Consider the following 121982-nt stretch of genomic DNA (forward strand, 5'->3'; position numbering starts at 1 on the left):
TTGTCGAGCAGCATTACCAACACTTCCACTGCTTACTGGGCTCTTAGAAAACATTTAGAGGTAGATTACAGTAAACAACAGCACAGAACACCAAGAGCCAGGACTGGTGACTAAAAACAAACATTATGGGACCATTGGAAACTTGAACACACCCATAGCAAGTAGTTGTCCAGCTACAACCTAAAATCATGCTGGATAACAGATGTTGCTGTATGAGAGTGTACCAGACTAGAGAGGTTCAACCTCATTCACCTAAATGCAGCTTTGCTTACTTATACTCTCCACAATGGACTATGTCAATCCAAATGCTACAGCAAACCAGCATTTTGCTGACCAATTTGCAGCTCCTGATACAGAACACCATCAGGTCAATGTACCTCAGGACAAAACCACCTAATTTTAATTGAAATACAGAGCCTCAATTTACAATTATAATTTCATATGAATTTCCATTTGATATGCTATATTAAATCTGAACTGTTGCTTTTTCTTGTAACGACAGAAGATACTCACTAACCTAAGCAAATCTCAGCTTCTGTCCCACATGGCAAGTAGTGTAATCAGTATATCTTACCTCTTGTTGCAGCAGATGATAATGAAGTGAAGATTAGAGATGTTTGTTCCTGTGGGCGTGCTCCACATTAGGTGTCTGAATGCCACCTGTAGCTGATTTGGGGGTAGCAGTGCCTTTGGAGGGCTGGATACATGGGGCAGCTGGTTCAGAGAGTTCTGAATGGCTATCCTGAATTCACAGGCAACCATCCCCTCAGTTCTTTCTCTGCCCCCAGGAGAACCATAAAACTACTCCAAAGCAGAGGGGAAGAGGATGGATAAGTTAGGGATGTGTGTGCCATCTATTGCCCCACCACAGTTAGGGAAGCCCATTGTGGCGAAACCATCCACTATGTCCTGCACCTTTCCCAGAGTTGTTGTCCTTTGTAGCAGAAGGGTGATGGCTACCTGGATCCCAGCAGCTCTCAATGTAGATTTGCCCACTCTGAACCGATTGCCCACTGAGCAGCAGCTTCCTGTATCACAAGCTTCCGCCGCTCACTGCCGAACTGTCAGAGCAGGTCTCATTTTGGTATTGCTGCACTTCAGGGACAGGGAAAGCAATTTGCAAAAAGTTCCATGAAAGTGGCCTTGTGTATGCAGAAGTTTTGTCGCCACTGGTGATCATCCTGGATTAGAGCACCCCAGAACTGGTGCTCCGCTGTGCACAAAGCATTGACTACAGCCAGCATCTCCCCCTTCCCTCCTCTTTAATGTTTGACATTCGTGTATGCCCTCCTCAGGCTCCATCACTACTCAGGCTATGCACATACCACAGCACAACATGTGAGCTGCTCAGAATACTGGCCGCACCAGTTTGAAGCCGGACAGGTTCCTTGCTAGCCTAGCAATGCCATCTGCATAGATACCCAGTGTGGACATGCACCCTCAACTTTACAAGATCAGGTGCTTTTTAAAAATTGACCTTAACAAATTCCACCTAATCTCCTAATGTGGACGTACCCTCGGAAGCTGCGTCTGCACCGATGGTGCTGCAAACTTCATGCCGTGTAAAGGGACAGCAGGTGGCACCACAGTGCTGCTCAATGCCAAGGCAGACTGGCTTCTTGGGGCAGGCTTAGTCTTCTCATAGGAGTCTGCCTAAGAGCAAAACCACACGAGGTCTTTCACTCCTCGGGTCATCTCTGTGCCATACAGATGCAGTGCCTTTGGCACCAATGGTACTGGGGCAGTTTGTTACAGGAGAGCACTTTTTACAGGGCAGATCACGCTGAGAAGAAGAGAGTGATAGTTCTTTTAAGTTCCTAGACAGAGGCAGAGTCCCTCAGATGTGATTTGAAGTAGGTTCCTTAGCAGAATCCACTGTAGGAGAGGGCTATGCTGGAGTTGTATACTCAGAGTCTGAGACAGGACAGAGCGATTTCTCCATAAGCTATAGTTTTAGTTGTAACTCCTTGGCCTTTCTGGTATGGGGTGTGAGCTTCTTACAGTGGATGACGCTTCTGAGGAACGTGTGCTTCTGCTAAACAAGAGATGCTGAGTGTCACTCAGACTGGAGTGGACAATCTGCAGGTTAAACAACGTTTGAAGCCAGGGGAGCCCAGCACAGCCAAGAGGCCATCCAATGACCACTGAGGCAAAAAAAAAAAAAAAAAAGAGGTTTGGTGGTTTTGTTTATTTGGAGGGAAAGAAGAAAAAATGGTGCCTTAGAGCACAAAAACTAATAATAAAAAAGGCTAAAGGTAGGCAAAAACAGAGGGAAAAGTTTTCAGAGGGTGCTGCAGTTCTTCTGACTGAAGCCAAAGGTAGTAGAGATGGAACTGAGGAGGCACTTGACTGCACATATGGGATAGCTGCTCGGAACAACACAAGCCTGCTGCTCTGTATATAGCCGATCAAATACACTGCTACCACAAATCTCTGACTAGAGGCGCTCAGATACCTCAAGTGGATCATGCCCAGGGACACTCCTCAAAGAAGATCTTAACCTGTACTCTCACATATCTAAAATACTTTTCACAAAATGTATTTCACAACATTCTACAGTGGACAAATGTACCAAAACCTGAGAAGATATTTACACAGCTCCATATGTTACTATAGCAAAGCTGGTCTAAGGAGACAAGGAAAGAAACACAAAGATCTTGAACTTTATCATTTGATCTTTATTACTTGACTCAAAGATCACAGAAGATTCATTTTGCCTAGAAGACTAAGTTGAAGGCCAGCCATGTCAGAAAAGTTAGTTTAATCCCATCTAAGAACTGCAACATAAAAACATACATAAAACAAGACTTTTTGTTGTTCTTGAAGCTACAGACTAACACGGCTACCTCTCTGATACTTGTCAACATAAAAGCCACGTTTAGTAATTAACTCTTTTGGATAATGACTCACTTTTCCAAAACAGATGGGAATATGTATACATCTTTTAGACAGCAATGAATAACTCTTGTACAATGTATTCCCAGAACTTACAATTTTTTTTTTTTTTTTTTACAGAGGAGATGGAGGTGATCATTTACTTATTTTTACATTCTAGTCTTTTGTGTGTGTGTTTTACTAATCAAGCAGGTCAGATGCAGTCAATAACATTATCTGTAAATTAAAACAGAATTGGCAGCTTCATGTTCTTTTTATTTTCAAGTACTGACATATAATTTATTCACACTTGTACATGATTATTTTTATTATGCATTCATCCTGCAAATGAGAAACCGCTCTGATCACTGTATGTTTAAAAGCAGTCTATAAAAAAATCTACTATACATAAAACATTTAGCCATATATAATTTTACAGCACCTCTGAAAGTTCTAAGATTAAAAACGCACATAGGGAAACATTTCTTTTATTATCAAGCTTCTTTTGCCAGGACCAGACTCAAAATTACAGTAGTCCAAACTACCTTGGTAAACCTCTGCTTTTCAAAGCATATTAAGAAAATAATACTTGGGCATTTGCCTTGGATAACTATGGATAAAAGCTAAGCTTCTTCAATTTACCATCATTAAACATAAATAGTCCCTAATGTAGGTTGTGTGGCCCAGATCCAGAGGAAACAGGGCGAGTTAAAGGACAGGGCTATCTTTCTGATTTATTAACTGGTTGTCAGAAGGGATACCATCATACAGCATCTCTTCCCCCTCCAACAGAAACACCTTTAGGGTTTATTTTGCTGTGCATCAACAAACATCTTAGTAGTGCTTTGTGCTCTAACCATACACAATAGCTGTCAATACATCTAAATAAATACATTACATGCTTTTAAATGCATACTATTGGATGCATGGATTACAGACAACAAGCTTTAGAGGCTAAGGTTCCAAGCAAGTGTTTTTGATATCCTACGCATTAGTTTTCTGAAATGAAATCTAGCAATATGGCTTACTTCCAGTACATTAACTATATTGCTAAGATTAGCTTAATAAACCAAATCACAACAGCAGCACATTATATTAGAGTCCCCTGCCCTGCTTAAAAACAGAAACAAAAAAAATTAGCCCTTGCCTACAAAGCTACCTCGACAGAACCCAATTCTCTAGACTGAAATTCAACTAAATGTATTAATAGATGAAAGCCAGAGTTGGATTAACCACCAAATACCGATATTAAAAAAATACTCCAATACTCTTAGGTAGCTTTCTTTATTTCATTTACAATTAGGACATATCTACTGTACTGCCAACTAAATTCTATCACTATAGGTCGCACCTCTCTAGTCCAACACCCACAGGATATGATTGATTGGTGCCAAATGAGAGAAATTGCTGGTGCACAGGAGGTCAGTATTGTTTAGCAGCATTGCTAACACTTCCACTGCTTACTGGGCTCTTAGAAGACATTTGGGGATAAATTACAACTAAACAGCACAGAACATTATGAACCAGGACTGACGGCTATAAACTAACTTCATGAGACCACTGGAAACTTGGACACACCCATGATAAGTGGTTATCCAGGTAACTAAAATCATTACAAATGCTGCCGGACAAGAGTGTGCTGGATGAGAGAGGTTCAACCTGTATATATATTGGCTTGGAACAATAAAGGTAGTGTATGGTCGTGACATCAGATACAAATGCATGTGTAGTTTCACTGACAAAGATTTTAAAATCTAAATAAAGATGACTTTAAAAAAAAATCAATTTCCAATTTCACCCAAGGGTTTTTTGTATTTATACAATTCTCAGGGGGCTAAAATCCTATTTTATCATTCTCCTCTATCGACTTAATGCTCCCATACAGAGAAACATTTTAAGGACAAAATTCACTCCATTAGAGCTCACTTGGGGTTCACATTGAACTGGGTCAAGTAATGCACTGAGTCTTTTGAGGGCCCAATGAATGGGATTGTATTTCACCCTGAACGTGGAAGTTGTGTCCTCTCTTGGAAAGTTTGTTTCACCTTGACAGGACAGATATGCCAAAGGATATCTGTCATCTTTCCTTTTTATAATCTCTTCCTCGAGTACTTTAGACTTAACAAGCCAACTACGTGTTCTTAAAACCATTCTTCCTTTATAAATCAACTGTGTACAATGGTACAAAATGCTGTTTTGTACAGAGAAGATAGAGGAAAGTCCCTCTCACTGTCAAGGGTCATCCCTCCTTCAAAAACACACACAGCGTGCTTTGCAACACCTGAACTATGCTGAAACATAGATGGAGGTTGAGGAGAAGGGGTGGGAAAGAGTACTTGAGAAATTCTGTTGGGGGCAAGCCTCCCACATGAATTGTTTTTCTATCAAATGGAGCCTCCAATGCATTAAATGCAGAATTTCAAATACATTGTATATATGTGTACACACACACACACACACACACACACACACACACACACACACTTTTTAAAACAAGCCATCTAATTCTTGGCAGTCATTCACAGGATTTAAAAAGAAAAAAAGAGGTTCTCTTAGAAAAACCATTACTGAAAATGTAAAAAGTTCAGTTAAAACTTGACAATAAGCTGGCCAGAGCAATTAACAATCTTGCATGATCCACAGGTGAAAAATAAAAACAACTGAACAACTACATATTCACAGAAAAAAAATGTAAGTAAATTCACTGGGTTTCCCATAAGTATTGCCAGTCTTGCACACTTCAACTTTTAGCACTTAGAGTTTTCCAGAAACATGGGTTTTCCCACAAGTCACCGAATCACATTCTAAAAGTCCTACAGTCAAGCGGAGTGTGTGCATTTGACAGTGCTTGATCTCCTTGGAGGTCTTCTCCAGTCTCATGTACCTGAGCTATTTCCTTAGTGCTTCTCCAGCAGGCAGGGGATATTGTCATGGTCCATGGGGGTTATAGATGATTAGGAACCGTTCTCAGGGCTTCCTCTCTCGAGCGATCTACACCTACATTCTGCAAATCAAAGACAGGAAAGAGATTTAAGCAAAGTTTCTCCACACATTGCTGTAGGCTTTTACTCCATCTATGACACCTTGGATGCTCATTTTCCTCAGAAGATTTAATAAAATGACACATAAGGATATCAGCCAGAGTACAAAAAACCAAGATTAAAAGTTCATGTTCGCTATTAAGTTTTATACAAAGCCAACTCACTAATATCACATCACAGGTCTTCTTTTCTGTCAATAAAAAATAATTATTTATGACATCCATTACACCAGCTGTGAAAACACTCTCATATTTCCACTGAGCTTGAGTCTTAAATTTATCTTCAAAGATGTGGTTCCTTGTCCTCACGGTGCTCTACGTCATTTTTGACGGAGCTTTACTCCTTGTACAAGCATAAACTCAGACACAGCCTCGCAATGACTGCATTGGAAAATGAGGTAGCACTATTTACTTAGTAATAGCTTTCACACAGCCCTGGGCATTAGGCTCTCCCTACTGGACTAAGAGAGGAATATGAACCAGGTCCCCAAGTTATTCACATACTCGTCCCTAAAAAAATAGCTGCTCATATTTCAAGTTTTATTAGCCAGTAGCAGATTTATATTAACTGAAATACAGTTTGTTCAGTTTTGCTGGTATCTGCATTCTTAGAAAAAACATTTTTCATGGACTCTCTTTTCTGGTCTCAAAAATAAAACACAAATTAAGCGCATAAGGCAAAAGACTTACATCCAAAGTTATTTGCTGGATAAGCAATGTGTAAATAAAACTGATTGGTCTACTCTCCCCTCCTAACAAGCACACATTTACTATCAGGGCATATGGACACTAGCATGCATGTTACAGAGACAGATGACACAGGATGGCATATAGATGTGATTTTAAAACCACGTTTTCTACCAGCTGACTGCAGTGCTGCCCCAAAGCTGCTTGGCTAGCATACGAAGTTCATTTTGAAACCATATAAATGTTATCTGAGAAGTAACAAAGCTACCAATCTCGCAGGAAAGATTTGCACACTTAGGCTTCTCTAATTCAGAGTCCTTCCTTTCAAGCTCCGTTCCTGTTTAAAAACAAGCGAAAACATCAGCTGCAAAGAGCAATGGTGTCATAGAAAGGACTCCCACTGGCTTTGCGAAGGACCGTTATTAAACAGGGACACAGAACCTATTCCTGATTTTACCACAGATCATTTCCAGTTCTATGTTTTAACCACAAAATTATTCTTTTATTATCAACATTATAAGTTACCTTTAATGAAAAATCTACCTGAATTTGCTTTTATTACTCCACCTCAGGGTCTCATGAAATGCACAAATTTCACCAGGAAAAAAAAATCCTCATCCTTTAATAGTCTCTAAAGATATCTGAACACTTTTTCTAATTTTGTACTGGTCTGAAGGACAATGAAGGGGCAAAGCTACTGCAATACAAATATCAAGTTCCTCCTCTACAGCATAAACCAGTCAACGACGTGAATTAATAGAAGTTGAAAAATAGAGAGTCTCAAAATTTATTTGGGGATGATTAGTTGCAAGCAGCTCAGTGCTTTTTAATAGAATTAATGGGATACTATGAAGTCTATGGAACACAATTCGGATTCAAAATAAGTTTAAACATGTTTCAAGATTCTATGCCTGACAATATGCCCTACAACCACAATTGTTAGTTAATTTTTGTGGTTTTATTTTTATATGTGCCTTTAAAATATTCTTGTAGATCTATAAAACCTATATTAATAAAAAGACATACACTAACCACATACAAAGTGCACTCAAAAGCTAAGTATCTGAAAAACAGAAATCCATTTTTATCTCTAATCTATTTGCGACAAATCTAGCTCTACTTATGCAATTAATATGGAGGAAAAGGCATAATAATCTCCTATGAAACAAGCTAGCAGAGACCAAATTCTGGGGCTGAGTGACTGCCCTTCTTTTGGAAAAGACTGTAAAGGATTTGGAAATAGCACTTGGCTATGGATATTTGGCCTTCAGCAAGTCAATCTCTGAATGGCCACAAGGAGTAATGACAGCAGCGAAGGGTCCTGTGGCACCTTATAGACTAACAGAAAAGTTTTGAGCATGAGCTTTCGTGAGCACAGACTCACTTCATCATTTTTCCTTGTGTCCAGCTTGTGCAGCACTAGGATCAAAATGACACATTCAGCAGTCACCTTAGAATCACAGTGTTGGAAGGGACCTCAGGAGGTCTCCGAGTCCAGCCCCCTGCTTCAAGCAGAGTCAACGCCAACTAAGTCATCCCAACCAGGAGATTGTCCAGCTGGGACTTAAAAACCTCTAGGGATGGAGATTCCACCACCTCTCTAGGCAACACACTCCACTGCTTCACCACCCTCCTGGTCAAGTAGTTTTTCCTAATATCCAACCTACTTCTTTCCTTCAACTAAGTTATTGAAGGGTTGTCTATGTCGGCAACCAAAGAGCCCCCAGTAATGGTTACAGTATCTTGAAAGCTGGGTATCTGCTGTGAAATCAAAAAAGATGGAAGGCAAAAAGCCAAATTCCAGGCAAGCCAGGGAAATAAGAGATCAAGAAGTAGTACATAGTAGACTACAGACAAGTAGATGTAAACCCAAGGGGAAAAAAGAGAGAGACAACCCCTCTTAGAAGGAGCGCAATGAGGAAGAAAGAATTTGGACAAGGAGGGGAAGCATGACATATCTACACTGTCTAGTAATGATAGGTTCTGGCCACAATCCCACACCTTATACATCTCACATAGCAGCGTATAGCAACCATGTCTGTGAGAGAAAATGAAACCAGGATGGGTGAGAGAGAAAAATAGTGTCTTTTACAGGCAGGAATCACACAAGTCTTCAGATTGCTGAACAGGGCTTCTGCCTTTCTCCAGGATACATTTAGTTTGCAAGAAAAAGTAGGGAATGAAGTAGGGAGGACAATATCTTTTAGAAAGAAACCAGACAAGTAGTTGTTAACGCTTTCATATCCAGCATTCTATCATCTGGAACTCTCAAATAACCAGCATTTTAACCATAAGTAAATTTTAGTTACTTTTTCCAAAAGTACAGTAGAGTGAAAGTAAATACAAATAAATATAGCAAATACAGTATATGCTTCCAGTGTGCAATGTTACTGTTGTTGGTAAATAAAGTACTCTGCATACATTTTTGTTTGCTTCTTAATATCTAATCTTGTTTTTCTTTAGTGTTATGTATTGCTAGGCATGTTTTTCTATTAACCAGAATATTTGCATATCTGGCAACTTCCCAGTCCTGGGGCTGCCAGATATGAGTTTACTGTATATGTACAATCATATGGGCTCTCCTAAGCAATGGGCTACACTCACTCTCTTATTACTTTTTCACATCTCTGGTTTACATGACTGCATTCCTGGAGGTGTCCCAGGGCATTCCCCCACCCACTATGGCATAATACCTCTTGGCCTTGCTTACCCACCATCAGAGCCCCTGCCATGAACTCTTTTACTGTCTCCTGAATAAAAAAAATTAAGCTTTCACAAACAGTGTCTTTACTACTTGTGTTGCATGGCAGATGGGGGTGTGTTATAAGTTTTACAAGTATGGACATGTCATACAGGGAGCACTTCCTTAAGCACAAAAGACATGACTGTCATGTTGCTGTCTGGTCATTCATAAAGCTGTTTTTCAAAGCTTCCCTGATTAGCAGTACCCCTCCCTGTGCTCTCCTCATTGCCCTGGTATCTGGATACTCATGGTGCTCTGCCTAGGCCTTCCTGCCTGGCATGAAATTTCCCTCCAACTCTGACATAAGTTATGGAGCACACAACAAGCTGCCATTATGAGGGGAATTTTGCTTTTGCTGAGGTTTAACAGAGACAGGAGGCTCTTGAACCTGGCTTTTAAACAGCCAGATGCACATTCTACCACCATTCTGTACTTGCTCAGCCTGCAGCTGAACTGCTCCAGGCTCTCTGTGTATGGCTTTATGAGGCAAGGAAGCAAGGAGTAAGCTGGATCACCCAAGATTGCTACTGGCATCTACATGTCTCCAATGGTGATTTTCTGGTCTGGGAAGAAACTTCCATTTTGAACCTTTCTGAACAGACCGGCATTTCTAAAGTGGTGCACATAATCTACCTTTCCCAACCATCCCACATTTATGTCAGTGAAATGACCCTTATGATCTAACACGTGCAACACCAAACAGAAGTACCCCTTGTGATTTATGTACCCTGTGGCAAGGTGGTCTGGTGCCAAGATAGGCATGTGTGTTCCATGTATCACCCCATTGCAGTTAGTGGATGGTTTTGCCACAATGGGATTCCCTATGTCCTGCATGTTTCCCAGAGTTATCGTCCTTTGTAGTAGAAGGGTATTGATTGCTTTGCTACCTGGATCACAGCAGCCCCCTCTGTAGATTGGCCCACTCCAAAATGATTGTCCACTGACTGGTAGCTGTGTGGCATTGCAAACTTCCACAGAGCTACTGACACTCACTTCTGAACAGTCAGAGCAGGTCTCATTTTGGTATTGCAGAACATCAAGGCAGGGGAAAACAATTTGCAAAGTTCCATGAAAATAGCCTTTAGCATGAGCCAGTTTTGTAGCCACTGCTGATTGTCCCATATCTGCAGAACAATGCTGTCCTACCACTCTGAGCTTGTTTCACAGCACCAGAACTGGTACGCCATTACGTACAAAGCATTGAGTGCAGTCAGCATCTCCTCATTCTTCCTCTCTATACATTAATGTATATCCATATCTTTCTCAGAGTGTTTATTGCTCTGAAGGCTGCTTAGGCTCTGCAGGTACTGCAGCACAATGCATGAGCTGTTCATAATACTTGCCATCAGGGTTTGAAGCTGGACAAGCTCCATGATGTCTTTGCAATGGCATCTGCACAGATATGAAAGAAGGGCGTAAAAACACATTTTTGCTATTGCTTTCCCGGGGGGGGGGGGGGGGGAATGCACTGTGGAAGGCTGACAATGACACCCAGAACCCCCTGTGGCATGTTTCTGCCCTATCAGACATTGGAAGCTTAACCCACAATGCAAGGGGGCAGCAGGAACTGTGTGGGATAGGTAGCCACAGTGCATTGCTCATGAAGTCAAAGCTGCCCGCTCTAATGGGCATGCACTCCATTGACTTCATGTGACAGAGTGGACACGCACCCTTGACTTCACAAATTTGGGTGCTACAAAAATCAACCTTAACAAATTCAGCCTAGTTTCCTAGTTTAGACATAACCTAAGCATGGCTGCTGCATGCCAGACCACGAATAGGGAGCTTTATGATTCTGTGTTTCTATCTAATTCTTAAACAAAAGAAGCCAAATTAAAATTGTTACCATGTACTCTGACATCCATTCAATGGAGAAGTATATTTTAAGAAAAGCCACACACAATAAAAATTATTCATATTCTTCTACTTATGTTCCAAGTCTGGAACAAAGCCTGCTTATCTCCTCCCCAAATATGCATTATTAAAGAATTTGGTAATCCAGCAGATCTACCACACTAGCATTATGGATCAGTAGAACTACATTTTTTGCTAACTATGGAAATGTTATTTTCTGCTACAGTTACAGTCCAATCACTCCCAAGGTCAGGGAAACAAATACTACTTGTGCCCAGCTTGTGCTTATCACACTCAATTTTTTTGCATCATAGCTTTCAGACTTCAACTAATGCCCAGTGGTTACTGGACCTGAAAAATAATCAGTGGAAAAATTAAAGATGTAAGATCACAGGATTATAGCAACCCTTAAAAAAACAGCATTCAAAACAACAGCCAATTAAGGTTCAACAATTCATCCACCGTGAATTAGTATAATACAGTTTCACTATGTCTGGATAATTTTAGACATTATGTGCTGTGCAATGATTGAAGTATTTTTGTAACTGATTTAAAAGTGATTGGAATGATTTTTTCAAGATGTATTTTAAAGTAATAGGATGAAAACAGCACCACATGTTTGATAGCTGATCTGGACACAGGTTCACTGGTGATCAGGGACTGTTACAAGAGCTTCCTCAGGTGGTCTGGAAATGTCTACATTCTGTGTGATAATAAAAATACAGAGGAAAATATTTATCATGAAGCAATAAGCAGCAGTAAAATATTAATCCTTCACAAGTACACAGCTGCACTTCAACGAAAGATTTTTCACTCAGAAAATTCAGTGAAGTAACAGCTTTTAAATGTGTTAGCATATACAGCAGCAAAACTTATAGCTATCAATCCTACATAAATCTTACTGCTAAAACTTCAGTTATTAACATGTAGAGGATGCCTGTTATAGGCTCCAACCAGGAAAACTCTTAAGTATGTGCTTAAATTCATTTCTACCCAGGAAACCAACTGAGCACATATTTAATTTGCAATGTGCTCTGACTCTAAACTGCTGTCCCTGAGTAACAAGGTGTTCTGGAACTCAAGCTGCACACTGCCCTCTCCCTATCATGATCTTCACTTTACCTGTAACATAGCTAGTTTCAAATACAAAAAACTACGCCTGATATGGTGAGTTGTGACAAAATCCCTCCTCCAAGATTAAAAAAAATAAATAGACCTATGATTATTTTGCAGAAGTTACACAGTATTAACCATGTTGAATGCAGTGCATACTTTACACCCTAGCTGCTAAGCCTGACGATGGTTGAACCTATGTAGCTCAAGTTAAGGGCCTACAACAATACTCTCCAAATCAAAAGTACCTATTCACTTGAGGCTGTGTTACACTAGAGGCACGTGTCAACAGAAGTTACTGATGACAGAGAAACCAACCTCTACAGAACATCTGTCAACAGATTCCTGATCCACACAACTTGCTCAGTTGATAGTGAACTGCTAGGCTGCACTGCCCTCTGGTGACAGAAAGCGGGATGGCAGCTCTGCAAATGGTCATCATCATCATCAGTCCCTTGACCAAGGTCATTGGGGCACCTTCATGACAACGTTCTCTATAGCGTCTCTCCATCTTTGGCAGTCTTGCGCCAATTCTTGAGTTGCGGCAAAGCTCATCCCTGTCCATTCTTTAACGTTGTCTATCCATTGCTTTTTCTGTCTGCCACGTCTCCTTTTGCCATTGACTGTGCCTTGCAGTATGGTCTTGGACAGGCCTGATGATCTCGTTGCGTGTCCATACCATCTTATTCTTCTCTTTTACACTCTGGACAGTAGGCCGTGATGAGGTCCTACTGCTGAGTTGATGTTTCTGACCTCTTCATTACTAATACATGCCGTGTACGGGATGTTAAGAAGCTTACGGTACAGCCTCATTTCAAGGGCCTTGATCTCGTGCTCTAGTTCTGTTGTCAGATGGTGCCACCTGGCAACCTGAAGTTTTCTCCGTTGACAGAAGTGTCCACGCCACACTTCTGTCAACAGTACTCTGTTGGCAGAGTGTTATGCCTCAAATTTTGGAGGGATAACTCTGTCAAGGCAAATGCAGAGTTCTGGTGACAGAAGGCTGAAGACACTTCCTGAAACAGCCCTGACACCCTACCTACTACTTTAAAAAACAAACAAACAAATCATGTGTATTCAGGTTCAGACCAAGGTACTTTCAATTCCAAAAATATATGTTCCATTTTTAAAACAGGGTTGGGCAGTTGGCTTACATGTGTTTCACTTTCTTCACCTCTCGGACTGTATGCTAGGATAAGCAAATTCCTCTTTTCTTTACAATAAAAAATGAATTAATGCATCCTACAATGAATTTTTGCCATGAACCACCAGTTTCTCTCTAATGGATGGACTAAGATGTGTAGCAAAAAAAAAGACTTTACTGTCATACAAAAATCATTAAACTTCCCTTCTGAAATAAAATTCAAAAAAAAATATTTTACACTCTAATGTCATGCTTTAATTCTGATCTGATCAACTTAGCTTTTCATCATGCCTCATTAGGCATGTCCTATTACAGGCCCTGTTTAAGACTCTTTATGGGTAATAAAATTCACATGGGTCTTCCCTGTAAAACTTGGGCTTGCCCTGATATCCCTGGACAAAACTTTCCACTAGTTTCACTAACGTACAGTTGTTGCTTCACTTCTGCCATTCTCCCTAAGCATGATTACTTTTCAGATGTGCACAGTTTGTGAAACACTCAGATCAAAAGGTGCTCAGCACCAGCCTTAGGTGTCCAGTTACCTATCAAAAACTTCAAGCTAATGCAGTGAAGCAAGAGGCTCTCTTCAAAAATAAGCACTTTTAATAAGCTATCATCTTCATGCTTATTAAAGCAATTTCCTGTAAATGCACAGCATGCTATAAGACATCTTGGCAAATTAAAGTTAATCAGCAGCACTCATCTGAAATCCAGGAGACTGTAATTTGGATTATCACTGAAAAAAAATTTCACTTTGTTGGTAATGAACACGTTCAATTTGTCAGAATCCCATCTGACAGGTGAGGTGAAGTGTTCCCTCAGAAATGCCAAGGAATCCAGTGGCACCATAAAGACCAGTAGATTGATCTGAGCATAAGCTTTCCTGGGCAGAAACCCACTGTCAGATGTATGAGACAAAGTGGGATTTCCTCCACAAAAGCATATGCCCAAATAAATCTCTGAGTCTTTCAAGTGCCAACAGATTCCTTGCTGCTTTTGCAGATAAAGACTAATAAGACTACTGCTCTGATACTTGTTCCCGCAGAAAGCACGCCAGTACTTATGCTGTTCCTATTTAGTGGCTTTCACCATAATATGCAGGCAGTGGCAAGACGAATATATTAAAACTGTGGCAAAATGTAATGTATGAAGGAAAAGAAGAAATTAAAGTGATGACATAAAAACATAATAAAAGCCCCACACAAGAGAGCGCTTGATTATACCAGCTATGTTTTATCAGCTGAGTGTAGCTAAGACCATACAACTTCTTGCAAAGCCTACCAAACAACATGCAATAACTGTCACATAAATGCCATATATATTCAAAGATCTGCCATGTTCCACATACACCCCTATTATTTTCATACATAAAAACATACGGGCACTCTCTCATGCTCCTCTACTAACATTATATATGCCATCATGTGCCAACAATGCCCAGGTGCTTTGTATATTGGACAGACTTCTAACTCCCTTAGACAAAGGATTAATGGGCACAAAACAGACATCAAAACACTCCAGATCCACAAACCAGTTAGTCAACATTTTAATGGAATGGGGCATTCTATTAATGACCTAAAGGTATGTAGCACTTTAAAGACTAGCAAAATGGTTTATTAGGTGAGCTTTCGTGGGACAGACTCAATATTAAAAGGCACAGAGTCTGTTCTGGTCTGGCTATGGTCTGAAGAAGTGGGCCTGTCCCACGAAAGCTCACCTAATAAACCATTTTGTTAGTCTTTAAAGTGCTACTTGACTGCTTTTTGTTTTGATAGTGTATAGACTAGCACAGCTTACTCTCTGTTACTAAAGGTATGTGTGTTACTGAAAAAGAATTTTCACACTCTTCTTCAAAGGGAAGCAGCCGAGCTGGCTTTTATATTCAAATTCAGCACATTAACACATGGTTTAAACCAGGACGGGAACTTTCTGAGTCACTATAGGGGCTCGTCTGCATACTTGGCTTAATCTAATTCTTGACCTCCCCCCCGCCCCCCACCCCTCCACTCTCTGATTTGCTCACCTTGATTATCTTTTTCTGATTTGTCCTCCTTGCTTACTGTTTTTGGTTCTCTGTGCCTTAAATATTGAGTCTGGTCTTGCCTGGCTATGGTCTGAAGAAGTGGGTCTGTCCCACAAAAGCTCACCTAATAAATTATTTTGCTAGTCTTTAAAGTGCTACTTGACTGCTTTTTGTTTCGATAAAAACATGGAAAACTCATCTCTTCAGACACACAACTCATCAGCACCATAAATCCCAAGTTCTTACTATAAATTAACTATATTGTGCTAATGGATTTACCTCAACTGTGTCCATATTATTCTTTGCAATGGTAGCCAATTTACTTCAAGGAAGACTTAAGGACTAGACACATTTGAGTAAGCTTTTATAATTCATTAGGGGCAGAGACTTTTGTCAGTACTATGGTCAACTCAAACTCACATAACTACAGAATGCTATAGCATCACGCAACATCTCATACTCTGATGCACTAATACAGCAGTAAGCTACTGGAAGCCTGACTTCTTAACTGAGTTTATACATGTACACAGTTTCCTTCTTCTGAGACACTGGGCTCCTCTGATGGAGTGTGTATGGGTCAATCTTGACTATCTACATCGAAACAAAAATATTTTACACTGAAATATTTCAAGTTAGCTATCTCAGTGTAAACATGCCACTATCTTTTGAAGTGAAAAGATGAAGTCTGAATTGGCTGGACTTGTTTTGAGGTGGTCAAGATGACAAAGACACCTGTTCCTTCTCCATGCTAGGGTTCTCACCATTCCTAAAAATGCTCTGTTTTGACAAAGCTCTGTAACTGCAAGACAGACTTCTTCAATGCTTTCTAACAACAGCTCTTACAAGGTGGAAAAAGGGCTCAGCCAAAATTTTACTCTAATAGACATTATTATGTACTTGTAAAGTGAAGTAGATATAAACTAATTAATGACAGACCAAATAGCTTATTCATTGCTTTGATTATTACTAAGCCTTTGATGTTTGTTTTTTCTAACATAAAAGGAATTGGTTTAGACAGAAGCACTATCTACACACAGTTGATATGTTGGAAAGAACCAGATGCTAAAATCAAAACATTTTTGAAAATAAGCCTAAGATGTAAAATTTCTCTTCAAAACTTACCTAGCAAACAATACCCAGATGAGTAATATACTGGTTACACAAAGTTGCTGTGTGAAGTTAAGTGCTCAGCAGATGTAGCAAGTCAATTTTAAATGTGGTTAATAGAGATCAGGAAAAAAAATCACCTCAAAAATCCATTAAGATATTAATACTGAATGCTTGTCCTACCTCTGGTTTATCTCTGTGCGTGTTTACAGCTTCAACATTCAGGAATATAGATTCCACCTTACAACCTGTTGGCAGAAATTAACTTGATTAGGATTCACAATGTTTTGAAAACTTTGTTGCTTTTTTAAAAATGTTACAATATAGCTAACGTTAGATTACTTCCTTCCCTCCACCTCTAGGCTTTCACTTGCAATTCTTTTGCTAAATTCTGATTGTCCTTAGTCTCTCAGAATGAACCAGTAACAACTGGATCAGATTCATTTCAGTTTGGCAATGAAGCCAGCTTTCACAATCTTCAACCTCACATTCTTATTACTCCTGACAGAATGGAGAAGCTTTGTTTAAAATAAATAAATAAATAAATAAACAAACAAATAAATGCTGGACATACACCAAATCATAAAATTCCACACTTCTATTTGTGGTGTATTTTTAGCCTTAGTATCATATTGTTGTGCAGAAGATAAATACTAACCTCAGATTGATGATAATGGTGAATGCAAATGAAAGTATGTATATTTCAGATTTTTAAAAGTCCACATTACTAAGGCTGGCACAGTCTGTTAAATTTACACAAATGGAAATCTAAAACTAACCTCCAAGGAGAAGCTAATTTCTTTTCCACCGTGGATGAGTAAGAAAACGGAAAAGCTGGGTTGTTTTAACAGATGCCTGCAGTAAAAGCTGATACATTTACTGAGTAGTAACTATACAGTGCTTTAAAAATAAAATGATTGTTTGCAGCGTTCAAAGCTGATACAGCCCAGAACAGAGAGAGAATTTACCAGCCTGCCCTCATCATGTTGAAGACACAGAAGAAACACACTAAAAGACACTTGACATTAATCTGCATTCTCTGCAGTTTGGTGGCCTGGCCTCATTCTTTAGCAATGCTTAATAATCAAAGGCTATAGTTTTTGTTTCATTTTACACCAAGGCATTATTTTTATAAAATAGGCTACTAAATACTAATAAATGCTCTGAAACATTAGAGAACATTAAAGCAAAGTATTGTTTGTGATGTTCTGTGGATTTTAATTAGTCTCTTCACTTAATAATTACTGTGAATCAAACCATTCTTTCACAAAATGCAAATCAAGCAGAAGTCCACCCTACTTCCAACAATTAAACCTATATCAAGAATCAGGGTGATACACATTTGTACCATTCCTTAGAGGCAGATTTTTTTGAATGAAGAAATCCATTTGTAACTAGCTATGAGGGCAAATATGAGACCAGATGGCCCTATCCTGCAGAAAACCCCACATAAAGGCCCCAAAGGTGAAACTCTTCTAGTTTTTTCCATTGGCATCCTAACCCCCATACACAGGCACCAAAAGGTTTAAATCCCAGCTCTACAGATAAGGAAAAGACAACAGGGGCAATTTAAAAGAGCATGGGGGGCCCAGCCACCGCTGCAATAGTGGCAGCAAGGAACCCCACCAGGCCTTTTTAAATTGCCTCGGCAGGCCACAGACATGGGTGCAGGGGTGGTGGGTGGACCTCCATGGGGGAGGCTGGCCCCCAGCTCAACTCCTTACACACACACAACTCCCGCCATGGCTTTACTCATGAGACCCATCCCTATCCAGAGATGCCAAATGCCACAAGCCCTGAGCATCCCCCCAGCCCTGTCAGAGGAGTCCTGGGTTTGCCACACAGACACCCGCCCTGAGAAACCCCAGGTGCCTTCCCCATCCCTCATCAGAGGAGTCCTGGGCCATCCCATCCAAAAGAGCTCCCAGCACCCCTCCCTCCCCAGCCAAAGGCACCCCAGCTGCATCTCCGCTCCTTTCCCCAGACCCAAACTGCTCTGGGGGCTTTTGATATGACCCATGCAGGTTTTGGGCCCCCCGAGTAGGATCGATGGAGAGGAGGCACAGTTGCAGCTGGCCCAGGGGTCCTCCAGGCAGGCGGGGGAAGGGGCTGTGACCAACCCGGGAGCCCTCTGGTCAAGGGGTGGTGTTTCATTTTTCTCTGGGCAGAGGTATGTGTCTCTCCAGCTGATGGAGGTGACCTATTGATCTTTCCGCCCTGAGGCTCAAAATTCCTGTTGGCAGACCTGCAAACCACTGCTCCTTTACTCCTATGTGAATGGAGTTCTGCACCACTGTGAACATGCTGAATACCAGCCCCTCACAGAACACACATTCTCTGCTGGCCAATTACACCTTTCGCCCACCAGGGGTCGCTCTGGAGCCTAAACAGAGGGCAGCTGTTCCTGGGTGGAAGAAGCCTTCTGCCAATAGGAAGGAGAGGCTGTGTTCCCCACAGCACCCTGCCCATGGGGCGAGGTGAGAAGGCTTGGAACACTGGGGGAGGATGGATGGAGTGAAACACAGACACCCACTTGCCAGCAGCAGCCAGCTGCTTTGAGTGGTATGGAGCCACCATGGCATGCAGGCAACCTGCCTGCTCTTCCACTGACCAGGAGCTATTGTGGTAAGCGCCTTGTGGCCAGAGCCTACATCTTGCATCTGCATCTTCTGGGAGTGGTGGGCTGTGGCAGGTGCCAACTTTTAGCAGCCCAGAAGGTTGTGGAAGGTCAGAGGCAAATAGTTGGTGAGTTGGATACATCCCACAGGATGTGTTTTACCCATCCTGACGTGAGGACACATAGGAATGGGGAGAGAGATGGCTGAGTAGGGATGCAGGACCACACAGAGATGAACACTGGGAGTTATTAAGAGGGGGTGCATGGACACATGGGGAGTGCTGATGTGCCTGACTCAATGAGAGAGATTAGGGATCAGTCAAAGTCTGCAGATATGAGGCTCCCCAACTTCCAAAAAAATCCCTGCTCCCCCAAAAAATATGTTCCATCCTTCCAACACCCACACCCAACAGCCCTCCAGGTTCACTTCCAGACTTCTTTGAAGCAACTACTTCCCTCTCCATCAGCTCCTCCATTACTCTTGACTCCCCCACACCTCTACATTGCTTCTGAGGGGTGAACAAAAACACATTTCTGTGTTGTAGTTTAAATGAATTATTACTTATAAAGTTCTGTATTAATATAACTACTAAGGAATCAATCTGCCACAAAACATTTTCTATCAGCTGTGCTGTTACAAACATATTTGCTGATTGTTATTTTCAAATTACCAAAATAATTGAACTGGTGTGATTATACAGTGATATTTTGACAAATAAAATGTGCAGAATTTTAAAATATTGTGTGCAGAATGTTTTTTAAACAAAATTACCCCAAGAGTAATATGTTCAGCCACTGGGAAACTGTTAGACTTATTCCAAAAAGGCTTCTCAGCCTTCTAGTCCAAAGCCACTAACTGAAAAATTTTCCTAGGGCCCCTGACCCTTTGCCTTGTGTCCTTGTTCCACAAGTACAAGTTTATACAGCCTCAGATGCTTAACTCTGAAGCAAATGTCTTGGCATGAGCAGCTAGGGGAGTGCTAAGATGATAAGCATATTCCACCTGTTCATCTCCACGAATCACTAGGGATGAACGCATTGTCAATTATAGTTCCTGGGGAACGATCTGACACATAGCAATTAATTACTGGGACTAATATAGTACAAGTACAATTACACACAAAAGGAATAGACTAAGACATGTTGGCTGGGTCTACACTTGTCCCCAACTTCGAAGGGGGCATGGAAATCAGGACCACAGGAGAATACTAATGAAGCGCTGCGGTGAATACACAGCACTTCACTAGGCTAATTGTCCCCCGCTGCAACTTTGAAGTATCAAACTTTGAAGTGCCAGCAGGTGTGTAGCTGTGTGCACTTTGAAGAGACCATGCTATTTTGAAGTCCCTTTACTCCTCAAAATTTTGGGCAACGGGTCTTCGAAGTAGCGTGGGCTACAAGCCTGCTGGCGCTTTGAACTTGCCGTGGGGGAAAATTTACCTGATATTCACCGCAGCACTTCATTAGTAATCTCCCATGGCCCTGATTACCATGCCCCCTTTGAAGTTGGGGGCTACTGTGGACAAGCCCATCAAGTTCAAAATATTAGGTAACAGCCACTGACTATGAGACAAAGATCTCACAAACACATGGAACACATACGGGTATTTATTATCTCATGCTTTTTCCACACTGTCTCATGGAATCCAAGTGACATATAGACATCACAGAGTTTTCTAGAAACATCAGCAAATTAAAATATTTATATATTTTAACTTCTGTGGCCAAATTTCTTGAGCACAATGACAATTTTGTCAAATGTCACAATTTCAGTTGGTGAGATTACTAACAAATAGGTAATGCTTCACTACCAACCACACACACACAAAAATCCTTCCTCCTATGCACTGCCATCCTCCAATTTTATTTACCAAGAGCAAGAGGGAGTCTTGGTAATTCTGTTTTCATACCTGGTGTCTTAAAATTCTGTTAATGACATGCAGGCCCCAACATCCACACACAGACTATAAAGTACCCAAAATTACTTAATAGCTCACTACAATTTCTGTCTGAAGCACTAGAATAGCTTGGGACTGCTAACTTCTGCAAGATGCCGACCTAATCTAATAGATATTTTTTCATACCCAAACTCTCAGTACTTCTGCCTTGCCGCTTGTTATAAATGATGTTGGACACCAGGTGTCACTATAGTGAAAAGTTCTGTTTGCTCGTTGAAAAAGCAAAACTATTTTAAGGAGATCATAGTTATGAAGTCTATAAACATCTGTTTTTCAGATATGAATGCCCCTGGGTTTTAACAATTATTTCCTTACTCTGACTCAGATCTGAACAGAAGCCAATTTGGATTTGTTTGGTTTTGTTATAAACTGGGGGGCGAGCGCACAAGCACACACACGTGTATATCTGTAGTTTAGCCTTTGCCTTTTGAATTTTACTGTGTAGCTAAACTGTTAAATGATTTTTGGTAACTCATTCCCACATAAATCATGAGAAACTTCTCCTCATCTACACTTAACCTTCCCAATAACCATCAGCCATCACAGTGTACAATTAAATACTTTAAAAACAATGTAATGAAGCACGTAAAAATACAACATCTGTATTAGGGTTGAGATGCACTTCAAAATCTAAAGTCGTGACGAGTTTGTGAATTATGTCTGAAAAGCCACTGTAATTAGTATTAACTGAGTTTTATTTCTTGCATTCTATAGACATCTGCTAAATGTAAGAACTCACGTTCACTGAAAACCAATCTAAGAGTTATAACTGTTAATGGAAAAGTTTTGCAGAAAGTGGGAATACAGCCAGGAAAAAAAAGAGTGGGGTGGAGAACCATGAACAAATGTCTCAGAAACAACTAGCAGCTGACTCTTTGGGGGGTAAAAGTCTGACAATACCCAGACTTTCACTCTATGCACAACCTTACAGAATTTCACTTAATTATGGCAGTGGTATTAAATAAGCTGCCAAAGGACATAACAAGAGTTGGAGTCCAATGCAACAGGCACTGCACCCACACAGCCAAAATGTGTTTGCTGGTCGAACTAGTGAAACATCATCTGGACTGGACTGATGAATTGCACAAATGTCCACCTTCAAACTGACTAATTGGTATTTTCTTATTTCCATTATTATCCCAATTTCTGGTTCAGGTTGAACCTCACTAATCCGGAACTCTCTTGTCTGGCAACATCCGTAGTCTGGCATAATTTTAATTCGCCAGACAACCACTTATCACAGGTGTGGCCAAGTTTCCCATGGTCCCATAAAGTTTGGTTGCAGCCACCAGTCCCAGCTCTCAGTGTTCTCTGCTGTTATTTAGCAGTAATTTACCCCAAATGTCTTCTAAGAGCTCAGTAAGCAGTGGAAGTATCAGTAATATGTTAGACAATATTGACCTTCCATGTTCTGGCAAATTCTCTCATCCAGCACCCATCAGGTCCCAAGGGTGCCAGACGAGAGAGGTTAAACCACATAATCAAAACCAAAATATAGATATATGCACACACTCTTGAATTTGGAAGGGAGATTTATATCTACATAATCGCAGAGCTTGACCCTTAGTACTTAGATAATTTTAAACATTTTTTCCATCAAAGGAAATTTGTACCAATGTTTCATGAAAAAAGTATTTTGATTAAGTAATTTTATTGATATTAGGAAAGAAAATTAAATAAGGGCTTCTCCATAAAGTTATCCTGAAAAGGACTTCACTTTATGTATCTAATGAAATCAAGGGTGGAACGTGATAAAAGCATGTTTACAAAAAATTGTTTTAACTTACCATATGCCACTGGGGTCAGCTTTAAGACAGTATGGAGTGGGCACTTGAGATAAGGCAGTTGCTCTGAGAAATTGAAAAACAAAAATATACCTGAAACACTGAAGACAAGAAAGTTCACTTTGCTGTAATGTTTTTATAGTTAAAACCACTTTAAAAAGCTTTTCTCCCTATGTCACACAGATGCATTTCTTGGTTTGCCAGAAAAACATCTGCTTATTCAGAGACAGGGACTGTTAAATGTAAATCACACATCAGGAATGCAGACATATAGGAAGATCAGCTATGAAAAAAATTCCAGCTGCCCATGCAACCAAGGGAGGCAATTGATATAGATGCAAATTATTGTTGCAATTTGCTACCACATTAACATCTCATCAAGGGATGGATGACCTATGTGTCTGGGCTGCACACATTGCCAAAACCATTTACAACGCTAAGGCAGATTCACTGTATTAAAACATCAATGCTGATTACGTGCATATACCTGCAGTCTTGTCCAGAAAGTAAGCAAGCAGACAGCGCATAACTGCTTGGTGACATATAACAAGCACATTTTCCTGCCTTTCCAGCTCCATAATTACTGGCTCCAGTCGCTGCACAAGATCTTCGTATGACTGGAAAAACATGAGACATGGGATTGATCAGAACGTCTCTCTCTCTCTCTCTCTCTCTCTCACACACACACTCTCTCTCTCTCTCTCCCTGCCACCATCCTGATAGGCTGTGTCTCAGGCATGCGCGTGCACAGTCTCTCTCCCCCCTCCATCCTGATGGGATGTGTCTTGTTCATCAGCCATTACCTCTGCAGTCAAATCATCCTTCAACCCTCCCAAATATAGAATCATATTATTAATATTTAACCTACCATTCCCTTTATTTCCATGAAATCTGTATTTTAATATACTTATCCCCTCCTCTTTTTTTTTTTTCCCTTTACTTCAGTTTCTCATCCATGTGCTATCCTGTGCTGGTAATTTGTGGCCTGATCCTTACAAAGTGAATGCACCAAATCTTTCATTATTAACTGACTTCTTTGATTCTTTTCCATCTCAAGTTTTTTTTTGTTTTTTGTTTTTTTATTTTTTACTCCAATTCACCACAGTCTCTTTCTTCAGGACAGAATTTAAGCATGCCAACTTGAAATCAATGCATGTGTGCTAAGTGGTTAAATCTTGAGCAAACATTAAGGAAGACCAAACCAAAGTCAAAGGGTGTATTTTGTTTCTCTTATTTTCTAAGTTTTTGGATGGCACCCGCTCAAATAAACTAAAAATTAAAAACCCTAACCATTGCGCCATCTTCAGCAATCTCTATACTGCATTTACTTTTGGAAAAGTTTTGTTAGTCAGGGTATGAAAAAAAAGCCCACACCTATGACCAAAAGAACAACTGACATAGTGCTGCTGCTTCTTGGAAGTGATTTAACTCTGCTGAAGGGAAAACTCTCTCTCACTGGCACAGAGAAGCAACATGACAGACTGCAGCAGTACAGACTACGTGACCAGTCAGCAGCAGTACAACTGTGTACATCTCTAGTACAACTGTGTACGTCTCTAGTACAACTGTGTACATCTCTAGCATAGACACAGCCTTAGACAGGTAACAGAGTAACCCTTCATCTAAGTCTACATGGGAGAGCTCTGTCGACAGAGAAATCTCAACACAACTTCTGTTGACAGGTTGCTGCTACACACAACTTGCTTTGTCAACAGAGAACTGCCAGACTGCACTTTCCTCTGGTGAAAGAACAGCAGAATGGCAGCTCTGGAAACAGGGCTGCTTGGCAACCAGAAGCGCTCTCTGTCGACAGAACTATCTACACCGGCACTCTGTTGACAAAACACTGTCAACAGAGGCACTATCTTCCAACACAATCTTCTGCCAACAAATCTCTCTAGTCTAGACATAGCCACAAAGATGACAATTATAAATAGCACTGTTGGCACATGTATGCCTGCAAGTCTAACATGAATAAAACCTCCCCATTCACCTCATCAAACAACCAACTATCAATATAAGACCCATTCTAACATTAAAAAATCCTTCCAGGAATATTTCCAAATGAGGTATTTTAAAAACAACATAAATCTACACAAATGGAGTCTTTAGCTAAAACGCATTGGCTAAATAAGATCTACAAGCTCCTGTATTCCTTCCACCTGGCAAGCACAACACATTACCCGATTTTTTCAAGATACACAGCATGGTAAGGGCCAAATCTGTGGGTGGCCCAGGGCAGCCAGCCCCTCCCCCATCCCGCCTGTAGCCCAGTCAATTAACAACTCCTCTTCCTTCCTAGCATCTATTTCCTGCCATCGGGTGAGCAGATATTTTTAAAAGTGACAGGCCCTTTCTGCAGGTGTCCCAACTTTTTCTTGTCTCCCCCAATAGTTCTGGTGGGTACTGCTGCTGACTGGATCCCAGTTCACCAGCTGCCCACCCACCCGCTGTGGGTGGGAGGGATCCAATGGCTGACACTGAGGGGTAGATGTGCAAGGCTGGTGGCAGGCCAAAGCTGCAGCACTCAGGACCAGTTCCTCCCCTGCTGGTCCATCAGCAGAGCACCCACTGCATGCTGGCTCTTGGCGAGCAGGGTCCCGGGCTCTGTTCTGTTTCCAAATCTCAGTAACTGCCCACTGTGAGCTGTGATAGCTGGTGAGTGCGGGCAGGCACCAGGTGGTGGGCCAGTTATGTATCAGCTCTGCTGCTGAAACATCAGCCCTTTATGCGCCCCCCGCTTGCTGTCTTCTCCCTGCTTTTCCCCCATTCTTGACCTCCACCCAGCTCCACTGCTCCTCCATATCCCACCTGGCAGGGCGTGTCCTGTTCCAAGCACTACGTGAAGAAGCCGCTTCTGATTGGAGTGCTGAGCTCACCAGCAGCCTGGTTCAGCCAGCTCCTTCTTTTCCCCACAGCTGCTGGCTGAGCCAGCACCCACGGAAAGCTTAAGACAGCACCCCCACCCTCCCGACCCTGCAGATGCTGGACAGGAGTGGGCAGGAAGGGCCAGATCAGTCAGTCACCTCCCCTGGGTGAGAAAGGGGTCTGGGTGGGGTGGGGGGGGAGGGAGAGAGAGAGAGTGCTCTCCCAGGTGAGCTATAAGGCTTTAAAAGATAAAGTAAATACAAGAATCCAACCACAGAGTATCTCTTTTTAATGAGTGAAGCAAGCGTGCAGTTAGTTTGAACGTCTGTAGTACATAGCTCTGATAGATTGCCACTGAACTCACTTGAATACCAATAATTTCACCAAGCCCCTGCTGCAACTGGCTGTTTTGCCATGTGCAGGAAGCTTTGGGAGGGAAGAGGACAAGTGAGGGGAGAGATTGAAAGAGGTGGGGCTGGGGTGGGAACTTGAGAAAAGGGGTGGAGGCTTGGGAAATGGGCTGGAGAGGAGTGGAACTTGGGGCTGAGCAGTGGGTTGACACACACACACACACTCACTCACACACACACAGCAGCATACCTCCCCCTTCGGGTATCTGTATCTGTATTTGTCTTGGTCTCTCAAGGCAAATTCGAGAGGATAGTTTTCCTGAATTTCTTCATAAGTCATTTCTTCACAGACTCCCTAAGTGTAATAAAAACAAAAGGCACACAATACGTAGGAACCAGGCCAAAGGGCATAACAGTAGATCTTCATCTCCCATACCCACAGTGGCAAACTTGGAGCATTTATGTGAACATTTATTATCATCTATTTATGCTGCTTTTATCCAATGCAGACTATCATCAGAATAGTGACAGTAACTCCTAGATAAGACCATGCTAGCTCACACTTGACAGACAATGGGGAAAGCTATTAGTTTCAAGAGCCCTACAAGTAGTCTCCAAAGCAGCTTCAAAACTGACATTATAACTCACAAAGGAAAACAAATAAGAAGTGCAAATACTAACAAAATTTTAATTCACTCTCCTAAGAACACTCCTGAAATTCTGGACCTAGAACTATAACAAATGTCCTTTCCATCAGCCAGGTCCAACACACTACTTGATGGCATTTCTCTGCTTGCCTATAATGCAACAAACTTTGAACGTCGCAGATGACCCACTGTAAAAATTCAGGGAACATTCTAAATATCAATGGGCAGAATGTTACTGATTTTGTGGGAAGTCCGAAAACCAGAAGGGTGAAATGACAGAACACACAGAGCTAGGAACTTCAATCAAGACTGCCAGTGCCTACATGTCAAAGAACTGGTTGAGAGCAGCCATTAGCATCTTTAACCTAACAATACTCTCCCTCACCCTCGTAACTCTGCTCAGGGCCCCAGAAGAGCTCAAAATGCAGACACCCTAAATGACTTACCTCCCAAAAAGGGGAGAAGGGAAAACTTAAAAATGGTGATGAAGAAGAGAGGATCTGAGTGGGGTGGAGTGAGCAGAGAACACCACAGAGTCCCTACCAAAGAGGGAGATTCTGAGGGTGGGGAATAGACATTAAAAGGTGACCATGGTCATCCTATAAGAAATTAAATGTTGACCCTTTAATTGAATATTGTTTAAATGAGGAAGACAGACAAAGCAGAAATTCATTAGGACATTTTTAACTAAAACACTTACCGCAGTTAATGGGGAAAGGCCATAAGCATTATGATCATGAGAACCATAATATTAATTGGCTATGTCTGTACTTGTATTTGATTAATACAACTTTTGCCATTCATAGGTGCATTATCTTTCTATACCCCAAAAAGCCACAGCATTCACACACACCCTATTGTTGCATGATAAAGAGTTCCCCATACCCAACCTGAAACATAAACTACTTTCTTGAATAGTTAGAAAAAAGGAAACCCAAGAGAACTTACTGCATCTATTTCATTCAAAACTTTCCACTGTTCATAAGGCACTCCCAAAGCCTCTGCAGTCTGAATTGTCCTTTTCATCTGACTGGTCCAAACTTTCAGATCCTTGATGTTCTGCTCATTAATGAACTGAGCCAAACTCTTGGCAAACTAAAAAAAAAACAGAGGTTGGATAAGGAACCAGTGCCAACATTCTGTTCTCGAGTTGAGGCACAAAAACATTTCGGGTTCCATTATGTGACTTAAAAAAAAAAAGACACTTCAGACTTTTACTAAGAATATGACAGTTCCTGTTTAGCAACAAAAAAATACAAAAATAATAGAAACAATACCTTTTGGTAACCCACTCCAGCCCCAAAACAGCTTACTCTTCAACCTTCACATTACAAGGGTTCAGAGGTACCCACCAACTAAAGACTGTTACAGGATTAAAATTCAAAGCCCAATTTAAAATAAGGATTCCTTAATAAGCACTTTGAGCTCAAGGTTAAATGCAAACTTTTCTTCAGAGAAGAATTAAAAGAGAAGTCTCATATGAAAAACTAACTCTAAACTACAACACAACTTGTTCACCCAAACTTTCACCCACTTGCATGGCATCAAGCAAAAAGGGCTATTTATATTCGTTATAAGGAAATGACAAAGAAAGAAAGGAAGCGCTAAGAGATGATTAACACCCGGACTGCAGAAGTGACAGATGCTTCTAGAGAGAATGAACAGAACAGGGTAATTTCAAGTGATCCATCCTGTCATCTTATCCCAGCTTCTGGAAATTGGAGGTTTAGGGGCATCTGTTCATGGGGCTGCGTCCCTGACCATATTGGCCAATAGCCATTGATAGACCAACACTCCATGAACAATAACATCAACAACCACCCACCCACCCTCCCACGTACATACATAAAGCAGCAATTTGTTTGAAGTCACTTAATAATAATGATCTTACCTCTTTCCCCCTAAAGGATAATCCAGTGTCTCCTCCTATTCTCCCTTTCAGATTCAGTTCGCTTTCTCCATGTCGACAGAGGTAGATAGAACGAGGAGTTACATGGATATTCATGAGGTAGTAGACAATCCGGCTTTGGATATGGTCCATTACTCTATTCACAAGGTAGCTCCTTCCAACATCCATGATTTTAATATAAGAAAGATCCCTTTCATGGTAAATAAATTAGACTCATAAGTTATCATTTGGTTTCCTTTCTTCTCTAAATTATTCAGGTTGAACCCCTCTAATCCAGCACTCTCTCATCCAGCAACATTTGTGGTCTGGCATGATTTTAGTTAGCTGGATGTCCACTTATTGTGGGTGTGGCCAAGATTCCCATGGCCCTGTAAAGTTTGTTTACAGCTGCAAATCCTGGCTCTCAGTGTTCTATGCTGTTATTTAGCTGTAATCTACCCCTAAATGGACCAGTAAGCAGTGGAAGTCTCGGTAAAGCTGCTGGACAATGCTGACCCCTCGTAGTTCAGCAAATTCTTTCATTCAGCACACATCAGATCCCAAGGGTGCCAGAGTAGGGAGGTTCAACAAGTATCACAGCCCACCAATAAATACCACTACTCAAAAACAAAAAGGCAATTGCCAAAACAAAAACACAAATCACATAAATCTTCAGAAACAACAAAAATTCCTGTGGCACCTTATAATCTAACAGTATTTTGTAGCACAAGCTTTTGTGGGCAAAGACCCACTTTGTCAGATGCATCTGATGAAGCGGGGCTTTGCCCGCAAGTTTATGCTCCAAAATATCTGTTAGTCTATAAGATGCCACAGGCATTCTTCTTGTTTTTGAAGACACAGACTAACTCAGCTACCCCTCTGAAATACATCTTCAGATATATGGAAATATATATCAGTTCATAAGGTCTCATTTCATTATAGAGCCTCAGCCTTGACATATGGCAGCAGAGTATTGTAAAGAGAAATACAATTAACTCCTCATGCATATTTTCTCCTCATACACAAAACTCCTTTCTCTCTCTCGGCACTCCCTCTGTATTACTTCATTTGTGCACTCCCCTCCAGCTAGATCCTGCCTCAAAGGCACTGCCCTTTTTGAAAAGAATATTCAGGAGCAGTCGTAGGAGAAGTTCTGACTTACTGACTCAGCCTAACACCCTTCTGCAAAATGCAGCTGCTGCTGCCCAAAGCTAACAGGTGTCCAGTACAAAGAGAGACTGGAGCCATGGTCACATCCACATGCCTCACTGATCCCCTTTAAAAAGGCTAGGGTAACAAAATAGCTAGCAATCCCAATCATATTGTGGACGTCTCTTTGGCCAAGATGACTTCCACCCAAGTTCTACCTACCCACATAGGGTAAGATGCAATCTGGCTTACATTGTATAATTATTTACCTTCTTACCCCCATCTCCACCAAATTATACAGCCAAGCTAACAATTCTGAGCCATATTCAACTTAGTGAAAAAGTGTGTCAAGATTGGTGAGCCTAAAACTCGCTTTGTTGTGTTTTGCACATTGAACTGAGAAACCACATAATAAAAAAAACACCATACTAAACAGCCTATTATTAGATGTAATAATGGATAACCATCATCATTAATCTCTGAAAGCATTCAGTAATGTTAATCATTACTGATCTGCACAGACACAAATGTCACATCTCTTAAAGAAACAATATGCACAGATGGGTCTGACAAACAACTTGTCTCTGCTCACAGTCAATTACACTAAAATGTATTTTCAGCACAGCAACAGCCACAAAACAAACAATGAGAAATTTACCCAGATGACATGTACAACACAAAAGCCTAAGAAGACAGACTGAGTGCTGCTGCTGCGACCATGACAAAGGAAAAGTTCTTGCCATGATTGTCAGGCCCTACCTTATGCTACATGTACACTAAGAGATATTCGATTTTATTAAATTCAATAATTTGAGTATCCTCACCTGCCCACAAAGTCATGTTAGTGCTGCCACACTAAATCACCAAACAGTGATTGTTGCAGAAGTGCATTGTGGGAATCTATCCCACAGTTCCTTCAGCCCTGTAGCACTCTGGGTTTTTCACTAGTGCAGTATGGGATAAAAATGCCCTGCAAATGGTTGTGGGTATGTGATGTCATCTTCCCATATTGCACTGCCCTCACTCCCTCCCATGGAAAACAAACGGCCAGTTTTTCAGAAGGAAAAGTAGGGAATCGCAGGTGAAAGAAAACCAGATAGGCTGGCTTCAGAAGGTGACTGAACCATGTAAACTGGCGGCTCAGCTGCTTTTCCCCCATTGAAAGCACATTTTCTCTTTATCTCCTTTAGGCATGACTTTTGCCTGATCAGCCAACTAGTGTGTTAGGCAGGGGTGGTCATATTGCCCTGGGATCAGCCAGGTGACTGTGTCATCTCAAGTGGTCGCTCATCTACTTCCCCATCCTTGAAACCACAGATTACCAAATTAACTGAAATCCCTTGCTTTTATAACTGTAATATCGAAGATTTTACATAAAGCAGATGAAACATTATCTCTGAAAATATTATGGGAATGGATTACAGCTTGTGACATCCAGCCCACACACACATTGAGGGGTGGGGGATGTAGATGAAGGGCCAGTTGAGATGGTCCATTCAGGGGCTTTCTGCCAGCACCTTTCCCCCCCCCCCCCCGCCCCACGTCCATGCTGCCCCACTGAAAATATAGCAAAGACCAAGGTGCCCGGCTCATATTGTCTATGAGGGGCCATCCAGTCTCCCTGCCTTCCTCCTGGCTACAGCCAGCCCCCAAAAAATCAAATGTTCGCTGTAGAGGGGAAGGGGAGACGGGGAGAAGAGACTTCCCCCTGGCAATGGCAAGGCCCCGAAAGCCTTTCCCACGTTTGGAGTTTTCACCGTATGCAAGCCAGGACATGGTGCTGTCCAGCAGCAAGGTCTGCACTGCACCGCAGGCACATGCTTTTATTGAGTCAGGGGATAGCCACATGATGTGGTTGGGCAGGGGACAGACCCCCGGCCACATGGCACCTGAGAGGGAGTGGGGAGCTGCCTCTACACAAATGTAAACCGCAGAAGAGAAGTTGCTCAGCCTCTCATACAATTGTGACTTCCACAGCCTAGTCGCTACATGAGGTGGTGGGGGAGGGGCTGGTGCCAGCACTGCAAAAAATCTTGGTCTCTCTTGGTATATCCTTTACTGGCAAGAAGTCACCGTATCATTCCGGGGCTATTTTTTCATGGGTAGATGCAATCACTGTGCTGATTATACAGAAATGAATTCAAAATAGGCCCAGGTGCCCACTTCAATTTCCTGGGCTTCCTGGTGCTGAATTCAAATTCATGGCTTCCTGTTACCTACTTCCTGCGCACCTGAAGAACACTGGGGATGGAAGCACCCAGAGTGGACAACAGTGGGGCATTGAGGAGTACATACGGGACACCTCTGGAGGCCAATAAAGTCGATTTAAATAAATGTTGTTTCCACACTACTATTAATCCAACCTTTTAAATCTGAACTTGGTGCTAAACCAACTCGCATGGTGGGTGTAATAATATTAACTTTGCGCTCCCTAAAATCAATCTAATGGGGTTCACTGTGAAGACAAAGACATTATAAAATCGAGCTAAATGCCTTAAAATCGACTTTATCATGTAGTGTAGACATAGCATTAATCTCAAAGTGTATTAAATGTGAGTGGTAAATACTCATCATTTGAATAATTGAATAAATGAGTCTGGAAGTCAGACGGATTTAATAGTCAATGTGACTTGTGTCTTAAATCACTTAGGCCTTTTGATCCACAGAAAACAGACCAGCAAAGATATTCCAGAATAACAATTCCACTATATCTATCCTAAAATAATTTAGCTATTCAAGAATGTATCCTCAGTGTGGATGGTGTTCTAAAATAAAAATAAATTTATTCTCATTATAGCAAATTTTGAGTGGAGTAATTAGAGCATTTTTGTTTCAAGAGAGACCACACGGGGACAATTATGGTGGAATAGTTATGACAATCAATTTCCCCACACACGCAAGCTGTGAGGGCTTTGAAAATCTCTCTCTAAATCCCCAACAGACAGAAATTGTACAGAAAGAGGGGTGTGTGTAACATATTTCTATGACGAGGAGACTGGGTACACTTTCCCTATTGCAATGTCATAAAATAAAGGGGCTGTGCCCCCAGTATTACTGTGCTACTTACTTGTCCAGAGTTTCATCTAGCATCTCATAGGTGTTCTTGTAGCACTCTATTCTTTTCATGAAATCTTCTGTAGCATCATCATTACTACAATCAACATAATCAGGACTGCCAAGTTTCACTTGCTATTTAAAATAAAGACAAAAGAGTACATGCATTTCACTTCCCATTTTAATAAAAATGGGGAGAAATTTGAATCAAATTTAAATCTCTAGAAATTAAAAATGTGTGCAGCAATCGATGGATGTTTTTAATGAAAACTAAATTCCATATTTATCATATAAATGGGTAGAAAAACAAATAAAGAGGAAAAGCAGCTGATGTTTCTTTTAGGAGTCCTGATAAAATAAGCCATTCAAAGCACAGCCTGTTTAAAGGCAGAATAAAGAAAAAACAGAGCCCATGTAAAGAGTGACACAAGTGCAAAATCATTTTTCTTTTTAAAATGAAATGAAACAGTTTTATATTACTGCCATGATAGGACATTCTTATTCTATACTTCAGCAATACCAGTGTGAAAGGAAAAAGAGGCTAAATGAAAGATAATGCTTTAAAAAGTCATCTTCATAATACGACTGATTTTAGAGAAGTTACAATGTCTCCTGACTTCAAACAATTCAAGAAAACCTTCCTGTAACTCACCACAATGTTTGCAGCAATGACCTCCGGATCTACGCATATTGATTCAACAAAGAAGGTCTTTAATCCAAACAGGAAATCACACATGAAGTAGAAGAGAAGAACAGAGAGCTATTAGAACTGCTCCAGTAATCGACAATACAAACACACAGGTTCCATAAGTTCATGTATTGAGCCCTAGTAATTATGCAATGCTTCAAACATTCCTATGTTGATTTAGGATTGGTCATACAGAGTACTCACTGCCCTACTCAAAGTTAAGGGTGCGCTGCACTTTCTGACATCTGAGTCTATATATTTCCAAAGCAACTTTCATTGCCAATTTCATTCAGCTTCAACTTTCAAGAAAACTGATCTTGGCGAAGAAACAGAAATGGAAGGAAGTGAACTCAACACATTTAAAAGTATTTGACACCCTTGAGATAAAACCATTTTGGTGCTAAAAGGCTCTCTAATAAAGCAACTCTCACAAATACATATGTGACATGCTTTCCCTAAGATCTATGAAGAATCTTGATCCGAGAAATTAAAGACTAAGTAAAACCTCTTTTTTGGATGGGAGGACTGGGGCTGGGGGCACCTGACAGAGGTGGGTGGGAAGTAAACCCTTGGATTTAACAGACTTTTGGGAATAGTGGACACCCCTGCCCCCATTAGTCTGTTTAATTGAGGGTTTTTACTGTACTAGGAAAATGCCTAAAGCCAAAAACTCCTATGCCTAAATAAGAGAGTCAGCTAAATAAAAACTTCTCTATATAAAACTAGACAAACCAGAAAGCCTCCCTCCCATCCTCAGACTTATTAAAAGAAGGCAGTGATAGAACCTTTTTCTGAACAGATTCATAACTGAACAAATGACAACCATGTTTGAAATAGTTACTGTGACCTGAATAGGATGGAAAGGAACAATATACAAGAGCAGTAACACAATTAATTTCAGCAGCATGCAAACAGCATGAGTCTCAGGGGAAAAAAAAAACACCTTTCTAAACGTGTCAGGAAAAATGTACTAGAGCTCAACTGGCTAACCCCATTTAAAACTTAGCTGATGTGAGCACAGTTCGGGTGAGAAAGTGGATAGAGTATAAGACACAACCATGCATCCACATTAGTCTGAGTCATATTCCTTAGCTGTTGACTCACCTTATAGCCATTCTCCTCACCAAATCTGAAGATTGTTTCTCTGCGTTCTCGTGTTGTGTTTGTTGCATCAAAAACCTAAGACAAATAACAGAGAAAACATATTGTACGAGTCAAAATATTGCCATAATTTGACAACAGTACCAAGCTATCAGTAAAAGTTTCCAAGTCCTTCTACTTAAAAACAACCTAGGAACAAGCTTTTTTTCCAGGAACAATGTCAAAAATGTTGCTGACACCAGAGTCTGAACAATAAACTAACCCCTGGGTTAAGAACCTACTTTTCTAAAACATCTCCACCTGCCCTAGCAGCATGCATCAATGACAATGTGAAGTTACATTTCTACAGCAATCTTCATTTTCTGAAAGTGAATGTCCCACCAAGAAAGACAATCTACAGTAAAACCTTTCATATCTGGCAGCCCTGGGACTGGGAAGTTGCCAGATAGTCAAATATTCTGGATAGTAGAGAGGTATACCTAGCAAGGAATAACACTAGAGAAAAATAAGCTCAGATATTAACAAACAAACAAAAATTAATGCAAAGTACTTTATTTACCAACAGTAGCATTGTAACATACTGTATTTGCTGTAGAGTAAGGTCCCCACATTCGCAAACTTAATGTTCGTGAATTCAACTGTTCACATGTCTTCTTGAGGCCATTGCTTCCCAGGGCTCCGGCAGGGAGCACTGGCGGCCACTGCTTCCCCGGGGCTCCGAGCCCCGCCCCCCCACCCAATTCACAAAAATCAACATTTGCAAGGGTTCTGAACACGGAATCCTCATAAATGTTGAGACCCTCTCGTATTTATTTGTATTTACTTTCATTATACTGTATTTACGGAACATGTAACTAAAATTTACTTATGGTTAAAATGCCGGTTATATGAGAGTTCCGGATAATAGAATGCTGGATATGAAAGAGTTTACTGTACTTCAGTACTGCTGATGATTAAAGCTAGAATGTTTCAAAGGTGCCTGATTAACCCTACAAACCTTTAGAAAATAAAAAGCCTCACAATGTTATTCACCTCACAAACCTCACAATAAAACACTAGTTTAACTAACTTGCTGAACACTGAGTGACAGCTGCACATAATAAAATCTCAAAAACAGAATTCAAGTTTGACAGAAGATTTATAATCCCCCAGAGGAAATAGAATTAAAATGTCATTTGATGAACAGCTGATGTTTTGACTCTTTTGCCTATTACTGGTATTAAATGAGCAGAGATTCTAACAGCCAAAATTTATACTAAAGATTCAAATCTAAGAAACCAAGCCAATTAAGTTATAACTGAATAGAAAGTAACAGCATGTTTGTGTGAGCACATGAAACGAGTTTTCCATTGATATTAATTGCATTCCGATGTAAATTTGTATGATCACTGACCAAAGCTGGCAGCAAAATTAAAACAAAAAAAAATTACTGATGTGAAATGCTAATGGCAGTACATCCAATAGCCCGTCATTCTGTGTGCCCCTAAGACTTTTATTTTCACAAAGAAAAAAGTGTTCAGCAGATTAAATGTGATGTTGTTCTACGCCTTGTCTCAGGTGCTTTTAGAGCGCCAAACAACACAACAGGTTGAACCTCTGTAATCTGGAACTCTCTAGTCCAACAACATCCGTAATGAGGCATGGTTTTAGTTAACCAGATGACCAGTTATAATGGGTGTGGTCAAGTTCCCTGTGGTCCCATAAAATTTGTTTACAGCCACCAGTCCTGGCTGTCAGTGTTCTGTGCTGTTATTTAGCTCTTATTTCTTCTAAAAAACAAGTAAGCAAAGGAAGTGTTGGTACTGCTACTAGACAACATTGACATCCCGTGATCCAGCAAATTCTCTCGTCTGGCTCTCGTCAGTTCAACATGTAGAGGTCAGACCTCCCTGGTCTGGCACCCTGGGGACCTGACTGGTCCCAAACAAAGGAAGTTGCTGAACCAGAGGAAGTCCCCTGCTACTGATGCCCCTCTCCATCACCAGATCCAATTCCAGCCTCCTGTTGGCCATGGATGTTGCCACATCAGAAAGTCTCAGTTTTCGGAGGTACAACCTGGAGTATTAAGGCATTGTTTACGAGAATATTTTAAACATTTTTACCTTTGATTTAAATATCGGAGTAGGATACCAAATAATTCTGGATGCATCTACATGATGATTCAACAAGATGCCTTACCATACATGCACAAGCACTTCCCTCAGCATGAGCACAGTTTGTTAGCATTAGACACCACCCACACTTTTCTTAGGGAAGGTTTTTTAGAACTTAATTCGGAAAATATCATGTTTTCCTTCACATAACAACCATTTCAGTAACAACATAAGTTTTCATTTACAAAGAAAATGTAAGACACACAATTAAATGATTCTTGACAGAATCAGATTATGTATAAGCCAATACAGGTTGGTCATTTTGCAGAGACCATGTCCCAAAAATTTGCCTTCAAAAAGACGAAAACTTACAGCCACATGCCCATTTTCTTCACTGAGGTACTGTCGGACATCATTCAGCGCTGCTAAGGCACACTGTCTTAAAAGAAAAAGGCATATGCTAGTTTAACTAATTTAATTATCCATAATTATGTTTAACACTACATAACTTTGCTTTCCAAGTGCTGCAGAAACATTAGTCAGTCAGCAATTTACTTGCTATGTACTACCTAAGGATGTTAAAGTTTAACTGGTTAACCAGTAAGCCTCACCCTAAATGGATGAGGCTTACCAGTTACCATTTACTGGTACAGGCTAGAGCAGCCCCCCGCTTGCCGTGGGCAGAGAGTTGCTCCAGCCCTGCAGGGCTGCCACAGGAGCAGGCGCTCCACTGGTGCTGGAGTAGCTCCGGCCAGTTGGGCTGGAGCAGCCTTCCCAGACAACCTTTCCTCCCGAGGCCACCCTGTATGCAGCTACTCCAGCCTCACGAGAGGGCCCTACCTGCCTACCCCATGATCTATTTACTTGGTTGACTGGTTAAACCTGTTTATCTCCACATTGCAACTGGGGAAATCGGCAGAGGTCAACCGACTCATGCAAAGCCATATATCACAGCCACATAGCATTTGACAAAAACAAAACCAGACATTTTCTGACTATCTGACATGTTGCACAAGTCAGTGCATAATACAGAATGTCTACAACCCTGGATCAAAGTTCATAGATCAGTAACATAATGCTATTATAAAAACACCACTTAAACTGAAAATCCTATGCTCCCTGAACACTTACCCATGGGCAATTGACTCTTAATGTGGTTTTCTGGTCAGATATCAGTGTTTTGAATTGTGGCTTCATTTTCTCATGTTAAAATGGGTAACGAAGTTATTGTGTTTCAAGATATTTCTCAGGAGTGCGCTTGTTTTGTACTTCTGCAGTGAGATTTCTTATATTTTTCCTCTTGTTTTCAGCATGCCTAATTCTCTTTTATCTTAAATTTAGTATGTATTCATTTTAATATAAATTAACACCTCCATAGACACTAGTCAGAAACTGAATCACAAATGAGACCATACAACATTTAGAAATATCTGGAAAAATTGAAAACCTTGCAATTTTTATTCAAAATGGCTGAACATTCAGATCAATTTCCTTCCATTCAGTCATTTAACCAGATCCAGTAGTAATCTCAAATGAAATAATATTTTCAATACCTACATAATCCTGTGGATAGCATCTGTTAAATTGTCCATTTCACAAAGAGTAATCTACCAGGTAATAAATGGCATATCACTTGAATCATCAGATACCAAAAATTTTTGCTAACAACCAAAACAACATGCTGTATCTGCCTAATAGGTTGTATTTAAATCACCATTTGGTTCAATATCCTCCAAGGGGTTTTACAGCTATTGCCAGAGTGTTTTAAATTCTGAATTGAAATGTCTAGTTTTTCAAGTATAAGTTATATTCTGTGTTGGGTAAAAACTTTTGTCTTTAAGAAAAAACACTCCTTTTTAATTTGATTGCAACTTATACATTGCAAAACATTTCTCCACAAACAGCTACTTGTTATTACAGTTTGGAAGTTAAGATGCATCAATCAATCCTTCCATAACTGAGTACATCTCCCCCTCCTTCACAGCAAACAAGGTTGATTTGATCGCATGGCTTATCAACTATCATAATTCCAGACATTTGTTCTAATAACCGTCAAGGACACACAGTGAGCTGATTTTAGCTATAAGTAAAAGGTAGAAACTTGAGCCAGTGAAATTCATCAGCAGCTATCTCATGTCACAATATAGCAAAAATCTTCTGCAAACTGCCCTATTCCTGGTATTCTACTATTACTTGGTGCAAGAAAAATATAAACTTGTGAACTGAGGGTCACAGCAATAGGAAAAAAAAAGGCAAAAATTTCAAATATTTCATTTTGCATCTTATTTCAGATAGACTTTGGCTCCCCTCTGGTCCTGCTGCCCATTTACCTCCCCTACCTCTCCTTCTGGGATAGAGAAACTCTCTCCCCATGCCACACCAGTGGTTCTCTCTCCATGACAAACAGACTTCCCTCTTTACAGTCTGAAGGAGTTCAATCTGCTTTCTTTACCAACAGTATTTAACACTGGTGCTCTTCTCATTCTGCCTAATTCCCAGACATTGCAAATAGAAAGCTGATCAGTGCAATTCACCAGCAGACTTTATTGCATACACAAAGTATAAAGCAATTCTCAAACTGTTAGATGGAGTTCCAACTCACCTAAATCACTAACTGAAATATACTCACACAAGGACTGTCATGCTACTTTTTTAAACATTCATAATCATGATTAATCACACTGTTAATAATAGAATATCATTTATTTTAAACATTTTAGATGTTTTCTACATTTTCAAATACAATTTCAATTACAACCCAGAACACAAAGGCTGGGTCTACAGGTTCCCCTTCCGTTCGAAAGGGGCATGTTAATGAGCATGTTCAAAATATGCTAATGAGGTGCTGCAATGAATATGCAGCGCCTTATTAGCATAATGGCAGCTGCAGCAATTCAAAAGTGTGGCTTTTCGAATCGTGCACCGCCCATGGAAACGGGACCTTCCGAAAGGACCCCCCCACTTTTCGAAAGCCCTTCTTCCTATCTGATGATCGGAAGAAGGGCTTTCGAAAACTGGGGTGGGGTCCTTTCGGAAGGTCCCATCTCCATGGGCTGCGCGCAATTCAAAAAGCCGCACTTTCGAATCGCCACAACTGCCATTATGTTAATGAGGCACTGCATAGTCATTGCTGTGCCTCATTAGCATATTTCGAACCTGCTCATTAACATGCCCCTTTCGAAAGGAAGGGGAAAGTGTAGACCCAGCCAAAGTGTACTTTGCATTGATTTTATTATAAATATTTGCCCTGTAAAATACAAAAAAAGTATTTTTCAATTCATCTCGTGACAGTACTGTAGTGCACTCACTCTATTATGAAAGTTGAACTAACAAAAATAGAATTATATACAAAAATATAAAATTTTAGCGCTTCCAAGTCCACTCAGTCCTACTTCTTTTGTTCAGTCAGTCAGTCAGACAAAACAAGTTTGGTTACAATTTGCAAGAGATAATGCTACTCACTTCTTGTACACAATCTCACCTGAAAGTGAGAACAAGCATTCACACGGCATTGTGGCAGTTGTTGTTGCAAGATATTTATATGCCAGATACACTAAAGGTTTGTGTGTCCCTTCATCCTTCAACCACTATTCCAGAGGACATACACCTATGCTCACGGTGGGTTCAAATGATCCAAAGCCATGTGGGATCAATGCATTTGCTTTTTCATCATCTCAGTCAGATGCTAACAGCAGAAGGCATTATCTGTGACTGCTACAAGATTAAATGCATGGCAGAATGTGGGTAAAACAGAGCAGGAGACATAAAATTCTCTCTCAGTAAGTTCAGTCACAAATGTAATTCATTATGTTTTTAAAAGAGCATCATAAGCATGGAAGCATGTCTTCTGACTGGTGGCTGAAGCATGAGGGGACATACAAACAGTTAGCATACCCGACAGTAAATACCTTGAAACATTGGTGCAATAGGGTTAAGGGGTCCCCAAGCACTGCACCCATCCACAGCCAGAAGAAGTGACTCTCACTCAGCAGGTAGAACAGGAAGTTTATTAGTTCACAGAGACACAGCATAGTACAGAGGTGTCATTACAGCAGGCACAGAGTCATTCCAATCCATCTTGGGGAGAGGAGGTCCGGGGGGGGGCCCCCATTTAGGGTCTAGCCCCCCTCAAGCAAAGGCTAACTGCCTTCCCACTCTCCCCTCACCTTCTAAGTGCCAGCCTCTGATTCAAAACCAGCTGGGCTCCTCCCCACTCTTTGTTCAGGGGCAGAGGTGTTACCTGACAGCTTAGGTTACAGACAGCAGGGGGTCATCCTCAGCCTGTCACTCACACACATCCCTCACTACATTACAGCTACGAAGGATCCTGTGACAGCTTATAGACTAACAGAAAAGTTTTGAGCATGAGCTTTCGTGAGCACAGACTCACTTCATCAGATGCATCTGATGAAGTGAGTCTGTGCTCACAAAAGCTCCTGCTCAAAACTTTTCTGTTAGTCTATAAGGTGCCACAGGACCCTTCGTTGCTGTTACAGATCCAGACTAATGCGGCTACCCCTCCGATACAGTACAGCTGGCTACACAAGTGCCGTGAAAACACACATTCTTGTAAATAAGAAACAGACAGCATTATCTCCTGTGAATATAAGCAGCTGTCTTACTGCTAACTATCAGGGAATTCAATGGGAATTATGGATTTGAGAAGGCTCGCCAATCTGACTTAAAATTTACAGATTAAAGGTTTGCACCTTTCCCTGGTCAACTTTTATAGTCTGAGGCAGAATGTGCCTCAGGCTAGAGGTGAGTTTTCAGGAATCGTAGTGATTACACAGACAACACCTTTAGCAGCCCTTTTGTTTTATTTAGCATCATGATGGTATCAAAGCAGACACTTAAAAGATACAGACTGAAAGATGTCAAATACAGTTAGTATCTGGTTATAGACAGAGATTTTACTTAACGATGTCCTAACAGCTAATACAAGTTACTTAGCCAACTGCACTCGTGGTCTACACTTATATTATACAAGCAGGGTACAATACTCATTGACTCCTCTGAACCGCCAAAAACTGAGGCCTGCTCACGTCCATCTGTGAGGAAGGTATTATTGCAGTGTGCAGAATACAAAGTCAAAGTGTGGAAAAACAAAAGCTTGTCCTAAGAATAGCAATAGCAAAAGATAACAGAGAGAGTAGAGATAATAGAGGAGGGGGGGGATAGCTGAGCAAGTCTATATACCCTCAAAACAAAAAAGCAGCCCAGTAGCACTTTAAAGACTAGCAAAATAATTTATTAGGTGATGAGCTTTCGTGGGGCAGACCCACTTCTTCAGACCATAGCCATACCAGAACAGACTCAATATTTAAGGCACAGAGAACCAAAAATAGTACTATGTGGGTCTGTCCCACGAAAGCTCATCACCTAATAAATTATTTTGTTTGGTCTTTAAAGTGCTACTGGACTGCTTCCTTGTTTTGAGAGAGAGAGAGAGAGAGAGGTGCTCCGACAAGGCGATGGGTACACCTCAGTACGGATTCCATATTGCACACCCTGCCACATGCAGCAAGGGGTTCTTATATCTGTTTTACCTCATAGTACTTAAATACTGATGCTAATTTAGCACTTAAGCTCCAATTTCTTAAAATTCCAGAAATACCCCAAGTTTCTTGGTGACCTTAACTTGAGATCATCCGCCTTTGACTGTACCCTGTGTGTAACTTTTTCGAGGCCATCTCTGGTAAAGGTCACGGGGAAAACACCATTATGTGACCTTTACTCAAATTAGAGTAAGGCCATCACATCTTTCCAGTCAGAGGTAGGTGGGAAAAGCTTGAACACCAGTTGATATCAGAAAGTGACACAGACAGCAAAGATTGACACAAATTACTCAATACTACTAGTTTGACCTTAACTTTTCCTATAAACAGGGGAAAAGAAATATTCTAGAAAAAGCCCCTCTTGCTGGGTCTTACTGGCAAGTTACTTGCGTTACTGCTGAGAAGAAACATAGGCCTCCCATGAGCCTAAGTTAGCTATAATGGCTTCTTGACATGTGGATATAGAAAAGCAAAGCCTTAAACAAATTACTATAATCAGGCTACAATTAAGCTAGCAGAGGCTAGTTTACCAACTGGCAGAATAACAAGTATGACTGAGCAGATATGTAGGCTCTAAAGATGTATATTTTTAGTCTATTTATAAAAATAATAACCCAAAATAACCCTCATTTGTAAGTTACAAATTGCACTCCAGTACCTGTATAAGATGAACTGAAAAGTCTTATTTCTTTCGTTGATCATTTTTACAATGTGCATATTTATAATAAAGAGTAACAGAGTGAGAACTGTACACTTTGTATTCTTAGCTGAAACTGAAGTCAATACTTAAACTGTGGAAAAACATCCATAAATGTTTAATAAATTTCATTTTGTATTCTATTAAAGAATGCAACTAATCACAATTTTTAATTTAATTTATTAGGCAACAGATGCCCAGTTTCTCACAGAAGCGTCAGTACAGCAGTCAGAGACAGTCTTTCCACCCCATCCTGGGGAGAAGACCCCGAGGGGTGCCCCTCTGGGATGTAGCTTTCCCCCTCCTCAACCTGGCTGCCTTCCAGCTCTCTCTTCCCCTAGCCTCTCACTGCCGTCCCCCGATTCAAAAACCAGCTCGGCTCCTCCCTCCTCTTTGTTCAGAGCAGAGGTGTTACCTGCCAGTTGTAGCCCCAGGGTCAACCTTAGCCACTGGGAGCTATTCTGCTTGTCTCTCACATCCAGCCTGAGTCTCACATTTGCACTCCCCCCACTCCATCACAAGCACTAATTCAAATACACTTTAAATTAGAATAGAAATGTTAATAAGACCAGCAAAAGCAGGGTATACACCATTTCTGTCTCCTTTATGTAGCATACAAAAATTTAAACAGATTGTTTTTGGCAGTCGAAAAAGGGGACAAAGGGTATCTACTTATTAACCACCTTAGAAATATTTGGAATGTCGAATCTCAACTACACGGTTTATACTGACGGTATCTGTGAAATGGAATGGTAGCATTCACAAGTCTGTTCAACGACCAGAAATGGATAAATCTTAAATAAATTAAATCATTTTAAGTGTCTGAGTTAAGACAAAGGTTACCAAACAAAATTTTAAACAGTTCAAACAAACACTCCTTTAAAGTTTCACTTCTTTGACATCTGATGTCCTAGTCCTACAAAGGGTTCCAGAGCATACAACACAAAATTAACAGCATCCAATGAAAAATTATAACCTAACATTAGACTTAAACAGGTATTGCACAATACCAAAAATATTACAACTTACCTTCTGATTCGCAAGCCCTCTTCATTGTCTGGCAAGAAAAACTCAAAGGATTTGTACGTTTTCACCAAATCTCGACGGTACTGTCCAACATTAAATTCTGTTGAAGAGAGTCACAGTTAGTTGGGAATAATAATCCTGCAAGTAACTAGAATTTTAAAATAATCACGTTTAATGACAGTTCTGAAACAAATTCATCTCCAGCAACAGAACAGTCTAGTTTGTAACAATTCAGCAAAGCTAGTTACATTTCTCACTTCAGTAAAGAAAAGCCTTGTGGATAAAGAACAAGCTCAAATGTGAAAAAATATATATTCTATTTCATATTCCTGTGCACACATTTGACAAATCACTTCATATTTCTGTGCCTCAGTTTTCCCAGTATTAAAATGCATTAAATTACTTCCCTCCTCAGAGATTTTGTGAATTAATTCACATCTATAAAGCACTTCCAATATTTTTTTTAACTTCCACATATTGTTTTAATGCAACTCTATTTCTATAGCACATAATCTCCAAATACATTAACTATTAGATAAACAGAAAAGAGTTATGTGTGGGAATCAGTCATCCTAGATTCAGGCTAACCTCACTTTACCTTGTTCTTTCCTGTACTGTATTATGTGAACATAACCTATTTCTTTATCTGCAGTCTATTTTAGAGAGTTGGTTTGTTTGAGCAGCTGGGGGCCATAAAAGTGATAAGCAAAAAAAAACCAAAACCCCACAACACCTCACTGATGTGTTCCCAACTGTATGAAGGCCTTACGCAACACGAGGGTTTGGTTGTGCCAGGAAAATGGGATGTGCCTGGAATGGATTGCTTTACACAAAACCAAACAGGAGAAAGACAGACTAACCAAATCAAGTACCGTCCCCAAAACTGACATAACTGAGTGAATGTTGAGAGACTGAACCAAAATGAGCCAGAAAAATAGGATGAACTTAGAATAGGACTACTCCTCAATAAAATTTCCAGAAAAGAGATAAAATGGATGTTTTGGCATATCTAAATCAATGTTTAAGGTTTGAAAAGTGAAAGAAAATGTTATTGGAAACCAAATTGACTACAGAGAATGATAAGAGTTGATAAGAAAAAAACCACACTTTGTGAAATTCTCCTTTTAAAAAGTTTACTAAAACTTAAACTGATAATTTTAACAATACCTATTTGAAAGAAATGTGAAATAAAAGCTAGTTTAATAAAATAAATATTTTTTAAAAAAATACAATCATTTAAATAAAGCATGTACATTTCCTTTTATTTTTTTAAAATCATTAAGGGCCTGACCAATGCCCGGTAAATCTTCTAGTATGCTATAAGTAGTAATAGGTGCATTTGCCATTCTGCAAAACCTATGCATTAAAAATATATAGAAGGACACAAAGCACGCAGTATTTATTGTATATATACTGAATAAAATGCATCACTAACCAAAGGGGAATTGTCCTGTGTCTGGACTAAGGTCTATGCCAGCTGGAGTGTCACAGCATAGGTGATCCAGCAATAACTTAGCTAACAAAATAAAAGGAATTTTATCATAATTAGGTTCATAAAATAGGACTGAGTGCAGCAACTAATGTTTAACTTCTCTTGTGTTTATGGTTTTCTTTGCTGTATCATGACAATGTTGTTTAAACTAATCTTGATTGAACATTTTGAGGAAATGCCCATGACCATTCCTGAAGCATCTGTTACTTGCCAGTCTTCATTCCAGAAGATGACTAATAAATTAGGGCAAATTAATTACTGAGCTCTTGTTCAGATTGTCCTGACAACAGCATAAAAATGTGTGCTGAAAAGGGCCACAAACTAGTTAATCCTGGACAAAACATACTGTTGATCTTTAACAGTAGTTTCAATAAATTATCTAGTCCAGCCCATAAAACTTTAGTAACCAAGAGAATGGTGTGTCTTCATGACAATTTCCACACAAATGAGTCATGATGCCACCATGAAACTTTTAAGGACCGTAAAGAAAAATATGCATAAGAAGGAAAGGAACTTTAAGAAACACACCTCTTCTTCATGTCTAAGACCTTTAAAATTCAGGTCTACCAAAAAAAGTAATTTTGCAAAATTAACAATACATTAAATTCTTCCTAAAAGAAAACAAATCTATTTTGCTTCTCCCCTTTCCTTGTGATTAATATATATTCAATAAAGAAATATCACAGAAGCCACCTAATTTGGCACCTTGTGCTCCAAATGTGATACATAAATTTAGGATCATCCAAAGGAGCCTAAGGAAACTTCACTGAAATTCAATTTGAGTATTTAGCTCCCTTAGGCTACTAGGATTTGATTTGATCAGAGAGAATAAAAGCAGGTGTTAGTCAAATTATTTGTAAATAATTCTCTTTAAGAGAACCTCAGGCTATTTGTCTCATTGTTCTTACAATTTCCTTCAACATGAGCCACTCATCTAACAGCTGGATTTTTGATAATCTAATAATTTTAATACCCCTATCAAAGGCTATAAAATCTTACTATACTGAGTACATTCTCTTATTTTTCAATTATATTAAAAAGCCTCAGGGTGAAAAGAATTCGAGACCAGATATTTATTACACAAAGTTCATCTATATTAACCCACTACGAACAGGCAAGTGGTTCTCAGACTTCATTGCACTGCAACTCCCTTCTCCCAACAAATGTTATGTGAGGGAGGAGAGGTAGATAGGGACTTGGTGAAAGAGTGGAGTGGGATCTAGGGCTGAGCAAGAACTGACCAGCCCTTGGAAGCCTGTGTCTGTGAATGAGACCTGAAATATACTCCCCAGGTCTTGGGCATGGGCATTATCTTATGGAATGTCCTAGGGAAGATATACTATGTAGATGCTAATTTTGTTTACAAGTGGCTTCCGGAACAGAGATGGGTGGGGGGGAAGAGGGGGAGAGAGAAAGAGAAAGAGAGAGACTGAGCAACAGGAGAGTTCTCACCCTGCTTTGGGCTCTGATAAGCAATATTGTTTGACACAGAGGTCCTCCCTCAGAACTAGACAACAACTTTGGTCTGAGATTCCTATAAGGCGTCAATGTCTCATTTCATGAGCGATGCATGTGTATTTAAAAAACAAAGCAGGTTATACTTTAAAAGGCATCCAGAATCTGAATCAGTGATTTTTCCTTCAGAGTGGAAACCAAACTGCAAGGCCCTGAATTTTTTGTTACCACTTAACACAGAGAGGACACAGGTGTTAGAACTGACAATAATATTTTGGAAATGTTATATATACACCCGTTTCACCAGGACACTGTGGCACCTATCAATCATCAATGTGGTACATGCCATCTCCATAATCATCTACTTGCTGCAAATAATGTCAGAGATTTATTTATAAAATTATAAAAATTTGACAAGCCCCACCCTAAATTGGAAGGTCTTAAAGTTAATCAGTGGCTTATAGCCCAGAATATACTTTCCATATTTCATACTCTTCCTTCAAAAAAAAACAAAAAAAAACAGTAGAGTGTCTGATCTCAACATACACTGTCAGAAGTTTCACCTCTCTCATTGGCTATGCTGTTTAATTGTATTACCAATGTTACCTATAGTATTTGTATAGCCCCCATTACTGCAGCAAGGCCCTGAGTTTTCACATTTACGAATGTATTTATGCTCTCAAACTCCTGTGAGGTAGGAAAGTACTAATATTGCATTTTATGGATGGAGATACAAGACACAATATGTCGCAGAAGATACTGAATCCAGATCACCCAAGTGCTGGGTTAGCCCACTGAACCCTGAACCATTCCCTTCAATCAAAATGCAAGTGTAAAATCCCTAAAGAACTCTTCAGAACCACCAATGATTGGTTAAGTCTTCCGAACTGTAGATATATAGTCGTCTCTAAAGATGCGGAGTCCCTGCCAACTCCACAAATAAACTATTACCTACTGCCCTTTATCCAGGCTCTTGAAGTGTTTTACCACTATTATCCAGTGAGCAGCAGTGAAGTAGATACTACCAAACCTATTTTATGTAACAAGGATAAAGAACAGCATAGAGTAGTTAAGAGTTTGCTCAAAGGTCACATAAGGAGATAACTAACAGTAAAGATAGCAACTGGCTCCAGAAGCTGGTTCAGACCCGTCTAATCAACAAGATCTCTTCTCAGATACCAAAACAAGTTGCATCTGAGTAAGCAGGTTTTACCCACAAAAGCTTATATCCAAATAAAATTGTTAGTCTGTGAGGTTCCACGGGGCTTCTCACTGTTCTTGCAAATACAGACCAACACAGCTACCCCCCCGTGAGACTTGAAAACAAGTTAGTTAACTGTAAAAGCCAGCACACAGAATATAAATGCAGGAAGTTCATTCAGAAATCTGTCTAGGAAAAGGGAAAAAGTTATCAGACAGAATGCTAATAATTTATTCCATTTAAATTTCATCCACTGTAACTATACACCAAGTGAAGTACTTTGACAAGTGTTCGAAGAAACAACAGGGAAGTACATTTCAAAAAACTCTAACAATCCTCAAAGAAACCTTGTGATGTAAACAAAAGTGTAACCTTTTGTAACAGCAACAAAGGGTCCTGTGGCACCTTATAGACTAACAGAAAAGTTTTGAGCACGAGCTTTCGTGAGCACAGACTCACTTCATCAGATGCTGGTCTTGGAAATCAAGATTTCCAAGACCAGCATCTGATGAAGTGAGTCTGTGCTCACGAAAGCTCATGCTCAAATCTTTTCTGTTAGTCTATAAGGTGACACAGGACCCTTCGTTGCTGTTACAGATCCAGAATAACACGGCTACCCCTCCGATACATAACCTTTCGTAGGCACCCCAATCCAGTTTAAGTAGCGTGTCAATTTCTTGGAGATGTAGGTTTTCCCTCTGGCTGGAAGGCCCACCATGACAATCAGGGTAGGGCAATTGGTCATACAAACTGAAAGAAAGAAAAAGAAGAGGTTTACAATTAATGTGATACCAAGCAAAGGCTCAAATAACACTAAGAAATTATGGAATGTAAACCCCTAAGAAAGTGACTGGTCAGACAGGTCATGCACTCAGTGTTATTCCATTACAGCATTCCATTTGCACTACTTTCAAAGATTATCCTAGCAAGTACAGTGCAAATACACTGTGTTCTAACTTGTGCATCGTTTGCAGTGACAGTCAGTGGGAGCAATGCAACTCTGGACATTTATTAGTGCTACGTGGATAACAAACACAAATGTTACGCATCTGCATTCATGTTAAACAACAAGCATAAAAGCATAAAAACATATATATGCTATGATGCCTTCTACTTCAGTTCTACACTTACACTGAAAGGATGAAGATATTGGTCTCATTTTTAAAACCTTCAAGCTTTTTAACTAGGGATTAGTTAATTAGTTAAACCAAATCAGTGTGGGTGAGGGGCTGAGGGACAGCTCCCCTGCCACATATAGGTTCTGCTTTGGCCATGCTAGAGCAATCCCACATGGAAGTAACCCCCCGCCTGTGGCAGGTGGAGGGCTGCTCCAGCACCCCCCATTTAACCATAACCCATAAGCCTGGTTTGTTTTGGATGACGCTTACTAGTTAACTGGCTAAACGTTAAATCCCTATTTTTAATGTTCATAAAATGAAAGACTTCAGCCCTGTCAATCACCTTTTTTTCCTTTTTTTGAGGTGGAAATGAAATAAACATGACTGCTGCTGTTTTATACATCCTGGCATTCCTCATCATAACAAAACAGCACTTCTGTTCTCTCCATACACCACTGATATCATGCAAAGGTTGCTAAAAGCCAACTATGCTTCCAGGAAAATGGATGAATCAGTATTCAATCTAAAAGTTTAAAATTCTATGTCATTCTAGGACTCCAGAAGGATATGTGTAAAAGCTTAGTACCACTTTTTTGGTAGCAACATATCTGCATGCAAACTTTGAAATTGTTGTCAATGTCTTCTGGTACATTTTTCGTCTCTTTAAATTTTGAAAGCAGTAATTCCAAATAGCAAGGAAGGCAGCACAGAAATGGAAAAAATGCAATATTTACTCTGTTGTCAGCTTTTATCTCAAGCTCCCTGAAGAGTCCCAGATATGAGAGATAATTGCCAGAAAAAATTAAAGTGATTCAACATCCAAGAGATGGGTTCACAATTTGCGGATTTCATTTGGAATACTGAACAGTTATCCAGAGAAAGCAACGGAATACAAGAAGTATGAACTAACAATAAGCAGGCAATTTGGATGCATCTGATTTGCTCAGAAAATTCACAATGCTTCTTCATTCAACATACTCTGTATAGGGCCTTACTGAACAAAGCTTCCAAACTTTAGCACAATATATATGGCTAATATATATGACTTCAGAATTAATCTTTCAATAAACTCTGACATTTGCCTCAGGCGAGCAATGCAAATTCAGTCTTCTTCCCACAGAAGTCATATCACTGAACAGTTGTAATATGTCATTACAATGGATATCACTTTCTGTATTGCTGACCTACCAGAAACTTCTATGGCACATCTACGGAAGTACAAGCATGCCTAGCTGGGGTGTAAATCAAGAGCATTCCAACATACTGTTCACTGTACACAGAAATCCTGCTCAAGTACATTAAGAGTTCTATAGTGTGAAAATGCACTTGAGAACTTCTAGTGCACATCAGTAGCATACCATGGGCAGCTAGTACATGACAGACTGGATCACCGTGCATTTACATCTTGGCTTAGTGCACAGCTAGTGCTCACGTAAAAATGCCCCTAGTCGTCATATTGCAGACCTACACGCTGTTCAGAACCATGCTGCACTATTACAGGTTGCACTTCTCAAATCTGGTACCCACTCATCTGGCAACATGTGTGCTCCAGCATCCCCAGATGTTTCAGGATGAGAGAGTACCAGGTAGGGGTGGTGCAGGAGCCCCGCCTGCCCTGCAGGGCTGGGAGCCTGAGCTTCCCTGCCTGCCCCATTTGAGTTCAGCAGAAACAAAAAGATTTCTTTTTCTCCCTGCCTAACAAAACAAAACAAATATGAGAAAAAAAAGTATACTCATAATTTTCAGGGTGGGGGGAAGAGGGAGTGAGGAAGAGAAGGTTACATTTTTCTGAGACCATATCTAAAAAAGTAATGAAAAAATAGGAGAACTTCTTGGAACGTTTCAACTATATACAAAAAGGAGGTAGAAGTTTTCACATAATTTCAGATACAGCTTCCTCTCCTAACCAAGTACAATGCACAGAGAAGCATCCCTGCATGTGTTCATTTGGTGCCAGTGATCCAAAGGGCAAGGTACAATTTAAGAAATTCCACCATGCCAGTGTGGATTGCTAAAGATTTAAACTATTTTTTAAAAATAACCGAAACCTCCCTGTTTTCACGTCTCCCTGATGAACAATGTCACTTGGTGTTGGAAGATGATCTTTGTTCCCTTTTCTGTTTTCTGACAGCTAGATGACATCTTCCCTCCTGGGCTTTAATGTCTTTCAATTTAATTAAGAGACAAGAAATAAAAAGTTGATCTGATTAATTTAGATGGCCTGTGCTCTTTAATTATTAGTGCACCCAGGAAAAATGAGGAAGGAAAGAGGGATGGGAAATAGGTAATGCTGTTTTAAAATCCCAAACTTTAAAACTGACTTTACAACAAAAATGTTTAAAGAGGAAGTTGTAATATTACAACTAAAACACAATGTGAGCTTTACTTCTGTATTACAGCTGTGATTACCAGAACTGCAACCAATGCATTCACGGTATGCTGAGTCTACAATAATTCTCGCTGCCAAGAGAAAAATATACTACAAGGTTATTCTAAATAGAACCCGACATTTCTTGAACACTATAATACCTCACTATATTCACTGCCATTCTACTGGCAACAGAAATCTGCAGTGCTTCAATCCACTACTTGATGACTGTACTGCATACTTTACTGTCTTGTTTTAGCAATATACGTAATGCATACAAGCAAATAAGATTTTTTAAACCAAATAAATACAAGTTTATAAAAGTAATCATACCAAAAAAGGTATTGTGCATTCACCCTATCAAATCATTTTCCTGCTACCAAGAACAAACATTGTCATACGGCCAAACATTGTAACACAACTGGGAAAATCAAATGTAGTTTGTTATCCTGATAAAAATGGGATTATATGAACATCCTCTTACTCCACAGTAAAATTTTGGTTAGATTCTGTAAGAATTTTGGAAAAGGAAAAGAAATAGATCCCCTAAGAAGTAAAGTTAGTATTTTCTAGTCTTTAAAAAGCAATAGTGAGCATAAAGGAGTTAATACGCCTGAAGACTCAGGAAAACCAAGTGATGTTTTTATTACTTACCTCTTGCACTATTTCCCAATAGATGTGTTCATGCTTTGTCAATATTTTGACATCAGACTGGAATATTTAACAAGAGATCTTGTGAAATTTAAGACAGTAACTTACTTAATGTTACGCACTGCCTAAAAATTACATTTCACTTACATGAAACTGTTCCTCTCCTTCCATATACTGAAAACTGGTTACTAATTTCTCATTCTACAGGTTGAACCTCTCTCGTCCAACACCCTCAGTACCTGACTGGTGGAGAATTTTCTAGACCATAGGAGATCAGTATTGTCTAGCACATTACCAACACTTTCACTGCTTACTGGTCTCTAAGAAGACATTTGCGCTAAATTACAGCTAAATAACAGCACAGAACACTGAGAGCTAGGACTGGTGGCTGTAAACCAACTTTATGTGACCATGGGAAACCTGGCCACACCCATAAGTGGCCCTCAGGATAACTAAAATCATGCTGGATTACAGATGTTGCCAGACGAGTCTACCGGATTCGAGAGGTTCAACCTGCATTTGGCATTTAAATCACCTTTTATGGTCACCATTCAAACAGAAATATTAGAATATCAAGACTTTAAAAAACTTCAAGAACCTTCCTGTTACCATCAATGAGCTTTGTATCAAGCTCTTAGTCTCTGAAATTAAAGCAGTATCTGGATTAGAAAGGCCCACATCAGCCTCTAACTGGAATACAAACAGCCACAGAGGTGAAACAGCTCTTTTTTAAACCCTTGTACTCTGGGTGTACCATACCTCCTTTAAAAAAAAAAAAGGTAGATCATGTTCATTTTGAATCAAAAAAACAGCCCAAATGTAACCCTGGCCTGATTCTCTGCCAATATAGCACCTGCATCATTAAGAAAAGCGCTCAGAAAAGAAACTGAAAATTTGAAGTATCCTGCAGGGTAGGAGATAAAACAGTGATGCAGGAGGAGGAGGCAGGGCAAGGCCCCAGAGGTAGAGGGTGACATGGGGTGGCAGCCTGGGGGTTAGGCGGGGGTGGGGGGGGGAGATAAGCCTGGAGGACAGCTGGGGGGGCCACACAGAGGGGTAAAATGGGGGGTAAGTTTCAGGGGGTCAGCTCAGGGTCACACAGGGGTGCAAACCAGGGGGGACTCAAGAGCCACAAGGGAGGAGGGAGGGTGCTCAGCTGCTGCAGGGGGGGTTGGGCCTCCCAGGGGCATTTAAGCTGCCAGGGGGCTGTTTGGGGCCCTCAGGGGGTGGTTAAGCCACTGGGTGGCGGCTCGGGCCCAGTGCAAGGCAGTTTGGGCCCCACATGGGCTGTGTGAGGGGGATCAGTTAAGCCAACGGGAGGCTATTGGGAGCTATTTGGGCCCCCCCTGGGGTGGTTAAACTGGCAGAGGAAAGCTCAGGCACTGTGGTGGGCTGCTTGGGCCCTGCATGAGGGGTCTCTTTGGGTTGTCTGTGGGGGGCAGTTAAGCCACCAGGGGACCATTTGGGCCCGCTGGGGGGGGTGGGGGGAGGGTTAAGCTGCCAGGGGGAAGCTTGGGCCCTGAGTTCCGCTACCTCTTTTTCTAGGAAAAAAGCACTGACAAAAAGTATGGTTCAACATTATTTATTAAAGACCTTCTCATATTCACATGCATTGTGGATCTTGAATTATTGAATTTTTTACTGAACTGGAAAAAATGGCTCTTCTCACTGTTTTGGTTGCTGACTCCTGCGCTACTCTAAAGCCTCTCTCTCTCCCCAACAGAAGTTGGTCCAGTAAAGGAAATTACCTCACCAACCTTACCTCATCAATACCTTGGTCATCTAACATTTTTTACTACTGTAACCTTCCCTTCTCTAAGCTAACTGCCTCTCACTACTTCCTTTTCCCTCCTCTCACCTATCCAAAATATTGCTGTAGTCATCTTTTTCTACAGCTGCTCTGTCCAAAATCATCCCCTTCTCATCAATTAAGCTCCTTCATGGTGTTATACAAATAATGGTACATATAGGCCCTACAAGCTTTTGAAGTAAGTTCTCCAAGAGAGCAGCCATGTCTGTCCTTATGTGTTTGAAAGTAATCTATATTAACAGTGCTATATATGAAACTCAAAATTTAAAAAGTCATTTAATTTGTCAAACTATCTTTAATAACAACTGATACATACAGTTCCAGGAAAATCTATGTTTTTTAATTACAAAAAATGAGGCCTTCACTTGTCATCTTCATTCTACATCCTAAAGTGTTCAATCTTCTATTTTTCGCCAACGAAAAGTGTTTAGCTTTAGTATGTTTTCTATTCTTAATTCAATCTCAGATTTGGATTTGAAACCTTAGATGCACAACATTTAAAGCAACCTGACAGCTGGAACCAAAAATAGCTTTGGTCTAGGCCAATGACAGACCTATCCACTTGCACCCAAAGTTACGGAATTCTTTCAAAACATATTACTGTAAAGGCTATGTAAGGATGTAAATAAAACTGATATGTAGTTGACTTTTGTTGAGTTTTATTTCTTTACTTCAGCTACGGCACCATTTCAAAACAACTTTTTTTTCACTTTACCTTAGTGAGGTCAATATGCTTTTTAAAAGCCCTGTATTTTCACACCATGCTGTCTCAGATGGTACTTTGTCATGCTTTTGACTAGCATAAAATTATACCAATTTTTGTTCCTGCTGGATTATCATATTCAAGGCAAAAACTAAAACAGTAGTGTTTCCGGTGTTCTAATTTCTCCTTGGGTATGTCTACACTTTTGGGGGGTAAGGGGGCTTCAAAGTCGCGCGGATACTTAGAAATGCCCATGGCTACACAGCATGCCAGCACTTCGAAGTTGCCATGGGGAGAATTAGCCTAACGAAGTGCTGCATATTCATCGCAGCTCTTCATTAGTATTCTCCAATCAGGCTGATTACCATGCCCCCTTTGAAGAAAGGGGCAAGTGTAGACATAGCCCTTGTCTAGTGAGATACCCAGTATGCTTTCTTCCAACTCCAATAAGATTACTAAAGGTAACTGCATGCAAGATATACACTACCCATTTATCCGGTCTCAAAGTCTAAGAAAGTCCCATTAACCATCAGAAGAGAAAAGCTACTTTAGAAATGTATGAGGAAGCAAAAAGAAAGACAAGGAAAAGATAAAAGTAATTTAAAGGGATACCAACAAGACAAAATAACTAAATTTTTACCCCAACTGCCACTTTCAATAAATTCAACTGAACCAACATTCTTTATAGTTTCCTTTCATCACATATCTCACTTTCTTTGTTTTCATTCTAAACAACTTAGCCAATAAGACAATCCTGTGTGTAACCTTGATGTTAATCACTACATTCTGACACTCTTCCACGTACACAGCAGCACACATACTCTGTGAACACAAAAATGGGGGGGGAGGGGGAGGAGGAAGAAGAGGACTGGGCAGTTACACAGGAATCATTATCATATCCTGCCTGCACCATAAAACAAGAGATTTACAATCTATTTACAGGAAAAAGTCCTTATCTGTCAAATGGTGGGACACATGCAACACTCAGCAAAATTAACTCTGAGTATTAACAATGTTGTATGTAGACAAAGATTACATTTAGACCCTGCTAAATCGCTCACCAGTTTTAATTACACAACTGTGAATGAACACGAGGCTAATATAAAATCTTCTGATTTCATGCCTTAGCACAGCATGAGTTTGGTTCTTAACAACACTTAAAGGAGTGAAAGTTTTCATTGCAAATATAGTATCAGAGAGATAGCGGTGTTAGTCTGTATCTTCGAGAACAACAAGAAGTCCTGTGGCACTTTACAGACTAACAGATATTTTGGAGCATAAGCTTTCGTGGGCAAAGACCTGCTCATGCATCTGATGAAGTGGGTCTTTGCCCACGAAAGCTCATGCTCCAAAATATCTGTTAGTCTATACGGTGCCACAGGACTTCTTGTTGTTCCCATTACAAACATACACTTTTTAATTAATGTAATCCTTTACATGCATAATTAGGATTTCTAAATACTTATTTTTAAAAATAAAACCTCAATTTACATCACTTAAAAATACAAAGGGGTAGCAATGTTAGTCAGTACCTTCATAAACAACAAACAAGCATATTTTCTTCTGTTCATGCACAGTTTTCCAGATAGGCCTACTTTTTTTAAACAGCATTCTTTAACTGACAACAAGCAGTCCTGCAGTACCTTAAAGACCTTATTAGATTTCGTGGGTCTTACCTTAGCTCATGACCTAATAAATTGGTTAGTCCTTAAGGTGCTACAGGATTGCTTGTTATCAGTTTAAAAAAATACAGTCAAAAATGTAGGCCCCATCTGGAAAAACACGTATGAACACAAGAAAATATTTTAAGAAGTCATATAATTTATTTCTAATATCATTTATATGTTGAAAAGCCTCCCCCATTTAAACATGTCGATGTGGAAGAGTAAAAGAAATTTATCAAGAAACAGGAGAGTCTAATAACAGTTAAAGGTATAAGCTGATACTTACAACTATCAGAGGCCATTTATTTTTGTTGAGAAAATTCATGAAGATTACCAGTTCACAGATTTCTAATACACATTTTATTGCCTGCACATAATTTTAGTGACTTCAGGCCTTTAACTGGTTAAAAACTGCCACTATAATAAATTATCATCTGTTGAAAATAGAGTATCACTTCTGCTAAATTAAGTCCTTCAGTGTTTTTGCAGTAGTAGTTATATTTAAGTACCTTTGCATCTTCCATATTCTACTGCTTTTACACGTTTAAAAAAAAATGAGAGATTTCATACACATACATCAGTTTCACAGTCTATCTGATAAATCAATCTTTATCAGCATTTTTAATGGATGGACCAAACTGATATTTTAGATCACGTGAACATGATCATGGATATTTGCTGTATATGTCCACAACAGCTGTAGTCCATCCACTACTGAATTAAATATTGCTGAAACCCTTTGCCCCAATAAGATTCTCATGGCTTAAGCTTGGTAAGAGTTTTAATTCAACAGACAAAAGTTTGTGTGATAAAAACTCTTACAAAACTGACTACAACGTTGCAAAACCTGAAACCAGAAGTCTTAATGTCCAATAACACAGTTGGCTGTACCTCAAAAAAATCATGTAAGAGAGTGAGTTAAACATTTCACATTTAAAAATTAACAAAATTTAGAATCTTTTAAAGGCACCTGAAACACGTAGGATCATTAAACTCCTTTGGAAAAACTTAGCTTTGGCCCAGCAAGGTACAACTCCATCAACGTCACTTAATCAGTTCTGTTTGTACCAGCTCTGGGTTCAGCCCACTGCTTTAAGACATGTTGCTGTTAAAACAAACCTACAAAAAGCCTACCAAGTGAAAATTTATACACTATTGTTTTTATTTAACAGATTTGGTTTTGATGCAGATAAATCCCTCAAAAAGCCTTAACTACAGCTTTGTAAAAAGAAAAAAATGCATCCTGTGCTGAGCTAAAAATGATTTATGACATAGTAAGTTAAAGAGACAGGAACTAGAAGGAAAACAAATAAGATCTACTACAGTCTAGCAGAAAGGGAACAGTGTTTTAAATAAATGTAAGGGCCCTTTTTTGATTTACATTCCTTTCTTAGGGTTACTGAGATCCATGAGTTAATTAATAAATAAATAAAAATATTAATTTTCTTAACATCTTAATTTTACTTAGTTAGGATGAAGTAAAAGTTATCAACACCACTAGCATGCCTCCTTCCAACTAGCATTCATTTACAGCATTCTTGGGAGAGTGACATCAGAGGGATTTTTGTAAGTTTTAAATACAAACTATTTAGATCTGGCCTATATTATTAAAACTACCACATTGTCGTACTGTAGTATTGTGTATGGTCCAATCATGCAACAGTAGATGGAACCAAATCAAACTGACCTGAATTACTAAAGGTTTGTCTTTACTATGTGAAAGATCAAATGCGCCTGCGTTGATCTTCCAGGGTTCAATTTTACATGTCTAGTAGTTCGATTTTATGCGTCCCTACCTGGGGTCAACAGTCGACCCCTTTACTCCTCAACGTCACGAGGAGTAAGGAAGGTCAGTGTCAGAGTTTCTCCCATTAACCTCTATCTGTGAGGACATCCAGGTAAGTCGATGCTAGCCACGTAACTGCCATAGCAAGAACTGCATAACTACAATTAACTTTATAGGCTAGTGTAGACCTAGCCTAAGTCATCCTGCAGACAGGTGAAATTCAAATGTATAGAAAGGTTCCAGAATGTAATTTGGTCCCATCTACACAAGATCAGCAATTGACAAGGACTAACATATTGTAACCAAGGCCCACAACACACTACTATAGTATAAATGGGACCTTAACAATGAAAGCTGGAGAATTCCAAAGCTAACCATGTGCTCTTAAAATGTAAAAAGCTCAAGACGCCTCTGGATATTATTCATGTTACTGATTCTATAAGCAATAGCATAGCAAAAAGTGCAAAGTACACAGTCTCCAGATTTGCACTTCAAGTCCCACAACTACACCTCAGGGAAAGAGCCATACCACAAAACAGAGAGAACTTCCAGATGCATCACCTTATGCTTCCTAAAAGAAGAAAAATGACAGGTGTGATTCAGAGATTTTTTTTCTCCATTTCTCAACAGGTCAAGTATAGCTTACAATCAGAAATTTGAAGATAGCGCCATGCTGACGCTCACCATCAAAATTTTACCGGCCTCAGCTACCATAATGTCTCTCAATTCATACGCCCTATCTCCTGCTGTCTCCATTTCTAAATCCCTTGCCCAATCAATTCCATTGCTGTTGCCCTTCCCACAAGCCCCTCTCTCATGCTTGCCCTGTGCCCCACATACTCATTCCAGCAACTCTGAGGCTATGTCTACACTACAGCAATCTGTCAACAGAAGTCACTATGGGAAGAGATCTTCCAGCAAAACTTCTGTCGACAGATTATATCCACACACAAAAACAGATCAAAGAGCAATCCACTCCGTGGACACAGAGCAGCCAGACTGCCTGGCCACGCTCTCAACAGTACAGCCAACCTGAAGCTCAGCAAAGAGGGCTGCCAGGTGAACTGGAAGTCTTGTATGTTGACAAAAGCCCGCCCCCCCACATCTACATGGCTTTTTTGTTGACCAAAACTGCTGAAAAAAGTATAATTCCTCATTGTGGAATAGCAGAACACTGTCGGAAGTGCTGAGTTTTGTCACCAAAGTGCATTTTGCATGTAGACGCTCTGCAAATTTTGTTAACAAAACCCAGGTTTCGTCAGCAAAACGGCCTAGCGTAGACATAGCCTTGCGCTCCTACCCCCATCTCATCTTCCTGAGCAAGTCTTGGTCTGCCCTCCCACTTCCAACTCACCTCTTCCATGCATCTTCCCCACCCTCTGTCTTCACTGAGTCCCGTGCAGCTCCCATGGCCCACCCATCCCATCGCCATCTGCCATCTCACCTGCACTGTCCCAACTCCTGGTTTGCTCAAGACAGTTATCCCTTCCCCTAATTTCTCCCCTAAACGACCCTCTCTCCTGTATCTTGAGTCACCCCTTGCACAGTCCCAGTCTACTTTGTCCCCCAAAATATGCACGGCTCCCCCAAGGTCTCTCAGTTACCCCGTACTGCTACATATTGTGTTGTACACACCCACGCCCCTGCTTAGCTCCCTCCGCTGCCTTTCTGCTGCAGGCAGCCTGCACCGTCTCCCCCAGGCGCTGCCCAACCCCTCGCCACCCGCTGCACCCTCAGCCCCTTTGTGCCTCCGGCTCACACACACACACCCCTCCCCCGCACCACCCGCTTCTCTTTGTTTCCCCCGGCCCGAGTCACGACGCGGCTCGCCCCTGCCCTCGGCGGCGCTCACCCCCGCGCTGGGCGCTGTGCTTGGCCGGCAGCCCATTGTTGTAGGGCTCCCAGATCTTCTGCAGCGGGTTCTGCGTGAGCTCCCGGGCCGGCGACGCAGCCATCCTCGCACGGGGCCCCGATCCGCCGGCGACAGCTGCAAGAAAGCCGGGCGCGCTGCAGCGCTGGCAGCTGCCGCGAGCGGGGGGCGGCTGCGGCTCCGCCTCCTCGGGCCAGCGAGAGCCGGAACAAGGAGCCGCGCCGCTACTGAGGAGCTAGCGCGCCCCCAGCGCCGGAGTGGCGCAGCGCAGGGGAGGCGAGCGGGCCCCGGGCTGCCCCCCGCACACCCCGTCCCGGAGCGCCCAGCCCGCGGGGGGCGACACTCGAGTTCTTTGTTGCTGCATTTAGGACGGTTCAGTGAGCAGCGAATACTTCGAAGCCAAACTCGACCCCCTCCCCCACAGTCGGGTTAAGGGGGACGGGCGGGGGGGCGGGAGAGTTACTAGGTGGAATTAACCTACAGCGACCCACCCCAGCGTGTTTTGCAATCCTGCTGCTGCTCGCTGCTCCCAGGCCAGTGCTCCCACGGGGCATGTATTTCTTCTGTATTAACCAAAGTGATTTTAAAACCCCACCTTCTGCACAGTGGACACAGATCTCTAATTTTACTTCAGGTTTACAGGCTGCCAAGGGCTGTGTCTCCACTACAGACACCTGTGGACAGGAGTTACTGTTGGAAGATGCCCTCCCACTAACCTTCTGTTAACAAATTGCAGCCAGGCAGCAAAGTAGATCAAAGAAGTGATCCGCTCTGTTGCCAGACAACAGTGGGACTGCCCAGCCCCTCTCTCCACAGATTGGCCACATGGAAACACAGCAGAAAGAGCTGTGACCCAGAAGCCACATGGTCACAGAATACTAGGACTGGAAGGGACCTTGAGAGGTCATCGTGTCCAGCCCCCTGCCATCAGGGCAGGACCAAGTATTGTCTAGACCGTCCCTAATAGACATTTATCTCACCTGATCTTAAATATCTCCAGAGATGGAGATTCCACACCCTCACTAGGCAATTTATTCCAGTGTATGACCACCCTGACAAAAACTTTTTCTAATGTCCAACCTAAACCTCCTGTGCTGCAGTTTAAGCCCATTGCTTCTTGTTCTGTCCTCAGAGACCAAGAAGAACAAGTTTTCTCCCTCCTCCTCATGACATCCCTTTAGGTACCTGAAAACTGCTATCCTGTCTCCCCTCTATCTTCTTTTTTCCAAACTAAACAAGCCCAATTCTTTCAGCCTTTCTTCATAGGTGGTGCTCTCTAAACCTTTGATCATTCTTGTTGCTCTTTTCTGGACCCTTTCCAATTTCTCCCCATCTTTCTTGAAATGCGGTGCCATAACTGGACACCATACTCCAACTGAGGCCTAACCAGCACAGAGTAGAGCGGAAGAATGACTCCTCCTGTCTTGTTCACAACACACCTGTTGAGTGCATCCCAGAATCATGTTTGCACTTTTTTTTCTTTTTTGCAACAGCTTCACACTGTTGACTCATATTTAGCCTGTGGTCCGCTATAACCCATTGATCCCTTTCTGCCATACTCCCTCCTAGACAGTTGCTTCCCATTCTGTATGTGTGAAACTGATTGATCCTTCCTGAGTGGAGCACTTTGCATTTGTCTTTATTAAATTTCATCCTGTTTACCTCAGACCATTACTCCAATTTGTCCAGATCATTTTGAATTTTGACTCTATCCTCCAAAGCAGTTGCAACCTCTCCTAGCTTGGTATCATTTGCAAACTTAATAAGCATATTTTCTATGCCAATATCTAAATTGTTGATGAAGATATTGAACAAAACTGTCCCCAAAACAGACCCCTGTGGAACCGCAGTTGTTATACCTTTCCAGCAGGATTGAGAACCATTAATAACTATGCTCTGAGTACGGTTATCCAGCCCGTTTTGCACCCGCCTTATTGTAGCCCCATCTACGTTGCATTTGCCTAGTTTATTGATAAGAACATCATGCGAGACTGTATCAAATGCCTTACTAAAGTCTAGGTATACCACATCCACCATTTCTCCCTTATCCACAAGGCTTGTTATCCTATCAAAGAAAGCCATCAGATTGGTTTGACATGGTTTGTTCTTTACAAATCCATGTTGGCACTTCCCTATCACCTTACCACGTTCCAAGTGTTTGCAGATGACTTCCTTAATTACACTCATCCCTCACTATACGAGTACAATTGGTTCCTAACTTTTTGCTTGTAGATGAAAACTCATAAGAGGGACACTAAATTCCCATTAAAAAACAGGTAAAAGTCTCTGATTGGTTCCAAGTGCTCGGAGTGGCAGCAGGTGGCACTGCTTTTGAAAGGTAAGTGAACCTGGGGTTGTGGAGGGTTAAAGGCTGGGGGCAGTTTGGGGACATGAGTGGGAGGGAGAGTTAAAACATGGTGGTGGGTTGGGTTCATGGGGGGGAGGGGTTCAGGCTGCTGCAGGTTGGGTCTGTGGGGCTGGCGGGGGGGAAGGGAGGATGTAAGGCTGCGACGGTTTTGGTCTGCGGGGCTGGCGCCTTGAAGTTGCTGCGGTACGGGGGGCAGGGGTTGAGTTGCTGTGGTACAGGTGCGCAGGGAGGGGTGGGGGGGTTAGGTTTTGGTAGTTTGGGTGTGCAGGGCAGGTGGCGGGGGGGAGGTTTAAGTTGCGGCGGTTTGGCGTCTGCGGGGCTGGCGAGCGCTGAGGCTGCAACGGGTTGGAGCCATGGGGAGGGTGTAAGACTCTTATTAGCAGGGAGAATTCACTCACAGTGGCTACGTCTACACGTGCAGCCAACATCGAAATAGTCTATTTTGATGAATAACGTCTACACGTCCTCCAGGGCCAGCAACGTCGATGTTCAACTTTGACGTTGCTCAGCCCAACATCGAAATAGGCGCAGCGAGGGAACGTCTACACGTCAAAGTAGCACACATCGAAATAGGGATGCCAGGCACAGCTGCAGACAGGGTCACAGGGCGGACTCAACAGCAAGCCGCTCCCTTAAAGGGCCCCTCCCAGACACAGTTGCACTAAACAACACAAGATACACAGAGCTGACAACTGGTTGCAGACCCTGTGCCTGCAGCATAGATCCCCAGCTGCCGCAGAAGCAGCCAGAAGCCCTGGGCTAAGGGCTGCTGCCCACGGTGACCATAGAGCCCCGCAGGGGCTGGAGAGAGAGCATCTCTCAACCCCCCAGCTGATGGCCGCCATGGAGGACCCAGCAATTTCGACGTTGCGGGACGCGGATCGTCTACACAGTCCCTACTTCGACGTTGAACGTCGAAGTAGGGCGCTATTCCTATCTCCTCATGAGGTTAGCGACTTCGACGTCTCACCGCCTAACGTCGAAGTTGGTGCCGCTACTTCGAAGTAGCGTGCACGTGTAGACGCAGCTTGAGTGAACTAGGGGAGGTATATGTGTCCCTCGTTTAAGCGAGTACTCGTCAATAAAGTACTCTAATGATGGATGAGTATACATGTTCCATTATCTATCCTGGCACAAAAGTTAAACTGACTGGTCTGTAGTTTCCTGAGTTGTTCTTATTCCCCTTTTTATAGATGGGCACTATATTTTCCTTTTTCCAGTCTTCTGGAATCTCTCCTGACTCCCGTGACTTTCCAAAGATGACACCAAAAGGTTCAGATACCTCCTCTATCAGCTCCTTGAGTATTCTAGGATGCATTTCATCAGGCCCTGGTGACTTGCAGACATCTAACTTTTCTAAGTGATTTTTCACACACACACACCCTTTTTTTCTTTATTTTGTCTTCTAAAGCTACCCCTTTCCCACTAGCATTCACTACGTTAGGCATTCCTTCTTCAGACTTCTTGGTGAAGACCAAAACAAAGAAGTCATTAAGCATCTCTGCCATTTCCAAGTTCCCTGTTACTGTTTCTCCCTCCTCACTGAGCAATGAGCCTACCCTATTCTTGGTCTCTCTCTTGCTTCTAATGTATTTATAAAAAGTCTTCTTGTTTCCCTTTATGCCTGTTGCTAGTTTGAGCTCATTTTGTGCCTTTGCCTGTCTAATCTTGCCCCTGCATTCCTGTGGTGTTTGACTATATTCATCCTTTGTAATTTGTCCTAGTTTCCATTTTCTATATGATTCCTTTTTTTATTTTGAGACCATGCAAGATCTCCTGGTTAAGCCAAAGCAGTCTTTTGCCCTATCTTCTGTCTTTACTACACAGCAGAATAGCTTGCTTTTGGGCCCTTAATAATGTCCCTTTGAAAATCTGCCAACTCTCCTCAGTTGTTTTCCCCTCAGTCTTGCTTCCCATGAGACCTTACCTACCAGCTCTCTGAGTTTACCAAAATCTGCCTTCCTGAAATCCATTGTCTCTATTTTGCTGGTCACCTTTCTACCATTCCTTAACATTGTGAATTCTATGATTTCATGATCCCATTCAGCATCTATACAGCTTTTTTGTCAACAGATTCTGTCGAGACAAGCATTCTGCCTCATGAGGGAGAGGCAGAAGGCTATCCGCAGAAGTGCCACATTCTGTTGATTTACTGTCAACAGAATGCATTTTTAGTGTGAATGCTCCATATGTCTGTCACCAAAACTGGCTTTTTGTGCACAAAACTCTCTAGTGTAGACACAGCTAATTTGTCTGCGCTTGGGGTTGACCTAACTGCATCCATGTAGTCAACTTCAGTCTGTTTTCCGGATGTACGGGGAACAACTGAGAAACTGTTGAAGCTTAATTGTGCCACACTAAACTGAATTTGACCAGACAGCATTCCCTATTATCTACTACACATTTTAGAACTTGTTTGATAGGAAACTCCTCTTAAACAGTAAGAGCTAGGACCACCAAATTCAGTATACAGCTTCCTCTTATCATAATTCAATGGCACATAAGGGTTTGGTTTTGAAAGAAAATGGGATGTGTCTGGAATGGGATTGCTTCTCACAAAACCAAACAGAGAAGAGACAATCAAGTATGGTCCTTAAAACTGATACAACTGAATGAATGTTGAAAAAGACTAAATCAAGAGATCAAAAAAAATAAGAGGAACCTGAAATACGATTGCTTCTCCATAAATCTTACAGAAAAGAGATCAAATGGAGAAATCTGGAATGGTATTCTCTTTTGCCATAGCTGAATCAATGCCTAAGATTTGAGAAGTAGGAGAAAGTGTTATTGAAAACCAAATTGGCTATAGCCCTTTTTTTCTAAAGCAGTGAATGATAAGAGTTTATAGGGATGAAGAAAAACACATTTAATGGAATTCCCATTTTAAAAAGTTTACTAAAAAAGTTAAATGGACAAATTTTAATTGTCCTTTTTAAAAAAAATCTGAAATAAAAATTAGCTTCATAAAAATAACATGTATTTTTGAAAATACAATCATTTAAATAAAGCATGTAGACCTTCCTTCTATTTTCCAAAACAAATAAATAAATAAATGAGTTAAGGACTTTAGCAAAACCAGTAAATCTGCTAGTGCTATATAAATTAGACCAGAGTGTGTCCCTATAGCATTACATACATTTTTACAGTTTGCAGAGCTATTCCACACTTCCTTGACAATCAAGCTTTTTAAACGTGTCTCAAACTGGACATCCAAAAATAGAGGCACCAAACCTGCCCCCCCGCCTTTTTTTTTTTTTTTAAAAGCACCTTGGGTAAGGGAGGAGCAAACACTTATTACAGAGCTAGTCAAGAGCTAATTCTCCACCACACTTTTTCATATTCATTACTCTGGTGAGCTTACAAGCTAGCTTTTCTTACTTGCACTGTTCTGAAAAATAAGTCAGGTTTGACCATATGATCAAAAAAGGCCTCCCCTCCTATGAGCTAATCCTGCACTGTAAATTACCTTAATCACTGACACAAAGAGGGACAAGTCTTATTTGATTTGTAATGCACAAGGAGATGCCAACCATGCTCTGCTCAATTCTGGAGTACAGTTTGGATTGTCTATGTAAACTGCCAAATGTTTTTTTGGCCATAGTTAAGGGTCAGCCACACTTGATCTAAAGATTCAAGCATTGCTCATTTTTCAAGCTTCTTTTGAATGCTCACAAACAAGGATTCAGCAAGACACATTTAGCTCTCGGATTTATACTAAGATAAAATGGCCGTGTTTTAAAAAAATATGCACACGTTTCTGCTTCATTCTGAGAGAATAATACATTTGAATTACACTTCCTATGAAGCTCTATACTAGGCAAGAGGCTCTTGTTACTGTTTAATGCTCCTTCTTCCTCCATCATCACAGCCTCACACTGTCCTGAGGCTGACAAAAAAAAAGCTAGACTGTGAGGAAGAGGCAATAAAAATAAAAATTTGTTTTATGTATATTTAATTGAGAGAGAGAGAGAGAGAGAGTGTGCACATCTAAAGCAAAAGAAAGTTTGAACAATAAAGGGACAAAGATATGAACACAACATTATTATCTGCATCCTGAGTAACAATATGGTAATTTGGTAGTTATGGTAGTCAGACTGTGGCCAATTAAAATAAGATTGCAGTGTACTGCTGCCATTAACAACATGCAAAGTGTTATACACAAACATGAGGTGTTCTCATTTTCTGCAAATGGACTTACATGTAGACGAATCTCTCTCTGCTATATTGCATATCAACTTCTACACCTCAGAATATTCTTGAAAGACATATTAAAAATACTTCACGTTGGCAGTATACTAACAGTTACAAAATTATTTCTCATCAATATTTCTTCAAATATGTAAATATCCTCTATAATAAAGGCTAAAACTATTCTGAGAGGTTATTTTTAGAAGGGACATTACACACTGAATACATCTTGTTTTCATAAAACTTTACATTTAAGGAAAAATTTAAGGTCATACAAACAGTGCACAAAAATCAAGCAAATAGAGTTGTATAGAAACATCTACAAAGGTTTCTATGCTGGTGCTAAATCACTAGAAGAGAGCAGTGGAAGGATTCTTGGGGGCAGGGGAGCAGCACTGTTCATGTGCCCCCTCCCTGCCCATGCCCCTCTCCTCCGGCCCCTGCTCCGCCCTTTCCCCTCCCTACCCCAGCTCAGCCATGCTATGCCCTGCCCTCTCCCTGTCTCTGCTGTGCCCTCTGCCTCTTCCTGTGGAAGCCCTGCATCACTTCTGGTGACTGCAAGCAAGGAAGCTTACGCTGCTCTCAAGCCATGCCTTCGGGGCAGCGGGGGTGGGGGGGGAGAACGACACACGACTGCCTTCACATGATGCTGAGGGAGGGGTGCATGCGTTGCCTACGCTAAACTCTGGCATTTTCATTATTTGAAACTCAGTATTTCAAACGTAACAGAGAGAAAGCCGTGCTAGTCTATATGCTATAAAAACAAAAAAGCAGTCTTTAAAGTGCTACTGGACTAACAAAATAATTTATTAGGTGATGAGTTTTCATGCGACAGACCCACTTCTTCCAATCATAGCCATACCAGAACAGACTCAGTATTTAAGGCACAGAGAAGCAAAAATAGTAATCAAGGCTGATAAGTCAGAAAAATATGCCATCACGGGCCAACAATGCCCAGATGCTTTGTATCTTGGGCAGACTTCAAACTCTTAGACAAAGAATTAATGGGCATAAAACAAACATAAAAACACTCCTGAGTCACAAACCTGTCAGCCAGCACCTTAAGGGAGTGGGCCATTCTGTTGATGACCTGAAAGTCTGCATTTTACTGAAGAGGAAGGGTGCAGGGTCTGAGAAGCAGGGTGCAAGAGTGGGCTGGGGTAGGTTTGTGGGGTTTGGATGGGAAATAGGGAGTACAAGGCTAGGGCATGGGGGTCTATGAGGGAGGCTGCAGGAGGATGGGATGGGTCTGTGGAGGAGAGAGTGTGCAGGAGCAGGGTGGAACAGGACTGGGAGTGGGGTAGGGTTCAGGAGAAGGCTAGAGTTGGAGTGCAGGGTCTAGGCGGGAGGTGCAGGTGTGAGATGACAATGGGGAGGTCAAGGCAGGACATGGAGGTGCCTACCTGGCACAGCTCCAGTGGGAGGGAGGGGCACCGATGGCTCTGCATAGCCATCCAGGGGCAGGCCCTGTCCTCCACCACTCCAACTGGCCTAGATTCCTGGCCAATGGGAGTGATGGGGTGCAGCCTTCAATCAGTGCAGGGGACAAAGCCTCCTTGCAATGCCATTCTAGTACATTGCTTATGGGTAAGATGCCAATCATGGCTTGCTTTGGTCTGGCCCACCAGACTTGGGTCTCCCTCCCCACAGAGTGCTGGCTCCCTGCTGCTGAGGAGATGGGGGGGTAGGAGCCCCAAGCCTCATGGGCCAGATCCAAGGAAGCTGCAGGTGGGAACCCGCCTCCAGGTTGTAGATCCCTCACCCTGGTCTACATGCTCTGGTCCTGCCATGAGTGCAGGGGACTGGACTTGACCTTGCAAGGTTCTTTCCAATTCTATGATTCTTACATAATCACAAAACTGGGGCACTAAGGGGAAAAAAAAAACTATACATCACAAGACCCACAATAAAACTGCAACATCTGGCAACACTGCATTTCTTCTCTCCCTCCTCAGTACTCCCATTTGCTTTGTTTCTCTCCCTGCTTTCATTTTGCTTCCCTCTCCTCTTTAAGGCTATTGAGTGTTTCCCCCCAGATCCTCATATTCAGTATCTTTTCCTCCCCCAATTTACTTTCATACTTGTCCTCGAGCTCATCTATCCCAGGAGATTTGGTAGCAACAGCACAATGTGTCAAATACATCACAAGTATCAAGCAATTGAAAGCTGATCAAATAAAAAAGGAAGGAATTTTTGGCTGCTCAAAACTCTTAATTTATTTGTTAATATCTGTTTAATTCCAGTGAGTAAAACACACACACACACACACACACACACACCCCCTTTGTGAAAGACTGAGCACCATCCTCACCCCTTCTATCAAGATGCAAAAGTTCGTAATACTCCTCCTCCAAAAAACTGACGTCTCCTCCAGCAAACTAAGAACGTCCAAACTGACATTCCTGATACATTTCTGTGTATACTGCAGATATTTTTTCTCAAAAATGAAAACCAGAGATGCTTTTCAAGCCTTCTTCCATTTAATTTAAAAGCTTGAAACAGCAAAAAGTCCATTTCTCCCCCTAGCCTTTGCAGTTCATCTCTGAAAATTAATTATGGGCTTGTCTATACTACCGCCTTCCTTCGAAGGAAGGATGGTAATTAGAGTGTTGGGAGTTTACTAATGAAATGCTGTGGTGCATACGCAGCACTTCATTAAGCAAATTCCCCCCACAGCAACTTTTGTTGAGTAAAGGGACTTCGAAGTTGCCCTGGCACTTTGAAGTACCAGCAGGTGAACTGCAGCTAGACGCAAGCTGGTTCTTCGAAGTTTAAAACTTCGAAGTTGCTGCAGGGGTGAATTTGCTTAATGAAGTGCCACGTATGCACCGCAGCACTTCATTAGTAAACTCCCAACACCCTAATTACTATCCTTCCTTCGAAGGAAAGATAGGCAAGCACTATGAGAAAGTAACAGCTGCCCCTCAGCACACATGCTACCTAGATGCATCCAGAGAGACAGCTTTTTAGTAGCAAAGGGCCATATTTTAAAAAGGTATTTAGGCGCTTAAAGATGCACTTAGGTGAGAGTCTGACCTAATTAGGTGCTTTTGAAAAAACCCACAAGATACTTACCAGAATCTTTAAGCACCTAAGCATGGCCCAAAAGCTAAATGCCATGTGTTTTGCTTGTTATGCTGAGCCAAAGAAAGTGAGCTAGAATGTATTCCTTTCAGCACATTAGCAGATTCTTTGATTAAATCCATACGGTTATGCCTGTGAGTAGGTATGGGGATGGCACAGTTGGGCTAAGGAAATGTTTAACTGTGGTGTATACATTCTGGGCTGGGCTGTAACCAGGACCCTGCAAAGTGGGAGAGTCCCAGCCCAAGCTTGAACTTCTATAAAAAATTAACAACTCTTCAGGTCGCAATAAAGTATCACTGGGGACCTCCCAGATCCCAAGATGAGATTGGAAAACTGGCAGATGAAAAAAATAACTTTTGAAATTTTGAAACAGAGAGCTTTTGACAGAGAAAATGAACCTCTTTATTCTGAAATGAGATTTCATGAGGACACTACATTACAATCCATAACATGGTTCATTGAACATGGCTTGATAAGGAGTGAACTAGCAAAAACGATGTTAACATGACTGCAGCACAAGTGCGTTCTAAATCAGGTTCTGTAACATAAAAGATTACGAAGCAGACAGGACCTGAAACAGCATCTAGAGAGACTCCCATATGTTGTCTTTGGTTTAGACAAGTGAATTCTCCCTGGTGGTATGTCTACGCTGCAGCTGTGAGGTGTAATTCCCAGCTTGGGCAGGTGTAGTATGTGCACTAGTTCTCACTGAACTAGCTCACATGACGTGGTACTATACGAGTGCCAATCTGGTAGGGTCTCAGACGAGATTATAGAAGATTTTTTTCAGAGGGTACCACAAATTGACCATAAAGTCTACCACCACATAAGGACAAATCGCAGAACCTGTCCTCAAAAAGCCATTTTTTCTGTTCATCCACAAGTGGATCAATCTATCTTTCAGTGAGAAAAGTGGTATTTAATAAGTTCTCATGCAGCAGGCATGAACTCTCAGGTTTCTGCTCCACATACTGGGAGGAAAAGAAACCCAACCAGGACAACGAAAATGGAACTGCAGCATTATATCTCAAGAACTTAGAACAACAGAAATTTAGGCAGGGGGTCTTGGAAGCAGACAGTCTACAGGACACCAGACATCACTGCAAAGCAAGTTACAGCTCTGCCAGAATCTTCCCATCATTGAATCATCACCAGAAGGTGCAAATAAACTTACCATCTTTCCAGAAATCCACACCACAGTTAAAAGTGAGATGAGACACACCGGACAAGAAAAAACAGGTAACACTATAACAGTGGCAGCAACTTGTGATCCATGGGCTATGTGAGGCTCACCAGGGTTGTGTGTGAGGCAAGACATTTTGGTTACCATTGGTCACACACAGAGATAACAGATTTCACTGCTTTCCATCCACACATTTTTTCCCTACCAATATTACTTAAGTGATGTGCACATAAAGCACATGAAGTGAGGTGCAGCCTGACTGCACACAACATTGAGTGTGAGACCCGTGTGTTCCATTGTGCACCCAATCAAAGAGATGCTATGGTTCAATTGGCACACCCCACAATTTTTGGCTTGCAAACGCAGTTAGCAAAACTACTCTAATCTGTATCTATGTTAGTCTGTATCCACAAAAACAATGGGAAGTCCTGCGGCGCCTTATAGACTAACAGATTTACTGGAGCATATTGAAGTGGGTGTTTGCCTACAAACGCTTATGTTCCAATAAATGTTAGTCTATTAGATGCCACAGGACTTCTCATTACTCTCCTGCGAGATCATCTTGGTTATGACAATCTTGCAGTCCACTGACTACCCTAGGTTGCTCATCACTGCACTACACTGTACTTGCAATACAAGGAACTCAACTCCTTGAAGAAGTATTTGTAAAAGATTCAAACGATAAGCAGACATCTGAAACACATGCTTTATGCTTCACATATAAATAAGATTGTTAACCAAAAGCTCAAAAACAAGTCTGGAAATGACAGATTAAATACTTCCTTAGAGAGACAAATTCAAATCTGCCATCACTATACTATGAAGAAAGGAAGCATGGAGAGTAAGAAATACCAAACATAAAACTTATTTTTCTTTTGGTTTCATTTTTGAAGATCAAGATACATCTGAATCTGCACTTATCTCACAAATTTTAAAGAGTGCAATTTATGAAGTTAGTTGTGCTTTCAAGATAGTAAACATTCCAAGAAGTGGTTCATTATAGAAATGCAATACTTGTAGAACTATAAATTCTCAAAGCAAGGTACAGACTCATACTAGTCTATCAATACTATACCTCTAGGCTATGTGTACACTTGCCCCATGGTAATCAGGGTAATGGCAGATTACTAATGAAGTGCCTCAATGAGGAATAAGGGGGCAAGTTTAGACATAGCCTTAGAGTTCTAATATAGTATACAAGCTAAACAACCCATTCCCACTAGAGGTCAGCATTAATTTTATGTAACAGGTTTAAGCATTGAACTTTGTTTCCCTGACTGCCGACAGAATTGCCAGACTTCTGGGCAAAGTGAGAGGGGGCCGGTTCTGAGCCCCTGGAAAGTGCAGGGCCTTAGGCAGAAGAGGCAGGGCTGGGGTTAACCTACTCCAACCAGCCTGTCAGCATTGCCCAGCGCACACCACCCCGGGCTCCAGCAGCAATTTAAAAGGCCCAAGGCTCAGGCCATCGCCTCAGTAGCAATCAGGAGCTCAAGGCCCTTTTTAAAAAAAATAAAATAAAATAAAACTGCTGGGCTCTGGGACAGCTGCCCTTTTTGACCCCCTCCCATTTCACCCTATGCCCTTCAGCAACTGATTGTTTCTACACTCTCAAGAGTGCCTATTATCATTGTGACAATTTAGCCAGTCTTTCTTGATAAAATAGTTAACCTCAATTGTGTCATACAGTGTAGCAAAATCCCTCCAAGTTAAGATTGAAATCTTTAATCTTTGAACTGCTTGTGAAATTATTTTTAAAAGGATCCGAACATTTTAAAAGGTTTTTTGGTTTTTTTTTTTTCATTTGTCCAAGCCAGTTAAAAATTTCTGCTTAAAATCATGTCCTTGTAGAACCTCCCTTTAGGCTCAGAATTCTGATTCCAAATACCAATGATTAACCATTAAATATGAACTATGCTACAGCATATCAACGTGCTTGAGGGACGTTTTAGTGCACAGGAGCAAGGTCCAGGCAGTTGGGTGTGCAGCAGCCTGCACTGCTCTTGATTTATTTACACCCCAGCTTCATGCACAGTAAGAGCTTGTGTCAGCATACCCTAGTAACTTTTCTTCCCTTTATTAAGCCAAGTAACAAGTCAATCTGAAGCTTCACTGACACAGGTTTTATCTGCTATGAAATATGTAACAAAAGTTCATGGTGACTAGTCCTCTTTGCATACCCTTTCAGTGACAGCATCTATTCTCAGATACGCATCACTTGATATTTTTATATTTTGCAGAAAAAAATAAAGATTAGAAAAGTATTACAGATATGTAAGGTGACCATATATCCCATTTTGGACAGAAGAGTCCATTTTTTAAGCTCCGTTCTAGCCAGCTTGGATTTTTTTTTTTGGCAAAAGTGGGCATTCATCCTGTTTTGCTGTTGCTAATTGATCAAGTTGGCAAGAGCAAATGGAACAAATGCCCACTTTTGTCAAAACAGTGGACGAGTTTCAGAGAAACATGCAGAGGAGGAAACAGTGACCCCCAGCCTCCCACAGGGCTTGGCCAAGCGGCTTGCGACATCCCTGGGGTAACCTGTTTTCCCCCATTAACTTCTCTGAATACAGACTTAGGATCAATGTGGCAATTCCAAGAGCTCAAAAATCAGAAGCTAGTGTTCTCTGCCTCTCCACTGTTCCCCTCCAAAATTATCAACTGGCTTAAGAATCATGATTTTTTAAAAAGGCAGTAAATTATGAGGTTGTTTGACTTTTGGTTTTTAATTCTTTTTCCATTCTCATTTTCAACCCTTTATCTGTAACCAGAGGAGACTAGACACTCTTTTTTCTTCTCCAAGTGATAGTTTAAATAGTTGAATGACAACATGGTTTCCAGGCAAGAAGCTTTAAGGAAAATCTGATGACGCTATAGCAATGAGGAAATTTAAAGTTAAAGAACTCATTTGTAGTATTACTGCAGCATGTGGTGATCTGACTTCATATTTGCAAGCAAGAACCACCTGCCGATTATAGAAAAGCTACATTTAACAGCTCTTTACAAAAGAACTCCAATTCAGCATTAGTGTGTAAGGCACTCAACTAATGTAAATCATTCTTGTTACCATGGCACATATCTTTCATGCTGAACTGCAATTCTCGTTTCTGTCTTAAGAAATATAATGGGAGTGATGTAAACTGTAAGTATTTTTTAAAAAGCTGGGGGACATCAGATTTCTTCACCCATTATGTCAATGCTACTGAACACTGAAATGGGAACATCATGATAAATGACTTACTCCTGCGAGTCATTGTAACTTATTTTTTACTACAAGGTATCAGCATCCATAACACTGGGGTTTTGCCACCCTCTTCCCACCCCTCCATAAGTGTTGTGGGTTTTTGTTTGTTTGTTCTGCTTAAATTCAAAGAAAACATAGACTCTTATAACTCTCATTCTCACCCAAACGTGGAGCAAAGTCTATTTGGTTTTATGAAAGCTTGACTCTTTCTCCCCCGACTTTTATCCTTGTAAGGGAAGTGTTAGGATATCCAGGTATTTATTTACATATTTATTTATATTACTGATCAACTTGCATTTCACTGCGAAAAATTAAGTTCTGAAAATGTGAAAACGTATAAAGAGATGTTTTGGGAAGAACACTGCCCAGCAGGTGGCACTTCTGTTTTCATTTTGCAGAAGTGCATAAGGAGTACAGCCTGACGAACCAAGGCTATGTTATGCTAGCTTTCTATACTTAATATTGCAAAAAGTGCCACTATCCTGCAGGTATTTCAGTCTTTCAGTGCTTGACGTATAAGGCTTGACTATTTATTTAAATATAAAATATAGCTGTCTAATGCACACCCTTTAATAGAGGTTCCAGACCAAACGCTATATTCAAATAAGCCCTTTGAAGCTTGTTAATATGTTGCCAACAAAGGATCAGAACAGAAAACTGAACTGTGTAATTATATTAGATCAGCGTATGTTCTGATGTTCTATGCACCACAGCCACTAATTTTAAGAAAAGTAGTTCCTAAGTATCAATCAGATGCCATAGAATCAAAGATGTATTATTTACCATTACATAAAAACACCCACATATTAATAAACACACTAATGTTCTTCAAAAGACAGTCTCATCTGCAGAATTCTAAGTGACCTGATCAGATTTCTAAAGAAAAATTGTAACTGTGTAAAACCTAGTGGTTGGAATCTTTATTTCCTTCCCCGTCTCCACCTCACAAGTCACTTACAATTACTTTCTCTTGTGACAGAAAACAACACAGACCAAACCTGGGCAAAGATGAGAGAGAGCATTAGCATTTTTATTTTTTTTAGGCCCCAAAGCTGCAAACTTTTGCACATGAGCCTGTTTAGAGATAACTTGTGTGCAACTGTTTGCAGCATTGTGGATAACAAGATACCAAGTTCATCCCTTTTAAAAGTTCACAAATTGTTAGCATTAAAATGCAGCAGCCGTCAATATTGGAACTCATCCCAAGTTTCCCACAAATGCCTAGTTGATGCAGCACTGGGTGCTTAATACACCGAATTTCAAGGACAAAAGACATGGGAATATACAAGTCTTGTTTCCGGGGGGAAAAAGAGACAAATCGGGTCATGTGAACTTCACCCTGGTGAGTCCCACTCAATTTGCTAAACCATTCTGTTGCAGTGGTAAATTCATATAAAAAGGTTTATCGTACTCTGCTTCAAGTTACTCACAAAACTAGATGATCACTGTTCTATGCATCCCTCCTGAGACGGACTGAATATGTCACTCTCTCAAAATGTTAAACACTAATTTATCGATTTCAGTCATTCCATTTAGCGCCAACAAGTCGATTTCTCTGAAGCAATAAATCTTCTGTTCTGTCACAAGGTCAAAAGAAAGGATCCCTGCTGTACCAACCATACTCTACTCAATTTGAGGGGTCAGCACAGCTGATCTCTTTAAATATTGCAGTCCTCAAACACAGCACACACTTCTGATAATACACTAAGCATGTGTGATTACTGGAAATACAAACTGGATGCAATAATCCAAATGTAGCCTCACCAGTGCCTATCCTTGGGAAACTCTGTTTGATACTCTCCCACCTACAAGACACTGAGCCACTGATCACTATGTAAACAAAACTGCAGTCAGGTAGCACTTTAAAGACTAACAAAATGATTTATTAGGTGATGAGCTTTTGTGGGACAGACCCACTTCTTCAGTCCCATGAAAGCTCATCACCTAATAAATCATTTTGTTAGTCTTCAAAGAGCTACATGACTTCTGTTTTGTTTTGTTAGAATATAGACTAACACAGCTATCTCTCTGTTACTGATCACTACCTGTCGAGCTAAACAAGTTAGCCAACTTTCTGTCTACCTTACAGTCCATTTATCCAATCCATACATCTTTAATTTGTTGGCAAGGAGACTGTATCTAAAACTTTGCTAAAGTCAAGTACATTACGTCCACCACTTTCCCCATACTCACATAGCCAGCTACGTCGTCATAGAAGGCAATCAGGTTAATCAGGCATGACTTGCCCTTGTCAACATGGATTCACCTATTCCTGATCACCTTCCTCTCTTCCAAGTGCTTGAAAATGGATTTCTTGAGGGCCTTGCCCCTTCTCCAGAAACACAAACACTGGAGATGCAGACAGCTGGTAAATTCCACACTTTCCCAGGGGCTGGAAAGCAGGATTCAGCCATGCGGCTTGGGTTTTGTCCAGACAGTTGCAAGCTATGGTTCCAGGCTGCAGATCCAAGCTCACTGCCACCTCTATTGTCCCTTGCCCTGGCTGCCTCCCTGCCCGCCTCCCCATCCAGCATCTAAATTTGTCCCAGATTTTGCTGGGGTTGAGTAAATCTACTGTAAAAAGCGGTATTAACAAATATATCACTTTTCACAGCAACAGACTTACCAGTTAACAAGTCTTCAAAATAATGCAACCAAAAAAACCAACCAACCAACCAACAAGACACAACAACAGAAAAAGAACATGCAAAGTGCCTTATTTGTGTTTCTATTCTGCTCAGGTGCAGTGATGAATAGAAACAACTGTTTGGTATTTTTATTATGGAGTCTGAAATAAAAACTGCATAAATAAATTACAGTGATTTGGATCTGTACATATTTGCTTTTTCCCCCTAAAGTTAATTAAGTAATTTAGGAAAAATTGGCAGTGCAGCCCCTAGCAAGATTTGGTGTCTGCCCTCTAAAGCTACCAAAATTTTGTTGTGAGAATGCCTGCCCTATGTTTAAAGTAGGCTTCAGCTTCCTGAAAGGGGGCTCTAACAAGGAGAGAGAGAGAGAGACTGTTCTCAACGGTGACAGATGACAGAACAAGGAGCAGTGGTCTGAAGTTACAGAGGGAGAGGTGTAGGTTGGATATTAGAAAGAAACTATTTCACCAGGAGAGTGGTGAAGCACTGGAATGCGTTACCAAGAGAGGTGGTAGAATCTCCATCCCAAGAGGTTTTGAAGTCCTGGCTTGACATAGTCATGGCTGGGATGATTTAGTTGAGGCTGATCCTGCTTTGGGCAGGGGGCTGGACTAGATGACCTCCTGAGGTCCCTTCCAGCCCTAGAATTCTAAGGTTCTATGATTTCAGCCACATTATTTGCGTATAATGCCAAGTAGCAAAGAACATCTCTGATAGCTCCTCACTAGTAAAACAAAGCTCAAACAGCTCCTCAAAGCTGTCTGCTCCTTAGATAGCCAGTTGACTGCCTTCTGTGTGTACTACCTGGCCAAAATTCAGCATGAAAATATAAGTCACCAGCCTTCTAGATGGGCCAATGGTATGACATTGTCTATAGACAAAGGAATGCTGATTGTTGATGTAGTAAAAATTTTAAGCTTTTGCATGGGGAAAAACAACAATCTCTAAATATCAAGATTTGGATTTGGGGATGGAATGACAAGGTTCAAAAAAAATACACAAAAAACAAACACAAGAAAGGAGGTTACCCAATCCTCCATGTTTAACTTTGAAACATAACCCCTAGATATCATCCATCTGCCATGTCCAACCTAGGTCAGCAAGGGCAGAGGAAAGACTTGCTCCCCATATCAGCATTTTTACTAACACAAAAATGTGTCTTCCAGATGTTTGCGGGAAAAGTGTGGCACAGATTATGTTCCTCTCTCTTGTGTTTAAGAGATGCATGTGGCTCATACATCACAACAAATGCACCTCCCAAACCCAGATATAGAAGAAGCTGCCAATCAGGAACTGTAAACTGAATAAAAAGGCTCTATCCCCTTCCTTGATGGAATAAAAAAACAAAGGGATACAACTACAGAGAGAAATGCTGATACCTAAAAGATTCAACACTAATGAGAGAATCCAACAGGAAATGTCTTTATTAATAAACATGCAGCTCCACAACACCTCAGTGCATTGCCATATTTTATAACGAAAGGAGCCAGGCTGGTCTTTGGAGAAGTTCAAGTAAATCCCAGATACTGAAGAATGGAAGGAATATTGGTGAATCAACAGGTGGCTCCCTTTCATGTCAGTGAGCACTGAACCTTTACACACTGTAGTTAAGGAAATGCCATCTGGATGCTTACATTTTATATATCCTCTTCAATTTAGTCATTATAATCATGTTACAGAAACTACCCACTTTTCATAGCTTGTTCAGGAAGTGGTGTCCATTCCAAGTAGGTGTGTGCATATTCCACATGCACAAATCATCAGAAGCTTTTTCCCCCAGTGGTACCTGTTGAGTCAACTGTGGAGTTCACTGAGTTGCAGGCTGCAGTACAGCTCTACGAAACATTGCCTCATCTCGTGCCTGTTGAGTAATGATGTAGTGCAATATAAAGGAGTGACCAGATTGTGATGTTGCTGCCCTGCATATGTTCTGAATAATGACCTGGGCCAGGAATGCTTTAGATGACGCTCAAGCCTTTCTGGGGTGTGCTGTCAATGGATGGGCTGGTATCTTTGCCAGGTCATAGCACATCTTGATACAGGCTGTAAGAAGAAATTCCTTGGGACAAAACAGGAAGATCTTCCATCCTCTCGGCAATGGTGACAAAGAGCTGCACTGAGTTTCTAAACACTTGGTCCACTCAGCTGTAAAAAAGCGCGTGTGCCTACTGTCCAGGGAATGGAGCATGTATTCTCTGTCATTAGCATGTGGACTGGGGCAGAATGCAGACAGAAAGGCGTTCTGATTCAATGAAATTGTGTATCTGCGTTTGGCTGATCTACACTACAGGTCAAGACGCTGCATAACATTATAAAAGTTTGTGGCACACAACTGTCTCTGTTCCTCCAACAGTAATACCTTGTGCCATCTAAGAAGTACAGGCATGTCCTTATCTACCCACAGCCCCAGATATTTTGAAAACTATTATCCTGTCCCCTCTCATTCTTCTCTTTTCCAGGTGACACAAACCCAGTTCTTTCAATCTGCCCTCATAGGTCATGTTTTCTAGATCTTTACTTGTTTTTGTTCCTCTTCCTGGATCTTCTCCAGTTTCTCCACATCTTTCCTTAAATGTGGCATCCAGAACTGGACATAGTACTCCAGCTGCGGCCTAATCAGTGCAGAGTGGAAGAATTTCTTCTTGTGTCCTGCTTACAACACTTCTGCTAATGCATCCCATAATGATGTCTGCATTTTTTGCAACAGTATAACCCTAATGACTCATACTTGGTTTGTGGTTCACTATTTGAATTTGAAGGCAAGTGTGGCTAGGTCCCTGGAGGCCAAGTAGCCTAATGGCCATTAGCGTAGCTACAACTGACATATCAGAATGGACTTCGTTCCCTGGTGTAGATCGGGACTCTGCAGGTTCATACTGATATCACTTACTCCATGCGAAGTACCATGGCATGGAGTAGCATGGAGTACCAGGGTTGACGACCAAGCCCAGAGAGATCAATTTTGCCGTATCTTCACAGACGCAGCAAACTCACACTCTGGAGGATCCATCGCGGCACACAATGCACAGTAAGTATAGACATACCCAAAGAGTTACAAGCCATGGATGTGTAATCCTTAGAAGAGCATTTGTGAATGTCTGAGTTGAATCTCACCATTACACGCAGAATAAAAAAATTATACAGCTATCTTCTGAACTAATAACAACAGGATATTGGAATATTCATTGCATCTGCAGTTTTGAAGATTTGTTTAGTGTTATTACAGAAGAAAATTATGCTAAAACAGACTGGAAATGCTCATTTGGAGCATACACATCTCTCAGGTCCACACAGAATCTATAAGATAGCATTATAAATTAATTAATATGATTGGGGTACATCCTACCAGAAAAGACAGCTTGGAACTACATGAGAATTTCAAGCACAGCCAGGTGGTTGAAGCACAACACGGAAAAGAATATTTTCATTTGCTAGAGAGATGAAAAGTCATTCATTGCTGTATATCACAATAATCTCTTTTGTTACCTTTATGTAAGCCCAAATCCATTCTCAGAAACTGGACCTTAAGTGAAGCTTTACTGCCCACCATCCTTTTAATATATAAAGTAAGGTAATGAGTGTTCTGCTTAATCAGGTTCAGTAATACGAAACAGCAATTATACCAAAACAGAGCAACCAAATGTTGGGGGAGTGTAAGATGGGGAAGTACATCTATTAGCTGTGGATGCATTCATAAAAATATCCTAGTTTTAACATTTACAGTGGCCTAAGGCTTTCTACAGATTTACACTGGTCCAATTTAGCTCACCTCCTCTTCCTCTGAAGTTGAAATATCATTAGAACAACAGCTATTTTACAATCTAATCAGGCAACATCCCCTGCCCTCCGTCTACGCCCCCCACCAAAAAAAAAATTCCTCATACAACATTATAACAATTTCATTCACTATGAGGAAAAACTGGTCCAGATCAGCAAGTGATTTCCATTTGCTCCAGTTAAGTGTCTGATACAGTATTTTTAACAGTTTCTGAAAGCTACTATTTTAAACCTGTCAAGTAGCAGGTGAAGCACAGACTAACACACATACTAATTAAAAGAATTTCAATGTGTATGTTTCTGAAAACATGTTTAAATCCTGTCACTGTAACTTTGTAGAGACTTAGGAGTTCAAACTAATATGGGCGTTTGCACGCCTCTCTCTCTCTGCGGGGTGGGGGGGCGGTACGCATACAGAGAAATACCAACATACAGTAAAGAGAAATGAGACTGTCTTTACAGAAGTTACCCAATTTTTTAAAGGACCAAGAGATGTAACTGAATACACCCTTTTCCAGCATGATAAATTTATTGAGGGTTGTCATGCCTATGCCTTGCTCTGATAGCAACCAATAATGTTACTACAGCAGCAACACGTACTAAATTACGCAATCTTTGAGCTGCCTGTGGGTGTGTTGTGAAACATTTACAACATTCTTTGTCCTTCATAGAATTATGATACACGACTGTCATTTTCACTTGCCAATGGATTCCGTTATTTGGAAATTGTGATGCAAATCAGAAGGCTTCAAAGCATTCAGAAAATTTGAGAAAGGAGGAGGAGGAGAAAAAGAGGACAAATCTCCTAAAAACCACAGTATTTCCATCTTTTTGGGCAGATTAAAATGACAACAACATCTCTGACTCCCCTGACCTGGAAAATGTTCTTACTATTCATTCAGGTAAGTCTGATATGAGGTCTCCACAATTCACAGAGTTTGTTTATGCTTAGGTTTGAAAGCCAACATCAAGACATAAACACCAAAGGGGGGAAAAAAAAAGAAGTATAGTGTTTTAAACAAATTCTTATCTTGAATATTTTGCAACTTACACATTAGGCCATATTTGATTTTTCAGAACATATGCTCCACTTATTCTTTATTTTTCATTCAGCCAAGATGTTGTAAATGTAAAGATTCCATCACAAAATGGTTGTGGTAATGGAGGTTACTTAGGTGTAACTAAAGATCTTTCCAGATGTGTAGTCCCTATTCATTTGTTCACCTCTGGGTATGTATGTGCACCACATGCCTGAATCCAGAGTGGAGTGGTTGGTTGGTTTTTATATTTATAAGCAATATCCATTGGCCACACATATGCCACGGCTATTCTTGTGCTCCAGAGCAAGGGCATAAAGGGTGGTGACAGCCAGCGCCTCAATAACTTACCATTATTAAGACATTCCAAACCAACTGCAGCAGAAGGGACAAAGAGTAGGTAGAGGAATATAGCTAGGACCACACATCTTGAAAGAACCTCCAGATGAGTAACCTCGATTTCTTCTTCCAGTGATTGTCAAACATGGGAGTTTAAGAAGCTGTAGTTTAACAGGCACAGGTGGCATGATGGGTCACACGGGATCACATGCACCCCCAAGACTTGCTGTTCAGCTCACACAGGCTGAGCATGTTCAGTAACACTGCTAAGGCTGACTGCCCTCCCTCTGCCGCCCCTCCCCCAAAGTCAGCAAAGCCTGGGTTATCTCTGCATACAGGAAATGAGTGTGAGGATACAGAAGGGATAGCTAACTGTCTCATGGGGGAAAAAGTTACTGGGCATGGAAAAGGAGGAAAATACTAACTAAGACAGTGAAAATAATTATATACAATATCTTTACAAAAATGTTCCAATAGAAAGGGGCAGAGGACACTAAAGATTCCAACTCAGACCGTGCAGTAAATAAGAGAGTACTGGTGAGGTGCTTATCATACCATCATTTTCCCCTTAGACTGGAAGATGTGGAGAGCTGAGGCACATGCAGGCCAATGGACATTGCTTGTAAAAAAAAAAATCTAGACTCTAGCACATAGTGAACATGCATACCCAGTTGTGCAATAAATGTAGGAACCATCACACAAAGAAGGCTTAATTGTTCATAAAAAATGTTTTGAAACCCTTGTATAGAACGAACTACAGAAGCAGCATAATGGAGTTAGAGGATATAGCTAATCCCCATCTAATTAAATCCTACCTGAAATATTAACAACTCCCCCTGAAATGGGATCAATATGATGTTTGAAAATCACTCTGGTCACCAACACTATGCTGTATTCTTCACTTTACCCTCAGATTTCTTTTCATTTAGATTGTAACCTCTTCAGGGCAGAGGTCAACTCTTATTCTCCATTTGCAAAAGTGCCTAACATACAACCATACCATTTTCTCAGTTGGCCTCTCTGCACCACACTAATATGAAGAAAATTTTACACAATGATCAACATCCCAATACATTTTAAAAATTCTAAAAAACAGCCTCTTTGAAACCTAAAGTTACAACAGATTCTAGAACTACAACTACAAAAATAAACACATGAAGGAATTTAATGTAAGTATTCAGGTCAAGATCAGCTACGTAATGAACACACTGTCATCTCTTACTGACTTGCATGATATTTGAAACTACACAGCAGCTTGCAATATGGGGCCCACATATCAGATTTTGTAGCACTACAGCTTTTTCCATCCCAAACATGGAAACCTCACACAAGAATGCAGCCAAAATACGGAAAGATGTTTGCTTAATACAAGAGGAAAAACTATTTTGAAACTATAATTTTTGAGACCAAGGAATTAAATATTGTACCATCTATAAGATAGCTAAGACAGTCATCCTCCGCCTTATCCATTACGTTACTTAATGGTATGGATGTATTTCAATGCAAGTACAAACATGGCCAAATTTATTTTTTTTTAGCAAACTAGTAACTTTTCAAATTTAAAAAAGTGAGAAATTCATCTATTACTACGTAAAAAGTAAGGGGAATTACTATGTGGTCTTGGAATTCCGTTCACATGGTTGTCCTAGAACAACCCTTTGTAAAGAAAACAAGCAATTTGAGTGACCAGCAATTTGAGTGACAATTAATTTTTATTATATATATTTGGACAGGTGAAAAGGATGATGGTTCGTCAGGAGCAACAAGACACAGGTGAGAAATTAGCTTAGGCTGCAACACAATTTTAACCCTAGAACTCATAGGGCAAAACATACATACCACTAACGGTGCACAGACCAGTGCAGAGTTAAGCTCAGCTTGTGGGAGGGGAAAGACAAAGCTAGAGCCTGAACTATTCAGGACATATCTGAAGATGTAATTAAATAAGGAGCCCTTCCCCGCAGCATAATATCAAAGACCTAACAGCCTCCATTACCAGGTCTGCACTAGAATTGAAATCTGATGTAATTTTTGTGGCAAGCCCCCAGATTTTATACCTAAGTGCTGTACAGACTGAAGCGAAAACAAGGTCCCTACATATGCCACAAACACAGTGGTTATTATTTGTAAACATAAAGCACTTCAATAAGGTGCAAAGACAAGTGGAATTTGTAGAAAAATTCAATCAGAGCTCACAGTCTCCATTTGACTAGATTTCCTGCTGTACATGAAGAAGAAAATTAATTTACTTTTCAGAAATAGAAAAAAATAAATGCTGGGAATTAGTTTAGCTGAGAAACTTTGTTTCTATAGAAAGATGATTTTAAATTAGCGTCTGATCCACTGGTAAAAAGATCTAGCACAAGCATCATTTTGATTTTTCACATGGATGTCCGCTACAGGGCTTAATTCTTGCTTTGTCCTGAAAGAGGTAACTTCCCCCCTCTAGGCCCCCAAAAATCTGGATCTTTGTCCAGTTGCTTAATATAAAAGAACAAGGAGAGTGGATCTATTTCTTCTGTATTTCACTGACATTTACAAGGAAGTGAAGATGGGAGGCTACTTTCAACCTTCTGTCAGTCACAGAGGTCAGTCAGCATTTATCAGCTAAGATCAGCAGCGTTTGAGTGCGGCAGTGAAATAACTGCAGTTCGCTTGCCTACACTCCTACGCTGTTCAACAACAGGGTTTCTCCTAGTTTGTCCAGAAGCAACAAGATACATTCAGAAAGAGAAACAGCAGAACAGGCTCAGAGTTCATCCACTACAACTCAAGTGTGCAGCTGCTATTAGCATCTTATCATATTATACTGGTAACTAGCCCAACTGATGACTTATGTCAAATAGCAGACTCACTTCCAAATGTAGCACATTGAACACACTTCCCAAACACTGGACTTTAGCTCACCGGGTAAACCTATTATTTATGGATTACCAAAGCCGAAAGTCAATGTCTAGCTCTGGTGCCATGCACCACCTACTCAAAGCACTGACTGTAGTAAAATGAGGGCCTAAAACATAAGCCGACATATCAAAGGCTTGAGACCTAGAAACAACGCTCAAGACTTTGCTAATACAAAGCAAAGTTAAGCTGTAAGCAAGAAGCAGGCTTTGCTAATAGAATCTGGTATGAACAAGGTTAATGATATAAAACACTAAATGACACTAGGCACAGACTGGAAGCACATCACAGAAGGGGAGCAGAAAAAACTGTGAAGAAACATCTTGGTACCAACACTACCCACAAGTAACAGACATACCGTGCCAGGCTCAGGGCAGGGTCTAAACTGACAGCATGATGGATAAACATATTCAAGTTAGTATCAGAACAGTCCAATACCAGAATGCTCCCAAATAGATAACAAAAACAATAGTGACCCATGTGGAGGATAGGGTCAGGATCGGTGTTCCCTGTAAACTGAGTGTTTGAGCAGTCAACCAGGAGAAATTCAGGTGCTACCCAGCTGATTAGCAGAGTAGCCATAGCCAGTGGCACGTGTTTCTACTGGCGGTACACATCACCATATGCCTTGGTGCATATAAAATTTATTCTGCCTGTGGATGGAAAAAATTAGAGGGAATCCTGGTCAGGATGACAGCATGATGGATAGTAATGTTTTCATCAAACCACCAAGTAAAATGTGGATATAGGTACATCAGAGGGTAGCAGTTTGTAACTTCTTTGTACCTGTGTACAAAAGTGTACCCCAAAGAGTTGTCTTTGTCCAGCCTCAGGGGCTATGAATGATCCTATTGTTGACTGAGTTCAGTCCATTGACACTGGGTGCATATGCACCGTGATTTGGTAGAGTCTTCTGACAACTGCTACTGTACTTCTTTTGACAATAAACCTGGCCAGGTACCATTGTTCCTTATCTGGTTTTGTGGTCTTTGGAGGAGCTCTTGGAATCCACTACATTAACTATCTGTTCAGGACTAATGTGATACACAGAGGGAGCATATGCATGATTATCATCACTGACAGAGCAAGAGACCTGTCAGAACCACACTGGTGACTTCTGACTATCACAACATACAGAATTCTTACTACAACATAATATACATTCCAATTCCAGTCAACTGGTATTTTTTTTAATTAAAAAAACGTGCTCTTTTACCAAAATGAATTGTGACTAATTAGAAAAAATGCTTCAGGATGAAAAAATGTTGCCTCAGTGACATTATAGTTTACCCAAAAAATTAATTTAAGAGTAATGCATCTAAACCAAAAATATAGATTGCATGCATGTTAAGGAGGAGGCACATTCCTCCTTCCATAGTAAAATTCCATCTGTATGTCTTCACTAAATAATAAAGCATATCCATTTTACAATTGCTATTAAACTCAATTTGAAAATGAAGAATTTTCCATTGCTTTCCAGGTTGGAATTCTAATTATTTATGGTTGTGATGTTTTATGTATTTAATATTTTCTAGACCAACAAGCCTTCCAAGGAGATGACAATCTAGGAACAGGCAAGAAAGTAAATTGAGCTGAGGAAATGGGAAGTAAAGCATTCCACCTCCTTTTAAATGTCAAGACTTATTATTGTTATTATGGCAGAAGTGGATCTTCAAGGAGGCCTTGGGATGTCATACAATACACAAGGAGACAGCAGCGAGAAAAGTATAGAAATAAATCATTGAGGCAGTCGAGGATGGACATACTGAAAGAGCAGAATATGGTGCGTAAGACAAGCTCATGTAAGGAGGAAGAGACAAAGTTAAATTAAGCTTTAAAGGTGACAAGAAGCTGACATGATGTAACAGTTGACAAGACGCAAGGAGAGCGATTCAAACAGGGAGTGACATGGCTAGAACAAGCAGCAAGGAAGACAACTTTTGCACAGATTGAAAATAAAAATGTGGCCAAAAAGGATGCCAGGAAGACTACAATGTGGGCCTAGAAGAGAGAATATGATGGTGGATGCAGGAGAAGGAACATGATACAGAAACTGTACATAGCCTGGATATGCAGAGCAAGCTAGAGGGAAGAGTGAAGAATAACTCCCAGCTGGGAGGCCTGAGAAGGAAGCAGAGTAGGGTGGATTTAGAAAGAAGATATGGAGTCCGTTTTGAACATACAAAGTTAAATTTGATGATGTGTCATGCAAGAAAAAAGCTGAAGAGACATGGAAATGAGACAAACCAGGGTGGAGTGTAAATCTGGGAGGAGTCAACATTGAACGCATTTGACAGCCATGAGATAAAATGTAAGGAGAGAACAGATGGGGGACAAAGTCCAACAATGAGAAAGGAGAGTAGGAAAGCGAGGTAAGCCCTATGACAGACTATCAAGGAGAAGAGAATGCCTGACAGTGCTAAATGCAGTGCAGATATGTCAAGGATAAGAATGGAGCACAGGTTTTAGTAAAAGCAATTTCAGCAAGAGCAGGCTTTCTTGGAAATACAGGAAGCCAAATTGGAAGGGAGCCAAGACAGACTTGGAGAAAGAGAAACAGAGGTGAACACTACACTCAAGAGCCAAGAGGAGGGAGACAGATAGGACAGTGGTGACAGAGCAAGGGTATTAGAAGGTAGAGTACACCATGAAGGGAAGGAGGGCACAGGGATGGAGCCAGAGAAAACCCAGGAGCAGTGGAAATAGGCAGGCGTCAAACATTTCAATCGCTGAGAAAGCTGGCAATCAGTTCTCCTATAGACTCTCCTTATTATGGAGTACATATCATGTGTGTCTCACAAGCTGAAGTAGAAAGATTGCTTCTGTGATCAAGGATGACTTTTTGTAGTCTGTTTGGCTATGTCTAGACTACAGAGGTTTGTTGTCAAAATGGCCATCATGTTGTCAAGACCTGCACAGTGTCCAGATTCCCAAGGGCGTTCTCTCAACAGTCAGTCAACAAAAGTTCTGCGTTCTCTCAACAGCTGTACCCAGCTCGCCACGAGGAAGAATGCCGCTGTTGACAGATCTGTTGACGGAGTGCCAGTCTGGACATTCCAGGGGGCCTTCTGTCGACAGAAAAGGCTTCTGGGACACTGCACAATCCTGTCTGCTGTGCTTCCAGGTGGCCATTTTTTGACAGAGCAGCCAGACAGTCTAGCTGCTCTCTGTCAACAGAGCAGCTCGCTCTTTCGATCTGCTTTTGCAGTCTAGCCGCAATCTGTTGCCAGAGGTTTTGTCGCAATATCATGCAACACAAAATTCTGCTGACAAATCCCTGTAATCAAGGCATAGCCTCTCTTAGTTCTTTTAATAGTCGGTAAGCCAAGCAAGAAAAATCACAGTGAAAGTTATACCACTGGGCTTCTGTGAATATTTTTAAAAAATGTAAGTTAAAGAAAAAAATAAGCAGCCTATTCACATGGGAATAATAATTTAAAAAAAAAGGTCTTAAAAATACAGTGGTCAGAAAACCTTTTCAACAGAACCACTTTCTATAATGGGCAATTTCAGAAGAAAAGTTAAATTAATCTGAATTTAGAAAAGTGTAATGCTAACACGCATATTCTGTTAAGACCCAATTCACAAAAAACAAGTATTACTAGACAAACAGCTGCTGAGACACCAAAATCTGACAGGGAATCTTGTTCCCAGGGGCTTTAGGGTAGATTTTTCATCTTTCTGCATTCTGCAAGCATAGCTAGATAGTTTGTGGGTTTTATGAGACTCTTCCAGAACAAAACACATAGATGATGAATAAATTTAACGAGGAAGGAGTCAAAGGATAAACAAATTACAACATCCAAAATAGTCTAATGTTTCAAGCAGAAACTAACCAAAAGCAATAATATAGGCAAAAAGAGCTGTGAAAAATGCATTTACCAATGAGACGCTTGCATTAAATAATAAACCTACCCCCACCACCACCCCCCACACACACTCAAAAATTATTAAACAAAGGATTTTTACTAGCAGGACTATCCCTGCATTTTTCTCACTGTTATTATTGAAAATATTTTGTCTGAATACAAGATGTAGTCCTAGAAATCAAAATTTAATTTTGCATCTGCTGTTACAGAGGTCTCTATTTCACAGGTTATAATACACAAACTCAAGGCATGGTAGAATAGCAGACCTATTGGGCTCAGGTGACCAAGACATGAAGTAGATGGCATTCCGAAACCAGTAGATGAAACACTATTATATAAATTACATAATTTATTTGGCTACCTCATATACATACACACAGAACTGGTACAAAACACTGCAGTAATGCTACATAGGCTTCTTTGAAAACCCCAGCCTAGGAGGGTTAAGTGTTAATGATGCTCACCCAGTGATTTTGATGCTGCTTACGTACAATACACACATACGTACACCAGATAAGCATTTGTACCACTATGTGTAAATTGCCATAGGCTCATTAACTTCAAATTAATTGGGCCTATAATAATTCAGACAACCTTAATATATGCTTCAGTTTATTTTATACACACACACACACACACACACACAGAGTGCACAGAGTTGATGCCACCAAACTGGCCCCTTTCAATGAAACATGAGGGCTTGGGGGATGTTATTTAAATATTTCCTTCTCCAATAGCAGAGAGGAAGTGTTTCTCGGCTATATGACTAGCCAGACTGCTCTATAGTGAAAAATGGGCACAGATATGGGTCGGTTGCAAACAGGAATAGTTCACTCGGACACAGAAATGTGTGGCTGTATTTTTCACTAGCCTGATTCTCACGTGATTGCTCTTACAGGACATTTGGAACTTTTTAATTGAGAAAGCTCATGAACCCTTCTAAAGCTCCCCATTGTCTTGAGAAGACTAGTTTCACAAAAATCAGGATACCTTGAACTACAAACTTGACATGTTTTACATTAACCTCGTCAAAGAAGTCTTCAGAAAAATCTGAGCATGAGAGAATTTAAGAGGAAGAGTGAGACCACCCTATATCCAAATATAATGATGGAAAATTATAATTGGAGGAAGTATATCTGAAGCCAATAAAAATCCTCAAGTCATTTCAGCTCAGTAAAGAATTAGTAAGTAAGAAGACTTAATGTGCCATATGGAAGTTTGGATTTAGCTATGAAAAATACATCACCACAAATATGCCATCCATTGTGACTCACACCTGATTTCAGCTACACATTCAGAAACTGTATGTAATCCACATCAGGGCAGAAATTCTCTCATTACTTTATGGAAATTATCCTGAACTAACCGTCTAGAATACAACTTTGACCAAATCATTCCTGATGCAATCCAAATGAAATCAAAGGCGTTGTGTCAGGAATTAGCCGAAACACAAAGTCTGTGATCATCTGCAAGAAGGCACATGCTCCCATGAGATGGAAAGTCTGATCACACCACGTAATTTAACCCATTGCAAAGGAAAGTAATACCACTTTCAAGACAACAAATACTTCTGTGCCCACTGTATATCTCTAAATTGCTAACATCTGTTGTAATTATTTTAGTTGCAAGGAGAGTTGATCTTCCTGGGTAACCTGACAATTCATGTCAGCTATATAAATGAAGAACACTTACTTTCCAGAGTAGGAATCCAAGTGAAAGGTATGATTGCATATAATGAGCATGGGTAAAAAAAAATTATGTTGAAAAGGGTTTGTCAGAAGTGGGTTGGACAGCTGAAAACAGTCAGCTATCTAATGTAACTAGGAAATGGGGACTTGAGAAACTAGTCTAACACACCTTTTTTATTTACTATAGTTATTATATATGAAATGCCTCATCACCACAAAAGGGGATTATTGTCCTGACTCTTCTAGAGAACAATGGTGTGCTGTTATCTCAACTGTATACACCTATAGCAACAAAAACTGAATACAGCTTGCATAGAAATAAAATACAATACTTTCCAAGGGGCAAGCCATGTGGCATTCTTCCTATTTTGTACATAAAAAACAACAATATGAGAGCTATCATGCTCTCACATAATACCATGTGCTCCAGAACATATCTGAATAGGTTACTGGAAAAATACTATGGAGGTTTCAGCTGCCATGTTAGAACAGCTCAGTATAGGTATGCAATAGAAACCAAGTTAAAGAGTGTTCTCTCAAACAATTACCATTTGGGTTTAGCATGCACAAGGCCACTATGTTTGTAAAGGCTTTGATACTAATTTCTGCGTTTGCTTATTCAAATACTTGGCTCCTGGAATTACTGAAGATACCATCATGAATTATTTTGCAACTTCCTGTCTCAGAGACAAGGCTAAAATGAAAAATACACTGGTATTCCATCACACCTGTAATTTGTAACTTTAGCATCTGCAACACATTTACCATCAAAACATTAAAAGAATTTCTTATTTTTAGTGTGATACCAATTTACAAACAATCTATGTTATATTTTTAAAGTCACTAACTTTAAAGGACATGTATCAGTTTAGGTACATACTAATATTCAGTTACAAAAATAATTAATATTCATCTGCATAAAGATTAAACCATTTTAAGACTTGCATCCACATTATAAGTGACGGAGACGTTTAGGCCCAGATACTTCTAGGTGCCCAGAAACAGAGCATTAACCAGGCAGAATGTTGTCAAAGGCTCTCTGAAACTAGGCCCATGCACAGTCTACATACTTTTGTTTCAAGTTCACAACCTCCAAGAGAAACATTATGATTCCTTATATTATAGTCCAGGGGTGGGCAATAATTTCTGATAGGGGGCCACTCCAAGATTTTTGTAAGACTGGGGTAGAGACTGGGTGCAGAAAAAATCTTGGAGGATGGGGTTGGGCGTGCAGAAGAGGGTGTGGGGTCTGGGAGGGAGTTTGGGTAGAGAGGATTATGACCTGGGGCAGGGGATTGGGGCACTGGACGAGGTACAGGGTCTGGCAGGGAGTTGTGACCAGGAACGTGGTGCAAGAGGTTTGAGTTGTGATTTGGTCCAAGGGATTCAGGTGTGGGAGCGAGTGGCATGCCAGATGCAGGCTCTGGCTGGAAGGTAGTAGCTCCTGTACAGCAGCCTAGCAGGACCCTCAGACAGGTTCACACCACTCAAAGCACACCACTCAAAGCATCCAGGTGCTGTGAACCTGAGAGTCGCTGAATGGGAGGGTGTGGAGGGTGCTCCACGTGCTGCCCCCACACCCAGCACAATCCTTGCAGCTCCCTTTGGCCAGAAACTGGCCAAATAGAGATGCCTGGGATGTGCTCACAGGTGCAAGCAGCTCGCAGAGCCCCTCTCCACATGGAGTGCACTGGCAGAGGTTAACAGGCTGGCCCCAGCACCCAGCCTATTTGAGCAGCATGCAGGGTGCAGCAGCAGGGAGCCTGCCCAAGGGTTTCACTCAGCCACAGGACATCAGTGGCCCTGAGGGTCATGGCAGGCCAGATCCAGCCCACAGGCCATATTTTGCCCTCCCCTGTTATACGTTGTTCTATGGTGCTCCTCACAATAATATCAAAGCACTTCACAGAAATGGGCTAAAAACAAGACATGAAGCTGATTTGTTTATTTTCAGTGGCCATACAGCTAAAGGGTCCAGTTACTCAAGCCCAACCAATAGACACTTAAAGCTTTAATTTGCCAAGACAGAGTGAGGTAACTCCTGTTTGATCACTTTTGTCAGCTACAATAATTTATCTAATGTGGGAAAAATGTTATTGGTAATAAAAATAAAAGCATTCCACAAGAATCCTGTGAAGCACCTCCTAAGAAGCATAGATTCATAGAGTTTAAGGCCAGAAGGAACCATCAGATCACCTAGTCTGACCTCCAGAGCATCACAAGCAGCCCCCACCTATCACCCACCCACCAGAATATTACAGCCTATAAGAGACTGAACTATTGTGTGACACAGGGAAATAACAGGAATGACAACAGTGCACCAGTATCTGAGACTCCCATAATAGCAAGCAAATGACTGAGTCCTTCCTGATCCCTGCAGATGGTCAGTTCAAACCCTGAACTATGAACTTCTAGGAATGCACGACAAACCACAAGTTAACCCCATCCCATACCATCAAAAGCAACCCCAATCATATAATCACACTCCTATTCCCCTAATCCAAGTCTGAAAGCATAGGCTCAAATTAGATACCTTATCTGAAATCTTTTTTTTCTCCAACAAGTGTCAAAATAAGGACTGTGATGTATGGGAGAGATACTACTCTTTTCTGGACATCTCAGCCATTTGGTTAACTAAACTGCCTGTAGGGGTTAAACCCAGAACCTGTGGGATCTTGAGAGTAGCCAGGAAATGTTGGCAGGAAGCCAGGAGAGCCAAAACAGAATGTGAGGCTTTTAAATTGGAAAAACAGATCCCTCCTGGGGCACTCTGTGTGAGCAGAAGTGAGCTGGATGAGTTAAACCAGAAGCAAGGCATGGAATTTCCAATGATACCCATGCTGGGGAAGAACTAAACCTTGGAACAACAGATATGTGAGCTGCACAAGGAATGTTTAGTCAGATGTGATCAGGTTATTTTCTTTATTTTGGGTTTGCTGGATTCCTCTGTGCTGAGCCCATGTACCTACCCCCTCCCCCGGGGTTCACTGTAACTTTTCAGTTGAACCCCAGTGAAGTAATTCTCCGTGTTTTAATCGTGGGGGGCGGTGTTCAGTTACTCTTAACACTAGCAAACATGTAATGCTTTACTAAGTATATGTACTTTGTTATGTTAATAAAATTGCCTTTTTTAAGACTATCATCTGATCTCTGTTTCCTAGAAGGCAAAGGATTCTGTGACCACACACCTAAAACTGCAAGGTCGGCTATTAGGAACATTACAGTTGTGTTCAGGCTCTTTCCAGAGGGAGGGCTAAAAAGCTAGAGGGTACTCACAGGAAGAAACTGCCAAATGTGTCTTCCTGTGCTCTCAAAGGGGTTTTGAATGTGGGTGTAGCAGCATATCACCCAAGGTCAGTGAATCTATGACCTTGTGGAGTTTTTGTTTTTGTTTTTTTAAGCAGAAGTGTTTAGTGACAGGGTGTTTTTAAAGTTTCTTGATGGCCACTACCTTCTTCATTCCAAGTGCTAGAGTCAACAATCTTGACAAGGACCTTCCCATCAAAGGAAAATCTATTCCTATATTTTGGAAGAAAACTGAAAGACACAAAAAAAAGTGGGGGGAGGGAGTCAGAACTTTAAAACCTCTGGATTTCTAAAAAGGGGAAGAAAGTCAGCAGACAAAATGTTTTATGCTCATCCTGACCACAGAAAAGAAAAAAAACCCACACACTCACATATGGAAAATTTAACACCCTCCACCCCCACCCCAGCCCCACCAAACATAGTACAAGTCAAAAGCAAGTCTTCATTTCAATATTAGTAAGTGGATAGATACATATTTTTATTGCTTTTATTTGCCAGCAATTATGGACAATTACTGAATTACTTCAAGATAAATTCTAAAGTGGTCTTAGATTTATTATAAATCTAGGTCCTGAGTCTGCAAATAGACAGGGCTATCATTTCATGAGCTTTCATGGGTAAAGCCCACCTCGTCAGATGAAAACAGTAGTGAGTTTTACCCACAAAAGCTAATACATTTACTAAGTTCTGAGGTACCACAGGACTGCTTGTTATTTCTGAACCTACAGACTAAGATCTTAGACTATCATTCCATGATTAATCCTACTTGAGCATATGCCTCGTTATGGCATTGAGGCCTTATACAAATTGTGCAATTAAATAAACATAGTAACTTTGTTCAAGCTTTTATTATTTTTCATTTATGTCATATGATCAATCTTGAACTGCACCTACAATTAAATAGCATCTAACAACTGAGTAAGACCATATTTGCAAATTTTTATGGGGAAAAAATTAGAACTGCTCAATGTTTGAAGTGTGGTTTGAAGCTTGATGATTATTATTATTCAATCTCATTTTCTGCTTTACACACAAGCATAACACCACAAAAACAACTGACCTTACCATGGTATACATCTCAAATTACTCTAATTTTGTCTCACACTAACTCGCTGGTATCCAGTATTAAATACAGGTAGAACTTCTCTAGTCCAGCACCCTCAAGACTTGACCAGTTTTGAATGAGAGAATTTGCCAAATCACTGGAGGCCAATATTGTCTAGCAGAATTACAAACACTTCAATTGCTTGCTGGGCTCTTAGGAGACATTTGGGGGTAAATTAAAGCTAAATAACAACACAGAACACTGAGAGCAAGGACTGTTGGCTGTAAACAAACTTTATGGGACTACAGGAAATTTGGCCTCACCCGTAAGTGGACATCCAGCTAACTAAAATCATACTTGACCACAGATGTTGCTGGACCAGAGGGTGCCAGACTAGAGAGGTTCTACCTTTACATCCATGCCACTAAATAATATAACGAATAAGACTGGGGATGAAAGTCTTAACTATTTATAGATGAAACAGTATTTTTCCTGAAACTACCATTTAGAGTATTACAAGTGTTTACATGAAACACACAAGCAAAGCACTAAAAACAAGAGTAACATAAAATGTTTATATTAAACACAGCTCACTCATGACTTTTAGTTTCCTGCAATATTATAATTTCTACCTAGATCTTTATACTATATTTATCATTAGGATATCCATATTTATCATTAGGATACCCAATAACCCAGGATCCCTCATTCTGGGATGATGTCCAGTCAGGTCTTAACAGGTTGAGAATTATGATACTGGTAGACTGCCTAGGCTATTAAAACCTATTCTCACACCTCCATCAGATCAAGAGATTATTTTTGGGGTGTCTATATGATACACTATTCCTTAAAGAGGCTGGGTCTGATTCACTGAACCAGCACTCAAAACACTTACTATCTTTTAAATAAATTATATTTCTGTGACAGCTTTCATTCTGAACTGTTACTCATAATACTTTATTAATACGCTGCACACTTAATGCATTATTGAAATTCAGCTCATTCTGGGGAAGACCAATACCATATCTCGCAGCATTACGTAAAAGTTTAAGACAGAAAGTTAAAATAACTTCTTTGTGAAAACAGAAGAACAACAAAAGATAACATGGTTGCCTATGTAAAAATTTACCAAAACACTGCAATTAGAAACATGCCCTTGTCAGAATGAATTCAGTGACTGCAAGTAAACATTTCATTCCAAAGATCTCACCTCCAGCAACAAACCATCCCAGCAGGGAATATTTAAAACTACTTTGGAAGATGTCACACTCTGGACGACCTGCACAGCAGTGAGCCATGGTAATTCGGAAGTGCTGCGGCCACTGGCATGCTAATGAGGAGCTGAATATGTATTTCAGTGACTATTAGTACATTTATACAGCACTATTTTTTTTCTAAATAATAAAAAGGGCACCTGTATTCAGCCAGCTCTCCACCCCCCTCCCCAGCCCGTCCCTAGTCGGGGGCTGCCAAGTTGCCAGTACTTAGTCCTGGCAAGTACCAGCACAAAAAAAACACTGTATTTACATATATCATGCCTTCTTCCCACTTCGCAATCTCTCCTCAGGCTGCTGGCAACCTGATTTGATCCAGTTCTCCCAGTATAAGCCATAGTTTCCATTTCTTATCTGACAAACTGCTGCCCTATCTGAGTTGTATAGCACCAAACCAAACAATGCTCCCATCTTGATGGGTACTTTAGGCATTAGAACAGAAATACCACCACTACTGCACATACTGGAGTTAATTACTGGTTTTAAAAGGATACCAGGAACCATCAATCTAACATTTCACAGTTTGGTGGTGTATTTACCTCACTCATAGTCCAAGAGAGACCGTGCACATCTTTTTTCCCTTTTTATCCAGTTCTCAAACCCCCAAAACAGAGCAAGGGAGTAGGACAGTGTAATCTCGGCCAGCATTTCAGGTGCTACTCTGCATCAAGACGTCCCTTCATTTCTAGCCTGTGGTCTCTAACCTGTGTGTCATGAGGAGTGGGTTCCCTCGGGGTCAGTTCAATTCCCGTCCCCTCCAACGGGACGCTAGAGAGTAGACAACCCTCCCTCTGCCTCCCCCTCCAAAGCATCACAGGGGAAGGAAACCAGAGCCTGCGAGGGCAGAGGAGCATGGCCAGCGGGGACTCCAGAGGCAGCGACCTTCCCCCAAGAGCCCCAGGCCGCCGCTGAGGAGCTAGCTCGGCCGTGCCTCAGGAGGAGGGGTCGACACTGAATCACCAGCGCCGCTTCCTCCTCCAGCACCTGGCCTCAGGCTGGACCGGACCAGGCCCGGCCTCACAAGCCCAGCTCAGCCCGGCAGCGCTCGGAAATCAAAGCAGCAGCAGCAGCAGCTCCAGAACCAGCCCTGCCCCTCCCCCGCGGCTCCTGGTAAACAAACGGCAGCCGCAGCCAAGCCCAGGCACCGCCAGGGGAAGGGAAGGCGACGGGGGCGCCCCTCCGCGGAGCGGGCAGCGGCAGCGCTTCGCCGCACGGGGCCCCGGGGACTCCCAGCCAGCAGGGGGCTCCGCGCAGCAGGGCGCAGGGAGGCGCCTGTCCGGAGCGGGAACGGGGCGCCCTGCAGGGCGGCCGGGTAGTGCCCGGTCCGGGCCCCGGTGCACAAGGCGCCGGGCGAGGCCGAGCGGGCAGCGAGCGGCGGGAAAACGCCTCCCCAGCCGCGTGTGTCCATGAGGGCAGCCGGGCCCCTTCCCCGCCGCCGCCCTCACCTTTCCTGTCCCGCCTCTGCGGCCGCCCCTGACAGCCTCCGCCGCCGCCCCGGGAGACCGACATCTGCGCCCGGCCGGGGGGAGAGCCGCGGCCCCTTCTGCGAGCTGCGCCAGGCGGCGGGCGCCCGGCCCCGGCGGGCTGGAGGGGACAGGCCGGCCCCGCTCACTGCGCCGGGCTGAGGGGAAGGAGGCGGCTCGGGGAGGCAGCCGGGCACCACGGCATCCCGCTGAGGCCGCTGAGCCCTGGCGAGGGTCCCCCAGCGCTGGCGGCAGACGGGCGCTCCCGCGGCACAGGGCACCGGCCGCTGCCGCCGCGCCCGCACGGCGATTGGCGAACCGGAGCGGGAGGGGTGGGGACGGAGGCGGAGGGACGACACAGTAGCGAGCCGCGCAGCGCCCTTTTCTTCCAGCGATCCCAAAGCGCTCGGCGACCCAGAGCAAACAGGCGCCGCCCGTGGGGTGCTAGCAGCCGGGAAGCTCAGCTTCCGCTCCCAGTCCTTCACTAGGGGCGTTTGTCTAGGGCGGAGGTGTTCGGGGAGGCTTAATGTTCTAGACCAGCGTTTCCCCACGTATGGTACCTGGCAGCAAATAAATTACTGAAACTCAGGACGAAAAAGCAGCCATGTCGCCCTTCAAAGACTAACAGAATGATTTATTAGGTGATGAGCTTTCCTGGGACAGACCCACTTCTTCAGATCATAGCCCTACCAGAACAGAGTCAATAGATAAAGCACAACACTCCCAGCTATCTCCAAGATGCCACTGACTTTCTCTGGAAATTACAAAACATTGGAGAACTTCTAGACAACACCATCCTTGCCACCCTGGGTGTAGAGGCTGTCTACATCAATATGCCTCATGAAGATGGACTACAAGCCATCAGGAATACTATCCCTGACGTTACGATAGCAAAGCTGGTGTCTGACCTCTGTAACTTTGGTCTCACCCACAATTATTTCCAGTTTGGGGACAATTTATACCTCCAGATTAGTGGCACTGCTATGGGCACCTGTATGGCCCCTCAATATGCTAATATATTTATAGATGACTTGGAACAATGACTCTTCAGCTCTCGTCCCCTATTACCTCTCCTTTACTTACAATACATCGATGATATCTTTATCATTTGGACCCATGGTAGAGAGACTCTGGAAGAATTCCACAGAGACTTTAACAATCTGTACTCCACCATCAACTTCATCTTTGACCATTCCACATCAGAGAGAGATTTCCTGGACATTACAATACAAATCGCTGATGGCCAGATCAATACCACTGTCTACCGGAAACCCACTGACCGCAACATTACGTACATGCTTTGAGCTTCTATCCTGCACACACCACATGATCCATTGTTTACAGCAGGTGTGTCCAACCCACGGGCCGCATGCGGCCCTGGACAGCTAGTAATGCGGCCCCACAAGATCGTAAACTTTTAACATTATCAGTGTGGCCCAGGCAAGCCAAAAGGTTGGACACCCATGGTTTACAGTCAAGCCCTGAGATGCAATCACATCTGCTCTGATCCCACTGACAGAGACCAAAAACTACAAGATCTCTACCAAACATTCATAAAATGTAATTACCCACCAGGAGAAGTAAAAAAACAAATTGACAGGGCCAGACAAATACCCACAAACCAAATACTCCAAAATAGGCCCCAAAAGCCCACAACTCAAACCACTGCAGTGCATCATTAAAGACCTACAGCCTATCCTAAACCATAATGCCACACTCCAGAAGGCCCTAGGTCAGGGGCCTGTTCTCTCCTATAGACAACCTCCTAAGCTTATGAGGATTCTTGCTAGCCACCACAGCTATACCACAATAATACTAATTCTGGAACTCTTCCTTGCAACAAGCCCTGTTGCCAACTTTGTCCACATATCTATTGTGGAGACACCATCACTGGACCTAACCACCTTAATTACAGAATCAGAGGCACATTTTCCTGTTCCTCAACTAATGTCATATATACCATCATGTGCCAACAATTCCCGCACACTATATACATTGGGCAAACTGCAAACAGTCTTCACCAAAGAATGAATGGACATAGAGCAGGCACCAAAAATTTCCAAATACACAAACCTGTCGACCAGCACTTTAATGGAGTGGGCCACTCTGTTAAAGACCTGAGAGTTTGTGTTCTGAAGATAAGAGACTTTAACAACCATCTACAGCATGGTTACCCAAACTGGGGGGGCATGAAGAAATTCCAGAGCAACCCAGCCCCCCCATCATTCCCCCCACCTGAAGAAAGATCCAGCCTTTGCTCCCGGCTCTCAGCCCCTGCCATCTTACATGGGTTACCTTGCGCAGCTGCTATAATAAGCAGGCAGCCAACAAAGACCCACGTGGAGCTGACCGCCTTATGCAAATGAGAGTGAGTGTGGGTTGGGAGGAAGAGGAGGATGGGGTTAGATGGGGGACTGGGGGTACCTGGCTTTGTAGGAGGACAGGAGAGGGGCTCGGGTGGGCAGCTTGAAGTGCTTGTGGGGCTCAGGCAGCCAACCAGTTTGTGGGACGCACAGGGCTCAGGCGGCTGGCCCCAGCAGAGCAGGGCTTGGGCAGCTGGCCCCAGCAGTGTGGGGTTTGGGTGGCTCAGGCTGGTGGGCAGGTGGCTGGCCCTGGCAGCATAGGGTTCGGGCAGCTGGCCCTGGCAGCGTAGGGCTCAAACTGCTTGGGATGACAGGTGGGTGGTTGGCCCTGGCAGTGTGAGGTTCAAGTGGCTCTGGATGGCAGGTGGGCAGCTGGCTCTAACAGCATGGGGCTTGGGTGGGCAGCTTGGGTGGCTGGCCAGTGCTCGGGCGGCCAATGGATGAGTGGGTGGTTGGCTCTGGCAGCGTGGGGCTCAGGAGGGCAGCTCTGGCAGCACAGGTCTCAGGCTGGCGTGGGCAGCTCTGGAGGCTGGCACAGGGCTCAGGCAGCTGGCCAGCTAGGGCTGCACCAGGGAACCACAAGGGGCCAAGAAAAATTATTTGTGCTTATTTTTAATTTTAAATACCATTTTTATATCAACCTTTTTTGTTTATTTCAAATTATGAATTGATTTTTTTGTTAAAGGGGATTTGGATGATGGTAAAGAAGAGTTGGGAGAGGTGTGAGTGTTTCTCAAAAAATCAAAAGTGGGGCGTGATGCCAAAAAGTTTGGGAACCACTGGTCTGTAGAGAGCGTGTTCAGAACTAACATTCATATTCAAATTTGACACATTAACACATGGTTTGAACAAGGACAGCAATTACCTGACTCATTATAAGGACTCTTTCACATACTTTGATGTTTGACCTCTGTAGCCAGACATGAACCCCACATTTGGCCTTTTCTTCTTCTCCCCCCCCCCACTGGGACAGACAGAGAGAGAAATAAGCAGGGGAGACAGGTAGCCTTTGATGTCCTGGGAACGCAGGTGTGCTGTCTCGCCCAGCCTCTCTACTATACACAAAAACCAGAGAGTGAATGGGCTAGCTAATGGCCGCCCTTCTGGCTGATCTGGGTGATTGACACGCCTTGATCACTTCCCCAGGAAGAACGGGGAACCCCCTCCCATCACCTCCAAAGGTGCCCAATTGTCCACAATTCACAGGTGCGAATTGAGCCTTGCACCTTCCCTGGGAAACCTGGGGTTCAAAACATTCTTCCCAATTGGCCACTTAAGACCAGGAAGAAGCGTACGTGACAAAAGGAGTATAAAGGGGCTTGGCAGACCACCCCCCCTTTGAGTTTCAATCACCTACACCTGCTGGCCAGGTCTGGAATTAACTCCCGAGACTGGGGACGCCTGGTTCGTATCTACTTCTTCCCGAGGGATTGAGAGAAAGATTCTGGGTCACACCGGATCTAGGAGGCAGGGGTAAGAATTACACCTGTATTACACTTCTTTCCTATAGGAATTGAGGGAAAGACTCTGGTTCCACCAGGTCTAAGAGGCAGGGGTGAAAATCACACCTGCAACTTGCCTTTCTTGTGTACACATTAATTGTATTAGTTTAAGCTAGCTAGTTTGTCTAAAACTTTTCTTAAGTTAAATTGTGTTGTTTCCCCTTTAAAAACTGCGAGTACTAACTTGTACTTTAATCATTTGTCTTAGTTAAATTGTTTCTATCTTTGTATAAATAAAAGTAACTGTTAAAGCCTCTCTAAGTGTAATTTTCCTCTTGCTACTGTACCCGAACTAAACACAAACCAAAGAACCCAGCCTGCCCTGGCTGCTTAGCGTAGCTGCTGGTGTGGCATCACCCCCTTTGCCCCACCAGACCCTTTAGCTGGCACCTGGGCATCGGCTCACAGACCTCGCACTTAATTTTGCCACCTCACACACCCCTCTCTTTCTGCTCTTTTATCTGATTTGCCAACCTTGATAGCAATTTTTCTGATTTGTCAAGCTTGATAACCATTTTTGGACCACTGTGCTTTATATATTGAGTCTGTTCTGGTACGGCTATAGATCTGAAGAAGTGGGTCTGCCCCACGAAAGCTCACCAACACCTAATAAATTATTTTGTCGGTCTTTAGAGTGCTATATTACTGCTTTTTTGGTTTGATAGAATACAGACTAACACGGCTCTCTCTCTTACTAAAAATCAGGAGATAAGCACTGGGACGGCACTGATAAGGCTGGAAGTCCCAAAAGAGGTAGCCAAATGTTTTATGTTTGGGAAACACTGTTTTAGACTCTAGGTCCATGGTTCCCAACCTTTTCCCTAGTGCGAACCCCCCAATCACACACACCCCCCAAACCAGGGACACCAATCACTCACCACAAACTGTTTGCAGACTTCTAGTAAAGCAATTGTAGCAGCTACACACACATCATTAAATGTAAAAAGGAAACCACAATAGATTTGTGGATATAAATTAGTATAATTATTGGAAGATATTTAATTTAAAAAATAATTGGTTGTAACTTTGCAATTTATTTAAAACTTATTTTCTATGATCATTTTTACTTATCTTTTTTTTTTCCTGGACCCTCAAAAGGAGGGATAGCTCAGTGGTTTGAGCATTGGCACGCTAAACCCAGGGTTCTGAGCGCAATCCTTGAGGGGGTCATTTAAGAATCTAGGGCAAATATATTAAAAAAAAAATAAAAATCTGTCCACATGGTGATGGGTCCTTCTGTAAGTACAGGGGACTGCACTCCATGACTCTCAAGGTCCCTTCCAGTTCTGTAAAATAGATGTAGTGTCCACCTCAGGTTGGGAACTCCTGCTGTAGATCAACTAGAAATCCTCATATAACTATAACTCAAAATATACAAATTCCAGGCAGGTATTCTCTCACTATCACCTCCCCCTGCCCCTAAACTATCCAACCTCAGCTCCAAAATATTCCGAAAGTCATTGTCACCTGGAGCAGTATACCTGGGAAGGTGATGGTGAGAAGAAGGAATCTGCTTTGCCTCCTGGCAGCTCAGGAAGAGACACTTCTTGTATGGGTGAGACCCACTTGTCTCCATGCTCACAACTAGGGGATATTTTGTTTTCTTACAGCCAAAGAGCTACACACATATAATAAGGCCACAGAAGAATGGTGTCACCCAAGAGGAAGTTCACTAGTTCTTCTATTTCAAAAGTGAACCTCCCCAGTTAGGATTAGTCAGAGTTTGGAAGAGATTTGACTTTTTTCTCCTACCCAGCTGCACTAGTGCCTCTTGTCAGACCCACCCCACCTCCTGAAACAGCTCATCCTGTCTATTCTTAGGCACAAGCATGCATGGTATGGGGACAAGTTTATTAATAAACAGTCTGTCCAGCTAAGGACCCATCCGGGCTGATTCTGCAAGACCACATTAAGGCTGATATACAAGGATGGCTCAGCGCCCACTAGAGAAATGAGCACACTGTGTGCACATAGTTCTGAGGAGATCTTCTCTAGTTGCTGCAGAAAAGGGAATGTTGACATGCAAATGGGATTCATGTGTCACGTTACCCTGTCAGCTGCACTCTAAACACCACAGAGAAAAGCACCTGGGGTCTTACCCCCCCTACGCTATTCCCCCGGCAGTCATAGCTTAAAGGAGAGTATCTGAAAAGTACAAGTGTAGAGAATACTAGTGTAAAGATATGTCCGCTATATCTTTAAAGCTGGAGAGAGAATTCAGATATCTGGGTGTTGGGAAAGATTCCAAGCAGTAGTTCTACTGTGCCTTGCCAATTTGAACAAACCACTGTGATAAATGATCAGTCATCTCACTTAATGCATGACTGGGAGGTGCTCAGATACCATGCTGATGAATGCAGTGCAGGAAGCCGAATAGAATAACCACCACAAAAAACAGCTTCCTTTTACATTTCTTGTGCTTCAGTTAACTCATTTCCAACCACGGTGATCATATTGCTTTATCATCTGCTATGACCAGTGCTCCCTGTAAGCTGAGCGGTTGGGCAATCACTCAGGAGAGATTCAGGTGCTGCCCAGCTCATCAGCAGAGTGCCCACAGATGCCCAGAGCCAACAATCTTTGTTTCTATTGGTGGTGCACAACTGCAAATGCCTCGGTGCACATAACAGTTTTATTCTGCCTGTGGATGGGAAAACTTAGAGGGACCATTGGCTATGACATTAATACATTGTATTGGAAGAAAGATATTTCACTGGAGAGCTTTTTACACTCGTTCCTGGCTATACGAGCACAATTGGTTCCCAACTTTCTGCTTGTAGGTGAAAACTTGTCAGAGGGACACTAAATTACCATTAAAATACATGTAAAAGACTCTGATTGATTCCAAGTGATCCTGACTCGAAGGAGTGGCAGCAGGTGGCGCTGCTTTTGAAAGGTAAGTGAACCTTGAGTTGCAGGGGTTAGGGAAGGTTTAAAGGCTGGGGGCAGTTTAGGGCTGTGAATGGGAGGGAGGGTTAAAATCTGGTGTCGGGTTGGGTGGCGGGGAGTTCAGGCTCCTATGGTTTCGGGCTGGCGTGGGAGGGTCGGTCTGCAGGACCGCAGGGGGTACAGGCTGAGGGGCCAGCAGTGGGTCTGGCTTCCACGATTTGGGATGGCAGGCGGGGGGACAGGCTGCGTGGCCACAGGGCATTCAGGCTACCATGGTATGCGGCCAAGGGGCCAGTGTGGGGTGGGGGTCTGGCTGCCGCGGTATGGGGCTGGTAGAGGGGGGTCTGGCTGCCGCAGTATGGGGCTGTGGGGCCGGCGGAGGGGGGTCTGGCTGCCACAGTATGGGGCTGTAGGGCCGGCAGGGGGGTCATACGGAATGGATAGCAGACTGATATGGTTGTTGAAGGATATCAGCGATAATGCGAAGGCAGCGGTGAGAACATGCAGGGAGTTGGGAATTTGGTTTAAAACAGGTAGAGGTATGAGACAAGAAGATCCAATTTTGCCAAGTATCTTCATTGCACATCTGGGCTGGGTCTACATGTGCCCCTTCCTTTTGAAAGGGGCACGTTAATGAGCGGATTCAAAAGATGCTAATGAGGCACTGCAATGAATATGCAGCGCCTCATTAGCATAATGGCGGCCGCAGCAATTTGAAAGTGCGGCTTTTTGAATCGCGCGCCACCCGTGGAGATGGGACCTTCCGAAAGGACCCTCCCAGTTTTCGAAAGCCCTTCTTCTGATCACAGATAGGAGATATTCATTGCAGTGCCTCATTAGCATCTTTTGAACCCGCTCATTAACATGCCCCTTTCGAAAGGAAGGGGCACGTGTAGACCCAGCCCTGGAGAGAGCGATGGACAAGATCCAGGAATAGGTAAAAGGGATATCTGTGCACGGAAAAAGAATTAACATCTAGAGGTTTGCATATGATAGTTATCATTGAGGAAGATGAGGAGAAGCTAGCAAAAATGGTGCAGGTGTTAAACGAAGAAGGGAAGCTGTACGGACTGATTATGAACATCGATAAAACAAAAACAATGGTATTTGGAGATAAGTAAATAGGAAGGAAGATCCGTGTTGATGGTATTGAACTAGAAAACATAGAGTTCACATATCTGAGGAGCAACATAACATATGACCTAGACTGTAAGAAGGAAATAGCGACTAGAATAGCGAAAGCAAGAGCGAGTTTGAAGGCGATGGATAAGATCTGGAAAAGCAAAGCAATTAGCTTAAGAATGAAGCTGGACATCTTGAAAACGTGTATTCAGCAGCATGTTGTACGGACGTGAGACATGGGTAATAACAAAAGATTCAAAAAGAAGAATATTGGCATTTGAAAGTTGTTATAGAAAGATTCTGAGAATAGGATGGATGCAGAAGGTCACCAATGAGGAATTATATAGAAAGATACAGCTGAAACAGAACCTGCTGCAGAAGTTATGAAACAGAATCTACAACTATTTGGGCATATTTGGAGAATCAACGATGAACAAAAAATCAAGGCCCTGATATTCCGCATAAAGAACGGTTCGAATAGGATAGGCAAACCCCACAGAGAATGGATAGATGATATGGTAGATTGGTGTGGAGCTAGTCTACAGAAACTAAGCCACTCCGCACTGGACAGGGAAAGATGGAAGGAAATAGTGAGAGAGGCATCAGACACCAACAGGGGCTGAACCCACAGTTATTGATGATGATGATGATGATGATGAATGTGCTGAACTATTCTCAGGATGCTTATTTCATGAAAGGAGGAAGCTCTCTGTGGAAGACCACTTTAGGTCCCTTCTGGCTAATTAGCTGCAACAAGGTCCTTTTCTTCACTTCAAGTCTTAGCTCAGGTTAGTACAGTGACCATACTTCAACACAACACTGAAGTTATGCAGCAGTTTGATTACCAGCACAGTGATGGGATTAGCTGCTGAAGAGTTGTACCTGTCTCTTGCGTCTCCACTGCATTACAACTGGAACCTTGGCATCACTGGGGCTTCAACTTGCCCCATCTCCAGCTATCTGGTATGTAAAGCAGCACTTAATTCAATCTACACATTTGTGTGTGTAACTGGGAATTGAGTTAAAAATAGCACTTACTTTAACTTGAGCTACTTTTACTGTGAATACACACCCTTCATCACTAACAACCTACAGACCCAAACTGAAGGTAAGAATGTTTAAACCTCCCTTACTTGTTTCAAGCATGGTTCTATGACACAAGAACCTCTTGATGTCAACTGGCAGAGGGCACAAGGATCATAAAAGATACAGCAATCCCCTGCGTATGGTATTACATATCAGATTACCGAAAAGTACAGTAAACTCTTTTTGATATCCGGCACCCACGGTACTGGAAGGTTGCCAGATGATCAAATATTCTGGATAATAGAGAGTTCAGTATTGTTGCTGGGAACGAGTGCAGAGAAGTCTGCCATCTGCACTCACATGCAGCACTGAAGGATGCAGGGCAGCACTGGGTGGGATACCCCCACCCCCCGAGAGACAGGGCTGTATGCAAACCCCAGCTCCAGCTCCCTGTACTTCCTGGCTCTGTGCTCTGTTATAGGATGGCCTTGGGCCTGGGTAGGAGGAGGCAGGTTTGCAGCTGCCATCTCCCAACCCAGGGCTCTGCAAAGCCCTCCAAAGTGGAGCCCCACAGCAGAGGGGAAAGGGTAGGGTGACCACATCTCCCTGTCTCAAATATGGGACAGGAAGTTTGGGGGGAGGGGCAGCTCCTCCTGGCTCCACCAAGCCCCAGGGAGCCAGGAAGAAGGCGGCTGCTGCTGGCTAACACTGGGAACCCTGGGGAAGTAGCAGCCACCAGCACTCCCCAGTGCCTGGGAGCCCTGGGGAAGCAGCAGCCACTGGTGCTCCCTGGGAGCCTGGAGAAGCAGCAGCCGCTGGCGCTCTCAAGGAGCCTGGAGAAGCAGCAGCCGCCAGCACTCCCCGGGAGCCCTGGGAACCAGCAGCAGCTGCTGACCCACCCCAGAAGCAGCAGCCGCTAGCGTTCCCCAGCAGCCCCAGGAAGCAGCTGCCACCGGCCGCCCCAGGGAAGTGGCAGGGTCGTGGCAGATGCCCACGCTCCCCCCGTTTCCTTGAGGCTCGGGGAAGTGACTCCTGCCCACAAAAACAAGTGACACCATCAGGAGCTCATTCGTCTATATGTCCCCTAGTGTGACACACACCATCATGTACCTACAATTAACTCAAATTAATCACACTTAATATTAATCTCTGTCACTGTTTTTGTCACAGTTATTAAGTAACACAATACCAATTAGAATGTATTAAATATTTTGGATGTTTTTCTATGTTTTCAAATATATTGATTTCTATTACAGCATAGAATACGAAGTATACAGTCCTCACTTTGTGTTATTTTTATTACAAATATTTGCACTGTAAAAATAGTATTTTTCAGGTCTCCTTTTACAAATACTTTAATGCAATCCTTCTATCTTGAAAGGGCAACTTACAAATGTAGGGTCTAAAGTTTTACATCATTTTGTATCTGATTGCAGTTGTGTCATCAAAAAAAAATCTACAAGTCCACTCAGTCCAATTTCTTTGTCAGCTGATTGTGAAGACAAACATGATTGTTTACATTTATGGGAGATAATGCTGTCTGCTTCTCATTTACATTGTCAACTGAAAGCAAGAACTGGCATTCTCATGGCACTGATTTACATGCCAGATATCCTAAACATTCATGTGCCCCTTCATGCTCTGGCTGCCATTCCAGAGGACATGTTTCCATGCTGAGAACTCTCTTTGAAAAACGTAACAAAACAAAACAGCAGTCATGTGGGTGATCACCCAATAAATCATTTTGTTAGTCTTTAAAGTGCTACACGACTGCTGTTTTGTTTTGTTACAATACAGACTAACACGGATACCTCTCTGTTACTATTTGAAAAATGTGTTAATTAAATTTCTGACTAAACTCCTTGGAGGAAAATTGTATGTCTCCTGCTCTGCTTTATGCACATTTTGCTATATATTTCACGTCATTGCAGTCTCAAATGGAAACCCAACACATCTGTTTTAAGAACACTTTCATTGCAGATTTGACAAAATGCGAATAAGGTACTGCTGTGGCATTTCTAAAGACAGCTACAGCACTCGACCCAGGGTTTAAGAATCTGAAGTGCCTTCTGAAATCTGAAATGGATGAGGTATGAAGTGTGCTTTTGGACACCTTAAAAAAGCGACACTTCAATGTGAAAACTACAGAACCCAAACCACTAAAAAAAAAAAAATCAGTCTTCTGATGGTGGCATCTGACTCAAATGATAAAAATGAAAAAGCACTGCTTTGGATCATTATCAGGCAGAACCCATCATCAGAATAGACTGATGTCCTCTATGCATGAAGGGACATAGGAATCTTTAGCACATCTGGCACAAATATCCTGTGACACTAGCTGTACCACTGCTATGTAAATGCCTGTTCTCACTTTCAGCTGATATTGTAAACAAGAAGCTGGCAGCATATGTTCTACACATGTAAACAAATTTATTTGTCTCAGCAATTGACAGAATAGGAAGAAGGACTATGTGGACTTGTAAGCTCTAAAGTTTTACAATTTTTTTTTATTTCGGAATGCATTTTTTGAAAATAGTCCAACAGTACAACTTTCATGATAAAGACTGCATTACCATACTTGTATTAGGTGAATTGAAAAATTGAAACATTTTGTTTACAGTGTTAATATTTGTAATAAAATTTAAACTGAACCCTGTACCTTATGTTGTAATTGAAATCACTATATTTGAAAACATAGAAAATATTCAAAAGTATTTAAATGCTATTCTAATATTTAACTGATTAATTGCATGATAATCTCAATTTTTAATACTATGATTAATCACAATTAATTTTTAATTACTTGACAGCCCTGAGTTTTACAGGATTTGACCTTATGCTTTCTTTCATATATAGTGTTTCTCTTCAACCCCCATGACCCTACTTTATCATTCCTATGTATTTTGTACTCTAGTATTAATGTCCCATTCCTTTTCATCATTCCACCAAGTTACCAATATCCTCATTTAATACTAGGCATTCACTGATTTTTGTATTTAGGTTCCAGCATTTGTAAACAAACATTCATACAATTTGTCCTTTTTTAGCTGTAAGTGATTGTGGAGTCTTCATTTAACTTCTTGTCTTCAGTTCTTACCTGCACTGTATCAGCTTTTATCTTTTGTTTATGTTGTCCTGGTCTATGCTACAAACTGATGACTGTATAGTGACATTGTTCAGGAGTATCGACAATTAACTTCTTCCATAATCATAGCTACCCTGTCTTGAGGCTGTGAGCTCTCCCACTAGCATAGGTAATATATTCACTAATTGTTACAGTGGTAAAACTGCACTGCTAAGTGCTGCAAGCATACCCAAAGCCTACAATAACAAGAATCCCTGCCAATAGACCCTCTGTCTAAAATGCCTTTCTGTGTATCTGTAGGCTTCTCTGAGCCATAGGTCAGTTTGGGGCAACCACCTCAGGATCCATAATTTGGAGCAGGGAGCAGATATGACCTGGGTGACTAGCAGGGGACCTGATACTGTCAGCCAAGGTTGGAACCACTCCTACATTCACTGGCAGCAGAAGGAAGCAAAGCAACCTGGCCCCAGCCTGCTCCACTCCTAGATGCATCACTTGAGGGAGGGAGTTTGTGGGGGCAGTCCTACTCCATCTCTTAATCTCCAGTGGTGGTGGGAAATGGAGGGATGCAGCTGGAAGATGGCAGAGGAGAGTGGTCTGTGGCCCCACCCTTTCCTCCAAGCCCTCCCCTGAGCAACACAGCACCCCCTCAGCATAGAGGGAGTTATCAATCAAGAGGAAGGCCAGACTTAATGAGGTCAGTTCTGGCCTTCCTCTTGATTGATAACTCCCATCTTTTCATGTGTCTGTATATTTATACCTGCCTCTGGAATTTCCACTCTGTGCATCTGATGAAGTGGGTTTTTTCCCATGAAAGCTTACATTCCAATAAATCTGTTAGTCTATAAGGTGTCATGGGACTTCTCATTGTTTCATCTGTATACCTTCAGCTTACAAAAGAAACATCTAAGGGGTATGTGAAAGATAGCTGAGCATTTGCAGAGCTCTATCTGCTTTATGTCCACTGGTAGTTGCATCCATGGATGTGGATGCACATACCCGTGGCTCATTTTTGTAGATGCAGATGCATATACACATTTTTTATCAAGGACCCTGCAATTTTGAAGGTATCTGCATCCATCCACAGATCATGTTTGCAGATGCAAATGTGAACACAATTTTGTATTGGTGCAAGGCTGTAATGATAAAAGTCTTTAAAATCATGAATGGCTCAGAGAAAGTGAATAGGGAAACATTATTTACTCCCTTCACGTACCACAAGAATCAGTAATCACCCAGTGAAATTAATAGGCAATAGGTTTAAAACAAGCATAAGGAAGCACTTGTTCACGTATCTGACTCTGGCCACTTTTAGAAAACAGGATACTGGTCTAGATGGATTATAGATCTCACAGAGCATGGCCATTCTTATGTTCTTAAGTTTACTTAATCAAAAATAGAAATTTGTAAAGAAGTAGGATTAATGAAAACAAACCTTTACAAATAAAATAACACATTCTAGATCATAAATGTGACTAACGTGATGGCCTTATGTTAAATATGGGACTGCTTACCCAAAATCCTTCTCACAGCATTTTTCAACCAATGGTTGAGGATATAGCTAAACTTATAGAGAGATCGAATCATTCAGGTCGATCTCCTGAAGCTCAATTTCATGCATCTGGTTAAGATGCACGAAACTGATCTCTCTGAGGTCTGAAGTCAGCTCCCTGTACTCCTGCTCTTGCAAGGAGTAAGGGAGGTCGATAGGAGATATGCTCTCGTTTCCTTCCGTCAGTGAGGACAGACCTTACAGCTGACTGCAGATACATCGATTCTAGCTATGCAATTGTCGTAGCTAGACTCGCGTATCTGCAGTTGACTATAAGGTCTCGTGTAGACCAACCCTGAGACCTATTTTTCAAGGGGCCAAGCCTGCTGACAGTTGTCTCCATGGATAGAGGGTGTCTTTTTGCACCATTAGCTATTTCAGATCAGTCCTTGGTTCTTTACCCTCTTCTGTTCTTTGCCTCTTCCTGTTAATTTCTTCTCTTGAACTCCCCATAATCTCTTCATTAGCTTTGTTGCTGGTCAAATCACTGTGTAACTCAGTATGCAAACTTCCATTGTAAGACACAATACACAATGGTTGCTGGGAGAACAACTGTCTCATATCTCCCACCTGGGCTACGTCTACACGTGCAGCCAACATCGAAGTAGCTTATTTCGATGTTGCGACATCGAAATAGGCTATTTCGATGAATAACGTCTACACGTCCTCCAGGGCTGGCAACGTCGATGTTCAACTTCGACGTTGCGCAGCCCGACATCGAAATAGGCGCAGCGAGGGAACGTCTACACGTCAAAGTACCACACATCGAAATAGGGATGCCAGGCACAGCTGCACACAGGGTCACAGGGCAGGCTAGCGCTTCCGGGGCAACAGCTAGCCGCTCCCTTAAAGGGCCCCTCCCACAGACAGTCAGCCTGCACAGCACGCGGTCTGACGAGCCAGATAGGCACACAGACCCCGAGCGCCGCAGTCATGGACCCCCAGCAGCAGCAGCAGCAGCAGCAGCAGCAGCTAGAGGTCCAGCCAGCCCTCCTGGCAGGAGCAGGGCTTGCCCTGGCTCTTGTCATGTTGGGGGCAGCTGAGCACCTTCCTGCCCCAGGGGAGGAGATGCCCCCGGGGCAGCAGGGCTCAGCCCCTCCCCCTGCAGCACCCTGCTCCACCCCCCGCCTCACACACCGGCGGCTGTGGAGCCACCCCACCAGCACCGACTGGTGGGAGCGCCTGGTGCTTGTGGAGTGGGACGACGACCACTGGGTCCGCAACTTCAGGATGACCCGACAGACATTCCTGGAGCTGTGCCAGTGGCTCAGCCCCGCACTCAGGCACCGGGACACTGCCATGCGGCGTGCCCTCCCTGTGGAGAAACGGGTCGGCATCGCTGTCTGGAAGCTGGCCACTCCGGACAGCTACCGATCCGTGGGGCAGCAGTTTGGCGTCGGAAAGGCCACCGTCGGGGCTGTCCTCATGGAGGTAAGAGAACCCACAGGGGGAGGCCAGGCCAGGGCAGGCCAGGGGGGCCAGGGCAGGCCAGGGGGGCCAGGGCAGAGCAGGGCAGGCCAGGGGGGCCAGGGCAGGCCAGGGCAGAGCAGGGCAGGCCAGGGCAGGGCCATGCACACCCTGCTCACCCCTCATTGGGGCTGTCCCATGTGCTTTCCCTGCAGGTCGTGCGTGCCATCAACTCCATGCTCCTGCACAGGCTCGTGAGGCTGGGGGACCCACGTGCCACTGTCGCCGCCTTTGCCACCCTGGGCTTCCCCAACTGCTTCGGGGCTCTGGATGGGACCCACATCCCCATCCGCGCCCCGGACCACAGCGGAGGCCGATACGTGAACCGGAAGGGCTACCATTCAGTCGTCCTGCAGGCCTTGGTGGACAGCCGGGGACGGTTCCATGACATTTACTTGGGCTGGCCTGGCAGCACCCACGATGCCCGGGTTTTCCGCAACTCGGGCCTGTGCCGCCGGCTGGAGGCGGGGACCTACATCCCCCAGCGGGAGATCCCTCTGGGGGACACCACCATGCCCTTCTGCATCATCGCGGATGCGGCCTACCCCCTCCAGCCGTGGCTCATGCGCCACTACACGGGCCACCTCTCCGCCAGCCAGGAGCGCTTCAACGAGCGCCTGAACCGTGCGCGCCAGGTGGTGGAGCGCTCCTTCGGCCGCCTCAAGGGACGATGGCGATGTCTCCTCACCCGCCTGGATGCCAGCCCCAACAACATCCCCCAGATTGTGGGTGCCTGCTGCGCCCTGCACAACCTTGTCGAGAGCAAGGGGGAGACCTTCCTTCAGGGCTGGGCCGCCGAGGCCGGCAGGGCACACGTCCAGCCACCTGCTGCCCCCAGCCCAGTCGGCAGGTGGACCCAGAGGGGACCCGGGTCCAGGAGGCCCGGCAGGCCCACTTCGACGACCAGGCTGCGGGGTGAACTCTGCCCAGGCCCCCGACTGCCCGCCCCTTCCTCCCCCACACTCCTGCCTCAACGCCCACACCACCATGGAGCACCCCACCGCCTCCCCCCCCTTGTCCAGGAGAAACGACAGCACGAACTTGTGGGTGAACGTAAATGTTTTCTTTGGCTGAACCTTTTTTTTTTTTTAAATAGAAAAATATAGACATGTGAAAGGGAAAGCAAAAAGGAGGGACAAACATGTAACAAAAGCAAGATGGGCACGAATAAAACTATGTACAACAATAAACTCCAAGCAGGGTGCGCCATCAACAAAAGAAAACCAAAAAGCAGGGAGGAGAACGGGGAGAACTATTTACAGGGGGGACGGGGCAAGCAGGGGCAGCACCCACACCACCCACCCACCCAGTCCCCAAAGTCTGTCCATCGGGGGGGGGGGGCCACGTCCCGGGCCCCTCACCCCCTACAGGCCCCCAGTGGGCGTGCCCGGCCGGGAGCTCCGGCGGGCCTGCAGTCTGGTCCGCGGCTGGGTGGGAGCGGGCTCCACCGGAAGATATCGGCGCCGGCGAGTCTCGGGTGGCTCCAGGGGTCCCTCGGCGCGGTGGCCCTCGCGGGGAGGTGGTGGGGCGACGGCGGACGGGCCAGCGGCGGCTGGAGCAGCCGGTGGTGGGGCTGCAGGAGCAAGCATGGCGGGCGGTGGCGCGGCCGGCGCGGCATGGGGGGCCAGGAAGTCAATCAGCCGATTGACGGTCTGGAGAAGGGCCCCCCATGCCTCTCGGTGCCAGGCCAGCGCCTGCTCCTGCAGCCGGAGGTGCTGCTCCGAGACCTCCAGCTGCTGGCGGAAGATGGCCAGCAGCTGGGGGTCTGTGGCCACCGCCGGTAGTAGGCGCGGGGTCCGCCGTCTTGCCCTCCGCGGGGCCGGTGGTTCCTCGGCCGAGGGGCTTCCCTAGAGCGAGGGTCCCGGAGGAGTCTCCGGGACGACCGACGCCTCACTGGCGCTCTCTTCCGGTCCTTCAGATGGTGCAGGTGCAGGTGCAGGACACAGGAGAGGAGGGGGGAAAGAAGAATGGAGACAGGCGTTAGTGTGGTCCCCGAGCCGTGGCCTTTGTCCCCCACGCCCTGTGCTGCAGGTTCCCCATCCCCGTCCCCGGGAGATGCTGCTGTGATGGATGGGGTTCAGGGGTCCCCCTGCCCTGCAGCCCGTCCCCTGGTGGGAGCGACTCTCACTTCAGCCCGCAGGGTCTGAGAGCAGGAGAGGTTTCTTAGGCCACAGCTGGCCAGTTTCTGGCAGGAGTGACAGCACCAGCTGTCGGAAGAGACAGTCCTTCCAACCCGTCGTGGGGAGAAGACCCCAAGGGGGGGCCCCTCTGGGATGCAGCTTTCCCTCTCCTCTGGCTGGCTGCCTACCAGCTCTCCCTTCCCCTAGCCTCTACCTGTGGCCCCCGCCCTCGCCCCCCAATTCCAAGCCAGCTCGGCTCCTCCCTCCTGTTTGTTCAGGGCAGAGGTGTCACCTGCCAGCTGTAGCGCCAGGATCCTCCTTTGGCCCTGGGAGCTCCTCGGCTCGGGTGGCTCATCTGTAGCCTGGGTCTCCCTTTGGCACTCCCCCCACTCCATCGCATGCTGCTGCTGCGGGGTGTCCCACCCCCTCTGCCCGGGGGTCCCTCGAGGTTCCGCTCCCCCCTGGCCTGGGGATGGGGCATGGCACTGTCATGCAGGGTGGCGGGGGGCAGGGGCTGCTGGCTGCAGTGCTGTGAGGGCCCTGTCCCTGGTGTCCTTGGGGCCATGGCCATGTGAGCGTGTGGGGGGCCCTGGACACATCTCTGTTCCCCCCGCCCCTCCAGCCCCGGGGTGTCCACCAGAGAGGGGTACCTACCTGTGGGTCCGCTCCCATGGTCCGGAGATCCCCGGGGGTCGGAGGCCCTGCTGCTGCTCCGGGATGGCAGGAGGAGGATCTGCAGGCTGGAATCGGTGGAGGAGGAGCCCCCCTCCTCCTCCTCCTCCTCCACCTGCCGCGATGTCCCGGGGATGGCCTCCGGGGGGGACCCCCGGGGTGCAGGGCTTACCTCCGGGCCGGAGCCCGGCTGCAGGGCCTGCTGGGGCTCGTCAGCCGACGTGTCAAGGGTGGCCGGAGGTGGGGAGGTGTGCCGGGAGCCCAGGATGTCCCTGAGCTCCCTGTAAAAGGGGCAAGTGACTGGGGCGGCCCCAGATCGGCTGGTCGCATCCCGGGCCCGGGCGTAACCCTGCCGCAGCTCCTTCACCTTGCTGCGCACATGGTCAGGAGTGCGGGCAGGGTGACCCCGGGCAGCCAGGCCGTCGGCCAGCCGAGCGAACGCATCCGCGTTCCGTCTCTTGCTCCCCATTACCTGGAGCACCTCCTCCTCGCTCCAGAGCCCCAGCAGGTCCCGCATCTCGGCCTCCGTCCAAGAGGGGCCCCGCTGCCGCTTTCCAGACTGCTTGGCCCTCTGGCTGGGCTGGCTGCCCTTTGGGGGGGTCCCCTGGGGGCGCTGGGGGGGCTGCTGGGCTGCCATGGCTGCTGTCGGAGGCTGAGGTCTCTGCAGGCTCCTCGCCGCGTGTGCAGCCTGCAGCCTGCACGTTGCCTCAGCCTCCTGCAGTCAGGGCGGGGGAGGGGCCCTTTAAGGGGCCGCTCCACGCGGCCACCAGTGAGCTGCGGGGCTGGAGAGAGCGTCTCTCAACCCCCCAGCTGATGGGCGCCATGGAGGACCCGTCAATTTCGACGTTGCGGGACGCGGATCGTCTACACTGTCCCTACTTCGACGTTGAACGTCGAAGTAGGGCGCTATTCCCATCCGCTCATGGGGTTAGCGACTTCGATGTCTCGCCGCCTAACGTCGAAGTTAACTTCGAAATAGCGCCCGACGCGTGTAGACGTGACGGGCGCTATTTCGAAGTTGGTGCCGCTACTTCGAAGTAGCGTGCACGTGTAGACGCAGCTCTGGTGGAACATATAGTGCATCTATTCTGGATAATCTGTCTTTAACTATAAAGCTTTAAGAACATCTTTTCCAATATATAGCTATATCTGTGTGTAGGGAATGTGGCAGAAGGAATGCAGTGCTGCTGAAGGCTGGGAGGAATGAGTCTCCCAGAGGTCATCTGCATGAGAATGCAAAAGGTGTGCATGTGTGATACCTTTTCAGGCAAAGCCTAATGGGTAGCAAGTAAGCCATGAGATTTGGTCTATTGTAAACATGTAGTTGTAAAATCACAATTGAAGCTGACATTTAAGGTGGGAGTTGTGAGATCTCACCAATGCTCTGGGTTGTTGTGGGGGACAGGGCAGTCGCCTTAGCTGTGTAAGACATTGATTACACAGGGCTCCCTGGTTTAAAGCATTGTGAGAGAGCAAGGGGAGGGTATGGGTTGAGCCAGCTTGCTGAGTGCCTTGGCCCTGCAGCTATAAGCCTGGCTTGACTAACCCTCCCCACCTGTTAAAAGATAGAGCTGGATACTAGGGTGTTTGTGAAACCCCACACTAGAGATACCAAGAGCTAAAATCACAGAGTGGCAGCTGAGGCCACACAGAGCTGAAATCACTGGGTTCTGCCTTAGGGCAATCTCAAGCAGTGGGGTTAGGACCGGCGGACAACAGCAGGACCAGCGGGCAGCTGGTAGGAGCGGTGGCAGTGGCGGTAGACGACAGTGGGCGGCCAGTAGGAGCGACGGCGACCGGCCGGTAGGAGCGGCGGCGGTAGACGACGGCGACTGGCGGGTGGCCGGTAGGTGGCGGCGGCGGTAGACAACGGCGGGCGGCCAGTAGGAGCGACGGCGACCGGCGGGCGGCCGGTAGGAGCGGCGGCGGCGGACGATGGCGACTGGCCGACGGCTGGTGACAGCAAGGGGAGGCTACAGACAAGTGGACAGCTAGCATTGCCCTGGTGATGTATCTGTGGGCTTTGAGTTTGGGACTGCACCGCAGAGGGTACACCCTGTAACTGTGTGTGTGTGGAAAAGGGCCAAGAGCCCCAGCAAGAGACTGGGTTCTACTGCACATGGGGATGGTATCTGGGTAAAAGGGTTTTTGTCTCTTCTGTGCTGAGATATACTGCATCTGTCGCTGTAACCTTGGGGTAGGTTACGGTCATTAAACAAGCCATTTCTATCTCAGACTCTGTGCTTGCGAGGGGCGGGGAGAACCGCCTTACAGGCACCCAGCACGGGGGTGAAATTGTCCCAGGCCACTGGGTGGGGGCTCGAGCCGGTTGATTGTATCCTTGATAGGAAAACCCAAGAGTTGAACCCGGCCCTTCTGGCAGGCATCTGGCGTTAACAGAAGGGTTACATGTGTATCTTCACATAGTATCTGCACATAACATTTTGCAGAGACAATAGTGAACTTTCAGGCTTTCAGCAGAGACCTTACCTGATACAGTAAACTCTTGTTTAACTGGTATTTGAGTAACCAGCACTCTCAAATAACCAGCATAATTCCTGTGCTCTCTCAGTCCCCATGCCCCAGCAGCAGCTACAAGATACATTGTAATAAGCTGGCAGCAATAAAATCTCATTGGTTTAGTTGGAAGTGGCTCTTCTAGAGGGACCTTTAGATGGTAACTGACAAACCTCACCTCTTGGCATCCTGTTCCCTAAAGAAACTAAAAAGACATACTTAATCTAGCCCCATTAATCATGTAGTTTGCTAACAATTTAAATAAATAACAGGCACTACCTCTCTCCTCTGAGTCCAATGCCTGCCTGCTGCCAGTGCAGGCTCTGCAGGGAGTTGCCTGCTCTTAAAGGGGAAAAATGGCAGCCGGGGAGGGGCCCACTCTGGAACCATCTGTAGCTCTCCCTGCGGTGCCACCCCCTTTCCAACGGTGACCATCCATCCTGTATTAGGTGGGACGGTCCTGTATTTAGGATGCCAAAAAGGCATCCTGACTTATTTTTTAAAAGGGACTAATTGTCCCGGATTTGGGCCCTTCTGCTGACCTTGTATGGATATGAAGACACATTTGACAATGGGGTTTGTTGCAATATAGATTTCTGGGTTAGTGCCTCTGTGGTGTGGCATGTGGCTGCTGGTGAGTATTTGTTTCAGGTTGTGGGGCTATCTATAGGTGAGGACTGAACCATCTCCCAAGGTCTTTGAGAGTGAGGGATCTTTTCCCAAGACGGGTTGTAGATTGTCAATGATGCACTGGCAGGGTTTTAGCTGAGGGTTATAGGCGATGACAAGGAGGTGTTATGTTTTTTTCTTGTTAGGCCTGTCCTGTAGTAGGTGACTTCTAGGTACTCACCTGGCTCTGAATCTGTTTCTTCACTGCCTGTGGTGGATATCTTAGTTTTAAGAAAGTTTGAGAGAAAAACTGTTGAAATCCTGGTGAAATTCTTCAATGGCTTCCTTCCTGTGGGACCACATGATGATGTCATTAATGCAGCACAAGTAGAGGAGGAGTGCTAAGGGACAAGAGCTGAGTTCCTCCATAAACATGTTGGCAAACTGTGGAAACATGCACATACTTATAGCTGTGCTGCTGACCTGAAGGTATAAATTGTCCCCGAATCTGAAATGGTCACGGGTGAGGAAAAAAGTCACAAAGCTCAGCCACCGAGCATGCCAGGATACTGTTTCTGCAAGCTCATAGTCTATCATCATGTGGAATATTGGTGCAGAAAGCTTCTACATCTATGGTTGTCAGGAAAGTGTTTTCAGGAAGATCACCAATGCCCCATAGTTTCCTCAGGAAGTCAGTGGTGTCTTGAAGATAGCCAGGAGTGCTGGTAGTTTAGGGTCTGAGGAGAAAGTCTACATAGCTGGACAACCCTGCTATCAAGTGCCCAATATCTGAAATGATGGAACACCCAGTATTTCCAGGCTTGGTAGCAGTCAGAATACCCCTAGTTGTGGCTGCATGGGTATATGTATGCAATCTGGTCCCATGCAATTGCAGGGACTTTCTTAAGCAGATAGTGTAGTTTCTGTTGGTACTCCTCAGTGGGATCAGAGGATAGCATCTTGTAGAAGGTGGTGTTGGAGAGTTGCCTGATAGCCTCCTGCTTGTAATCTGGCCCATTCATGATGTTACAGCACCTCTTTTGCCAGCCTCATGGATTATGAAGTCAGCATTGTTTTGAGACTGTGGCTAGCATTGTGTTCTGCATGGCTGAGGTTACGGGCCACATGATGTTTGTTCACAATTTCAGCCTGCCCCTATCTGTTAAAGCATTCTATAGAAGCCCAGATTTTTATTTCAGCCACAAGGAAGAGTCCATGAGGAATTCTTCTTCTTGTTCTATTGGTAGGAGGGATCATGTGGGTCAGTGCAATGTTCAGTGGTGTGTTAGAAATATTCCATGAGTCAGAAACAGCAAAAATAGGCTTCCAGGTCACCACAGCACTGCATCATGTAGAGGGAGAGATAGTTCACTGGTTTGAGCATTAACCACTTGAACCCAGGGCTGTCAGCTCAATCCTTGAGGGAGCCATTTAGGGGCTGGGGCAAATAAAGAAATGTTAGGGATGGTGCTTGGCCCTGACAAGGGGGAAGAGCACTACCCTTGATGACCTCATGAGGTTCCTTCCAGCTCTATGAGATGTGTATGTGTGGAGGTTAGTGGGGCAGAGATTGAACAGACTTTTTCCAGGCTGGGTGGTTGGATAAATGAACATTGTTGGGTGAGTTATAGGAAGCACTGTTGTAGCCTCCTGGATAGGTACAAGCAAGTAAGTGGTTAACAGTTTGAATGATGAGCCTGAGAGTTTGGACAGTACCAGAGGGAAAGCCACGTGGCATGGGAGGGATGTTTGATGAAGGGTACAGTCTTTCCACTGCTTTAAGATCATGTCCCACGCTGGAATCAGTGAACAAGGATTTACCTTGGGACCCTAGCTAGAACATGGAAATGACTGCCAAGTGCATCTTTATGTATGAGTGCCAGACCTTGCTGCTGCAGCTGAGTGCTAACTGGGAAAGAACACATCATGGCTGGCCCTGAGGAAGACCCTGTGTATGAAGGAGTGTGAGGTAGGGGGAAGTTACACAGTGCGTGGCCTGTCCCTGCCAGGTGAGATACATCGGAGGGAGCTGGGGCTGAATCCAAAGAGGGAACACGTTGTTGCTCCAATTGAAGCTAGTCCTATGCAGAGAAAGCCCCACCTTCAGAAGAGACTCAGGCCAGACAGTGTGCTTTCAGAGACCATTTGCAGCTGACAAACAAGTGCCAGAGTCCATCTGCCAGCCTATTTTGTACACCGAGCTAGTACAAGGCCTGTATGACTATAGAGTAGGCAATGTAGAACTCCCATAGATCCAGGGCAGAGGTCTCAAACTCATGGGCAGAAGATTTTGGCATTAGAAAAGGCTGAAAAGGGCAACTAAAATGATTAGGGGACTGGAAGGGATCGCATCTGAGGAGACATTACGGAGACTCAGACTTTTCAGTTTAGAAAAGAGAAGAATGAGGGTGTAGGAAGAGTATGACAGAGGTATATAAAATCATGAGTGGGGTGGAGCAGATGAATAAAGAAGAGTTATTTACTGGTTTCCACAATGCAGGAACTAGAGGACACCAAATGAAATTAATGGGTAGCAGGTTTAAAAAAAGTAAGTTATTTTGCCACACAGGGCACAGTCAACCTTCGCCACTCCTTGCCAGAGGAGGCTGTGAAGGCTAGGACTATAAGTTCAAAGAAGAGCTAGATAAATTCACAGAGGTTAGCATACCTGGTCTCTGTCAGAGGTTGGAGAGGAATGACTGGAGACAAGTTGGTTGATCATAGCCTTTGGTTCACTCCCTCTGAGGACAGGATGCTGGGCTAGATGGACTTTTGGTCTCACCTAATAAAGGCCATTTTATTGGACGGTAGGGCAACCCCTGCTAGAGCAGTTGTGCAACCCTGCCCAGGAATACCAGGGGCCCAAGCCCCTTCCTGGCATCATCCTGTCCCCCTGGACTGGGACCTTTGATACCAGGGATCTGGCATAGTGCAGCAGCAGCAACTGGGCCCCACCCCCACCATTCCTATAGCACTGGGAAGGAAAAGGAAGTGGATTCTTGGCAGGCACAGCTGAGCCCTCTCTCTGCAACTTCCACCCCTACCAAGAGGGCACCAGAGCCTAATCACAGCTGTTACCCTGCATGTGGCCCCCCCCTAAACTCCAAGACACGGTGCCTGGGGGGTAGAGGACAAAGCCAGGGTGGTGGCAGGAAGAAGCATGGCACCAAGCTGATGTGAAGTTTATACCTGAAATAAGAAAAGCTGTTTAGGATAAGATGCACTTAAGTTTTAGTGAATTAGACCTAGAGCTTTTCCCCTATGACTTAATTTATAAGCTTACTTTGATCTGGTTGTTTTCCCTGGCAACCACTGAAATCTGACTTTTTTTTTTTTTTTTGGGGGGGGGGGGGGGGCACGACTTATTTATGGTCAGGTCCAGCATAAATAATTTTTACCTGTGGGGAGCAACCACTGTGCATCTTTCATTGAAAAAAAGGGAGCGGACCAGATGAGTTCTCAC

The 121982-nt window shown here is 42.9% G+C and overlaps 1 protein-coding gene across 8 annotated transcripts; it reads right to left on the minus strand.

Moving 5' to 3' along the window:
- Positions 1 to 2663: 2663 nt before the first annotated feature.
- Positions 2664 to 98146, minus strand: PFKFB4 (6-phosphofructo-2-kinase/fructose-2,6-biphosphatase 4). 8 transcript variants are annotated; one of them, XR_012647008.1, is made up of 16 exons: positions 60164 to 60391; positions 48845 to 48961; positions 44067 to 44163; positions 37155 to 37221; positions 34693 to 34767; positions 33553 to 33609; positions 32914 to 33035; positions 28701 to 28908; positions 27758 to 27904; positions 26413 to 26517; positions 23432 to 23561; positions 22948 to 23010; positions 16769 to 16833; positions 11811 to 11901; positions 10688 to 10736; positions 2664 to 5878 (listed from the first exon to the last, which is right to left on the minus strand). XR_012647008.1 is itself a non-coding variant. In XM_075005699.1 (15 exons), exons 3-15 carry the CDS (start codon positions 48954 to 48956, stop codon positions 5819 to 5821), a joined length of 1308 nt encoding a protein of 435 aa, XP_074861800.1. In that variant the 5' UTR covers positions 48957 to 48961; positions 93959 to 94044; positions 97578 to 98146; the 3' UTR covers positions 2664 to 5818. The 8 variants fall into 8 exon arrangements, 7 of the variants coding, with proteins under 7 accessions (XP_074861800.1, XP_074861796.1, XP_074861797.1 ...); XM_075005699.1 differs by lacking the exons at positions 10688 to 10736; positions 11811 to 11901; positions 60164 to 60391 and adding exons at positions 93959 to 94044; positions 97578 to 98146; XM_075005695.1 differs by lacking the exons at positions 10688 to 10736; positions 11811 to 11901; positions 60164 to 60391 and adding exons at positions 93959 to 94044; positions 96069 to 96100.
- Between the last annotated feature and the right edge of the window lie 23836 nt (positions 98147 to 121982).

Source organism: Carettochelys insculpta, chromosome 11 (assembly GCF_033958435.1).
Source record: "Carettochelys insculpta isolate YL-2023 chromosome 11, ASM3395843v1, whole genome shotgun sequence".
Lineage (NCBI taxonomy): Eukaryota > Metazoa > Chordata > Testudines > Carettochelyidae > Carettochelys > Carettochelys insculpta.

What these genes read in the sequence shown, in the direction of transcription:
- PFKFB4 (XM_075005695.1), bottom strand. An exon ending in GAGGGCTTGCGAATCAGAAG is followed by an intron (nt 37,222 to 44,066) that starts GTAAGTTGTAAT and finishes TTTTCTTTTAAG; the next exon opens with ACAGTGTGCCTTAGCAGCGC. An exon ending in GCTGACCCCAGTGGCATATG is followed by an intron (nt 16,834 to 22,947) that starts GTAAGTTAAAAC and finishes TTCTGCCAACAG; the next exon opens with GTTGTAAGGTGGAATCTATA.